This window comes from Pipistrellus hanaki (assembly GCF_964339955.1).
Source record: "Pipistrellus hanaki genome assembly, chromosome: 2".
Lineage (NCBI taxonomy): Eukaryota > Metazoa > Chordata > Mammalia > Chiroptera > Vespertilionidae > Pipistrellus > Pipistrellus hanaki.
In genome coordinates this window covers 7483850-7626703 of record NC_140504.1, presented here as the reverse complement: position 1 = coordinate 7626703, position 142854 = coordinate 7483850, and the positions used below count along the sequence as shown (strand labels likewise).

The following is a 142854-nucleotide window of genomic DNA, read 5'->3' as shown; positions in this document are numbered from 1 at the left end:
CTGGTTCCTCGGGGAGAGCAGTGTCATGGCCCCGGGTCCTTGGCTGACACCGTGACCCAGAACGTCAGGCAGCACTGGTAGCACATGGCGATGATGAGGATGAGGGTGAGGGTGAGGGTGAGGATGAGAATGAGGATGAGGATGAGGATGAGGATGAACTTGGGCCGAGGACGGGGGGGTTGCCTGCATGAGGAACAGATGGAGGGGGCCTCAAGGGACCCCATCCTGGGACAGGGGCCGGTGAGACGCCTGGGGCGGGGGCGCTGAGTTCAGGGCCAGAGGAGGTTCCCAGGACCCTGGCCGTCCCTCAGCTACCAGCCCAGCGCCTGCTGGCTTTCAAAGGAATGCTTCTGATGTTCTCACGACCTGGGCTTTCCCGGTTCCATGAGATTAAGATAGAAAGCTGCGGTTTGCAGGAAGCTGTCCGGTTACAAGACGGACATTCCATCCTGCATTTTGACGGGAGATTCTCAAGTGCCTCCGGGGACTCGATAAACCGCTGCTCTGGGAAATCTCTCCCGGACCTTACCATCACTCCGGGACCCGTGGGGGATGGGTGGTGACGGTGCAGCATGAACGCTGGGCCCACACTTCTGAGGGGCCCAGGCCCAGCCCTCTGCCTCCGGAAACTTCTTGCATCCGAAAACATGCCGTTGCCCAGTGGACACTGGGCTGGGGTCAGGGCTAGAAGTGCCTGATAATCCACAATGTTTTGGTACCTGTAAAACCAGGTGACTCTGATGCCCACGTAATTCCAGCATCTCCGCCACCCGCAGTCAATGGCAGCACCAAACATATGTCTGCAGGGCTTCCCTGGTGCCTCCTACTCTGTGCCAACACATCTTTCTAGAAGTGTGTTCTGCCAATTTATGTGGCTGCCCCCATGAGCAGTGAGTGACACATGTGGAGAGCAGAAAGAGAGAGAAATGGGAGGGGGGGGGGAGAGAAGGTGAGAAGGAGATGACATAGCCACTTTGAGACGCTGAGGGACAGGCAGCATCAGAGGGACCCTGGCTCACTTGTCTCTCCCTCTGAACTACAGCGCATTCTGCTCTTAGCTCGAGCTCCTGGGAATTCAGTCCTGTCCTTGTGGCCCAAGGGTCCCCACCAACATTTGGGGGTGCCCACCTCCAAGGGGCCAAAGACGCTCTGAAGAGCCACCGCACGTGGGCAGCAGCCCCTTGGTCCCTGGGCAAGCCTTCAGCACATGTTACCGTGCTTCAGTATTCGACGTTGGACACCGATTCCCTTCGATTGTGAAATCGCACACCATCCCGCGTCCTCGGCGTTGCTCTGGGCTCAGATGTGACTGCTGGTCTGAAGGTTCGCATGCAGAGCCCGGCCCGCCTTCTCCAGCTCCGACGCTGCTCCGGCGGCTTTGCCAGGAGGATGTTCTCTCTCCCACACGCCCGGTCCGCAAACCCGCGTCAGCCCCGCACGCTGACCGCAGCTGGCCCCGAGCTCACATCACTCTCTCATCCTCCGAGACACTGGTGCAGCAGGTCACACAGCACGGTCGTTTCGCCACTGAGCTCGGGGTCTCCCAGGTTCTGAACTGGGAGTGGCAGATGCCACTCAGTCATTCGTCTCTGATGATACGCACCTTTCCCAGCACATATCCCAGTGATGAGATAACACACACGCACACACACACACTGATGGGGACATGTGATTTATAGCAGGGACATAATTACCCCAAATAAATGCTCTGACAAACAGAACCCAATGCATCAGGGGCAAATAAAGCTCATCTCAGGAATGCAAGGATGAGTCATTATAAAATCTGTGGGTGCAGTTCGCTACATTAAGAGATTAAAGAGAGGGAAATCCCCGGTCATCTCAAAAAATAGCCAATCCCCCCAAAAGCACCTGGTAACATATAATACTTACTGCTGAGTCGGAAGCACACCCAACCAGACCTTCAGGAAGCTCGGAATGGTAGGAAAATTCCTCAACCTCCAACGAGCATCGCACTTAATACATGAGAACGGGGGTCAGCAAACTTCTGCAAAGGGTCAGGCAGCAAATATTTTAAGTTTTTCCGGCCATATGGTCTCTGTCCCAACTACTTAACACTGATGCCACAGTACGAAAGCAGCCGATTAGAAAACATGTAAATGAACAGGCCAGGCTGCCTGCCAATGAAACTTTACTTACAAAGAGAGACCCCTGTGGGCAGGGTTTGGCTCCCAGCCATGGTTTGCTGACAGCTGCATTAGAGCCATTCACATTATAGTCAGAAACAAGAGAAAGATGCCCGATTTTATATTTGAATCCTAGTGCATGTAATAATACAAGAAAATACATGTGAAGTACATATATCCTAATAAAGGCAGAGATAAAAATACAATTATTTGCATAATTACATGACTACTTGTCTAGGAAATCTAAAACAACCAACTGGCAAACCATTCCAAATAAAAGGAGCCAATTTTAGGGTCAACACACAAATATAATAGCATTTATTAAAGCAGCAATATCTTCTATCTATATAAAAGCCTACGCCACCATCACAACCAAACAGACGACCAAACAGGTTGCATGGGGCCGACCAGGCTGGCAGGGGGTTAGTAGGGGACGACCAAACGACTGAGCAGCAGGCTGCGTAGCAGGTCAATGGGGGAAAGACAGTTGGAGACGATAAGGCCGGCAGGCCAGCTAGGGAGGAGGGAGGTGGGGGGGAGGTGCAGGAGGAGCAATGAGGGGTGATCAGGCAGGCAGGCAGGTGAGCAGTTAGGAGCTAGTGGTCCAGGATTGTGAGAGGGATGTCCGACTGAGGATCAGGCCTAAACCAGCTGGACATCCCCCGAGAGGTCCCGGATTGGAGAGGGTGCTTGCTGGGCTGAGGGGACCCTCCCCCCATCCACGAATTTCATGCACCAGGCCTCTAGTATATAATAAAAGCCTAATATGCTAAGTGTCTGGTCAGCCATTCAATCAATCAAAGTGTAATATGCTAATGATATAGCAAGGCCACTCAACCACTTGCTATGCTGTGCACTGACCACCAGGAAGCAGCTAGTCAAATTGGTTGGTTAGCTTGCTGCTGGGGTCTGGCCGATTGGGACTGAAGTGGGCCAGACATGCCCTGGAGCCCTCCTGCGGTCCCTTACCGGCTGACCAACCTCCCCAGCATCCCTCCTCAGCCGATTGTGCACTGATGGGATCCCTGGGCCTGGCCTGCGCCCTCTCACAATCCGGAGCCCTCTGGGGATGTTGGAGAGCCAGTTTTGGCCCAATCCTATGAGCCAGGCCAAGGGACCTCGCTGATGCATGAACTCATGCAAAGTGCCCCATTCATGACAGCAGTAAAACCCAGAAATAAATGAAGTGACTGTGACATAAAACAAAACTACAAAACTTTACCGAAGTTTAAATAAGTCCAGATACAGACCCACCCGGGAGCCAGACTCCAGATCACATGACCTTAGCTTCCCAAGTGTGCCCACGTACTCGGTGCAGTCCTGATAAAACTCCCAGCAGGACTGGCTGCAAACAGTGGGTTCTAAACTGCACATGGAGGAGACAGTGTGCGAGCTTAGTTGAGAAATGCCTGTAAGGGGTTTGCTAACCAATGCACCGCTGCTGAGCAGAAATTGACAGACAGGTGTGCGGGTCAGGACTGGAACAGCAGAGACGGCACCCTGTATTTGAGGGAATTTACGTGAAAAAAGAATACTCTCTTTAATAAATGATGATGTGACAACTGGCTGTGCATTTGAAAAAGAACACATTCCACCCACCACACACAGTGGGGGTGCTCACACTGGCCCTTCCACCTGCGGCAGCTTCTCTCCCAGCCCCGGAGTCAGGCAGGCTGCTCCCCACTCAGACTGAGGACAGAGTCCCCCGCCACGCCTGCTGGGGGAGTTGCAACTGAGCTGTGGAGAATCTGGATAAAGGGCCCTCCACCCCTTTCTGGGTTCTCATGGGCTGGATCTAAACTATCCTCCTGCCCGCCCCCCAGAGCCCATCCTCTGCAGTTTTGGGGACTCCTCTGGAAGAATTTGCATTCCTGGCCAGATACAGAGCCCCAGAGCACAGAGGGCAGGGGTCGTGTGGAGTAGATATCAGATTAAAGGTCTCCTTTTGAATCAGCAGAGGTCCCTGCACTTCGTTCCAAGGAGGGAAACCACCCCCGCTTCATCTGTTTGTGGTTCTGTTAATGCTATCTGAGAGGGCTGAGCCGAGTCCTTGAAACCAGCTCTCCAAACATAAACAAACAGCCTGATTAATGAAACAAAGTATGTACTCTGACATTTTCCCTGGATCTCAGATTCTGAGCCCATCCCCCCCTCTGCACCACCACAACCCCATCCCTACCTCCAGCTTTGTGACTACTGATCAGGTCTCCCTAAGGATGCCCTTTCCCGCTCCTCCTCTGCCCCACCCCTAGGGCCACCTCCAGGTCGACTGGAAGGTGTTTGTGAATGTGGCTGCAACCTAGGGACAGCTGAGCAGCCGGAGCAGTAGGCTCCCCTGGGACCCCCCAACACACACACACACACACACACACACACACACACACACACACACACACACCAGCTCTGCAGGTGTTTGTCCTACCCTCCTTTCCTGTACTCTGCTTCAGACACAGCTGTCCCTACTGTGGAATCTCAGCTTCCAGAAGAATCTGTCTCTCTTCAGACTCCTGGGCTCAGTTTTTCCCGTGACTCTCCCACCCCGAGGTTGGGGTCTGGGTGCTCAGCAAGGGAACTTCTGAGACCCCAGAGCCCATCACGGCTTTCACATGGGGGGGCCTCACAACTCACAGACCACACCTGCCTGGACCCCAGGCCAGATGGCTGCTCCTCTTTGGGGAAACTGGGCCAGACTGGGGAGAAGCAGACCCAGCTACCAGGTCAGGAAAGACACAGACCCAGGTCTGAGTCCCCCAGCTCCCTGGGCCAGTCTGGAGGTTCCTCCTTCTTCCCCAGTCCAGGGCTTGGGAAGGGCTCTTCTGCCCTCTGGTGGCCAAGTGGCTGCAGCTCAAGTCGCTGGAGAACAGGCGTTTCTGCAACACCGTTAACCTTAACCATCAGACTGCGGTGCAGAAGGAGGAAGCTATTTCCAGTTATTTGTATCCAGATTTCTTTTTTTCCCTCTTTTTTCTCTTAATGAAAGGCGCGTGAGACCTCTCCTCTGGTAAGGATCACACTCCAGGGGCCTATTCTGTGGTGCAGAAGGAGGAAGCTATTTCCAGTTATTTGTATCCAGATTTCTTTTTTCCCCTCTTTTTTCTCTTAATGAAAGGCGCGTGAGACCTCTCCTCTGGTAAGGATCACACTCCAGAGGCCTATTCTGTGGTGCAGGAGGAGGAAGCTATTTCCAGTTATTTGTATCAAGATTTCTTTTCTCTCTCTCTCTCTCTCTTTCTTTTTTCCTTAATGAAAGGCGCGTGAGACCTCTCCTCTGGTAAGGACCACACTCCATGGGCCTATTAGCGGAGGCGGAGAGGAGAGAGGAGAAGGGGGTTCCCCCCGGCAGCCCTCCCTGGCGGGACGCACTGGGGGTGGGGGTTCCCTGGCGGCGTGGAGACCCCTGCACCTTTCTCCGCGAGGTGCTCCCAGAAGAAACGGGTGGAAGGGCCGCAGAAGGCTCCTCGCCTCTAGGGGAAGTCACCATGCGGGGCCCGGGGAGTGGAGCAAGGCCGGGCACCTGCCTGCGAGGCCCGAGCGCTGCCCACGCTCCGCCTCCCCGGCCAGCGAGGGCGCCGAGCGGAGGTCGCGATCCCCGCAGCCAGCGCGGCCCCGCCGCCCCGCGCTGTCCCCGATTTCCCGCGCTGACCCCGCTGTCCCCCCCCCGCTCAAGGCCCGGAACTCCGCCGCGGAACCCGGCTGCCCCGCCCGTGGGACCCGGGAGACTTCCGGACTTTCGAGGACGCACCGCGCACGTGCGGGGCGGGGCGGGGCGCGCGGCGTTGCCGTGGTTACGGGCAAGGCGTCCCGCGGGGACTGGCGAGCGGGCGCTTCCTGGGCGGGACTTGGCGGCCGGAAGTGCGTGCCGTCCGAGGCCATGGCGGCGCTGGGCGTCGTCTGCGTGCTGCTCGGGGTAGCGAGCTGCCCGTTCGCCTGGGCCTTGGACGAGAATTTTTGGCTCAACCGGTCGCCGGCCAACCTCCTGTCGGACAGGGCGACCTTCAGACGGTAAACGCGGGGCCGGGCTGTCGGCGTGGCTCCCTGATGGGGGGTGGGGGGTGGGGAGGAGGTGGGTCTGATGGGCTTGCAGGCCCGGGCCGGGGAGGGGACGCGAGCCAGGGCGGCCCGAGGCGGGTGCGGCCCCGGAGACGCCTGGAGGGCAGGCTGCCTGTGGGTCAGCGCGGAGGGCGGGCGGGCGCGGGACCCTGTGAGATGATGCAGGCTTCCCCTCCGAGTTTCCTGGAGCCCCAGAATCGGAGGTTCGGATGGGATGGTTCTTAGAAAGCACAGCTTTGTGTATGTGCACGGGGTCCTCAGTCTCCTTCCAGAAGCCTATGTTCACGCCTTAGGCCTGAAAAATAAGGGTCAACGCAGGTCATCTTCGTACAAAATAGACCTGTGCCGGGTGGGAGGAGCAGAGAGGGCAGATGGGCCACCCCCTGGATTGCGCACAGTCCATCTGGAGTAAGGGGCCATGCGGGGGGGGGAGGGGGGGGAAGGGAGGATGAGGATGAGTACCTGTTGCCATAGATGCCCAGGACCCGGGCCTGGGTCTTTGTAGCAGATGGGGTTGCTTTGGACAGGGCAGCGGTTCTTAACGTGTGTCCAGGAACCCCTGGACACTCCATTTCCGCAGTAATACCAGACTGGTGGTATTTGCCCTTTTCCACTCTCTTCCTCCCACCCAGTTGACCCATGTAAATGTGAATGTGGCTGCAACCTAGGGACAGCTGAGCAGCCGGAGCAGTGGGCTCCCCTGGGAACAAGGTCTGCTCCCCTCTCTGAAGAGAACGCCCCCTCCCCCAACACACACACACACACACACACACACACACGCACACGCACACACCCCAGCTCTGCGGGTGTTTGTCCCTCCTTTCCCGGTTTAGTGTTTTTCCCCGGAGACCACCTGTGATATCACAGCACGTGGAATGCAGCAGCAGAGAGGAGAACCCAGCTCGCACCAGATGGAAACATTCACCAACATTGCCACTCTTCTCACCAGTTATTTTTGTTTTGAAAAATACATACTTTTTATTGAAAAGGGTTACTATGTAATGGGTGTGTTACTTTGAAGTGAACCAACACGTGCTTTTTAACGTTCTTACGGTAACTTTTAATGCAGGAGTTATTTATCCATCCAACCCACGTAAACAACAGCCTTTTGGGGTCCTCGGTAATGAAGAGTGTAAAGTGGGCTGGAGGCTAAAAAGTTTGAAAACCACGGGAGGACTGCTTCTCGGGCTCTGGTCACCGAGGCCGCCATGCTTAGGTGTCAGTTATCGCCAGTTGCTCCTACCTGTGGGCTCTGTACGTCTTCGGTCAGATGGAAACGGGTGGGCAGCTGCCTCCACCTTGAAGACTAGAAGTTACTGAAAGCCCCAGGGTGGATGATCTCCTGTGGACCTCTGGCGCCTCAGGTTTTCTGTCCAGAGACCTCCACCGTGAAGTACCGCTGTCCTGTTTCCTCCCCCCCCCTCCAGGTATCTTCTGTACGACGTCAACCCCCCGGAGGGCTTCAACCTCCGCAGGGATGTCTACATCCGCATGGCCTCCCTCCTGAAGATCCTGATGAAGCATGAGGAGTGGGTGTTGGTGCTGCCCCCTTGGGGTCGCCTCTACCACTGGCAGAGCCCCGACATTCACCAGGTCCGGATTCCCTGGTCCGACTTCTTTGATCTTGACAGTCTGAATAAGAACATCCCGGTCATGGAGTACGAGGACTTCATCGGAGGTGAGGCGGTGGTCCCGGTGTGGACGTCGGGCCTGCTGTTGTACGCGGCCTTGGCTCTGTGGAGGGGCCCTGTGTCCTGCCGTTCCCCACGTACCAGTGACCTTGGTTTTGCCTTAATTTTTCTAGGGAAGTAGATCTGAAGTGTTATGAGCTCTGTCCTCACCTCTGACAGCCTGGGCGTCAGGGAAGTGCAGTTAGAAAGCCGCTGCCACGGAGGCCGGGGCTGTCCTAGCTCCTCGCAGCTCCGGGCGGAAGAGGCCACTTTACCAAAACACCACGTGCGTGTGGCGCTGACCTGGCGCTGTCCGCCGCAGTGCTGGTGAAACTCGGGACCAGGCGTCCTTTATTTAGTCCTGCTTGAAGATTTTCTTAGAGTAAAGGTATTTAGCACTTACTGTTGCTTTGTTTAGAAGACATAAGCCTAACAAATCAGTGATCTGTCTTTTCTGCTTCCCTAGAGAGGCCTGGGGGAGCCAGTCACGTTCTGTCAGCCACTGTACACTGTAGCATGAATGATGAGTCACGGTCTGCAAGCTGCTGATACTTGTAACAGTTACTCTGGGACGCTGCTTGATTTCCTCCTCTGCAGGGATCTGGGCAGCTTAGACTCGGGGCTCACACTGAGGATGATGGCTTGCACATCTTCATTTTTTAAGGTCTATGAACGCTGCAGGCCTGGAACCACACAGTGTCTTCTCAGAAGAGGCAAACTCTGAGACTGTACAAAGCGTTCTTGGAGCTTTCTCTCTCCCCCAGCCCAGGACGGGAGATGTAGCAGGGTGCTTAGTCCGACTTGGCCTCGCCTGGTTCTGAACCGGTGACGGAGCTTCCCGGAGAACCGGCCCGTACCTTCCTGCAGGGTGGGCGTGGGTTTCCTGACAGACGGGCCCGGGGGCGGGTCTGGGCTTCAGCCATTGGCATGGTGTTTAGTGACTGGAATCTGCAGGTGTGTGGGGACAGGAGCCAGGAGCCCTTCCTGCTGCTGTTCAGGCCCCATCCCTGGACCTGGGGCCACCAGGGGGAGGGAAGAGGGATGCCCCAGGCAGGCAGAACGGCTTTGCCTCCACCCTACCCGACAAGCTGACTGCTCAGCTGTCTCCTCCCCCACAGAAGGGGCAGACACGGGGCCATCCCAGGATGGAGTTGTGGGGTGTGCAGCGGAGCACCTGGCCAATACCAGCCTCTCGTATCGCATCAGGCCCCTCACTGTCACCATGCAGATGACAGTGTCCCAGGGAGACACCGTAGACAAGACAACGGGATGTCACTTGCTGTGGCCCTCTTCCTGGCTCATTCATTCCATCTTCGAACAAATCTCTGACCACCACGATGTGGCAGGCACATCCTAGGTGTGGGTGGGGACACAGGCCCCCGCTCCTCTGGAGCTCCTGTGGGGAACGGGGAGCAGAAAATAAAGGATATAATGATGCTGCCTGGACTAGGTGGCTTGGTGGTTGGAACATTATCCTGTGCATCAAAAGGTTGTGGTTTCAATTCCTGGTCCCGGCATATACCTAGGTTGTCCCCATTCGGTGTTTCTCACATTGATTCCCTCCCTACCCCCTCCCTCATTCCCCTCTCCCTCTTTCTAAAATGAATAAAAACATATCCTCAGGTGAGGATCTTTAAGAAAGAATGTAAGTAAGCCATTGAAGCCTGCATTGTTTGAGATGGTGAAGCGTGCAAGGAGAAAAGGAATGCTGGCAGGATCCACAGTGTTGGAGGGGCGGGTGGCCAAGACTCTGAAAGGCGTCTGAGGGATGTAGTTTGAATAGCCTCACGGGGCATGAGCAAGCCCCGGGCGATGGTCCAGATGGGGATGGCTATTCGGAGGCCCCTGGGAGGGAGATGCTGATGACCGGAGGCACAGTGGGGAGGCCAGTCCCCGGGGGAGCCCCGGAGAGGAGGAGGGGCCTGTGACTGGCATGAGGCCAGCCCTTCCTCAGAGGGGAGCGGGGGGGGTGTACGGGGATAAAGAGAAGAGGGTGGAGGCAAGCCCAGGTGTTGTAAGAGGCCAGGGTGACGAGGCCTGGACAGCTCAACCACCCCCAAGCCAACCCACGCACCCCTCCGGGAACTCTGTGCCCCGATGTCACTTGTTTGGCAAAGCCTCACTGAAGCTGCCTTTGGTCCTCGGGAGAAGGGGTCCTGAGGAATAATCCCCTCTGTCAGAGGCAGCCCGCTCCGGACCTCGGGAGGAAGGGGTCCTGAGGGATAATCCTCTGTCAGGCGGCCCGCTTCAGACCACACGACGCGTTTCGGCGGCGGCGATTTACTGTCAGTTCGTGTCTCTTCCAGAGAACGGCGGGCCCTTCATTGAGCAGATCTATGTCCTGCAAGGTTACGCGGAAGGGTGGAAGGAGGGCACCTGGGAGGAGAAGGTGGACGAGCGGCCCTGCCTGGACACGCCGCTGTACTCGCAGGACCAGCACGAGTACTTCAGGTACGAAGGGCGAGCCACACTGCCTGTGGGGCTGAGGTCACCCAGCTTCAGAGCGCACGCGGGCCACGTGGCCACACTCCCCGTGTGCACCAGCCTCCTGGTCCCGTCCACGGGCGCCTCAGGTCACCTGGGTACCAGTGTTGATGGCCTTTGAGCCAGGTCCTGGGAAGGGTCTTGTCACCCCAATCCTAAGGGGCCATCGGAAGACCTCCTGTGGGAGGGCCAGCACCTTAGGGCGCTCGGCCCCCGGGCCATGCCCAGCCTGAGCGACTCGGAAGCCCGGAGAGTGCTGTAGGGACTGGGACCGCAGCGCGGCACCCGGCCCAGGCAGCGTCATTGAGTCCAGAAGTAAACACCTCAGTTCCACCAGGTTCCCTCCTGCGGCCCTGCTCTCCCGGCCTGTGGGCCCCGATTCCCGGAAAGAGCTCCATTCTCACAAGTCAGAGAAGCTGAGGGTTTCTCCAGAATTCTCACTGCATCGCTGCCTCTAACCTGGCCAGTGAGCTCTCACTGCGAGTGCCTGGGTGTACGAGGTCCAGGAGCGGGCGTGCACCCAGATGTACTTACTGCCTGTGGGAAACAGACTGACCGAGGGGTCCTGTGGCTCTTCTTTTCCAGGGGATGGTTTTGGGGTTATGAAGAAACAAGGGGGTTAAAAGTTTCCTGTCTGTCTGTTCAAGGATCGGCTTCTATCATTGCACCTGTGCTTTTGAGAAACACGACAGCACGGTAGGTGCCTGCACCGTCCACTCAGCAAGGGTCAGTGAATGAGGGTGTGTGTGCGCATGTTCACGTGTGAATGTGTGCACATGTGAATGTGAATGTATGTGCATGTGAATGAGCACATGAATGATGCATGTGCATGTGTGTGTGCACTGTCCTGGGGCATCGGAATGCCTTCTGGCTGTGGCCTGTGTGGGGTTGCTGGAAAGTTAGATCTTGCCCCTCCCCCCACACTTGCTCCTCAGCAAGGCAGGACAGCCATGGGATCCAGGAGGAGGCGTGTGTCCCTGAGGGGGAAAGGCCTGGGCAGGGCCCCAGAGCTGGCTTGCGCACCCACACCCTAGGCTCTGCGCGGTGCAGTCTGTCCCCACGGGGCGCTCCTCGGAGCCGCCTCTCTATTGAACCTTGTGGCGGGGTTCCCATGCTGGCCACTCCATTCTTGCATTGTCAGTCACATGGGCTTGGTAACCCGGTGCGTTAGCCAGAACTAATTGCACTCCTAGAACCGCCCGGAAATGAACCCTCAGACCGTGGTGGTGGAGGAGCGCAGTACCTGCCCCCGTGTGCCCCAGTGCCTGTGCCTCCCGGCCCCGGGCCCACTCGGAGGCTGTCCTGGGGAGCACGTGTGGTAAACGTTTTTACAGTTTTTAAAGTTAGGCGTTCCTTCCTGATGTTTAAAACAGGTCCGTGATGTTGGACAGAGCGGAGAACCTCCTTCACAATCACTATGGGGGAAAGGAGTACTGGGACGTGAGTGCTGCCTGCGGGCCTTGCTACCTGTTCCCTTCGTTTTAATTCGTGTCGTTTTTGAACATCTGAGACCGTGTGGCCGGGGTGGGGGTGGGTCCTGGCAGGGGCTGAGCTGGGCACCCGCCTGGGGGCTGATGGGCGGGGCACTCAGCTGTCCTGTCTGCGCCCCCAGACGCGGCGGAGCATGGTGTTTGCCAAGCACCTGCGTGCTGTGGGCGATGATTTCAGAATTAAATACCTCAATTCCAGCAACAAGGCCGACAGGATCCCCGACGAGGAGGACTGGACCAAGATGAAGGTAGTTTCTCTCTCTCTAATGAGAGGAGATGTAAGTCATCTCTTGAGATGCCTGATGGCAAAGCCCTTAATTTACAGCAGGGGGTGACATGATTGTCACCTTCAGTGTCACCCCCTTAGTGCAGTACTCGCTTATTACTGTAATGATTGTGGGTGCTGGTCATCAGGACGCACCTGTGTGCATGCCCTCCCTACACACATGCACGCACGCGCACCCTCAGTCCTGGTGAAAACCTAGGGAAATGGCTGGGACAGTTTCTCTTCGGTGAAGTGGACGGAAATTACTGCAGGTTCCGGCAGCCCAGACCGTCGTCGTTAGAGTGAAATCAGGTCACAGATACGTGAGCAGACAGGAAACGATGACAGTTACGTTCAGTGGTTTCTTTGTGATACGAGAGCCATAAAGGAAAAATCGCGCAATCCGTCCACCCACACAAGCACCACTGACGCTTTTGGTCCAGCGTCGTCCCTTCACACATTTTCTTTACTGGGAGGTTGGGTTTTCCTGCAACTTAATTTTAAGAAATATTATGTTGCGTTTTCACATTGACATAGTTTTTAAGCATTTTCAGTATAATGTAGTTGTTTGACCTTTCCCCATGGTTGTTAAGAGCAAACTATTTCATAGACAGGAACACCGTTTCACCTGCTTATTCTCTTACGGGACATGTGGCTATCTTAGAGTGAAATGGCCTAGTATGTGGGTAGTCTTTACTAGAAAAATACAATGTTAAGTGGAAGGCTTTTATTTTTTTAATTTTTAAAAATGTCATTGATTTTTAGAAAGAGAGGAAGAGAGAAGGATAGAGAAATAAAAACATCCATCTGCTGCCGGCTGCCTCCTGCACACCCCCTACTGGGGATCAAGCCCACAACCAGGGCATGTGCCCTGACGGGGAATCAACCAGTGACCTCTGGGTTCACAGGTCCACACTCAGCTGCTGAGCCACACGAGCAGGGCTCAAGGTTTTTATTTTCCATTAATTGGTATGTTTCATTTACCTTTCTTTTCCTGCGCTGAGATCAGAGGGTTCGGTAATTAGTCACTCCACGGCCTTAGGAGACATCCTGTCCGCCTGAGAGTCCCTCACAGGCACACGGTGCAGGATGCTGGGTGTGGACCGCCGTCCCCTCCGCCTCTCCTGAGTGGCAGCGCCTGGATGCTGGCCCAGCTCCCAGGCCCGCCCCAGCAGTGCCGCCTCTGCAGGTGGAGCTGGGCTCCTCGCTGGGGGGCCCCTACCTCGCCGTGCACCTGAGGAGGAAGGATTTCACCTGGGGCCACCGGGAGGACGTGCCCAGCCTGGAGAGAGCCGTGAGGAAGATACGCAGCCTCATGCGGATCCACGGGCTGGACAGAGTGTTTGTGGCCACAGACGCCGTGCGGACGGGTGGGCAGCCCTGGCTCTGTCGTTCTCTCGCCCCCGTCGTGTCTGGGCAGACCTGCGTGCGTCCTGACCCTGGGCTGTGCTGCTGGGAGGGCGACCTGCGTTGTGTGGTTTTGTCCCCTTCGCCCTCTGCGAGCGCCCGGAGCATTAGCGTGTCCCGGGGTGTGCGTGCAGTCCTGGTGGGCAGGCCCCAGTGGCAGCTCAGATCCCCGCTCAACGGCGGCTCCTTTCATTTGGCAGAATATGAGGAGCTGAAGGAGCTGTTACCCGAGATGGTGAGGTTCGAGCCCACATGGGAGGAGCTGGAGCTCTTCAAAGACGGAGGCGTGGCCATCATCGACCAGTGGATCTGCGCACACGCCAGGTGCGTGAGTCCCAGGTCACAGTCAAAGGAGACAGAGTCTGCGTGCCATGGGCCACTGCCCAGCCCCGCCCCCCGTGAATCCGTTACCTACCGGGCACCCTGGGCTGCTGCAGGCATTGGTCTCCTTCGGGCCCGTGCTGTGCTGTGCGATGGCTCCCCCGCCCTCCCCTCTAGCTGCCGGAGGGTGAGTGTGGCCAGTGAGAGCCCAGCTTCATCCAGACCTGCCTGCCTGCCTGCCTGCCTGCCTGCCAGGAGCAGCCCCGCCTGGGACTGTCCGGTGGGAGGCAGCCCGCGCAGGTGGGTCCTGGGCTCCCTGTGGATGCCTCTAAGGGCTCCGTGCCCGCTGGCACTGGGGGAGGCCAGGAAGCACATTTGGAGTAAAGTAGAAAAGAACAGTGGAGGGGCTTATATCTCTCCTGTGCCAGGATTCTCCCGCTCCTGGGGGGAGGCACGTGTTTGGTTTTGGTGGGTCAGCATGTGCACCTGCCCCTGTGTGTGCCGGGCGCTCCCTCGGTGAGGGCCCTTCTCCTCCGCTGAGCAGGAGCTTGGGGAGCAGGCTCAGCCCCAGGTGGAGATGGAGGGGGGCTGGGTCTGAGAGACAGCCTGCAGCTCGGCCGCCACCCTGGGTTCTGAGTGAGAGCCTAACAGCTCTGTCCCCTCGGCCCCGAGTTCTGTGGAGATTGTAGGTTAGTGCTCCGAGGCCGGCCTCCCTTAGACCCAAACTGGCGGCGTTTGCAGGGCAGAGCTCTTGTGCGACAGTGCCTGGGGGCTGGCGGCTGCAGGCGACGGCTCCCCACCGCCCTGGCTGTGTGATGGCCTCGGGGTCCTGGGGCCTCAGCTGGGCAGGTGACTGGGGGTTGGGCTTGTGACTGGTGAGTTCCGGGCATGACTATAGTGACCCCTGTTCTTCCGTTGCAGGTTCTTCATCGGCACTTCTGTCTCCACGTTCTCGTTTCGGATTCATGAGGAGAGAGAGATCCTGGGGTTGGACCCCAATACTACATACAACCGATTCTGTGGGGACTCGGAGAAATCGTGCGAGCAGCCCACGCACTGGAGGGTCGTGTACTGAGCTGGCACTCGGAGGCCCGTGCCCGGCACCCATTGTACCCGCGGTGGACTCGGGGCGTCCCCTGACGTCACATGTCGCTGTGGCATTGCTCCTGCCCTTGGCTAGACAGACACACGTCATGTCTTGGGGTCTCAGGCCCAGAGGAGGCCACAGGCATGCACAGCCATGGCCACGTGAGGACAGCGGAAGCTGTGCTGCGCCTGAGCTGTCCCGTTCCTGTGTCTCTTCTAGCTTTTGCTGCCCGTGCACAGGCACTGCCACGGCGGCTCCGGCGGTCTTTTCTTCAGGATCTGAAGCCACAGCAGGGCCCGCGGCGTGCTTTCCTCGGCCGCCTGTGGGCAGGCTTCCCCAGGGAGTCGGCAGGCACACAGGCACACAGCTCCCATCTTGGGGGCCGTAGAGCTGGCCGGGCCCCGGGGCTCGGTGTGATTTGAGTCTGTGGGTAATCACTGTTACCCTAAAGCACAGTCTTAGTTCCGCCCTTCGCCCTGAGCGAAACCTCCTGTGCGTTGGAGGGAGGTGGCCGGCTGCCTGCAGAGCGGTGGGAGGGGCTGCGACTGGTCGCTCCTCCCAGTCGGTGCGGGAAGTTGCACCCAGATCTTCAGCAACTTGGCCTGTACACAAACATCTTCACCCCACGCCCAGCTGCTGCCTCTGCATCTGTGGTTGTCACTCAGCACCCTGACCTGAGTGTGGCCGGAGGGGCCGAGCAGGCCAGCTGTCCTCGCCGTCCTCTTCCAGGGGCCCTTTCTGAGGCCTCGGAACTGCTCCCCAGGGAGGTGGGGCTGGGGGGTGCCCCTGGCATGGGGGTCGGCTGTGGACCACTGCCAGGGGGCCCTGTTCCCTCCCTAGCTGGGAACTCTGACTTCAGGGACACCTGGGTGAACGGCTGTGGCAGGAGCGTGGGCACATGGCCCTGCTGCTGAGCCGGCAGCCAGGACACGGGGCCAAGGCCCACGGCCTCCGTTCTCCGTCTCCTTCCCAGGCTTTGGAAGTCTGTGAACACACAGGGCCCCTGGTGTCAGCTGTGCAGGCCGAAGTGATGATATATTTATTCTATTCCATTTGTACACTCGCATGTTAATAAAATCAATGCTTTAGAAAGTGGAATCCTAGAAATGGTGCTTTTTCCACGCAGGAGTATCCTCAGGCTGAGAGCTGTACGAAGCAGTGTGAGCGTGGTGCTTTGTTGTGTGTGTGCAGTCACCGTGCAGCTGCGGCAGGGGTGCGCCAGCAGGACTGGGTGAGCCGTGTGTGGAGGGCGCCTGCCTCCTGCCCATGGTGCCACCTGCTGCCCAGCTCCTGAGAGAAAACGCCACTGTTGGAGCGACAGAACGTCAGCCTCAAGCCTGAGGAGGCAGCCACATTGTCCTGGGTCCACATCCCGGTGGTAAGAGCAGTGAGAAGTCCCACGTCAGAGGGTGGGAGACACTTGGGAAGATGGCGGGAGGGGAGCTCAGGGCCCAGGGCTGAGCCCCCCGAGGACTTGGCACATGGCCTCACTCCATGGCCCAGCACACTGGCCAGTGTGGTTACCCTCCTGGCATCAAACCCCGGGGACCAGCAGGCAGCTTCGCTGGTGTGAGGTGGCACGTCGTGGCCCCGGCCGAGGCCCAGGAGGGGCAGTGGGTGCCGAGGGACTGGGCCATTGGGTCGCCCAGGCACGGCTCCCCCAGGGCAGGGCTGCTGTGGGTGACCTGACCTGTGATGTGGCACTATGGCGGCGTCCTGCCCAGCTCTGACAGCCCAGCGGCCTCCAGGGCCTGTCCCAGCAGGCGCTCTTCCCTGGAGGGCGGAAGGAAGCTGTCCTTTGGTGATAGCGACTGTTCGCTGCAGCCTCCGCCAGGCGGTCTGGCTGTTGGGAAGTGTTTGGAGTGAGGAAGGGGTCCTTGCAGGACAGCCAGACGATGGGCTGTTGGGGGACAAACCTTACCATCTTGACCTTGTGCCAGAGGGACTTCCAAGGACTCCTATACGGGGATCCACAGGGTCATGATGAGCTCTCCCAGGCGGAGACTGCTGGGCCCTGGGCACCAGCCAACCTGCGTGAAGCTTCTGATGGACAGGCATTGGGACATGGGCCCGCCCCGCTCTCTCTCGCCTGGGACACGGCCCGGCCCCGCTCTCTCTCACCTGGGACACGGGTCCGCCCCGCTCTCTCTCGCCTGGGACACGGGTCCGCCCTGCTCTCTCTCGCCTGGGACACGGGCTGGCCCCGCTCTCTCTCTCTCTCTGGGACACGGGCCGGCCCCGCTCTCTCTCGCCTGGGACACGGGTCCGCCCTGCTCTCTCTCGCCTGGGACACGGGCTGGCCCCGCTCTCTCTCTCTCTCTCTCTGGGACACGGGCCGGCCCCGCTCTCTCTCGCCTGGGACACGGGCCCGCCCTGCTCTCTCTCGCCTGGGACACGGGCCCGCCCCGCTCTCTCTCGCCTGGGACACGGGCCGGCCCCGCTCTCTCTCGCCTGGGACATGGGCCCACCCCGCTCTCTGGGACACGGGCCGGCCCCGCTCTCTCTCGCCTGGGACACGGGCCCGCCCTGCTCTCTCTCGCCTGGGACACGGGCCCGCCCCGCTCTCTCTCGCCTGGGACACGGGCCGGCCCCGCTCTCTGGGACACGGGCCGGCCCCGCTCTCTCTCGCCTGGGACACGGGCCGGCCCTGCTCTCTCTCTGGGACACGGGTCTGCCCCGCTCTCTCTGGCCCGGGCCTTGCTGTCACACCAGTGGATTCGCAGAGAGGTGGGTGGGACTCCTGCTGTGACCACAGTGCCCTCTGGGCTCGCTGGGGCTTCAGCCCTGAGTACCGCTGTCATTTCAGAGGGAGGGCTGATTCGGTCTGTGCAGCCCCTCCCAGTGGGTGGCCCTCTGTCAGTGTCAGCCCCTTTCTCTTCCTCCAAACAAGGGAGCCCCCAGGAGCCCCTCTGCCGTGCAGACAGATGGCCTGGGCCTGTCCAGCGGCACTGTCTCCCGGCAGGAAGGTGGGAACCACAGCCAGACCCGGACCCGGCTCTGCAGCCTGAGGGTGACCAGGGCCCCTCTCCAGGAGCGGAGTTTGGGCCACACGTGGAGGCGCACGGGAGAAACCACAGACGGGGCTGAGGAGGGCCCCCCACCGGAAAGGAGGGGCGGAGGTCCCCGGAGAGGGCCGCGCAGCGCCGGCAGCTGGCATCCGGCCTGCGGACTCAGTAACCCGGTTTCCTCGTCCCGGGGGTGCGCGGCCTGCAGTCACAGCGCGCTGCCGGCTCCCGGGCCATCTGTTCCCGCGGCCGCCTCATCGCTCCTTGCGGCCACATTAGCTGGCTAATGGAGGCTGATGCTGCAGGAAATGGCCCGTGGCACATTAAATCTCTCATTTCGATTAAGAGGCCTTTTTAGGACAAACCGGGGCTGCTTCGTGTCCTGCACGGCGGGGCCCAGGCCAGCCAGGTCGCCTTTGTGCCCAGGGGACAAGTACGCGAACACCGCAGTGCCGTCCGCACTGTGCCCTGAGCGGGCAGCGCCCTGACAGCCTCGGCCCTTCGCTGGGAGGAGGCCGTGAGTCCGCACGCGTCCGGCAGGCAGTGGAGCAGGCGTCCCGTCACCTCGCTGAGCCCACTGGTGGCCGGCACAGGCTGGACCAGGGTCCGGGGACTGAGTCCCCACCCCCCACCCCCCAACTGCCCTCCTGGCCCTCAGCTTCAGGACCAACAGACACAGGAGCGAGGCAGTGCCAGCGATGTGACTCGAAGTCAGAGAAGGACCAGGAGACGGTGGTTTGAGGAACGAGTGACGTTTCGCTGCCAGGACGAGAGGGGCGTGGAAGGACATCCCAGTGAGGAGGTGGCCGTCTGGGGGGACGGGCTGTGCCCGGAGAGGAGGGTGGCCCTGGAACGGACGGCCAGGCCGTTGGCCGGCTGTGAGCACGGGGCTGGGCTGGAAAGGCCAGGCGCGGGGGGAGCCGTCCAAGCCAGCCGCCCACACCTGAGGTGCCCCTGAGCAGTCCTGGGGACCCTGGGACGCAGGCTGAGCCCAGAGCGTTAAGGGGAACCCCAGAGACCAGCCATCGCAGACAAGTGTGGGTCACAGAGGCCGCAGGAGCCTGGCACCTCCGATCCCTGCAGGGCAAGCCCTGGCTTTCCTGGGGCAGGAGCAGGAGTCAGCCAGGGCCTGGGCAGGCAGCGGTCAGAGCCGAAGCCCCAAGGCAAGGCGTCCTGGTGGGAGTCGGGGCCCCAGAAGGGATAGGGATGTCAGTTCTGGGGGCCTCGCTCTGGGTGGAAGGGCAAAGGAGAGAAAAAGCCTCCTTCCCAGAGTTTCTGACTGTGAGCCATCCTCCTGGCCCCTGGGAATAAGGGTTTAAAGCCCCCGTGTGTGTGCAGTCACACACACACATACACACACACACACGCACACACGCACACACACACACTGTATTCCCAGTGCCTTGGGCTCTGGCAGATGCACATACAGACCCTCTGGAGGAATGCACACTCCCTGCTCCAAGAATCCCTACCCAGGGAGCCCGAATCCACACCACAGGGTCAGCAGCCATGCCAGGAGGCCCTGTGCACGGCAGAAACATCTCGGGCAGAACCACACTCTGCAGACAATTGGAATAATCCGATCAGAATAGAAAGTAACCTGATTGACATGTTTATAGAAATGAAGGAGGGTATTGAAGTATGACAAAGGACCAAGAAACCATAGAAAATAAAATATAACTTCCAGAAAAAAAAATTTTTTTAAATGATTGACATCAGAAACGCAAGAGTTAAATAGCGGATTCCACAGTTAAAACCCACTGTGAGTGGAATGATAACCGAAAGGAGGTGACCCAGCAAGGAGCCTGGGCACCGGAGAGAAACTGATGGCAGCACGAAGGGATGGAGACAAGAGGATGCACAGGTCTCACCTCCATCGCTCGGATGTTCTAGGAGGGACCAGGGGTGCAGGGCAGGACTGAGGAAGGAGGTGTGAGCTGGGGGGGATTTTCCCGTCATCGATCCTGGTGTTCAGAGGCCCAAGGAAATCACGCAGCTCCAACAACTAGAAATCCAGAGAGTTACCAGTAAACTGCAGGAACATAAAGGCAGAGGAGGCCTTCAAGCCCCTGGGACTTGAGAGCCAGCAATTTCCCGATGTTCCATTGAAGCACAGCCACAGGCCCACAGCTGAAGTCCCACAGCAGCAGGGGTAGACATGGGAGCCATCCATCAAACCTAGAGTCAATGCTGCCAGCCCCGACTTCTGTTACCAGCAAAACTCTCTCTCAAGAATCAGAACCCGGTACACATTTTTCCAGGCAAAAATAAACCTGTAACCAGACCTTACTAAAGACGGGAAATAATCTCAAAGATGTAAGAAGAAAAACAAAGGTGAGGAAACCATAAACACGAGTGAAAATGACAACGACATCAACTTTGTGGGTAGAAATAACCAGCTGGGATCAGCTGTGGGCAGTGGTCCCAGAGGCCAGGACAGGTGTGAGCAGAGATAGGGTCTTAAGGACTACAGAACATTAGAGAGAATCAAGAGATTGGATGACTTCAGACCCTTTAAGGGAAATAGATTCAAGATTTCCAAATGATAACAATAGAATCTAAATCTTGAAAAACCAAGATGGCGGCATAAAGTATACACCTGAATGTGCTGCCTCTCACAGCCACACCAAAACTGACCCTAAAAGACAAAACGTCTATCACCCAGAACCACAGGAAAGCTGGCTGAGTAGAAGTTCTACAACTAGAAGGAAAGAGACAAGAGCATCGAGACCAGGTAGGATATGCACAGGCGCGGAAAAGCAGAAGTACAGAGGCTGGTGACAGGGTGCGCTGTTTTTTTTTTTGGTTTGTTTTGTTTTGTTTTTCAATCTGAAGGGAGACATAGCTCCCAACTGCTCTGAACTCTAGTTTCCAGCAAGACTCTGGGGACCCAGACTCCTATGGGGAGAAGTGGGACTGTCTGCCATCAGGTTGGAAAGTGAGGGTGGCTTTCTTACAGAGGTGCGTGCAAAAATGATTGTTTACTGCGCTGGGGTGTGGGACATGGGAGGTGGAAACGTGGAGATGCAGAGATAACTGACTGGCAGCCATCGCTGTTTGCCATGCCCTCGTGATTCCCTGAGACCCCACCCTGACCAATTTACCAATCCACCCAAACTGTGCGCAGCAGCTTTTGCATATGAATGGCCTGCCCAATAGCAACTTAACATAACAAACTGCAGCTGGGTCAGCTCCAAAACTTCCACACCCCAAGCAAAGAGGAGAAATCTGTAGATCTTGCTGTAGCTCCTGCTGGGTGGCCACAGACAATAGCTGACCTGCACCTCCTTGGAGATCCAGGAGCCAGTATACCTAGTGGACAATGTGAAATGACACCAGATTTCAACTCCTCACATACATAAGTGACACACTCAAGAGGCAGGCTCAGTGAGCACCAAAGCCCTACTGAAGCAAGTCCTGCCCCATAAGGGTGTCTCCAGCACAGCAGTTCTTCCATTATAGACACAGCTGATCCTCATAGTCAATTGGCCTGGAGGTCAATTCCTCCCAGTAATACCAACAGCAATCAAGGCTTAACTACAAGACTGTGCACACAGTCCACAAAGGGGTGCACCAAGAGTGTCCACTTCAGGTAATTAGGGAGGCCGAGCCACTGGGCCCTATAGGTCCCTTACCACACAAAGCCACTCCATCAACACAGGGAAGCAGCCAAAATGTGGAGACAAAGAAACAGGTCACAAATGAAAGAAATGGAGGAAAGCAAACTACTGGATATAGAGTTCAAAACCACAGTTATAAGGTTACTCAAGAGTCTTCTAGAAACCTCTGAAAAATTTAGTGAGACTTTTAAGGATCTTAATGAGAATGCAAAAAAAAAAAAAAAAAAAAAAAAAAAGGAAAAGGACCAGTCAGAAATTAAGCATACACTGTTTGAAATAAAAAATAATGTACAGAACTTCAACAGTAGACCAAAGGACCCCAAGAATCAAACTAAAGATTTGAAATATGAGGAAGCAAAACACACCCAACCAGAAAAGCAAAAAGAAAAAAGCAGCAGCAGAAGTCCTTGCCACGATGTCCCCGTGGCTCTCCCATCTTCCAGGCCCACGAGGACTCACGGGCCCCCCTATGCCGCCTCTCCTCTTCCCCTCCTGCCTCTGGGATCAGGGACCGGTGTGATTCCACAGGGCCCACCTAAGACCCCAGGTCAGGGCAGCCTCCCATTTGAGGTCAGGCGCTTAGTGACCTCATGACTCCTGCTCTGTCCCTTTTGCTGTGTAGGTGACACATTCACCGGCACCTCCCCCTGGGCCACTGATCTCGGCCTGGATGCTGCTGGCCACACCTGGGAACTGAGTTGACGGAGCCCCTGTCAGTCCCAGAGGGACAGAGCTGGCCCATTGCCCAGTCTCAGGTTCTCACCCAGAAGGGAGGTCAAAGGCCTTCGCCTACTGGACAGTGACCAGGTGGGGTTTGGGCCCTAAATACATAGGAAAGCATTTCCAAGCACAGGTCCCTCCTCCTGTCATCAAACGTCACTCTCCTCAGAGGCACTGCTCTCCTGCCTCTCGTCTCCGTCTCCGCTCCGGAGCCCGTGCGTAGGAAGTGGCTCCGACACCTGCCTGCTGGTGACCGTAGCTGGTTTTCTGGTGTCCCTCCCGGCTCCCCGAGGAAGAACTGGTGCTGGACGCACTGGATGCACTGGACTGGGCTCGGGAACCCCATCCTCGCCCCGACGGGGCCCCTGCTCCTGCACACTGGGGCTGCGGGAGTCTGCAAGCCTGGATTCCAGACCTCCGGGTTGTCATGGCGATGAGAACGCATGTAAAGCGCTGCCTGAGGTGCCAGGAGCTTACAAAAGAGCTCAGTAAACGCTAGCACGCGGGTGTTCTTACCACAAATAACAAATCGTCTGAAATCGCGCTTTTAACAAGTCAGCGCCGGTAAAAAGAAAAGTCACGGTAACTAGTGAGCAGGTGAAGTTTGTTCCGCTCAGCGGCACACGGATCGGATTGGCTTCTGTCTTTGATAAGATCTGCAGTTCATTTGCAGGGGGGAGCGTTTACTCTACAAACATCTGGATGGCCTAAGAGTCATAATTCCTTAAAAAAAAATAAAATAAAAAATAAAATAAAATATATATACACACACACACACACACACACACACACACACACACACACACCGTGTTTTCCGGCGTATAAGACGACTTTTGGAAACGAAAAAAAGTCAACCGAAAATCGGGGGCAAAAGACCAAAATTGCACAAAAATTACCTGCAGATCTTGACTGCAAAGTAAGTCTTCTCTTTGAAGTGGGGGGGGTAGTCTTATACAGTGAATATAAGCCTAAACCTGTTTTAACTGTAAAATTAGGGGGTCGCCTTATACGCCGGAAAATACTGTGTGTGTGTGTGTGTGTGTGTGTGTGTGTTTATATATATAGAGAGAGAGAGAGAAAGGGAGAAGGAGAGAGAGATAGAAACATCAATGATAAGAGAGAATCACTGATTGGCAGCCTCCACAAGCCCCCCACTGGGGATCCAGCCCATAACCCGGGCATGTGCCTGGACCGGGAATCGAACTGTGAGCTCCTGGTTCATAGGTCGACGCTCAGTCCTGAGCCACGCCGCTGGGCTGTCCTGATTCTTTTTGGACCCACTTGAACACAACCCCTTGGCACACAGCACTTAGGATGATCACTGTCAGTTTGGCTAACAGGCAGCGAAGGCCATGCCGACGTGGGTGTGGGGACGCAGCAGCGCTGCTGGCGGGGACTCACTCAGGGAAGCATCTTGCTGGGAACGAAGCTGAGGCACGTCCGTGGCAGCGAGATCGCCCGGCAGGGAGGCCTGGCTGCCTGTGTGAGACAGGAGAGGCGTGTGGTGAGTTACGGGAACTCGCCGTTCTTCTCTCACATCGGCAGGTGGGCAGCGAGGAAAATGCAGTAAAATGATGAGGATTCAGACAAGCATTCGGTTTGAGGTAAAGTGGAAAGGGAACACGTCAGGATAGTATGAACCGTCTGTACAACCTGCGTCCGTGTGTGTGTGTGTGTGTGTGTGTGTGTATGTGTGGTGTGTAGGCCAAAACTCAAAGACGGTGCCTTTGGGGAGATGGTGGAAATGAGCTGTTTTTAGCTTGTCTTCAATGTTTCTGGTTCCAAGAAACATAAATAACGCTTTCCCATGGTTCCGTTGTCATTTATGGTGATGCATCCGGGAGAGAATCCCCAGCACAGAGTGGCTGGACCTCCCACAGAACGGAAAGCCTCAGGCAGTCAGAGGCAGGACCCTGACCCAGACCCTGACCCTGACCCCTGGCACCCCTCGGGGTCCTCCCTACACATCTGTGGTCACAGGCTGCCCTCCCCGCCCCGCAGCCCCCAGGACCCCCTCCCGCCCAGCTGCGCAGAGGAGGACGGGAGAAAGGCAAAGAGGAGGAAGGAGGAATGCTGCCACCTGCAGCGTCCCGCAATTAACAGGGTCCCCGGAGAGAAATTACTGGGCTGCTGCCATCCTGTCCGCCCGCCCCATTGCCCCCACCATCAGGACTCGCTGCACCTCCTAAGTCCCTTAAATAACACTCCCTCTCCCCCTCCCCCCCGCCATGACGAATCCACCTCCAGGGCCCTGAGCGCTGCACCGCACGTTCTCAGTTCACATCCCCAAAGCTCCTCGTAGTGCAGTCCCCTCCCCCTTTGTGCTATTGTAAAGCACAGACGTACAGATAGTCACAAACCGATGGGACATGGCTGTAATTTCACTTTAGAGACTGTTATGTCCTTTAAAGAAACTGAGGTAGAAAACAGAGCGTGTGGGTGCAGCTCCCATGCAGTGTGAGCCTCCTGTGCCCGCCCCCCTCCTCCCCCCACCCTCTTCCCTCTTCCCTCCTCCCTCTTCCCTGGAAGGTGTCACAGCACGGCCTGGACCTTCCCAGCGGCCTGGGCCTGCGGCTGGTGGGTCTGGGAACAGGAGCCTCGGAAATGGCTGGCATAGTGTCCTCAGGACAACCATCCCCGCTTGCAGGATGCAGAGGTCTCCTGGCCCAGCAGGAAGTGGGGGGGTGGGAGGGGGAAGGAGAGGAGAGGCAGCGATGGGGCAGGGAAATGGGGCCCCCTGGTGGCAGCAGTGGCACCCACAGGCTGCTCCAGACACGTGACTGGTTTAAGAGCAAATTGCCCGCAGTATTTTGACCTTGGGGGCACAAAGCAATCTGCTGTTCTCACAACACAGGCAGGTCTAGTTGCGGCCAGTGCCTGCAGCAGAGACCCAGCCGCCTCCACGTCTCCCCTGTCTCCCCCCAGCAATGCAGTTTGAAATGCAGCCTCGTTCCTTTCGTGGTCACGGGCCAGGGCACCCGCTTTGTGGCCAGGAATCGGCTTTGTCCGGTGGTGTCTCCAGTTTGCACAGGGCAGGTAATCCCGAAGAGCCTGCCTCCCCTCGCTGCCCCCGGCACAGGTGATGGGAGCCGATAGGTCAGCTCGCCCCAAGGGCAGCTGAGCACAGAGGGAGCGGGAGTGGCAGGCTGGCAGCCTGCTGGGCAGTGCTGATCTCCCATCCACAGCAGGAGAACAGCCCAGGATAAAGCAACGACTGCTCCACAAGGCGCAGCTCTGCCCTCCCCTGTAGCGGCCGGGCGTGTGCCGTCTGGGAGGGAAGCTCTAGCATCCACGAAGGCCCGGCGAGAACGGGCTTCTATGAGAAGTGAGCCGAGTGCCACGGACCCCCACCTCCCGGTCACCGGGTGTCCACCGTAAGCCGATTAGTTCTGGGCAAAAGCAGAAACACAAACACGGTGTGAAGGCCGCCCTTATCTGAGTTTGCTCACAGCCTGTTCTGCTCAGCCGCCCAGATCGTTTGCTGAGAAGAAACAGGTTTGTTCTCCCCAAAATGAGGCCATTGGGGGGGGGGGGGGAGGGGTGGACTCACAGCAGGACGCCCCGCCGACCCTGGACTGGGCAGCCCCGGGAGGGTCCAGGGCCGGGGACATCAGTGGCCTGTGGGTGCCCCAAGGGCCTTCCCGGGGCTGGGACAGGGGTCCGGGGCCATGGGCTCGGTGGAAGGCCACAAGGGGCGTTGGAGTTGGAGTTGGGGTGAGCAAAGGCCCTGGGGCACCAGGGAGGCTCAGTGCTGCGCTGGGAGGGGCTCACAGGGCTGTTTTGGTTTTGCTATTGATCTCTGAAAGGTTTCTGAACCTCTATGGACTCATACACTTTTATAGCTTACGATGCAATCGTTTGATCATAGGTTTTTACAGCGATTGCTGGCCTATTGTGAATATTACAGATTTAAAATAAACCTCTCATTCCTTCTTGGCATGTACGCACTTGTGACTCTGTGGACCTTGCTTGGAATGATGTCAGACCAACCCCTGGGAAGTCTCATAGCTCGGCCTTCCTGATTGTTACACATGTCCATCCCACCAGGGAGCTGGAGGTGGCCACGTTATCACAGGCTGGAGCATCATATAATTGCATTTATATAACGGGATTTTAAACAATGGCTGTATCCAACTACTGCTCCCGAATTCCTGGAACTTCAGCCTTTGTGCCCACACTGGACAGAGCTCCAAGCTGCCAGCTCTGTCGGCTGCTCCCTCTGTCTTTACTAAATAATTTACTGAAAATAACTATTAAATAATCAAAATGTAATGTTTCATTTTTCATATTGAATCTAAAGAATTTAACGATGGATCACACAATTGCTCTTTCAGCCTCGAAATCTTCCCACCCTGCCCAGCCTTTCTCCCCCCGAGCGTCTGCTGGACGTCGGTCTGTCTGGGTGTTTATTTCCGCCCTTCCCCAGGAGAACATGGCTCCCAGGGCAGCGGTCCTTGTCTAGCACCGGGCACTTGCACCCCAGGCATGGAGTCCGATGCCACATGATGCCACGGGAGATGCCCCAGGAACCTGGACTGAACTTGTAAGATGTCACCCCCTCACCCCCGGTCTTTTCTCTGAAGCTTAATTTGACTCTTTTATTAATGCAAATTTTCACTTTAATATTGCTTTTATCGTGTGAAAAGAATAGATTCAAACTTAATGCCATAGAACAAATTATTTGTCTCTATCAGGGCTTTTTATTTGCATGGGGCTTTTAATGTTTCAAAAACGTTTCCTTGTTTCTCATTTAATTATAGACACATTGACAAATAGATGAGAGAAATAAAATAAAAATCACCCTGGATCCCATCGCCCATGCGCCGTGACCGGTCGTGGCTCCTCTCAGGCTCTCCTGCGCTGTGCACCCGCCTGAAGCATCACACGTCTCCACGGCCACAGAACCTACAGGCCCTAGCAGCCAGTTTTCCCCTTGGTTCACTACGTGTGTCTTTCTGGGACACTAGTCCTAAGTAACAGGGTTCTGGCTTGTCACTTGGTAGCTGTGTTGTCCCGCTCGGCCCGAACGTCCCATCTACCTGCCTGGCTCTCACTGGGCCTGAATGTCTTGTCTTTCCCCTTAGTGGGCCTCAGTGCTCCGCCTCTCCCCTCACTGGGCCTGAATGCCCATCTCTCTCCTCATTGGGTCTGAATGCCCCATCTCACCCTTGCTGGGCCTGTATGCCTGGTCTGTGTAGACCAAGCAAGTCAAACTCATGGCCCGTGGGCCACATGCCTCGTTTATCTGGCCATGTGGTAGCGTTTGACAAGCTTGATGTAGTCCATGGCTATTGTTGGTGTCCCAGTCCCTCCTGTGCCCCTCCTCCCCGCCCACATCGCCCTCACAGGTCCTGGCGGTGACTGGGCTCACCACATCACCACCACAGAAGGGGCTGGGCAGGGCAGCTCTAAGCGCCCTTTGTACACCTGACATGTTGGAGCTGCGGGCATGCTCAGGAAGGTAGTGAAAAAGCCAGGAATGGAGGAGGGCAGGGACCCAGCGAGCCTGTCCCCTAATGGGAGGAGCTGGGAGCAGCACAGCTGGCCCCACTAGACCGCAGCCCCAGCTCCGGCCACTTACCCACACCTTCCAGCTGATGCTCAGAGGGCCGGCCAGCCCCTGGCCTGGCAGCGGACCAGGGAGAGAGGGTCAGGCAGGAGAGAGACTCAGCACACTGCGGTAGTGAAACGCTTGGTTTTATTGAGGATGTTGCAAATCCTTTGTCTACGTGACAGCGTCTCATGCTCGGTCCCACGGGTCTCGGTGCGCGAGGAGCGCATGCGGGTGTGACGTGTGGTATATACATCAATATACATATGGGAACACCGAGGGGCGTCTCAGCGGTGGTTTCTTGGCCGAATTACATTCACATAAAGTGTCCAAGTTCAGAAGTCAAGTTCAAAGCACACAGCCTAGTCTGAGAGGGCGAGGGCTTTCGGGCTCACCCCATCAACACTCCAGAGACCATGCTTTCCGCCGTTGGTGGGCACGTCCAAAGGATGCCCTCAGGCCTGGCGCACCATCAGCCACACCGGAGCCCGAACAGGTGTGCCTGGCACCCGGACAGGTATCTTGGGGGCTGGAGGCTCATCCCTTCAAACAGCGTGCAGGGAAGTGCAGCCGCTGAGCCAGGATCAGGTCAGACCCTGTCTCCCACCCCCTCCCATCGTGTGGACACACTGTGTGCTGCGGGCAGGAGGTGGGCACAGGACACGCGGGGGACAAGGACACACAGAACTGGACACACATGATCACGAGTACTCTGCCCTTCCCATGTACACGGCCGGAAACCTTTTGAGAGATTTCATAGGATGTAGAGATGGAAAAGCCAGCTAGTTTTATTTCTCTTGCTGGATCAAACCTGTGGCTGGGGCAGAGCTTACATTTTGGTGTAAATAGTTTGGAAATGGAGGGGCCCGTCTGTGTCGTGTTCTGTGAGGAGGACATGCAGCCTCTGTCCCCTCTCAGGCCCGGGGAAGGACGGAGCCGCTCCCCAGCGGCCACGAGAAGTCACTGAACAGGAAGCGCTTCTTTACAAAGCGACCCTACAGCGTGGAGACCGATGAAGTGGTTCGAATAAACATGGATTCCAGAGAAACCAATCCCTTCCGAGATGCTGGCTGGAGGGGACATTCAAAAATAATTGTTTTGGATGACAGTGCAAATCTCCCAAATAGGAAGAAAGGTTCAATGAAGACCCGGGATCGGAATGGCGGTGCCCCTTGCCTGAGAAGGTGAGGCTGACCCTGAGCAGGTGAGGGGGGCTGAGCCACGTGGCTAGGATGCCGGCCCCTGGCTGCGGCCCAGCCTGGAAGAGCCTGGCTCACGACACAAATGTCCTGCCACCCGAGACGTCCCTTCCACTCCCTTCCCGCCAGCGGCCTGGCCGCCAGGGCCTGGGCTGGGCGGTGACCGGTTCCTGTGGAGCTGACTCAGGTTTAGCTGCCAGAGCAGAAACCCTCCCCACCCCACTGGTCAGAAATCCTCAAAACTTAATGTTTTTCTCAAAAACAAACAAACGAACAAAAAAAAAACAAGTCCCTGGTTGTGTCAATTTTTCTGTGAAGTCTCAAAAGTCCAGACTGAGGACCCTGGATGCCAATCAATGCCCCGAGGAGCCAGCTGGGTGTCTGGAGTGCAGTGAGAGCAGAGGGGACAGTCTAAAGTGCTTTGTCTCCACAGGAGTGACCTGACCCACCCTCCTTCCTGCTCAGGAGAGAGCTTCCGGCCGCCTGTCCTAGGGGTTTCCCTGTCTCAGGAGCAGGGGCTGGGTGGGCCTGCTGCCTTCCTCCCTGGCAGCCACAGGCTAGGCCCGGGTGCTCCAGGCCCAGCCCTGCATCGCAGCCTGCCCTGCTGGTCACACAAGCCCGGCCCAGGATGGTGCCCAGCGCGGGTCCCACGGGGACGGCACACAGTAAGGCCTCCGCTCACCTGGGCGAGAGGAACTCAGCCGACTTCTCTCAGCATCTGACAGAGGGACGGCAGGACACATGGGACGGGACTCGTCTACGGAATGTATTTCCACCGGGCTTTGTCGTCAAAATCCACATCTTTTTTTTAAAAACTAAGTCCATCTCCCTTTCCCCATTAGAAAAAATACCATTTGTAGAGAGAAGCATAAAAACACAGGGCCTCCCCGATGTCTTCCGGGCGTGGGCAAGCCTGCGGGGAGGGCGGCACCACGAGGGCCCTTCCCTGCGATGTGGAAAGTGCCAGCGCATGGGGACCAGGCCTGAGCCCGCCCTCGGGGGGCTGGGGACGAGCAACACCCTCCAGCGGGGGAATGAATGCTGGTGCCTGAACCTGGGAGTCCCGGCATGTGGGCCCCCAGGACGTGATCAGCAGGGCTCCACGCGCTGCACTGTCTGAGCCTGAGGACACGGGACACTGGGTGCACAGCCCGAAGCCACCGGTGTCGGCACTGGGACTTCGCTGTGGGGAGGGGTGTCCCCTCTCTCTCCCCAGGGCACCCATGGACCCCTCCACAACCAAGAGTCAGCCAAGGGCTCGAAGCACTTCCTCCACCCACTCAGCGCTGACCCCGAGTGGAAGCAACAGGCCACTGGTATGGGTCTCTGAGCACAGTTTGGGGGGCAGCTGGCCTCGACCAGCCCTGACCCCCCGGCTCGCCTGCCCTGGGCCGTCCTGTGTGCTGCAGGGTGCTGAGCAGAACCCCTGGGTCCTCACCTGCCAGCAGCACCCTTCCCTGCCGTGACTCCGCCCCGCCCACTGTGCTGCCGCCTTCTTCGGCCTGCGTGCTTTCTTCTCAAATGTGCCTTTGATAAAGCTGGAAGGAATAACTTAAAAAGATGCCTTAAGTGGTATTTTTCAAAATGAGTGTTCGCTCATGGCGTCGGGCTCAGAGGGAGGAGTGGGGTCAGGCTGGTTATTGTGCGGTAGCCCGGATGTGCTCCCACTGGTCCCGAAACGTTCAATACTGCTTCAAAACCCAAACGAATGGCCCATTCACCCCTGACTATATAGAAGCGAACCAAGGGAGGTTTCCTGTGATATGATCCTACGAGGAGCACAGAGGCTTCCGGAGCGGCTGGGCCCCGTCGGGGGTGTGGGGCGTGGACTAGACTTCCCTAGGTTACTACTTCCTACCTCTACTTACTCTTCCTCCATGGAGAATGTTGTGTGTTTTTTTTGCAATTAAAATAATGTGGCATAAGAGTGACCTGGCATAAGTACTTATTTTATATAAATCATGTTCCTAGCTCTGAATAAATTATTTATTCAAGAATTTCACACCAAGTAATTGCTATTTCTAAGCTTAAGGAAGCCCTACTCAGTAGAACTCAATTTCTATCATAAACGGAGATTGAAAGCAGTCACTGGGCCCTGGAGGGGGAGATGGTGCCGCAGAGGTGCCCAGGGCGGCACCGGACCCCGCTTCCCCGCTCCCCGCTGCGTGCCCGTCCCAGTTCGGATGGAGGTTCGGGAAGGCGCCGGACGCCGGGCGCTCCACCCCCGCCGCCGCCGGTCAGGGCGTGAGCGAGAACTGGTCCTGCTCGGTGGGCTTCTCCACCCAGGCCCCCAGCCCCGCCTTGATGAACGCCCGGAACATGCAGGCCTTGGCCGCCTGGTACTCCCTCGCCACCAGCTTGGACTCGTGGTACAGGTTGGGCTTGAGGATCTTGGAGCGCTGCAGGCTGGTGGGAACCTGTGTGAAGACGAGAAGACAAGCACAACCATTTAAACAGAAGCTAAAACGGAAGATGTTCAGACAGTGGTGTGTGGTGCTGTGCTGGCTCCTGGGACAGGGCCACCAGGTGACGGTGCCTCCCACAGGGGGGCCGCTCTCGCGTGGGACAGAGCCAGGGTCCTCCGAGGGTCGTGCTCCCACCCCAAGGAGCAGCCTTGCAAACGGGCGGTGCTCTGCCACCCACAGACAGTGGATCCCAATGCCCATTTCAACACGGTGGCTCTTTAAAACCACAGGGTTGGTCACTGGAACTCTACACTGGCCACTCACAGCTGAGTTCCTGCAATTCGTCTATTCCTCCAAAGCCAGCTTCCTAACGAACTAACACTACAGGCCTGACTCACAAGTCAGTGAAAGCTAGCTAGTGTATAGATTTGCTAAATTGGGGCTTATTTGGGGGAAAGGGTCCCGCTGCTGTTGGTGCAGGGAAAAGGTCTAAAATCCTTCCTGCGGGTCTGACTGCGCCCAGCAGTGCCCGTCCTGTGGGCCCCCAGCTCCTCGTCTGAGGTGACAGGAGGTGCCGGCAGGAGGGCGAAAAGGGGCGCTGCCTCTGAGCGGAGCTGCGTTAGGGTGACGAGCCAGGGCCAGACCTCAGGCTGAACGCCGCCAGAGGGAACAGGCTCGGGAGGGTCGTGTGGACGGGGCGGGGCTGTGACAGGACAAACAAGCGACGGGGAGTGGGGTGGCCGTCGCCGAGGGGCGCCTCAGTACCTTGCCGTGCACACGCATCCAGCGACAGTACAATGCGTGCTTACACAGGCGTGACGCTCGGCCCAGCTCGTCCTTGCCCGTCGTGGAGTTGATGACCTCGATGGCCGAGTCGCCCACCGTCCAGTTGACGCTGAAGTTGGGAGCCTTCCCCGGCTGCCGCGCTTCTGCGTTGCTGATGCCTGGCAGGGAGAGACAGGCAAGGTGACACGGAGCCCCACCCGGCAGGTGAGTGGGACCAGGTGGGCTCACACATGTCCCACTGCCCAGGGATCACTGTCCGCTGGGAGGCAGGCTGGAGGTCCACAGAGCCTGGAACCTCAGCTTCACACCACTTCTGACTCCCCGGGGCACGGAGCCGGGCAGCCGGGCAGCCTGCAGGCGGACGGCAAGTGGCTTTGTAGCTCCAGGTCCCGCCAAGTCATACTGGGTGCTCCTCGGGGGATGACACCGGCCCTGGAGCTCAGGCCCTGAAGCTGGGCCCACCCTGCCTCGCACACCCTACACCCCATGTGAGAACCAACTTCTTTACATGTCTTCCTACCACATCTCATCCATTTCTAGGACCAATGCTTCATTCACTTATTTTCACTCAGGGCCACCATTCTGCACAGTGTCCCTGTGGCTCCACTTGTCACTTCTGAGTGAGTTCTAAGAAACTAGTTTGGTCTAGTTTATCTCTGAGTTACTGATGAGTCCCATTTCCTCGAGGCCAGGCCCTTGGCCTTTCATACTCTCTCTCTGTAGCCAACGTGTAGTTTCAGTGCAGGGCAGTCAAAGTAATTTGATTCAATTACTCAGAGCAGTGACCACGTGATGCACTGCGGAGCTGAGCAGCATGATGGACTGGAGAGAAAACTGTTCATTCGTTATCAAGTCTGTTACCTTTCAAGGAGACCAACTTCAAATGGAGCCTCTGTCCCCACTTCCAGCAATTGCTCTACATCACACCGTGTGAGACAGACAGTAGGGTACGTGGAGAGTTATGACGAGGGCTTGGCTCCCCAGGTTGCGGAGGGTTAGGGTTAGAGAAGTCCCATGAGCTGCCGGCTGTGAGCTGGAGGCCCAGGACAGCTGGCAGTGTAGTTCTGTCTGAGTCCAAAGGCAGAGAACCAGGGGCCGGCGGTGTGAGTCCCGGCCAACTGGAGAAGGTGAGATGAGTCGTCCCAGCTCAGCCAGCCAGGCAGGGAAAAGGGATGAACTCCTTAACACGGGCCTCAGTGGATTCAATGTGGGTGGACCCAAACTGGGGAAGAGTCTGCTTTACTGAATCCACCTATCAAATGCTGACCTCACCTGCAAACACCCCTGACTCCCCCAGAAGGAACAAGTACTCTGGGTGCCTGTGGCCAGCCAGGATGATGCAGAAACTAATCATCACAGACCTCCGTTTACTGCGGTGTACACTGAGCCGCTTCTTTCCCGAACAGCTGTTTGGGTTTCCTGGAGTTCCCGTCGCCTTTGTGTTTTGTTGTTTATGAAAGAGGCATGTCCCTTCACCTTTGAAAGGCCGCTCAGCTTCTCAGTTTATTTGTGAAAATATATTCACTTTCTTCCGAAAAACATCCTTTTCTGAGTTCTGACGTGGTTCTCTGTTCAAAATAGGCTTGCTGCTGAGTTATCCTGTCATCATATTGTTTACTTATAAGATAATTGGATCCAACTATTTTCTTTCTTGGAGGTATGTCTGCTTCATTTTGCTAGAGTATCCTTACATTTTCCTCCAAAAATATACAATGGAGACAGATCTTGTTTATCCTTGAAGATCTAAACATTATCACTTTATCAGAATGCCCTACATCAGAATGCTGCTGCCACTGGCTCAGCATTCGAGAACACTCTGCTGCCGATACCTGAGTGTTGTCTCTGCTCTTCGCAGAACTCTAACACTCGATCATGGAGGCCCCTGGTCTGTCCCTATCAGTAGGCAGAGGGAGAAACTGAGGCACAAACCTGCCAACAGGGTGGAGCTACAGCAGCCAGCCTCGGCTGTGCCTCAGGCTCTGGCTGCCAGCTGCGTGGGCTCAGCATGGCCCTAACCCCATGGCTGGGGCCCCGGCTTTGGGGTTGGAGATGATCCTAGGGACAGGAGAATGAAGAGCGGTTCTTCTATTTTGTCATCTATTTCATATTTTTTCAAACATGTAGAATGCACCGATGGGTTTAAGGCCTCTGTCTTGCAAAGGCTATGCTTCAATATCTTTTTATAGCCATTCATGCACTTCATGTACATCTGATCTGATAAAAATAACCTGACTTTTAAAAATGAGCTCTCATTTCGGTATCTGAGAAGATTCCTTTAGAAAATGATCCTGTCCTCAGAGACTCTGCTATGGACTTGATGTTGCTTAGACTCATCAGGACACTGACGAGCAGCTGCTCTGAGCAGCGCCTATGGGCCACACAGTGTTTTCCGTGTCTCTGAGTCCAGGAGATGAGTGGCAGCCGAAATGAAGCCCTGTTCTCAAACGCAGAACAGGGAGTAAACAGGGAGAACTTATCCTCTGATGCATGAGAGCTGGACGCCAACACAACGACACTTCACAACTTCCAGGAAGCTCCATGGGTGTGGATGCTACCATTTCAACTTCCCCACAATTGTTTTATCAGACTCTACTTTTCCTTAAAAAAGAATGGCTAAGGTTAGGGAGCTGTAACATTTTATCTGAGACAACCTGTGTGCCCCCTCGTGCGTAAGCGCTGTGGTCGGAGGGCCGTGCTTTCGGTCCCACACGGCTTCAGTCTGTTACCGCACACTGCGGCCAGTGAATACACACCAGGAGACTCGGGGAGTTTGGGCTATGCCATAACTACATCTAGTGGGTCTTCAAACTACGGCCCGCGGGCCACATGCGGCCCGCAGAGGAGTCTGATCCAGCCCGCCAGGTTTTTTGGGCAGTGAGCGCAGCCGAGGTGTTACAGTAGGAATTAGTAGTTCATATAGTCCGGCCCTCCAGCTCTCTGAGGGACAGTGATCTGGCCCCCACTTTAAAAAGTTTGAGGACCCCTGGGCTATGGTTTTAGTTCCGAGCTTAAAAGGTAAGTAAAATGATATTTTCAGCAGGATATAAAATACCTGTGTCTTTTAAAATAGGGGTGAACTGAGAAGTTTGGATTGAATTCAAAAGCTCTTGTTCACTCTGCTGATAGCCACTGAAATTCTAAGAGAGAACCAACAAACGAGTAACAGTGAGCGTACAGGACAAGCGCCAGATTCACTGACTCGTGGGCTTGCACTGGTCCATACAATCACATCCCTGACACACCCATGTGTCAAGGGCACATTTCAATGACATGACCAACCTCCTAAGAGCAAGCTGGGAGCGAGGAGAAAGGCCAGGCTGCCACCTGCACGGGGCTGGCTCGGCGGGGGCAGCTCGTCAGCGTGACCACATAGGCTGGTGGCCAGCCCAGCTGGGTCTCAGACAGCCGATGGGTGTAATTTCCACAGCATCTTAGTCTCTCCGTGGAGACAGGGCCTCAATGCATATGCATGAAAGACAGAGGCAGAGGTGCCACATCAGGGCTGTCAATCCTTCACAAATGGTGAGGTTTTCATCGGTAAGAGATAACCTGGCCCCAGGACTCACGAAACAGCCCCCTCCCCCCTTCAGTGGCCAGACTGTCCCCCGAGGAAAAGCTACCCCACAAGCAGCTTCCCTGTGGTGCTTTTATGCACACGGCGTGGCCACTGCACACGCGTTCGTGGGGAAGAGGTGAGGTCACGCTGGGATACTTGCCACTGAGCAGAGGCTTGTTGAGGGTGTAGAGAGGGGGCAGGTCTTCGATGTTGGAGATCCGCTGGTACATGGCTCTGGAGAGGTGGTCCCCGTGGTACAGGCTGCCCAAGATGATGCTCGAGAGGTAAATGGGCTCCACGAAGATGCTGAGTAGGGAGCCCTGGATGCCCACCACGTTCCACCTGCCGGCAGAGGGAGCGGGCCTCAGCGGGGGCAGCGTCTGCGCAGACCTGCCGCCCACCTGCCGGGTGTGCAGAGGTCGTTAATGCTGCACCACGTCGGCCAATTAAAAAGAGAGCAGCTAGAAGTAACCGACTTAGCAGCTTAGAGTGTTAAAGAGAAAAGACTACTTAAAAATCATGTTAGCTGTAAAATGGCCTTTTGCCACAATGACACGCCGACTGAAGGTTAGTTCTAGCAAGGTATCCACAAGACATGTGAGAAAAATCAAAAGGGAGAGTAAGTATTTTATCACTTCTAATAGAAATGATCTCTCTGGAGTCCTTAAAACCACTCAACGGTCATTTCCCTGGTCCTTAGCGACACCTCTGACTCAGGTTCCTTTTCACACTCGGAGGCGAGAACCTCGGGAGGAGGTGTGCACTCTCGCTGCCCACTGGTCACTGAACCTGCCCTGTCAGTCACAGCAGTGGCGACACTGGAACCGCACTGGGGCTGACTGCAGGACCCTCACCGAACCAGTCATTCACATCGCTGACATCCAGGGGTTCGTTTGAGCTCTAACTGAGACACCATCCCTCAAACACGCCGCTGCTCTCTCTCTGAGCCCCAACAGGAGAAATTCCACAGCCCAGGGAGTCCGCACCCTCAGTGCTGGCCTCATCCATGGGACCAACGTCACAGCCCACATGGTCCTGGAGCCCGGGGACAAGCAGTCAAAAGGAAAACACATGAATCAAGAATTAAAAGTTGAGCCGGGACCGGTTTGGCTCAGTGGATAGAGCGTCGGCCTGCGGACTGAAAGGTCCTGGGTTCGATTCTGGGCAAGGGCATGTACCTTGGTTGCGGGCACATCCCCAGTAGGGGGTGTGCAGGAGGCAGCTGGTCGATGATTCTCTCTCATCGATGTTTCTAGCTCTCTATCCCTCTCTCTTCCTCTCTGTGAAAAATCAATAAAATATATTAAACAAAAGTAAAAAAAAAAAAAAAAAAAAAAAAAAAAAGAATTAAAAGTTGAGCTGAAATGCATTTTTGGGAGAGCAGGGTTCCACGAACAGAGCAGAAGAGGGGTGCTGGCTTCACTCAGAGAAGGTGACCCTGAACTCAAGGCTCCAGAGGGGGAGTGAGGCAGAGGGAACGAGCCACCACCCAGACCCAGCGGGGGACAGGCCCAGGCCAGGGTGGAGCCAGGGCAGGGACAGGCCTGAGCAGCCTCAGCTCGCCCTGGCTGTCCTCAGGGCAGGGAGCTCCTGAGGCCTTCCGGGGAGGTTGGGGCCACCCGACTCAATGGAAGTGCTTTCCCGAGAGGGTCCTTTGCGGAGGTGAGCTACCAGACTGTGGGGAAGGTCTGGTGGGATGGCAGCCAGGTGGTGGCCGTAGGACAGCCTCCTCTGCAGCGCAGGTCAGAGGTGAGTGGGGGCAGCAAATGTAGAAACATGAGTGCTCCCCTGTCCTCTTCCACTGTGTCCACTCTCTCCACTGGCCATCAGCTCTGCCGTATCTCCGGCCTTCCAGCATGGTCAGAGCTGGGAACCTCTCCCTAAACCCTGGCCCACCCAGCTCCATGTCCCACACTCAGGCCAAACTCGCTCCTTCGTCCCTGTCACTGAAGAGACCTCCTTTCTCAAGGGTCCAGAAGCTACCTCTGCTGGGGCACAGCCCCGCCTCCACCGATTCATCCTCTCCTACGTCCCCCACGGCCCCACCCTAGCGCCCATCCCCAACAGCAGCTGCCTAACCTGTGAAAATGCAGGTCAGACAAGGTCACTCCTGTGCACAAAACCCGCCAACACTCCCATCTTCTCCGAGAAAAGGCCATCATTCCCGTCCGACCCAGCTCCTCCTCCCTGACCCTCCAGCCTCGGGGCCTCCCACGCTCAGCTCGGGCCACCAGGGTCCTGCTGCCCCCTCCAGAGCCCTTCCTCCGGGTCCTCCATCCAGGAATGGTGCTCCATACTGGAACCACGGCCCCCTTTGATGTCTCTGTGGAAAGTCTCCCTTGGTGCCCTGTACCAGCCCCTCCTGTGTTACTTGCATGTCTATTTTTTGTCTCCCCACCCCTACCAGTATGTAAGCTCCTGGGGGAAGGACTCTGTCCCTGATCTATTCCAGCTTAAACTCTGCACCAGGTACCTGCAGGTCAACAAGCAGGTGCCGAGCAGGCAAATCCTCCAATTCCTACCTCTCCCGCCTTCTGAAACACAATTAAAACACAGGTCTCCTATCTTACAAGGAAAAGCAGGAATGACTGGATGCTTACCGAAACCACAGGCACCTTTCTGTGGAAATTCAGGCCATCCTTAGGCAGAATGCCACCTCCTGGGCCCACTTTAAAACACTGATGCTGCAGAAAGCTCGGTTTGCTATGAGTCGTTAATTCGGGCACATGCTCCACAAGAGTTCCAGAAGCTCCGGATGGGTCTGTGGAGGCCCTGGTGGAAGTGGGGTGCACACTGCCACTCTGCTGACAGGCTCCACCCCTGAGCGTCACAAAGGACAGCCAGGACCGAACTTCACCAGGAGGAAAAATGCCCAGTGATGGCCAAGGGGCCCAGTGATTTTTGCTTTTCCCTGGGGAGGGTGCAGGGTTCATAACAGTTTGCTGGTGACACTGGAAGAACCACCAGGTGCTGAGTGCTCACTCGGCTGCTGTGCTCACTGCCCAGGCCGCATTCTCTCTCACCTTCCTCAAGTCATTTCTCAGAGGACAGGGTTCAGTTCCCACGAGTCCCTGGATCCGTAAAGTGCCTGGCCCAGTCCTGAGAGGCTGAGTGTGCGAGCGGCCCGTGGCCAGGCCAGTTGTCACAGGAGAGCTCTGACCCAGCTACAGCCTCCTCAGCACCTGGCCCAGACAGTCAGGACTTGGTCAGCTGCCCTAACTACTGTCCCTGCTTCCCAACTTCCGGTCCTCAGAGAAAGTCCAGTCTGCGCCCCACCAGAGGCAGCCCCACTTCTGGAGAGTGAGCCCCAACCTCCATGGGACACACCTGAGCCTCCCTGGTCCCATGGAGCTGTCCCACCCGGCCTGCCCACACAGTGAGGGCGCCCTCACCCCCAACCACAGCAGCTCTGACTAACCAAACTGTCTGCCCTCAGGGGTGGTCTCTGCTTCCTCCCACAGCTCTGTGCAGTCCAGAGCACAGAGGCCAGGGTCATCAGACTGGAGACCCTGGCGCCTTCTCACAGCCAGGCTGGCGCAACTCGCCATGAGATGGTTAACCCCACTCTCGTCACTGTGACCCATGCAACCTTGAGGAGAGCCGTAGCTGCCTTCAGCCAAACTGCCCACCAACCCACCAGACAGCGCCTGGTGACCCCAGTGGTAGCTCTGCACCTCCCTCCCCACCGACAGCCCACTGCAGCCTCACTCCTACGCCTGCCCTCTGCCCCTGGCCCAGGTCCTGCCCCGCAGGTTGGGACCTACAGGACACTGCTCTGTCCCCTGTGAGGGACACAGGACACCTCGCCAGCACCTGCCCACTGCCTCCCATCCGTGACGGCCTCTCGGGTGGCCGTTCATTTCATTCCCTCAGGACAGGACAGGAGGACTGTAGCCAGAGGGCAGCGTTCCGGCCGCCACGCTGTTTCTGGACCACGGCTGTTCTTGTTGGAAGCATGGCCATCTGTCTGTGTGACACTGAATGTTAAGCCCTTTTCAACCACTTCCGAGTTTACAAAAATGAGGTGACTCTAGGAGGATGGGGGCCAGCTGCCAGGGGAACTGACTACATAATTAGAGGGGGTGGGAGAGGAACTGGGGGTCAAACAGATCACCAACAATCAATGATGTAATCAATCCTGGCTATGTGACAGAGATCTGCATAAAACCCAACAGGCTGGTGAACCCATCAGGTGGGAAAGGAGGGGGAGGGGGTCACTGTTCACAGGGCACCTTTGTTTCTTCCTTCTCCTCTGCTGGGTTTGTTCTGTTGTTCTCTTTCCAGCCGACCGCTGTGGTACTTTTGACATTTACCTACAATAATTTTCTAGTTCCCATGAGATTTCTCCTGTGAGCCCTGAGGTATAACTGGCATGCGCTGTACGGTACTGTATATGTTGAAGCATATGATTCGGTAAGTAGCACATGTGTTTCTACCCGGAGACCATCACTCCCCGAATCTTGCTCATTCCTTATTCACCTTGTTCCATTCCTTCCTCACTGTCCCTCTTACTCTGATCCCTGTCCTGCTCTTCCCTACGCCACGGGCAATCACTGATCTGCTTCTGTCACTGTAGACCAGTTTGCATGTTCTAGGAATGTACATACTTTTGGGGATCTGGTTTCCTTAACTCTGAATAATTATTTTTAGATTTGCCCAGGCTGCATGTGCATCATTGTTTATTATTATTTGCCTGAGTGGTGCCCCACTGCATGGAGAAGCATCGTTTGGCCACCCCTGTACTACTGCTGCCACTTGCATTGCTCCTAGTTTTTGACATTACAACGAAAGTTGGACACATGTCATTATACATTTGTCCAAATCCACAGAATGTGCACCACCAAGAGTGACCCTAACACAATGTGTCAGTGTAGGTTCATCCATTGTAACCATGTGCCTGGTGGGGGATGGATAATTGGGGGAGGTGGTGCAGGGCAGAGGGGGTAGACGGCATATGTGAATCCCTGTACCTTTGTCTTAATTTTGTTATGAATCTAAAGAAATGTGTAGGATGGTAGTTTTCCATTGTGTGTTTTATCACAATTATAATAGGTCAGTGATGCCACCAATAATTACACAGAATATATAGCAGATAACAAGATAATCATCCCACTAACACAGAAAGTATAAAGTTCTAGGAATCTGTTAAAAACTGCCTGACATTTTTGTGAAAAACTATAAATGCTGTAAAAGAAATATTTTAAATATGGAGAGAGATGTAAAATATTCATGGGTGGACTGATTTAACTTCATATCAATTCCTTTCAACTCAGTCCATAAGTTCAATGCAGTTTCATATGTTATCTCAGCAAAACTTTGGGAGACACTAAACAAGATGACTCTAAAATACGTACAGAAGAACAGAGGATCATAAAAGGCTATCAAAAGTTTGAAAAAAAATGACTAAAGAATGGCAGTTTTATCCCACCAGATCTTTAAACTATTAAAATGTCAGAATAATCTATATATATAAAAGCCTAAGTGACTGTTAGGACTGGTCGACCAAATGACTGGTAGACTGGTCCCTATGATGTGCACTGACCACCAGGAGGCAGACACTCAATGCAGGAGCTGTCCCCTGGTGGTCAGTGCACTCCCACAGCCAACCTCCTGCGGTTCCCTCCATCCTGGCCCGATCGGGACTGGGCAAGATGACCCAAATCAGCCCCATTGTCAGCCGGGCCCAGGAACCCCACCCATGCATGAATTAGGCTGCTGGTAGACTAATAAAGAATCTAGAGTCTAGAAATAGACTCATCCTTGTGGAGCTCAGTATATAACAGGTGCCTTCACAAATCAGGGAGAAAATATAGGTTATTCAATAGAAAACTGACTTTCTGTATTAAAATAAAGCTAAATTACAATACAAAAGTGTTAAAGGCCTAAATGTGAAAGTGAAATGATAAAGGTCTTAGAAAGAAGGACAGCAGAATATGTTTATGCCCTTAATTTGAGGAGGCATTTCTTAAATAAGATCCTAAGAGTACAAATCACAGGGTGACAGATCGATGGATAAGATTACATCAAAATCAGGGGTTTCTATTCCAAAAAGGACGGCACAAAGTTAAGAGGGACTTGGACCTGAGGAGGCACTACATCGTCTCACACTGTTAAGGATCACAAACTACAAAAGGAACTTTTGCGAATCAAGATGAAAAGGGCATGAGGTCCAAGAGACAATGGCCAGGATATACATAGGGAATTCACAGGAGCAAGATGGGGGGTTGAGATGCTCAACACAACTAGTGAGAGGAGAAATGAACAGAAACCCTGAGACAGCATCGGGAGCGAGGGGAGCTAACCTCGGCACACTGGACTGCGTGCAGCTGGAGGGCCGTTAGGTACGCCGATAGTGCTGTGTGAGGAACCTCTGGATACCACGGCCTATACCGAGCTGCTTACGGGGTCTTGAGGCTGCAAGGGGAGCTCGTGGAAATCCACGTGTCCATCACAAGGGGAAGGACATAACGTGGCCACGACTATGATGCAGGGGTCAATGGGCTGGACATAATGGCATCAGGGAGAGTCCCCCAAACACAGGGTGAATGAAAATACGGGGTACAGAACGGGATTTGAAACACAATGCCAAATCTGTACACGAACAACATACACCTATTTTTCAAAGACACGGACACAAACTCACACACAGAAGCAGGATGGACAGCGAATACAAAGGGCATGTAATTAGTAAGCACATCATGTGGGCACCTTGCTGGGTGGGAATGGGCCATGGTGTATGATTCATTTAGCTCCGTGCCCCCTAGGTTCCCTGATGTGACCATTAGAGAACGTCAAGGCCAAGCTTACAAACAACAGACAAAATGTACACACACATGCGCCGGCTCTGACAGCTCTCAGGAGGGCATTTAGGACTCAATGGAGCACTCTGACGGGAGATTTTGTTTTACATGCTTTTCTACCATTGAGCTTTGTGCCCTCTGCCCACGTGATTTTTTCAAATAGACATTTGTTAAAAGATACAGGACTACGAGAAATGAGAGCAGCATTTGAAGAAATGGGTTTTTTAAATCTGCCTGGGATGCAGGTTCTTGAAAGAATAACACTTCTCAGGGGAAGGCAAACTCAGGGTGTTTGCAGCACCCAGCCTCCCCTCCCCATGAGGGGGTGCTCTCGGTGCTCAGAGCACAATGCCTGTGAGAGGTGGGTGTCACATTATTTTTAAAATGTAAATACCAATCACCCCAAATACCAACTGAATAGTAAATATGATCGTTAAAGTGCATCTATGATAAATGAGGAACCTCTTTGCTTTCTCTGGGAGCAAATCGTTTTAAAATAGTAGAACACATCAGTTCACTCCAGAAGCCCACATCTATAATAATAAACCATAATATGCTAATTGGACTGGGCAGCCAAATGTCCTTCCGGATAAAGCTGCTGCGGCTGTGAAGGCTGAGGGCAGGCAGCAGTGGTGGGGTAACAGGGACAGCGCCTTCCCTGATTGCCCAGTCGCCTCCCACAGAGGGGAGCGGGCCTAAGCCATCAGTAGGACATCCCCTGAGGGCTCCCGGACTGTGAGAGGGGGCAGCCGGGCTGAGGGAGCCCCCCTTCCAGGGCATTAATTTTCATGCACCGGGCCTCTAGTATAACAATAATAATTAAGGGTGAGATGGTTGTTTTGATGAGTAGCAACCTGGAGCCTCCTGGGTAAAGGCCCACCTTCACCCCCTCGAAGGGTCCTGGAGCCCCTCCCCCCCTAGAGCTTTTATCCTTCAAAGAATGTTGGGAACATTAAAGTGGGGAGTGGGGCCAAAAACAAACAGTTTTGAAAGTGGGTAACTGGTGTAGGAGGAAGGTCAAGTGCCCACAAGGACACAGTGGGGGATACCCAGGAACCAGCAGGGGTGAGTCTGGCGCAATGGGGAGGGTCAGGTGCCTGCAGGGGCACAGTGGGGGACACCCAGGAACCAGCAGGGGTGAATCAGGTGCAGTGGGGAGGGTCAGGTGCCTGCAGGGGCACAGTGGGGGTACCCAGGAACCAGCAGGGTGAGTCTGGTGCAGTGGGGAGGGTCAGGTGCCTGCAGGGGCAGAGTGGGGGACACCCAGGAACCAGCAGGGGGAGTCTGGCGCAGTGGGCGCTCCATGGCCTTACCGTGCCATCTTGTCGCTGCAGGACATGGTGAGCAGCCTCTCGCCCTGCAGCACCCCGTCCCACGTCTGGATGCTCGCATTCGAGCGCACGGGGATCGTCCCCTCGCCAGATTCTATCTTCGTCCGCAGCTGTCCCCGGGCTTTGCGATTCGGGTGTCTGTCTGCTGGTTCTAAGAGAGAAAGGGGAGAAGGAAGCTACTGGTGGGAAATCATCTGCTTCGCTCACTGAGACGCACAGCTAACTACCCCCCATCCATTTAGCACACGTCCGCCTGTAGGTGCTTATGGTTGTTCTATATTTATAGGACATATGTGCAGTGTAAGTATATAAAACTGGACAGGAAGGATATAATATGAACCAAATTCACAGAAGTGGCCTCCTCAGGGGTTGGGGAAAATGAGGGCTTCCATTTTAACCAAAGTGATTGATTTCTATTGTTAAAAAGGAACTGAAGCAAATAGGACAAAATGCTAACATTTGTTCATTCTAGATGTTGGATATTTGGGTATGTATTTGTTATATTCCCCCCCACATTTAAAAATTTCCTAAGGAAACCCATATGGATGCTAAATAAGCCCGCAGGAAGCACGCACACACAGTGACTACCTCTGGGTCATATGAACACGGGCAATTCGGATTTTCTTTCTTATTTAAAAAATATTTAGTAATTTCCACAATTGATTCTTTTTGCTGTTATAATCAAGAAAAACAATGCAATCAAGTGTTCTATTTGGAACAAACAAGCTTGCGGGGAGAGAGGTGGATACAAATCCATGGAAAACAGAAATGTGTGGAAAACACGTGCAGAGAAGGGCGGGGAAAGGTGATAGGAACAGGGTCTCCTTTTTCACTCGTCTAATCTGCTGTTGGGGTTTCAGCCAAACAATCACACATTGACTAAGTCACGTTCATCAGAAACAGCAAGAGGATGTGCATCTCTGATTTAGGCACAGAAAGGTGTCCCAAAGACTGTGACACCCTGCATAGTATCCACATTTAAGTGCTGACATCCATTTTGACCTGGTGTCCTCATTCTATTCCAATCCCACAGTTTATTAGAGTTAACATTTTCATTCATTAAAATATTCTCATTAATTATCCATGGAGAAGTAAAACCCCCTGCTTTTATTTAGTCCCCAGATCCACGTTCAAGGCTGACACGGAAAGAAGAAGGGTATTGATGTAAGTCTATTATTTTGTCACCACATGGCCACGCATTGAGAAACCGCGGACTGTCCAGACGCCTGGCCATACCTTCCAGGATTGGTTCGTGAGGCGAGAAGATCCTGGCGTCCCCGCAGGGCGAGGTGCTGATGTACAGGTGGAACTGGACGGTGTCCTTCAGCCGAAAGCCGCCCCGCTCGGACTTCTGGAAGATGGACTTCTTCTGATCCTCTTTGCTACTGAAAGGAAGCAAGTTGCAGAGTAAGTGCTCCAGCTGCATGCAGTCCCAACACGGTCTGTCCCAGCGCCCAGAGACTTTAAAGGCCTATGGTTTCAACAGGATAAAGACGAGCTGGGATTGGCACCTTCTTTTCCCGTGTTTATGATCATTCACACGGTTCCTGTCACTCAACAATGGACAGGCCATCGAGATGCAAGCGTTTCCCCTTTCCTTCTCATTTCTGATTCCAAACAGAATGTGCAGAGATGGTTTCACAGAGTGAAGCATTTTGGAGACGTGATGGGCTGGTGTGAGGCACAGGGACTGGGATAAAAACGACCGTGTCTACAGGCAGTGGAATCTACTGATATCAGCCCGCAGGAAACAAAAGCCCAGGGTCTGAGCACAGCCCTGAAATCGGCGATATTATCATGTATGTGTGCATACATGTGTGCTCCGAGGTACATGTGTATATGCATGTGTGCTATAACTTAGCCAACTCCACTTGTAGCTTGAGCATCATGGGAAGATGGGACCCAACCTCACTCTTACTGACAAAGTTACTATTTTGAGAATTTTTGAGTGAAAGTTCTGCAGTGTTTTCTGACGGGGGAAGGGGAGAAGGCAATGCTTTTTAAAACAGCTTCCTTTACTTACTTACTTACTAGACTTACTTTAGGTACAGCTCAAGCTGTGTGTAAAGGAACCTGAGCAAGGACCGCCGAGATATGATCTCTGCGTGGCAGTCATTCAGAGCGAGGCCACGGTCACTCATGTACTCGCCGTTAATACACTTCGTTCCCGTGGAAACGCATATCACCTGGGCATCTTTAACATCGGTGCCTGGAAAACAAGAGAGACCGGTCCTCTAAGTCACAGTCACCTGCCCACCGCGCCCCAGGGCCTGACAAGTGTCCGCAGAGACAGAACCTGGCAGAGACCTCAGGGCGCACTCACGCCCCACGCCTACCCCAGCCAACCGCAGCCTCCAAGAGGGCCAGCTCTGGGACCCCCTGGGAGCCAGCCGCCCTGTCTTCCGTGTGAAGGTTCTGAGCCTGAGGAAGTGACTCCTCGGGAATGGAACAGTCTTTCTTGAACAGTCCCATGGGTACAGGGAGAAAGCACTATGTGAAGGCAGGTAAGTGGTCTGGTTATGAATCTTAAGATTAATATGAAAGCACTAAAGAGCAACGAGGGAGGGACAAGAAGGAAAACAAGGCGTTCACAGTGTGCTGGCCAGGAGTCTCTGTCACCCCCTTGCTGGATGGAAGCCTGCAGCCCCGGGCACCTCCAGAGGAGCGGCCACTCTGCGGTAAATCTGTCACAGATGTGCTGCCAAGGCCTGAGCCACCAGGGACAAACTGCACCACCATCAGCTGCAGACCGTGCCACAGAAGTGTGTTAGTGTTACCGTGGGGGAGAGGAAGCCACACTGGGCTGGGTCCACCAGGGAAGATTTTTTCACCTCATCCCCACATCCTTAAGGTGCATGGCACCACTGCCTCTGTTTTACAGACCAGGAATCTGAGGCACAGAGGGGCTAATAACCTGCCCAAGGTCATCAGCAAGTGCAGGCCATCGGAGGTCAGAGCCAGGTGCCCGCTGGCAGTCCTGCCTGCAGGTGCAAACTGTGGCTTTGAGCGGTGGGATTCACTGCAGGCATCTGCCTCTCCTCAGGCAGTGAGCAGAGCTAGGTGACAACAGGCCACACACCACAGAGCCTGCTCAGGGAGCTGCTGCCTCAGCAGCTGAGACTGCTCCTTTCAGTTCCGTAAATAGTACAAGCACAGAGAGAAGAGGAGAAAACTACAAACATCAGACAAAACCCGAAACCCACGTTAACGTTCAGAGTTCTTCCTCCGCCTCCAGACACATGCTCAGCTGTGCCAAAGCACACACGTGGCGGGAGGAGCTTGTGATTCGAGTCTTCACATTCTCCATGGCGAGCGGGGATCAAGGCTAGGATTATAGAACCGGGTCCTCTCCCCAGTGGGACAGAGAACTGCCTCGGGAGAGACCAGTACAGCCAGCCTCACAGAGAGCTGGGGTTCTCCTGGCTGGTGGAGACAGATGCGCCATCCCCAGCCCTCCTCCCTGGCCTCCAGCAGGGAGGGGTGGGGGAAAGGGAGCCTAACTCCAGCACAGGCCGTGGATGCTGCCAGCAGAGGGCGCTGCACGTCCCGCACTTCCCGCCCGTCCAGGACTGGACTGGGCACTGGCCAGTGTGCTTCCTGCTCCTAGGAGTCACCACAGAGATGCAGCCCGAGGTCCCACTTCCGGTGTGGGGAGAAGACCTGGGGAAGGGTTCCGTCTAGACAAATTTAATAGGGTTCCTCCTGCCTTCCAAACCGTGCTTTTCCCCAGATTTTCAACTCTGCTGGACCTCCTCTCTCCCCCACAAGCCACACGGAAACCTACCTGGCAGCATGCACACTAACGGTAAGTCAGACAGGCCCTACTTTCCCTTGAGCAGGGATTAATGTCTCCTGCAGCTTCCTGAGCGAACCAGACCACTCTCACACGATCATGGGAACCTAACCTTACAGAGGGGCTTCTCCACAGGAGAACAGTTAGGTCGAAGAGATGAACATTTGGGAAAAATATGTAAGTACAGTTCCCACATTTGCAGATGACAGACATTCTGAAGAAGAAGGAAAACACAATTTTCCTGACAGAGGTTTTTATAGTGCAAGATGTTTACCTGTTGTCATGACAATTCCAGCAAGAACCTTCCTGCGTGCGTGGGGGGAGGTGAAGTTTTCCGTCAGATCACCGAACTTATCCAGAACCAGGCGGGCCACGGCGTCGGCTAACACCTGGGGACCAGAGCAGGGGGTTAGGCACCTGCTCCTACCCCCCGAAAGCCAGGGTGATGGCTCAGACGCCTTCTTTTCTGGAGAATCCCACACCAAGTCTGGCAAACAAGTGTGTGCGTGTGCACGTGTGTGTGTGTTTCCTCCAAAACACACATCCGAGGAGCATGTGAGGCCATGGCTGGAATCTTTTGACAGGGCCTAGAGGGCAGGGCAGGGAGTTCGAGCTTGTGCATGTGGGGCATCCCCTGTTGCCTGTCTGGTCCTCATGGCACACCAGCCCCACCCTCTGATGAGGACATCCAGGAGGAAGGGGCCAGAGTGCCTTCCTGGGGTCACCTGCCTCCCCCTCTGCTGCTCTGCTGCCCAGGCTCTTTCAGGAGAAAGAGGCAATTAAAAGTGATCAAATTAAAGAAGTGTGAGCTCTGCACAGCACGCCCTCTCTAAGGCCCCGCCCATCAGGTATGTCTCGGTTATTCCAACACCTATCCCATCTCCTGGCTCAGTCACTCCCTTCGAATCCAGCCCTGAGCACAGCCTGTGGGCAGCTGTCACTGAGCTCAAATGACAGCGGAATGGACTCAGGGAAGGTGTTCAGCAAGGCCTGGAACACCTCACTGCATGTGACCAGACCCGGCAGCACTGTTTTCCAGGGAGTGCTTCTTAGAAGCCAACACATTAGATTTCGGACATGTCTTATGACTCGAGTTATTGTAGATAGAGTGAACCTGGGAAATGGTGCTAACTGTGTGTGTGTGTGTGTGTGTGTGTGTGTGTGTGAAGAGCCACACTTAATCTATATCCCCCTTATCTCACACTGGTCTTGACAATCAAATGGCCAAATCTAATGTCCCCTTAATAAAATAGAAAAGAAAAGTCATTCTTCCTAAATGATGGCTTATTCGGAAAAAGCATAGCTATCAGAAAGCTTTCCTCCCATCATTGCTAGAATCCAGCAAATTCCAGGGAGCCCCCGGGGATATGCTCAAGACCAGCCCCGTGCAGGGTGGGCAGGAGGTCCAGGCGGGGCCCTCGGGCCTTACCTGGCACCTCAGCAGAGGCATCGATGCTACAGATGTGAACACAGGGGAGGGAGCCAGAGCACAGACAGAAACAGATGTGAAATCACACAATGGGAGGGCACCACAGATAAAGGACAACACATAGAAGGAAAACAATGAGAGGTTAACGAGAGCCAGAGGAGAGAGGAGTTTTGTTTCACAGACGGTGAGGCATACCTGCACATTTTCAGAGGCCGGGCACATCTGTGCACACTCCTGTGCGATGCCAGCATTTGCACTAGGGGACGTTCTTCACACCCTTAAAGAGGCCACTGCCTCATTCTTTAGGGGTGATGAAGCATCTCTCCCTCTAAACGAGGGGGTAGGTATAACCACAAACTGACAAGCTCCTCAACGGCAAACCCTCACCACCGCAGGCCCCCGGCACTGCCTCCTGAACGACCCTCAGGGTGGAGAGGCTGGTGGAGAGGCCGGGCCACTTTGGTAAGTCACTGTTGACAGGGTGTTTCGCACTCACCACGTGGTTAATGCCACCTGCTTTTTAAACTCTAGTGCCACTATGAGCACCATGAAGGCAGAGAATCCTAAGACCAGGGATGTCTGACCCAAGTCCAGCATGGGTTACTCTTGGGAGACATAGGCTTTCCACCCACCCCAGAGGCACATTGGAGGGCTTCAGGGGAAAGACAGCGGAGCCCAGAAACAAGGCCTGGGCTGACTGCGAAGCCTCCCCCAGGTCCTGCGGGAAGACATGGCTACCGGGGCTCAGGGGCCTCTGGGAGACACTATGGGGCTGCTGAGAGCAGAGACTGGGAAGCAGATACAGCTGCACACCCCCAGGCCTCCCAGGCTGGAGACCACAGAAACCCGGTACCTGCTGCTCAGCCCAGCAGAACCTGACAGGTGGTACAGGTGGGGCTGGGAGGCCCTCCCACCCACACCCCCATAGGATCCCAGGCACTCTCCCCAGAGAGGCTGCTAGGCCCCACTTTCCCAGGCCAGGGCCTCTGGTCACTGCCCTACTGAGCCTGGCCTAGGGCTCGGGCTGCAAATGCACACACATGCACACACATGTGTGTGCATACACATAGACCTCCTTCTGCCCCCGCTTCAGTTACTTGTCTGCACTGCAAAACCTGGCCTCTTAGGCAACATAAAATAAATTTCCCTCTTTTAATACTGAGGACCGTGGTCATTTCAGAGGATTGAACACAGGCCTCTCTAACTGGTTCAAAGGCAAAAGAGAAGCCGACATTCTCGGATCCAGCTGAGAGAATCCAGGCCAAACTATCTATCAATATTGAGTCCTTCACTTTTTCTGATCAGACCACAATCTATTTTATCTTCAAACTGAACAATACGGTGACAAGAAGGAATAAACAGAGGAAAGGGTCATGTTTTCTCCCTAAAAGACCAATTTTTACAGAAGACCAGAGAGCTTGGGATTTCTAAGAAAAGAGCAATAAATACTCATAGCTGCAGGGTTTGGAGATGACACTAGTGCCATTTCTCCTTCAGTCTTCCTCTTTCACAGACTCTAATCTGAGGCCCAAGCATTTCCTTCTTTTCACTCTGATTTTAGGGGAAGAGGAGCCAGGCAGGAGGGAGCCTGCATAAATACCATATGGGGAATTCCAGATACAGAGAGACCTGGGTGCCTGGGGGCCCTGGAGAATTAGCTTAAGGGCCCCCTACACCCCTATCCCTCTGACACACGGTCCCTGCACGGTAGGCTCATGAATGCACTGCAGGCCAGTCCTGCTGGATCCTTTGGGTTTCAGCAGCTGAATGGCCAGGCTCACTCCTTCTGTGGCCAGAGTCCTAGGGAGACGTAGAAACACCCTGGGCTGGGCAGATTCTGGTGCCTGCCCCCCACCTCATCATCAGAGGCTGCTATGGGACCCCTCACCCCGCAGGGCAGCTACACGGGGAGGGCACTGTGGACTGTCCTTCTGGGTGAGGCTCAGTGTGGAGAGGGCTGATGGCACTGCTCCGGTGTCCCCACCCTGTGCCATGATGGCCTCAGACGGCTCCCCAGGGGCCACCTGGCCATCCCAATCTAGGAAGGCTTCCCGTCAGCCACACTTACTGCCAGCTGCTCGTGGTGAGGGCAGAGTGGCATGAGATGGGGAGTCAGCATGGCAATGAGCCCCAGTGCTGTGTAAAACATGACCGCGCGGACAGACTTTGTCTCACCTGGGGCAGGTGTAGCTGGAGGCCCTCGCTGAGGATGGGCTGGCGAGACGGCGTTTGATCCAAGTGCAAGTTAAAAATGGTGGCCAGGGCAGACTGCGCGGCCCGGGCCTTGGCCAGCTTTTTGTTCCTCCCCGAGCCTTCGAAGAACTGGCCGTCCACCACCACGGACATGACGAAGTTCTTGGCGTGGCTCTCCCCGCTCTCCGACAGGAAGTCGTACTTGAGGCCCGGGCGCAGCTCATTCAGGATCATCACGGGGTTCTTCCCGGCGGGCGGGGGGAACGGGGGCAGGACCGGGAGGGGCGGCTGGACGACGGTGGCCGGCACGGGGGAGGCGGACAAGCTGAGGTCCCCGCTGGAGCTGAAGGAGTCGTCGCCGCCGTTGGAGCCCATGTAGAAGGGCACTTCCGACCTGTCCGGCGTCTCGAAGCCGTTGAAGAGTGCGTCGGGGAAGTCCGCCTGGTCCGACGTGAAGTCCGTGTTGGCGGACAGGCTCCGGCCCATGGCCAGGTGGGCCTCGGAGGCGTTGGGGAACTGGACGAAGGAGCGCAGGGCCTTCTCGGCCGCCTGCAGCTTGGCCTTCTTCTTGGTGGGGCCGGAGCCCTCGAACACCTGCCCGTTCACCTCCACGGAGATGACGAAGAGCGGCGCGTGCACGGGCCCCGTCTGGGACAGCAGCGTGTACTGCAGGCCGGGCTTGATCTCGTTCAGCTGCATCAGCGCGTTCTTGGGCAGCGCGGGCCCCGGCGCCCTCCTCCGCTTCTTCAGGCGGAACTTGGCATGCCCATTGCTGCCCTCGTCCAGGGGCCGCTTCCTGCCGACGCCGCCCCCGCCCCCGTTGGGGAGCAGGTAGCTGTCAGCTGGCCCTGGAGCGCTGTCCCCCGGGGGCCCAGGGTCCACACTGCAGCTGTCCTTAGCCTCTGTGCTGCTCGAACCTGCGGTGCCCAGAAAGAGCAACTTACAACGCCTTCGTTGCAGGATCTTGTAAATGCAAAATTTATAGATTCCTTTATCTCTCTTTGTAACTGGGTAAGTGATGTGTGTGCTACTTTACTGCCTGCTGCACACGGGAGGGCTGCACATTTACCACCGACTCAGGGCCTGACATTTTGCTGAATAATGGCTCCTACCATGTCTATTTAGTGTCCCCGACTGCTTTTACATTAAAAGGTGAATTTTTAAATAGCTTTTCTGGGAATATGCTGAAGCATCAAAATGTGGGGTGATACATGTATCCAGAAGACCCTACATTCCTAAGTCTGAAATCGGCACTGACACGTTATTTATTTTGGCATTTCCCCTACCGACGGCATTTTCTCTCACTGGGCTTTGCACTGCAGCTCTCCCAGAGGAGGTGACATATTTAAAAGCAGCATTTACAGGCTTGTTCGCTCTCGAGCTTCAAAATATTCCATCAATTTGTGCAGCTATTTGATTCGGTTCATGAGTCAATCTTAGGAATCTGCTTATGTAATTACATAGAGCATTCTGCCCATTTAGAAATGATTTTTGAAGGATACAACTTCATTTCCATTATTCATAAAAGTTTTTTCATTACACATGGGGACTGATTTACCTCTGTATTTTTAATACAGTCCACATTAGGGGGGGGCGGGAAATGTATGAGAGGATGTAAAATTGAAGCTGCACCAGGCAGGCTACCACCTCCTCACTAAAGCTGGAAATTACAGACTAACTGGGTCATTCTATCTTCTAAAGGTGTTTATACTTAATAAAGATCAGTTTAGGACTCTGAAGGTTCATGGCAAAAATATGATTTTAATTTCAAAAAGGGGGATAAAAGAGTATTTAGTCTCCCCGTTACTTTTATTGGACGTTTTAAAAAAGAGAACGAAAAATAGATAGTTCCGTTTTCCTGGCACGTTTCCACAGGCCGCTTGTCGCATGGAGCACAGGAGCAGTGACCACAGGGCGTGGGACGTTAATGGCACTGCATGTAAGACCTGCCACTACCTTTCGGAAACCCACAATAAACCTTCTAAGTGACCAAACTATAATATTTTTTACAACGTTCACTGATTTACAGTGCCCAGAGTGGAGGCCTGGGTCTATTTCGACAGCACAGCGTCAACGCAGGCTCTCATCATGCTAAGCTCTACCCACGGGAGGGCCTCACGTGACAGAGGCCTGGGCCCCAGGCCACCAGCATCAGCCGAGATGTGCTTGCACACACCCCGGGGGTAGCCGGCTCTCCTTTGGCGGAGGTGAGAGCCAGGTGCCCTTCCTCTGCAGATAGCTCCTCCCAGGCCCTAACACACACACCACTTCTCCCAGTTGACAAAGCTGTCGGAATAGGCACTAAATTTTCATTTATAACATCCTCCAGCAAAAGCTCGATAGGTTACTCCTTTCGGTGCTCAGAGGGAACACAAGGTGAGAAGGGCAGAGCGAGACAGGTTAGAGGAACAGGCAGCGAGGGCGCCACAGAGGACCGCGGACGGACGTGCTGGTGCTCCTGCTCGAAGAACTAGCAACAGAGACACTCAGAGGGTCATCGGTTATTCTGACATGCATCGAACCAAACAGGACCGCCTCCCACCGCCACGTGCTTTCCTCAAGGAATACAGACAAGCAGTATTGGGTTGACTGTCTCAAGAGCATAGGAAAAATACACTTTCTGTAGCATAGTTCACATAAATTCTAAGTTCTTATTTGCTTCAGAAGCACTAAAATGCTACCCACATTCTGCCTCATTAAAAATGGGGACTGTAGCCGAAACCAGTTTGGCTCAATGGATACAGCATCGGCCTGTGGACTGAAAGGTCCCAGATTCGATTCCGGTCAAGGGCATGTACCTTGGTTGCGGGCACATTTCCAATAGGGGATGTGCAAGAGGCAGCTGATTGATGATTCTCTCTCATCGATGTTTCTAACTCTCTATCCCTCTCTCTTCCTCTCTGTAAAACATCAATAAAATATATATTTTTTAAAAATGGGACTGTAAAGAGAAAATATTAAAATTGGAGAAAGATACATCCTCTGCCACAACTCTCTCTTCACTATCATGCTACTTTGTTTCATAAGTGTGACTGCTTAGCATGATAATATTTTTCATTGCTTATGAAATGATAGGCAATACAGGACTGGCACTGCAAGTTTTAGCTCTTGAACCAGCAGTTTATCTTTCCAGAAAAGTTATCCAGAAGGATTCTTCACGTTACCCAAGGATCAGTTATTTATATACGCTACACTGCATGACATTTCCACCCAAACCAGATGCCCACTGCTGTGGACGACAGCCTGTAGTCCCAACAACACGGAGGCTGGGGACACTCGGATGCACACACTTCACGGGGAACAGTGTGCGGGCAAAACTGCAGATGGCGAGTGGAACAGACCAGTAAAAACATTGGTTTGTTCTAAAGGGACCTTAGGATAGGCTCTGATGGGGAGGCCACCCTGAAGAGAGCTCCGCCAGGCCGCCAGAGGCCACCACAGGTCAGCAGGAGGGAGGGCACAAGGCCACGAGCTTCTCCAACAGCGACTGGGCGGCTGCTCATGCTGTGTCCATCCCACTGAGGCCAACTTCAGCCAGAGAGCGTCCACTGTGTGGTCCATGTAACCAAGACCCAGCCCACCCGCATCATCCCCAACCCAACCCACGAAGCAGCCTGCGAGCGAGGCGGGGCTGTCTGCCGTGGGAACCTCTGGTTTATCTATGTACAAGAGCCAACTCCAAGGCCTCAGCTGGCTGGTTTGGGTGGTGACACAGAGAGGAGGACTGAGCCGTGCCCTGGCCATTGATGACCACTCCTCGTAAAATGTCACCTATCACGCTCTCTATTGGGAGCAACTCAACACAGACAAGTAAGCATGCTCCTGTCTATGTGTGTTAGAAAAGGGGTGTCTTTGTTGAGTGTCCCTACTAAAAGCTCCCAAATGGGGAGGGAGCTCTAAGCCTTATTTAAACGCACTGCTCTCTGGGAGGAATGATAAAGCAGAAGAGAAGAATGTTCACTGAACTTTTCATAGAGGACAACGCTAAGGGGACGCTGGCATAGCTCCGAGCCTCTCCGTCCCTCCGTCCCTCCGCCCCAGAGAGGGCAGGGTGGAAAGGAGAAGGGCCCGGAGTGTCTCAGGCCACACTAGTTCTAAGGCTCATTAAAGTCTAGAAACTTAAGATCAGCAGATTCATGTGAGCCCTTTCCCTCAAAATATAGGAGAACCCAGGGTATTCGGACAGAAAAGGTTATGTGCTACTTCAAATGACCAGGTATTTAAATCCACCTCACAGGTTATCTTAGACGTTCACAGATGGGAATCTGGCCATCGTCATGGTAACCAGGCTGTGCCAACAGGAAGTGTGCAGCTTCGTGAGACATGCACTGGAGCATGCGCTCCTTTGGGCAGCAGCAACACCCCTGCAGCTGTGAGGGAGAGGCCCCAGTAAACAGAGAACGTGGCAAAACTTAAAAACACGCCACTGCTGGTAGCCCCGTACGTTCATTTCCCCCAAATCGGCCTCATGAAAAAACTTCCAGGAACACTAAGACTAACGGGAAACCAGCTACTTGAGACTACGTGGCAGGCCTATGTCTTACTCAGGTTCTCTTCATCTTCTACATCCATGGCAAAATACTTTGGAGGGGTTCTTGACTGGCGGAGGCTGTTTCTGTCTGCAAGACAGCAAGAAAGTCACATTTAGTGAGCCCGTCACGTGAGTCACATGAGGTAGTCTCCTCTGCAGAAATGGCGCCCACAGGATGACAAACTAACGGGAAAGCTTGTGAAACAAGGACAGCTCGATCTGCCGTCAGGATGGAATATTCGAATGCTCCTGCCTCTTCAGCATGGTCAGTGCAGGGCCCCAGGACTCTGCTGCGGGGAGGGAGGCCTGAGGTGGGGAGGGGTCTCCCTCTGAGGAGCTGGCCTTGATTCCAGGCTGGAGGCCATGGCAAGCACCAAACCAGGGAGAAAGGTGATGGCATTTCTGTCTTAGGAAGCTTGCTCCTGCAGGAAGGGCTGAAGACAGATGACCACAGAACCCAAACAGGACTCAACCGGTTTGCCATTTGACCTTTGCTCTGGCGGACTTCCAGTTCAGGTTATAAAGTAAGGCTACAAAGAAAGAAGTGCCTAACAGCATTTCACTTTACCACTTCTTTTTCTTCTTGAGCCGCATCTCGTGTGGATGAATCTAAAAAGCATGTAATTATTAAATCTGATTGAATTTCTTAGCCATGTATAACATTATTTTGTTGGTAGAAGAAACCACAGGAAATCCTTAAATTACTACAATTCTATATAATAAAGAGGTAATATGCAAATTAACCACCACACCCTCACAAGATGGCTGTCTATGACCAGGCTGGCAGTGGGGTTAGTGAGGGATGACCAAACGACTGAACAAGCAGGCTGTGTGGGGCAACCAGGCCAGCAGGGGGTTAGTGAGGGACAACCAAACGACTGACCAGCAGGCTATGTGGGGTGACCAGGCCAGCAGGGGGACCATGAGTGGCTACCAGGCCAGCAAGGGGGACAGTGGGGGCGACCTGGCTGGCAGTGGGGACAGTTACAGGCAACCAGGCAGGCAGGCAGGCAGGTGAGTGATTAAGAGCTAATGGTCCAGGATTGTGAGAGGGATGTCCGACTGCCCGATGTCCCCAGAATCAGACCTAAACTGGCAGTCGTACATCCCCTGAGGGGTCCTGGATAGACGGGGCTGAAGGGACCCCCTCTCCCATGTATGAATTTCATGTAATAGGCCTCTATTCTATATATATAAAAAGCCAGTGACCGGAACCCATAATGACCAGAACAACCAGTTGCTATGATGCCTACTGCGGCCAATAAACCAGCCTGATTGGGGGGTTGGCCTGGCCAGCCAACTTCCTGCAGCCTCTCCCTCCAGCCAGCCCTGCCCCTGATCAGCCTCTCCCACTCCTGCAGCCAACCTCTTGCAGCCCCTCCTCCTGGCCAGCCCACCCCCAATTTGCCAGGCCCTGATTGGCCTCTCCCATCCCGATTGAGGGCGGGATGGCCAGCCACTTTCCCACCATTGTCCTTCCCCCCAGTTGGCTCTGCCCCCAATCAGCCCCACAAACACCAATTGGGGGTGGGGCCTGCCAGCCAATCACCCTCGGCCCCTCCCCCCTGACAACCTGGCCATGATCAGGCCCCAATCGGGGTGGGCCCGCCAGTCAACTTCCCACCATCTACTCCTCCTAACAATTTGCTGATTGGGGCCAGGCTGGCCAGATCCCACCCATGCATGAATTCGTGCACTGGGCCTTTAGTTATCTAATAATTAACAAACTTAAGAGTTTCTCTCTTCCTAAATAGATTGGCTATACTTAGCAAAATTTTACTAACACACCATCTGTACTAAAGAATCCCATCAAATTGTAATTGAGGAAAAAGATTTGCATATGTTGCTTTATATATAAATAAAACTGATATTATAAATCACTAAAAGGCAAATTCATTGCTTATAAGACATTATTAACAAGTGGTTGTCATAAAAACTATATATATTTCAGGTATCTGACATATGAGAAACATTTATATCTTTATTCAAGAGAGTGTTCCAAATAGATTACTTCTAGATTTGTTTTCTGGAATCCTCCTTCTGTGCAAAGCACAGAATGGGGCATGAGGAGAACCTGAAGTGAGTCAGACAGAGATGGAGAAATTAAAATAGAAATACCATCTGGATAGCTAATTATATTTAGAAATTCTTATTAATCATTTTAGGTGTGGAAATGGTACTTATTTTTAGCGATACTAAAGCATGTAGAGACAAAATGGTAATATCTGGAATTTATTATTGTAAAAGAACCCAGTGTGGTGGGGAAAAGCAGATGGTGTATAGTTGAAACTGAGGGGCTGGGGCTGGCTGCCAGGGAGGTGGATTCATGATACAATTCTGTATTTGTATGTGTTTTACAGTTTCTACGACGGAAAGCTTTACTCAGAGTCCTTTCCTCAAGGTCTAGAATGGAAGGTAAGATGTAGCAGGGATACCGGACCACTGCACACCCTCCACAAGGTACGGGTGCTCCGAGGGCTCTGGGCTGTGGGTCAGGTCAGAAGGTGGGCACGTGGAGGTGAAACTGAGCCAGGAGCGGAGGGTGTCAGGCACACCACGAAGACAGGAGACAGGTGGCATGTGAGGAGCACGGAGGTTGTGTGAGAGGCGCAATCACAAGCACATCAAAGAAACCTAAACTATGCTTTCTGGGAACAGCTCACATTGATCCCTGGCTTTGAAACAGGCAGCAGAGACGTGTGCAGTGGCAGGATGGAGACTTCCTTTTCCCTTCCCCCACCCCCCCTCAGTACAACTGAAAACCCTGACAACATATATACAGGCGGAAGGAGGAGGGCAGACCAGCTGGGACCCGAGGGACCACACGACATGGTCCCTGGTCTTTCTGTGTCATTATCCCAGACTCGGGGCTGAAGAAGCCAGCAACTTAGAAACACCAATGGGCACAGACCACAAAAGCCCAACAAATGCTGCTCTCTGACAATGGACCAGGAGTGGTTCTTCCCTGTGGGATTGAAAGTGACAGACAGCACTGCCCCACTCCAGCCAGACCCTTCCACCCAGCAAGGACGAGGGGGGTGGGGCCTTGCCTCCCCTACCCCAGCGGAGGCCTGGTGGGGAACCTGAGGTGATGTCCCCGCCCCTAACAGAGCGGCATGAGTGAAAGTCAGCTGACACAATGGTTTGAGTAAGATTTGGAGTTGAGTCCAAGTTTCAGTAAGAAACAAAACGTCATCCATCAGAACAACAGCCAGGAAGATCTTAAACTAAACGGAAAAAAAAGGCAATCAACAGACGCCAACCTAGAAGCGTCTGCCTGAGGTTGTAAAGCAGCCAGCATAAAGAAGTGGGAGGAAGCAGTCTAACCGATCTCAACACGCACTTGATAGCATTAGTCCGCAAGGCAGCACGTATGGCATTGCCAGGGACCACATGGAACAGACAGAACCAGGCACGTGCCCGGCTGGCAGCTCATGAGGCAGGAAAGCAGTTCAGGAAGGAGGGATCTGGCCACAGACAGCACTGCAGCCACCAGGCACCACGTCTCACACCAACACAAAATGCACTTGAGATGGTCTGGGGCTCAGTGTGAAGCATAAAACCATAAACCTGTAGGAAGATCATAGGAGGAAATCCCAGGGAACTGGGGCTGGGCAGAGCATGCTTAGGCAGACTATACACCAAATGCACAATCTACAAGATAAATTGGATTTTTTTCACAACTTGGACCTAATAAAAATTAAACTTTTTTTTTTCTCTGCTAAAGACCCTGTAGAGAAGATGAAAAGACAAACCACAAACAGGGAGAAAATATTACGAAGACCACACATTGCACAAAGGGTGCATACAAGAAATTCTCAAAACAAACAATCCAACCAGAAAGTGGGCAGAAGACATGAAGAGACCTTTCAGTGAAGAGGATATTCAGACAAACATGAAAAAATGTTCGGTATCATCTGCCCATCAGGGAGATGCCACTTGAATCCAGGTAGGGTGGCCAAAATGAAACCGGGTGCAACCCCAGATGCCGACGAAGTTCACAGCAACTTCCCAAACAGGAAACAACCAGATGCCCCTCCACAGGCAGATGGTTAAACAGACTGTGGGTGTGCCCATGCCAAGAAGTACTATGCAGCAACGAAAAGAACTGATACACGCAGTGACCTGGATACATCTCGAGAATTGGGCTGAGGGGGAAATGCCAATCCCAAAGTTACTCAGTGTGTGGTCCCTTTACATACCATTCTTGAAATGTAGTAATTGTAGAAATGGAGAACAGATTAGTGGCCACCAGGTATTGGGAGGGTGAGGGTTTGGCTACAAAAGCACAGGGAAGGGTCCCAGGGACAATGGAAGGTTCTGGTGCTGACTGTATCCCAGTCAACAAGCATCCTGATTGTGACAATGCACTGAGTAAAGGAAACATGGTTCTCCCTGTGAATCTATATGTGAATCTGCATTATCTCCAAATAAAAAGTTTAATTAGAAGGCCCAATGATCATACCATTCATCAATGATGGTGTGCAGAGCGGGACGGCTTACCTGGAGGCCGGGGGCGAGGGAGAGCACACTGCCGGGAACACTGACAGTGAGTCCGAGCCACGGGAGGACCCGGCCCTAATGGAGCTCACCCGATTTGTAGAGCGCCCTGTTTCCCTGCTCTTACATATGAAAGCTCTTTAAAAGGACAAGGAAATGTCTCACAGTGGAAAATGATCAGGCTGTGGGCAGCGGCGGGAGGGCCACGGTGCAGAGAACGGGAGCCAGAAAGCTCTCGCTGAGCGGGAGCAACACTTTCACATTCTACAAATGCCAACGTTTGTATCAAAGGTTATAAAACAAAGCAAAACAGCAAATGCAAGCACTTTAGAGCATTTCACATAACCATTTTTCTTTCATTCTGAAAGCACCTCTTACGGCCTGAACTATAAACATCTAAGAATTGAAAGCCCATCAAAATCCCACATGGGCCCAGCCAGTGTGCTCAGTGGTTGAGCATTGACCTATGAACCAGGAGGTCATGATTCCATTCCCGGTCATGGCACATGCCTGGGTTGTGGGCTTGATCCCCAGTAGGGGGCATGCAGGAGGCTACTGATCAATGATTCTCTCTTGTCATAATTTATTGTATTTTACAGTAGTTTCATTTCTAAGTAACCATTTAAGTAACAGATGTTTAGTTTGGTTACCCTTAGAGATTTTGTAACATGGAGCAAATATAGCAGACTGTTTTGTGCATAGCAAATAAGGTTCATGCATTACTTTCAGCAAACATGTTTCTTCTAGCGAAATGCAACATAGAATAATTAAAATAAGAAATTATCACAAGATCACAGAATACAAGGTTAATACAAAAAAATTAATTGCCTTCTTAAATATGAACAAGTGGAATTTGAAAGAGAAGCACAATACTGCTTACATTAGCACCCCCAAAATTAAATACTTAGATATAAATCAAACAAAATATAAACACCACCCATATGAGGAAAACTACAAAACACTGATGAAAGAAATCAAAGAAGAACTAAATAAATGTAGAGATAGTCCCTGCTAATGGATAGGAAGGCTCAATATTATCAAGATGTCAGTTCTTTCAACTTGATCTAGAGATTCAAAGCAATCTCAATCAAAATCCCAACTAGTTATTTTGTGGCTATCAACAAAGAGATACTAAAGTATATGTGGAGAGACAAAGACCCAGAATAGCCTACACAATATTGAAGGAGAAGAACAAAGTTACCTCTCAAGTCCTTAAATCAGAAACATCAGTAAATAAAGCAGCTTTACACTGGTTAAAAGTTACCTGCTGAGTACAGTGCATGATTAGGAACTGTCTCCGGCAGCTATGACCAGTCTCCTTTCACACGGGTTAGGAACGCCTTGCTGGAATTCTGCCCGTGCCTGTGGCCCACATGATGGCTGTTGTCAGGGTGGCAGACCGGGGCCTGGGTAACCGTCCTAGGTGAGCCTGTTTCAATATCTAGCTATGTGACCTCAGGCAAGGTTCTCAAGGGCTCTGAGCTGGGCTTTAGTCAGAGGTCAGTGGGTCTGCTGGGCTGTGGGGAGGGGGGCCGTGGGGATGGATTAGCACCTGCACACAGTAAGCACTCTGAGCATCAGCTGTCATCATGGCTGCAGAATGGAGCAGGGCCAACACGGACAGAGCCTCACGCTTCTCAGTGTTCCCGTCACATGTGGCTGTCCTTGATCAATCAAAGCTCCAGGCTCAGCTGACAGGACAAAACACTGATGCTGCTGGAAATGCTAGAGAGTGCGACCCCGGAAACAAATGCAGGCTAATTAATTCTGCCAAACTGTTTGCAGACTAAGTCCCATGGCAGATATTAGAAACCTTGGTATTTGTAATCTCAGGAAAATTAAAGTAATTCTTCAAGAAATACATTTTCAAAGTCATGTTTCAACTTGTTCTCTAGCCATTAACCTTCCACATGGCTGGTGGCTGGTGGGTTCTGTATGTAACAGCACAATGAGCATAAAGAAGATGGGAGATAAATACTCAGAAGGAAGGCCAAACTGAGCACATTCTCTCCAGGCAGAAGGTCCAATGGAAACCAATGATTAGGTGGTGAACAAAATCCCATTGCTTATGAGCAAACCCATAATACTGTGAGTTAGAGTCATATCCAGAAAGATGTTTAATAAATGAGAGTTCCAGACACATAAAATCTAGAATCTTCCACATAGACTTAATTAACTACATTTAGCACTGAGATAACTAAACAGAACTGAGCTACTGGGAGTATTCATAAAGCATGATCGACACATCACACACAGATACACACACACACACACACAGGCAAACACACACACAGGCGCGCGCGCGCGCACACACACACACACACACACACACACACACACGAGAACGTGGCACGGCACGGAGCCAGGGCCTGATAAACTGTAAGTGTGCAGATTTGAATAAAACAGTGAATAGACTGATGCAGCAACAGAAAGAATGAAAACCCGAAAAGCAACTTCTCTGGGTTAAAACAATCAAACAGAACTGAGCTTTGGGTCTGAGCCTCATCCTTTATCCCATGGGGTAAATGGGGATGGTCTCAGAGAGGCAGAGAGCTTCCCTAGTAGACGACAATGTTTCTGGGCAACTTGGACCCCAGTCCACTGGATAAAGGGCCATGTGTCCCTCTGCACATCTCAGTCGCTCGATGTCCCTTGTCGGAAGGCAGCACCTTCCAGATGAGCCTGACCCAGGGCACCCCGTGACCTCTGAGTGCCCAGTCTGTCTGAATAGGAGCCATGTTTCTTTAGTCAACCTTTCAACAGCCTACTCCAGCCCGTAATAGAAAGACAGGACTCGCAGAAACTGGATTGGCTCAGTAGATAGAGCGTCAGCCTGTGGACTGAAAGGTCCCAGGTTCGATTCCAGTCAAGGGCATGTACCTGGGTTGCGGGCACATCCCCAGTAGGAGGTGTGTAAGGGGCAGCTGATCGATGATTCTCTCTCATCGATGTTTCTAATTCTCTATCCCTCTCCTTTCCTCTCTGTAAAAAATCAATAAAATATATATTTAAAAAAAAGAAAAGAAAGACAAGGACTCAGCTTAAATAAGTTGTAGTCAAATATGGACAAAATTCCTTACAAAATGCGAATGGACTTTAATGAGCTTACTCTTTAAAGCTTTGCCTCACTCGCTAGTAAGCAAAGAAAGGTATCAGTTGTCAAACTGACAGAGCAAAGTGATTTCAGTACAGGAAGGGGTTCACTCTTCACGGTGATGAAATCCAGGGGCCTCCCGAGGACTGAGGCCCTGACTCTCACAGCGAGTCCCTTGGCCTCCTGGCCTTCCCCTGGCTACATCCAGAACAGAAAACCACGCCAGGAGTCAGGAGGGGCTGGGCTGGGGAACCAGGGCTGCAAGAGGTGGTGGGGCACCAGGGCTCAGCCACCAGTGACGGGGAGCAGGGAGTCTCGGGGACTTCTCCTATGGCCTCCTCCCTAGGGACCCCACAGGCAGAAGTCAGGCATCCCTGGGTCCTGGCCATAATGTCAAACACAGAATCTGAAACAGTCACTGAATTCTAACCCTAAGTCCAGTTCCAAGGATTGGAGAAAATTACCAAAGCTCTGCTCATATTCAAAGGTTTAGCTACAAGGATCATCACGTCTGCTTGTTCATACGGTTTATTTGCATCTGTATTTCCTAATTCTTACAATAATGAGAAACGTGGCTTTCTGTTCTAAGCCACCCTCCTGTACACAAAGATGCATGCTCTGCAGAGAACTCTGGACTTGGTCTGGGAAGGTGTGGACCTGCGTCTGCACTGACACCTGCCCAGCGGCTGACTCTGCCGTCTGCCGTCACCACTGAGCAGAAGAGGTGCTGGTTCTCCTTGACATCACAGCAAACTCTGGATGCCCTGCAGACGAGATCACGGTGTTAGATCTCACAGTGTCAGTGTAACTGCCGAAATAGAGGCAGAATGAATACCTGCGGTAAAGGACAAATCATGAGGCGGAGACGTGGGGAGGTGAGGCAGCCGGGGCACCTGGAGGTGCAGTGCGGAAAGAACGGGGCCTGGATCTAGTCCTGCCCGTGAAGCTGCTGCCCAGCAACCTTGGGCTGACCCCTCAACCCGCCGTGAACCTCCATAAAGAGGCATTGGTACAAAGGACCAAAGGACTCGCAGTTCCCTGACACAATCCTGCAAATTCGAGGCATTTATTTCATTTGATTATCCCCACTACCCACACTTTAAACACCTATCTTTCACAACTACCAGATACACAGAAGTGAGTCTGGCCTAAGCTGGAGTAATTGGTAAGGCACACCGAATGACTTTCAGATGGTGCCATTCTCTGCTGTGGTCTGCGCCTCACCCACCTCGGGCCGGGCTCTGCAGGATGGGACAAGGGCCCTAGGAGAAGACTCGGGTGGAAACAAGACACAGCCAGCCTGGTGGGCCATCGTCACTGTAGGCCCGACTGCAGGGCACCTCCACCCACCCTGCTGGAGGGCAGTTTATGTGGTTGTCCGTGCCCATGCCCACTGCAGGCTACCATCCCACAACTGCCACCTCCAGACAGTCAGGCCCTGGGTCTGGGCTTTAGGGGCGATGAAGGGAGGTCTGTCTTCCTGGGAGGGCTACGTTCATCTGCTGCAGGTACTGCCTCCAGGCCTGCCCACGCAGCCTCCTGAAAGATTCTCGGCATTTCTCACCTTCCCAGAGCTGGATGGGGATGGGGTGACTGCAAGGTGACTCCAGAACCTTCCGCTCAGAGAGAACCAAGGACCTGGGTCCCTGAGTCACTGCAAGAGCCTGTGTTGGAGCACCGGGCTTGCTTCTTATTCAGTCACTGCCGCTCTGGTCCCATACCCTGCCTCCTTCCCATGTGTGTGTGCACGTGCACAAACCCACACATGGACAAACCCACACAGATGCACATGCTCTCTCTCCTCTGTCAGGCCTGGGCCATCCAGCCTTTAGAACCGGACACAGACTGTTGGAGCCTGGTACCAGAACACCAAGGTAACGTCAGTGGCTCAGAGTTAACCACAGAAGAAAACACTTCCCATTATTTTTATAACCACACTCTGTCCTTCCAAATGAACACACAGTAACAGTGCATCTGATGCACCATCCAACCTTGCTCTCTGTAAAAAGGCCCCATTAAAGTCCCACTCTTTTAAAATTATACTTTATTTTCTGGAGTCCAGAGAGAAATGTGAACTGTATTTTCAAAACAAACACTGATAGGTACTTTAAGAATAGGCACTGTTAAGATTTGATCCAATGTCATAGTATTTCAAGTATAATTCCACACTCTTAATTCTACACCTTGGCTTATAATTTCAGCTGTCAACCTGCCTGCACCTCCCAGGAGCAGGGTCCTCACAAATGCAATGAAATGCACCCCAAACCAGGGCCTTCTATCCATACTCTGTTGTTCAATGGGAGGGGATGGAGAGGGGGTTTCTGCAACTTTCTGGATTTGTACCCTCCCCTGACAGACATGCATCTTCCACTCCCTCCAGAGACTGGGCAAGACCCCTTCCTCCTGATGCACACAGGACGGGAGCAACACATCACACGGTCCACCTGCTTATCACTGAGTGGTCCTCAGGGGGCCCGTTCCACACTAACCTCAAGTCTGGAAGCTGGGCTGTCCTTTTGCCACATCCCTGTCACCTATACTTGTCCTATGTATGCCTCAATCCCTACGGTCAGCACCCAGAAAGCTCTAATGGGTACTTGTTGGATGGATGAATGGGCAGATGCTGGATGGGTGGGTGAATAAATGGGTGGATGGATGGATGGGCAGGTAGATGGACAGAAGGATGGATGGATCCCTGGCTGGGTACCTGGGTGAATGGAGGGATGGGTCATGAATGGATGGGTAGGTGGGCAGATGGGCAGATAGGTGATGGATGATGAGTGGATAGCTGGGTGGAGACATGAATAGCATCCTCTCCAACACCTCCATCATGTAACCATGCTCTGAACCTCACAAATAGGCGTTCTCTCAGCAAGGTGAAACCCGGGCTGGAACCAGGTGAGAAGGCTGACATGACAGCGCCTGCTCCCTCAGATGTGTCAACCACAGCCCGCTGCTCTGTGAAGTGCCCATCCCTTAGCATGCTCAGAGGCGGCACACCTCTGTGGGCCTGGTCTCCATTTCTACAAAAGGTCCCCCATCACGTTCACAGAAATGGGGATCCCAGCCTCAGATGCAGCACAGCTCAGAGTTGTTGCCCCCACGGTGGTGGGCTTCCCATGGTGTGCAGAATGACTGGGCACAGGTAGGGCGCTATCACACTTGGGGCAAAGGACTCAGTGAGAAGGTGAAAATACAGGATCTCATTCACAAAACCTGGTGGAGGAGAGCCTTCACGTTTTACCCCCCCCCCCCCTCCAACGTGCCTTTACTCTGCAACCACGACCTGGGTGGGAAGGTGAGCAGCAACCACCTGGACAGGTTGAGACCAGGGAAGGCGGGTGTGTGGGGCCTAGCTGTCCCTGGCAGTGACCTGGGCTCCAGGCCTGCCTCAGGTCCCGGCTGGCAGGATCTGCCAAGGCAGCACTATCAGCTATGGAGGGCCTGGCCAAGTTGCACATTATTCTCTTTCAACTGTAATTTTTGATGATTCAGCTAATCCATCTGTGTCTCACGCACAGTCAGGAGCCAACTGCCTGCCCGTGGAAGGGAGGACTGTATGGATAACTCAGGGGTGATGAAAATCATTGAAATATATGTCTGCCGAAACCGCCAGCAACCTGCTGCTACGCTGTCCTCAGCAAACAATAAAATTTGAAAAGGTTCACATTATACCAGTCTTAGAAAAGCTCCATACACGTGATTTGGAGCACCTTAAAATTATACAATTAAAATGAGACATTGCACATCCTGTAAACCTTTCCCAAGATTTAGTATAAATAGGGCAGCCAGTTTTAATAAAATTTATAATTTTCAAAGGCATTTTTATTAAGTCCATATTATAAATAAGAACAGGTACCAACATAAAACATTTTACTGTTAATTGAGAGTCACACTGTACTTACATAGAATGTCCAGTGAACTTGACATTTAATACATGGGCTTAATTGTTACATATTACAACACCATCAATTTCTCAAGATATTGTAATAAAAACACATTTGAGAAAGGTTTACCTACTGAAGAATAAGATTCTAGAACAGTGATTTTCAACCTTTTCTATCTCATAGTACACATTTACTACTCAATTCCACAGCACACACACAAAATATATATTTTTGCTGTGACAAAAAAAAAAATTAGGTATAGTTTTGATTCACTCATACCAGACAGCTATTGCTGTGTTGGCTGTTGTCATTTTTTAAATTTGACAATCTAAGGGAAAAGAGATCAGTGCCCCTGACTAAATTGCATGTTTAAAAAATTCTTGCAGAACACCAGTTAAAACTGCTGTTCTAGACTCATGAAGACATTAAAAACAAACAAACTGATTTTAGTGAGAAAGGAATGGGGGAAAGGGAGGAAAGAGAGGGAGGGAGAGAGAGAAAAACACCAATCAGCTGCCTCCTATGAGTGCCCAGACCAGGGATCAAACATGCAACCTTTTGGTATAGGGGTTAATGCTCCAACCAACTGAGCCAGTGGCCAGAGCAAGAAGCCATTTTGAGTCTGTACATAGTGGGGCTGATACAACCCATGTGAATTACAGTAAGTTACAAAGAAGAATAACAGAATTTTTCCTTTACTTCTCAATATTTTCTCCAACATAAATGTTCAGTGATGAGAAGTCAAGTAAAAAATGTTGGCCGTTCTAGCCCAGCCAGGGTTGCTCAGTGGTTAAGCATCCTCCTATGAACCAAGAGATCACAGTTCGATTCCTAGTCAGAGCACATGCTTGGGTTGTGGGTTCAATCCCCAGGAGGAGGCATGCAGGAGGCAAACTGACCAATGATTCTCCCTCACCATTGATGTTTCTCTCCCTCTCCCTTACTCTCTAAAAACAATAAAAATATGTTTTTTTTTAAAATGGTGCATTTCTAAATTTAGGGCATTTGATCAAAACTTCTTGCATTTTTGCTTTGGCCTTGGTCTTACTCTTCTGTTGCTTGACTTAATGACATCTTGCTTTTTAATGCTTAACTGAGGAAACAAAACACACCACTGCTGTAATCTGAGATGAGAGTCTAGAGAGTCCCAGAGACACGTGTGAAAGGCGCCGGAAGACACCAGGCCCCCTCTGGACTGTGCCTTTTGTCCTGGGCACACAGCGGGCACGGCACCCACCAAGGTCTACAGGCCATGGTGCTCCCACCCCCAACCTCCCACCCCCAAACACAGGTCCCACCAGGCACAGTCCTCTTCGTAATATTTAGCAAGATGCTGTTTTCCCAAGATTACTAACTCTGAGACTGACTTCTTGGGAAGCCACACTAACAATTGTGGCTCATTTTATTTCCTGAGGGAGGACTATCTTCTGCCAAGAGAATGCTGCTGGGGCAAAAGACGGTCTAGTCCTATCGGTTGGGGGGTAACAGGGTGACGCACAGGAAAAGAGGCTCACTGGCTGCACACTGCTGCTCCCCTCACTCCGGTATCTCTGCACCTAAGTCATTCTCTATTCCTCAGTGCATTTCAATGAAGACGGCAAACTCTCAACACCTTTTAAAGCAACAACCCACCCTCTCAAAGACAGTCATTTCTAATTTTTATAGACATGGACAACTTCTGAGCCTGGTGTTAAGAAAAAAATATACATTTTTATATCTTAAAACATCAAGTTGTATTAAAGATGGAAAGCACCTGGAATGGTGAATGTAAGGAATTTGCTGTCTAGGTTTTTAAAAGGAAAATATTTTAACAATGCTTGCCACGGTCTTATTTCTTCAGCAGGAAAAGTACTTTAAATGTTAGAAAAGTCATTAAGAAAGGTGACGGCCAAGGGTAAAGCATTATAAAGCAAAGCTACAAACTTCTGTGGTTTCACAAATAGCTAATGATTGCTAAACAAGTGTACAGACATGTTTTTAAATCTACCTTTTTAAGCCAGCCCCTGCCTAAAATTCTACAAAATGCCAACAGGAGGCACTTGAAAAGGAAAAATATAAAGTAACTGGCAGCAACATTAACTCACCAAGCTGCAACCCAGAACACGTTCCTGCATTGCATTGAAAGCCCGGCATTTGACATTTCAGAATGAAAGCGAACGCATCACCTTTCCGCTCCGAGCGTTTCCTGCGCCTCCTCTTGTACCGACGTCCCACGATGCTGAAGAAGGTCCCCATGGTCAAAGTCCCAGCGACGAGCGAGGCCATGGGCAGAGCGGCCGCCAGCCCAGCCGCCAGCCCGGCCTCATTCTGTGCCCTCGCCACTGTGAATCGCTCCAGCGGGGGCGGCTGCGACAATGCCAGCCCCCTGCTGGCACGTGGGGCCGCTCCTCCGCAGCCCAGGCTCATTCATCAACCCAGGAACCAGGGCGAGGGCGCCAACAGCACAGGGACTTCCAGCGCACCACCCAGGGTGGCAGGAGGCTGTTAACCCTTCAGGGCCGTCAAGGACGCAGCACCATGGCAGGGAGGAAAGACGTGCCGGGGACGCTTTCCAGGGGACAGGACTCTCCGAAGTCCCATCTAAGGAAAAAGCCTGTCGTCTTTACAGGAGGCAGGGGGGCTCAAATAATGACGGAGAAGTGTCCCTGAGAGGACAGTCCACAAAACAACCTGCCGCCTTCAAGCCGCCACATACCAGTGCAGAGGCGGCCAGTGTCCAGAGGCGCCCCTGAGGAATCACTCGGACCCGTGCTCACCTGCCCACCATGCCCCTGGGTTGCCTTCTCCCCACTTGGTTCCTAGGTGCTGGTCCACTGTGGGCTCCTTCACTACAGTACAGGCCACAGCCTCCCACCATATGCCAAGCAGTGGGGAGCAGACTCTGACTCCTCTGCCTGGGCTACTGAGCCTGGGGGACGACAGCACAGCTAGTGGGACCAGCACAGTGTCAGGGCCAGCCCGGCAGCAGGCCCACACGCCATGTACACACATGTGCACATGGACATACACACTCACACACGTATGCATGCATACAGGCATGCACACACCCCACAGCACATGGTCCTGTAACGCGGGTTCCAGCCTTAGGCACAGCACAGCCCACAGCCCTCATATCCTCGGGTCCAGACAGACTTGCCTCAGGCTCCAGGCTCTCCCACATCCAGGCTCGAGTCCTTGGAGAAAAGGCAATGGCACCCCAAACGCAGAGGCTGTGGGTTTTTGGGGAGGAGCGGATCTCGGGTAGCATGGGAGTGGAAGGAGCACTGAGGTACTTGTCTCAATTCACAGCAAGTGCATCCTCCATAACGAAGCTCTTCTCCAGCCACACCCAGCATCTGCTCCCCAACTTGCTAGCACAAAGGCACATACAGCAGCTAACTTTCCCACCACACACGGCACCATTTCTCAGCAATTCCTATTACTCTCCAATCTGTGCACATGTGTGTGCAGGCAACCAGATGGGAGCTGGACACCAAAATTCCTACTATAATATCATTTAACTAAACTTTCAAAAAAGACTGAGATCTGCCGAGACCGGTTTGGCTCAATGGATGGAGCTTTGGCTTGGGGATGGAAAGGTCCCGGGTTCGATTCTGGTTAAGGGCATGTACCTTGGTTGCGGGCACATCCCCAGTAGGGGGTGTGCAAGAGGCAGGTGATTGATGACTCTCTCTCATCGATGTTTCTAACTTTCTACCTCTCTCCCTTCCTCTCTGTACAAAATCAATAAAATATATTTAAAAATAAATAAATAAAATAAACTTTCAATGTTAAAATTCAGCTCTCTGAAAATAATTTTGATTTTAACATTTGATACTAGCCATCATTTATATTTTAAAACTTACTCTTAACTTGTAATTTTGAAAAGTATCCTGTAAAAACGTGGAAAAATTAGTATAATGTTTTACTTTGTAATTTACTTAAATTTCACTCACATATTTTACCATTAATCCTTTGGATCAGGAGCCAGATAACAGGTATTTTAGACTTTGTGGCCATATGTCTCTATTGATCACAAATTCAACAAGGCTGGCATGGCCTTGGGGTGCAGAGGGGAGAGAAGCTTCTGGCAAAGGCTGTCCCCCGTCACCCCCCCCCCACCCCCCCGGCTCGGATGGATTTCTCCAAGAGGCGAAAACCACTTTCTTTCTTATAGCATCTAAGCTTGTGACCTGGTCACACTCCTCAGACCTGTGCTGTGAGCCCTGCAGACCACCTTCCGAAACCCCCAGGCAGCCAGCTCTGGTGGGACAGAGCCCTCAGCCCGCTCTCAGGGAGGAAGAAGGCGAGGGACAGAGCAGAGCCCTGAGCCAGGCTCCTAACGCACCGAGAGGGACCTAGGGGCAGGACAAAGAACCGGAGGCCTAAAGGAGTGCCGAGGGGAGCAGGTGTATCCCTGTCCACACCTTGGACTGTTCCCATGTTGACTGTTCCCATGGTGACTGTGGGACTAATGCCACAGGTGGGCAGAGCTCCCTCTGCTCTGTGGCCGTGGGCTGGAGTCCCCACTTCTACTGCTGTTGTGCTTTCACTGTGCCCCCAAAGGTGTGGCCTGAGGCATTCATTTTGGTAGAGGCAGCAGTTGAACAACCTCAAGTAACCTCTTCTCCCTGCAGTCTGACATAGCACCCTTTCCACCTTTGTGCTCAGGTCACCTTGGACACAATCCTTACATATCACTGGGCTGGCAGTCCTGCTGCTGCCCCTTGGATCAAGTTCGGATGCACAGTGCATCCCCAACAGAGGAACCCAAAGGCAACCACGGGAACTAGAATCAAGAAACCACAAAGGAGGCCTGGCCGGTTTGGCTCAGCCAATAGAGCATCAGCAGCAAATGGAAGGGTCCTGGGGTTGATTCCAGTCAAATGCACATACCTTGGTTGCAGGCATGATCCTCAGCCCCAGTTGGGGCATGTGTTGGAGGCAACCAATTGATGTGTCTCTCTCACACTGATGTTTCTTTCTCTATGTTTCTCCCCCTCCCTTCCACTTTCTCTTAAAAAAAAAATTAATGGGAAAATATCCTTGGGTGAGGAATAAGGAAGGAAGGAAGGAAGGAAGGAAGGAAGGAAGGAAGGAAGGAAGGAAAGGAAGGAAAGGAAGGAAGGAAAGGAAAGGAAGGAAGGAAGGAAGGAAGGAAGGAAGGAAGGAAGGAAGGAAGGAAGGAAGGAGGAAAGGAAGAAAGGAAGAAAGAAAGGAAGGATTGGTCAAAAAGGAGGCTCAAAAAAGAAAACATAAACGTTCTTCAATTATTTCAAATAAGAAACAAGAAAACCTATTTTAGAACACAGTCACTTATTGCCTTTAAAAACTGTGTTTAGGGGTTCCCATGGGTTTCTTTATACTTATTCCCGTGTCATGCATCAAAGCAAGTGTGCACTTGACCATGAACGCGGCCACGCACTGTGCCTAACCAGGCTGGAGGCAGAGGCTGAGCCAGCAGCTAATTCCGCAGCGGTAAGCCGGCCTGCTGAGAAGAGCCATGAAGCCAGGTCTCCTGCCTCTGAGGAGACACAGGCTGGAGTGTGCAGCCGCTAAGACTGGCCCCAGGGGTCTCCTAACGGGGACTGAACCACGAAAGAAACAATTTGAGAAATGGAGCCAGAACTTCTAGAGCTCCCTTATCCAGGAGAAAGAGCTTAATACTGTCAGAGTCCTGGGGAGGCCAGAGCAAAACAAACACAGAATTAATAAAATAAAATAAAAAAGTAGATGGTGAAAAGCTGCCTGGACTCGGATTCTTTACGATGGAATTATTCTGGGGAAATATTGCTTAGAGAAGTTAGAGAAAACAAGGACCATCTCCCCAGCTGCTGGAGACACGGTTTAGAAAAAATAAACCTCATGGTCTCTCTGCGTTAGGGTGTCATTTGGGTCTAGTTTCTCCAGGAAGTGGAGCTCAGTCTCTAGTTTACCCCCAAAGGGGAAGGGATGGCAAAGAGGCCGGGCCACCCAGGGGCTACTGCTCTCTCTGCGCCCCTGCTCCGCAGGCACGTGTCTGGGTGAGGCCACCACCGAGTTGCTGTGGTGACTTCCCAGCCTTCCTACCCGCTTTCTTGAAAGAGGAGATTATAATTTATCCATATCCATCATAACCCTGACCTCTGAGGGACAAAACATTTAACATCAAGACGTGTCACAACTTGCTGAAACTGGTTTGGCTCAGTGGATAGAGTGTCGGCCTGCGGACCGAAAGGTCCCAGGTTCAATTCCGGTCAAGGGCATGTACCTTGGTTGCGGGCACATCCCTAGTAGGGGGTGTGCAAGAGGTAGCTTATCAATGATTCTCTCTCATCGATGTTTCTAATTTTCTATCCCTCTCTTTTCCTCTCTGTAAAAAATCAATAAAATATATTTAAAAAAAAGACATGTCACAACTTATAACCAGAATATTCATAAAAAGGAAAATGTGCAAAGGATGCACAAATTGGGTAAGTCGGGGAGCAGTGAAGATGGACCGACTCAAAGGCTCTGGCTGTGCTCTGGGGAGTGAGCCGCCCCAGAGAGAGCACTGCAGGCTCCTGGCTAAACCCACCCAAACGGGATGGACACGGAGCTACCCCAATGAGATCCTGCTCGAAGGGAAACACACTAACCCCACAATCCAAGAGAGATGCTGTCCCTAAAAATTAACTTGGGGGTTAGAGCTAATGCTGTAAAAGACACAGTGGCAAGTCTGATAGGAGGCCCTCTGCTGGGGTCAGCCTGCCATCTGGGGGTCTGTCTAGGGTGGCAGGTGCCACGTTGTCAGTCGGGGCAGCGGTTCCAACTGTGTCTTAGATTCTGCATTTGTCTACTTCACATCCACGCATCACAGGCAGATTAGGTTAACTCTGTTTTCTTTTTCTTAATGCTCTGCCATTTGGGAGCTTTGCTGACCCTGGAGTGATGGCCCTCCCAGGGCTAGCCGGTCTGAGGGACAGCAGAGGGCTCAGCCAGCAGTGCGTGCTTCTCCTTCTCCAACTCACTCAGCCAACGCAATGCTTCCCTGCCCTGAAACAACCTGGCCAGGGCCAGGCAGCCAGAGACCACCTTCATTGCCCACCGCCACCAGGAGTCTTCAGACTGGCCACTCCTAAGCCCTGCCCTGTCTGCCCTGTGGAAGCCCCAGTGAAGTCTCTGGCCCAGGCTCTCCCTCACTGCTATCTGCCTCCTGACCAACCTGGGGCTCCCATGTGGCATGGCATGCCCCAGCCTCCAGGGCACTGTAAGGAGTAAGTCTTAGAGAGATGCAAATCAAAACTACAGTGCGGTACCATCTCACACCTGTCAGAATGGTTATCATCAACAAATCAGCAAATGACAAGCGCTGGCGAGGATGCGGAGAAAAAGGAACCCTTGTGCACTGCTGGTGGGAACGCAGACTGATGCAACCACTGTGGAGAACAGTATGGAGTTTCCTCAAAAAACTGAAAATGGAACTCCCATTTGACCCAGTAATCCCACTCCTAGGAATATATCATATATCCTAAGAAACTAGAAACACCAGTCAAAAAGGATATATGCAACTCTATGTTCATAGCAGCACAATTTACAATAGCTAAGATTTGGAAACAGTCTAGGTGCCCGTCAGCAGATGATTGGATCAAAAAACTATGGTACATCTACACATCTACACTATGCTGCCATAAAAAAGAAGGAATTCTTATCATTTGCAGCGACCTGGATGGAATTGGAGAAAATTATGCTAAGTGAAATAAGCCAGTCAATGAAAAAAAAAAAAAAAACACCATATGATCTCACTCATTTATGGATAATAAGGAACATTATAAACCGATGAACAAAAAGATAGATACAGATACAGTAAAAGAAATAGACTGTCAAGTTACAACGTGGAGGATAGGGAGATATGGGGGAGATAAGAGATCAACCAAAGGGCTTGTATGCATGCATATAAGCATAACCAATGGATGAAAAACTCTGGGGAGGGAGGGCATGTATGGGAATAGGGGTGGGGTGGGGATTGGTAAGGTATGTACACATATAATACCTTAATTTAAAAAATGAGAGAAAAAAAGGAGTAAGTCTTATTCGATGGCACTGGCTCTCCCTGGGGTCACTCAGCACCCCCATAAGAGCTACAGTTCCCAGGGTACTGGGACCGGAGAGCATTTCTAGACTTGCTGGGTCTGACAACGCCAAGCCTGCTCAGGGTCCTGCTACCTGAAAGGGCCTGTGATTAACCAGACACACAGAGATGAGCTGGTTTCCTGACTGTCACACTGTGCCATCCTACGTGGTATTTGCTCTACCTTCAGCTAATGAGTTCATTAACAATGCCAGTTACATCTACTTTGCTTTCATCTCCTTAAATGATCATTTCCTTTTTTCCTCATCAAATGACACAACCCAATGCAGGGGAAATCTTCAAAACATAACAAATGCCATTCGTTTTGCTTTTTCTAAAGATCAGAGAGATTCGGATCCAGCAACAGGAGGCGGCATGCAGCGCCCTGGCTGTGGCGGCCTGTGCGTGGCCTGGAGCAGCCGCGGAGAGGTCAGCTCTGACGCAGGCGCTGACCTCAGCCATTCCACAGAAAGTCACCAGAGTTAGGCGATGCCCTAACTCTGCGCCCATCATTTTCTCCTTCTCATCCTTTCCAAGTCCTGCTTCTGCCTCCAGGACTACTTCAGAGAAACGTGTAAACAGACACCTGCTTTCACGAGAGTCAAGAAACTACAGCCGAACGACAGTGATTTAATGGACCGGGTATGGTATCTGTAACCAGTAAACTGACTGTTTGTAATTGAAAAAAAGTGCTTTAAAGCTCTCCCCCGCTTCCCCCCTTTAAAACACATCAATTTCAGACTTTGGCTGTCATGTCTTTGCAAGTTAATAACTACTGAATTCTAGGAGAATGTCATAAATAGCCACACGCCATTGAGCATCTGACATTCCTGGTATCTAATTAATTTTATTTTTATCTATGTCCTCAGAGGAAAGACTCCAAAATGTAATGTTCCTAGAATATTAATTTAGAATGAGATTCTTAAAAACTATTTTTCTACTCTCACAAGAGGAAAAAAGGGAGTGTATTCCATTAGAATTCTAAACTCTCTAAATGAGTCAGTTATTCATCAATTATTTATATATAATCGACACACAGAAATCTGTAACATTACTTAATTGAATGTTAAAGCACTCCAGAAATAGCTGCTAATGAGACACATAGCCCACAGTCATTCATCCCAGTGCGGTGAGCAAAAGGCAGTCACGCCTGCTTTCAGAAGTTCCCATTCTAACACGAAGGACAATCAACAGTGTGTCTAAGCAACGAAATGGTCTGGGACCTATGTCGGAGGAGATGATGCCACCAGTGAAGAGGAAGGGGGGTGGGGGTGGGGAAGGGAAGCGGGGGTGGGGCAGACGGCGGGGGGGGGGGGGGGCGGAAGGGGTGTTGGGGTGGGGAGGAGTCAAGGGTGGCTTTGAGTTTTGAGGAAAGCCATCATGAAGCCAAGACGAAGGCAGTGAGGGCGAAGAGACACTGGGGAAGAATGTTCTTAGAACATAGAAGGGCAAGGACCTGAGCAGCGCCCAGCAGCCCAGGAACAGCCAGGAGGCCGGAATGGCAAAGGCGAAGGCTGGGAGGTCCTGGAGAGTCAGCTCGTAGGGTCTCCTGGGCCTGGGCCAAGATGTGGTGGCCACTCAGCCCAGGAGTTTTAAGCTGTTTCTGACCTCCGGTCCCTGGGGAAGAGCAGCTGTAGGCAAAGGGCTCACCCAGGGAGACTGGGTAGAAGTCCAGTACAGACAGAGGAGGTAGCTCAGCGTGGAAGGCAGGGGACAAGCAAGAAATAACCAGACTCCAACGACTTCCCCAATGGCTTAGATGTGGGGCAGGAGAGAAAGGATGGCCCTGCTAGGGGCTGAGAGCCTGGAAGGACGGAGCTGCTGAGAAAGAGACTGCCAGTGGGCTGGGCAGTCAGGAGTTGGGTTTGCTGTCTGAGGTTGGAGATGTCTGTGGATTCCCAAGAAAAGATGCTGGGTGGACCCAGATCTGTGTCTGGACAGCACAAGGAGGCTCTGGGCTGAAGAGTCAGGTGTGGGACTCAACCTACACAGATATGAGAGGGGTGAGATTCCTGAGTCATGAGCATAGACAGAGCCGGGAGAGAACAGGACTGAGCTGGTAAGTACACTGGGCAGTGCCTACTGCTGGGAGGATAGGAGAGGGAAGGATGGGCAGGGAGCTTGTGAAGAAGCAGCCACGGGGCATGGCGTGTAGTATGTTTATTAAGTGGCCTGCCAATCACATAATCTGTATTAGCTTACTCAGACTTCACCAAGTCTCAGTACAGAAGACTCTGAGATGACTGACAATGGACAGCCTGGGCACGGCCACCATCTGTCTTACAACAGGCAAGCCCTCATGAGTGGAGGTGTGCAGTATACAACCCCCACGGCTGGACAGTGTGGCCATGAGGATGCACCGAGTAACCAGCATGGACCCCTGAGCAGGGCCTCCTGGTGGGACATCTGCTCTGCCTCCTGCTGGAAGTTCTCATCCTCATGGCTCCTCGGATTCCTCATTTGTACAACATGGTGACAGTCATGGTCCCACCGCAACCCCCTCCCCCCCCCCCCCCCCCCCGTCCTTCCTCCCTCCACTAGGCTTGCTAGGAGAATCCAGCGAGGGCACAGTGGCCCCTGGGCTTTAGCTGCTGTCATATTTTCAGCACCCCCACTTTATGAAGGTGAGCCCCACAGCTGGAAAGGCTAGATGGCTTGTCCAAGCTCAGACGCTGGGGAAGTGGCAGAAAACTGTGGGAATCCAAGACATCCCACACTCTTCCTTCTGCAAGCAGCCCAATTAAAGCAAATTCACAACTACTCGAGTTTACTGTGTTTACTACGTTAAGATTCCTCACAATTTTTAAAGTCAACACATATGCATTTCTTTAACACATTTCTGTTTTCTATATTAAAATGGTTTCAAATAGATTGGGATCAGTCTAGCTTTCAGTCTACTTGCAACATCTCTCCACTCAAGATCATGGATTCAATTAAGCTTCTTTCATTTTCTTTTAAGGTGACTTTACCAAGAAGTTTTGGATTTAAAACATAATCTACATTTCTCAAATTATAGCAGGTGTTAGGTTTAGGGGAAAAAAGGCGGGGGGCGGTGAGGCCCTTGATTTGGAGGCCCTATAATTAGCTCCAATAGCCAAAAGCGACCTAAAGGAAGGAAGCAGTCACAGACTGTGGTGCGCAGATGGCTGAGGTGGCCCATGGGAGGCTCAGGTGGCCCACAGACAGCTGTGTTGGTCACAGATGATTCAGGTGGCCCATGGATGGCTTAAGTGGCCCACAGATAATTATGGTGGCCACCAATGGCTCAGGTGGCCCACGGATGGATGGCTATGGTGGCCAGAGAAGGCTCAGGTCCACAGATAGACGGCTATGGTGGCCCACTGATGGACCATGTGGCCCATGGAAGGCTCAGGGGCCCTGGGACAGCTCAGATGGCATGCAGATGGTTCAGGTGGCATGCAGATGAATGCTTGCAGCAGAGAATAATATAAACCTGTAAGGCCTGGGGCTACACAGAGGGAGCTCTGCTTCCTACTTATAGATTGAGGGAAAGTTTGAAAGAAATTGCTGAAAATTTGAACATAAACTTGAAACTAAGTTAAAATGATGGTCACAGTTTAAATGGGTATTTTTAATGATCAATTTTGAATCATCCTTTAAAAACAATGCTTACTATAACTATTAAAAACAAAATAGAACACAAACCTTTTGAAATATAAAGTAAAACTAGCTGGTCCTTCAAAGAGGGCAAAGCAGTTTTGCTCATTCTAGAGCAAAAAAACTCTGGCTAAGTTAATCTAGTGTAAATAATTCCAGGGATTTTTTAAATGAAAAATGTATAGGTTAAGGAAACAGCATAGCTCTGCCAGTGTGGCTTAGTGGTTGAGCATCAACCCATGACCAGGAGGTCAGGGTTTGCTTCCCGATCAGGGAACGTGCCCGGGGTATGGGCTCGATCCCTAGTGTGGGGTGTGTAGGAGGCAGCCGATCAATGATTCTCATCATTGATGTTTCTATTTCTCTATCCTACTCCCTTCCTCTCTGAAATAAAAATATATTTAAATAATTAAATATAGTGGTTAAAAGCTGGTGAACAAAAAGTTTTCTGAGGGAAACTGGTATCGGGCCTCACAGAGAAAAGGCATAGAAAAGGTACTTAATGGCCTGAAAATGGAGCTTTTTCCTTAGTAGCTGCCTCCTTATCTTAGTATGGTCCTATAGCACCATCTACTGTCTGAAGTTGTCACTCAAGTGAACCAAAGACGGGCCCTGGTTCCCAGCTTGGCTGCCCCTCATCGCGCAGTCTTGGTGTTCTCTCCTGCACACACACACAATGTCACAGGACATCACCGTCAGGCAGGCCACTCTAGACATGGATCAGGACATCTATGTGGGCAAGAGGGCATCTCTAGGATGGAGGCATGGCTGACTGCACACCTCTGTCAGAATATATCAAGTGTACCCTTGAAAAGGGTGAGTTTTTACACCTCAATGAAGCCAGCTTAAAAAACAAAAATCCCAGGGGGGGGGGGAAAACCTGTATAAAAAGTCAGAACCTCTACTTGAAATAAAATAGCCATCACAGAGATTTCAAGGAACATGAGTGAATGTACTCCAAAAAGCAGAATGAAAACACTGGAAGAGACCGGGAGGAAGCAAAGGAAGCATGCGGTTTTTCTCTCAATGAGAAAACAGAGGCTTAGGGCCAATATTTGCAGACACAGGTTACCTTGATTGAGGCTCACTGCACCACGGTAACCCCCGCTGCACACACGAGGAGACTGGGCAACTAGCCCAGGCCACGATGTTTCTGGGGAGGGCCAGGCCTACAGCCATTCTCATCCTCTGCTCTACTACCCAGGCAATGTGAGAATGCAGGCAACAATAAGACCGAACCAAAAGGCACGGCCCAATGACAGAGGAAATCAAATGCGGGCGATTTTGGGCAGTCAAAGGGTGCAAGAGAGGAGTCATGCTAATGCTTCCCTTTGTCCGAGAAAAAGTCCTGGTGAGGGACATGGAGAATAAAATACAACCACATGCATTCCTCTTGGTTTTGTCAACACTTCTGACCATGATAATACAGAATACAAATACCACTTTGGGATCTGAAACTGAGTGAACTGTGGGTACGGAACAATATGAAGTTTCCTACTTCGGTAATGTGAAAGGAAACAGAAAAACAAACCTGACCGCAGCCGAATAGTGGAAAGACTGAGAAGAGGTGACTGGGCATGGCAGAGTAAGTGCTTCCATATGTCCATCACGGTGGGAGCCAGGAGGGGTCTGCAGTCCAGGGAACAAGGATGGGGGAGCACACACAGTCTGAGCTAACCAACAGAGCAACGAGGCTGCCTGTCCCCGCCGGCTGACCCAGCACTCCTCCCCCCAGCCTGTTGCCCCTGTCCCCTTCATCAGAGATGCTATGAGAATTAAATACACATTTTATCCATCTCCTTTGTGGCTATAGCTCTATGCCCAAAACAGTTCTGGCCAACAAGATACAAGTAAAAATATACTGGAGCCGAAACCTGTTTGGCTCAGTGGATAGAGCGTCAGCCTGTGGACTGAAAGGTCCCAAGTTAGATTCCGGTTAAGGGCATGTACTTTGGTTGCGGGCACATCCCCAGTAGGGGGTATGCAAGAGGCAGCTGATCAATGATTCTCTCTCATCAATGTTTCCAACTCTCTATCCCTCGCTCTTCCTCTCTGTAAAAAAATCAATAAAATATACTTAAATATATATATACTGGAGGCTTCTTGAATGCCCCAATGAAAAGGATAAACATGGGCTGTCCTGCCTGTTCCTTCCCAGTTGTTCCTTCCCAGTTGTTCCTGCTTTGAATGTGGATGTGATGACTGGAGCTGTGGCAACAACATTGCAACCATAAGGGAAAGGTAACGGGAACTGCAGAGACACTGGTCCAGATTTCTGACATGGTTGTGCTCTAATTCAACACTAGTAAAAACTGACCTTTATGCTACTCTTAATGAAACAAATGAAGAAATAAGTCCCCTGCTGTTTAAGCCATGGTAGGTCATGTTTTCTGTTACTTTCAGCCGAAAGCACTCCTGACTGACACAGGAAGAGAGGAGAAGGCAGAAGAAGTGTAACTGAGCTAAGTCCTCCTCTATCTGAGCTAAAAGTCATCCGCTGATGTCTAAAACTTATAAATAAAAAAAGAGCGGGTATATATTTTAGATACGGGGCATTCGGCAGGGACTGCCATCTGTGAACCAACATCCTTCCTTCTTTCTCCAGGCAGAGCACCCACATTTCCAGTCACCTTACAGCCAGCCATGTCACATGACTAAAGGTAAGTCCATTGGGATGAAGACAGAAGTGTCACGTGACAGCTCCTGGGGATCTTCTCAAGAACAAGACCACCAAGTTACTGCAGCCGTCTCCTGCCTCACCCTTGCTCCGCAGCCCCTCCTGTCGTGTGCCCACCTCCCCAAGTGACTGCCCGGATAACAGGCTTTTCTTTTAAGACTCAGCTCCAGCTCACCCCATGAAGCTCGCCGCCTCTGCCTCCAGAACAGGCTACCTGTCTCCCCACTGCTGCCACAGCACCAGCAGACACCACAACCCTGAGCCCGCCAGACGCTCATGTTGAGGCCACAGGTGCCTGCCTGGGAAGTGCCAGTGATACAAGTAACCCCGCCTCCCTCCAGTAACTCAGTGCCTTTTCCTTCTAGAATGGTGTCCACAGATCTCTCCTCATCACAATGTGAGGGAATGATGGAGAGGCCACATCGAACGCTCTTGCCCACATCTGAGGTCACCCGTGGCTGTAAAACCAGGCAGGCGTGCTCATGGCCAGTGGTGGTACAGGGCTGCTGGTCTGGGTTGACGGGTGGCATGAACTATCGCACATCAGGAGCATAGGAAGGTCCACGAGAGGGCGCTGTTGTGCTTCCACAAGCGCCTTCTGCGGCGGATGCCTTCAGAGAAACTGAAAAAAAGCAAGGGGGGGAGAATGCCAGACTTTCCTGCACCTACAAACCAACCTCTTTGTTTGTTTGTTTTTTTTTTTTTTTTTTTTTTTTTGCATCAGTCTGAAGGTATCTGCACCCATTATCTTCTGTTTAGTCACGACCAGACACAAAACAGCCAGAAGAACATTACCCACAGACTCCTAAGAACAGCACATGTACCCAACACGGTATAGGCGATTGGGTTTCTATGCTCCATGTGGGTGCTTGTTGACTAGCTCCCCCAGCCCATGGCCACCAGCACGTGGCTGTGGTGGGTGGCAGTGGTGCTCACGGTAGCCATGTGTGGAAGGGCCTGCACACTACAGGGTGGGGTCTCCAGGCACCTTGTGGGCAGAGGGCACTATGTGGGACAAGCTAGATGTCCAGAAGCGAAACACTGCCCCACCATGAAGGACAACGTGTAGGTGAAAGGGGTTCCCCATCCCCATGCCCAGACCCTACTTTTACATACAACCCGATACTTTCCACACACACTCACATTCCAGAGATGTAACCACCGTGAGGAGAAGGGGGCTGCACTGTTTCTTTCGGAGCTAATCCGCGAGCCACCACCAGCTCTGAGGCATGGCTCTGGTTGTCACCCAGCACCTGGCGCCACCTGTCTTCACAGGTGCCCGTCACAGTGGCCTTTCAGAGCAGCGGTGCCTGAGCTTTTACATGGTGACCCAAACATTATTTTAGTATGAATTCTTAATTTCCCTTTTATGACGCTTGGGCAGTATAGCGCTTTTAAAAATTATAGTTATATGTGTATAAAGCAGTATCTTCTACGAATTTCAGAATAAAAGGAGGAGCTAAAGAGTCATTGTTAGAAAAACAATGCTGTGGTGGCAATGAGACGCACGGAGAGGGCTGCGATGGAGTCCAGGCTCCCTTGGGCCCCTCTCCGAATGTGTACAGTTGGGTCAACACCACAGGAATGCCCAAGTCCACCCCAAGGTGCCCCAACCTCGGGGACACCCTCACGTGTGAAGACACAGAAACAACTTCAGTCTTTTCAAGGAATAAGCAAGGCAAGCGCGGCATCTGTGCCCGACGTTGAATAGGAGGCTGCACGCCTTCAGCGCCCCTGACAGACATGCCCGGGGGTCCGGAGAGATGGATGGCACGTGGGGCTATGGAGATGAGGGCTTCAACTAGTAAATATGGTTTTTAGCCAAAAAATTCATGCTTATTTAGTTTATTTTAAGCCACCCTGAAAAGAGAAAAGCATATATATCCGACTATTTGTTGCCAAAATTAGCTCCTTTTGTGGAAAACAAGAAGAAGCACAAGCCTTGTATTGTGCAGTCACGGGTTAGCGCGCAGTCAGGAGACCTGACTCGAATGCTGTGACGTCTTAGCTGCAGCCCTCTCCTTCGCCTTCTCAGCATGTGCTTTGGAGAGCTCCTTTGGCCTGATTATTTTTTTTCTATGGCTTTAAGGACAATTTATTTGTGCAAAAGATTATAAATACTTCGTTTCTCCAATGCCTGTTTACACTAAATAAAAATACTTGCATAAAAATACTTACATAAGCAGCATCATGCATGCCATCGTTCACACCTGCAGCCTGTCACATGTGGGTGGTCACACCTACACTTCACTCTGCAGCGCTAGGCACAGGTCCCCTTCACACCCCGCCAGCCCAGGGATCCTAGCTTTCAGTAAATAAAGCTACAGAGGAGCTGATTTCGTATCACGACCAAATAAAAGAAGATCTATGGCTGAAGATAAACCCCACTCAGGGGCACAAGCCATGGACAAAGTCACCCTGATGCCGCCCTCCCCCCTTCTCCCCTCCACTCTCCCCTCCCCCTCCCCCCAAGCTCTTACTGCATGGGTGCCAAAGAAAGGCGTCAGCTGAGGATCAAGCAGAAACTCTGGTACACGTCTCCCTAGGAACCAGTTACCCTACATTCCTGACCTTTCCTGACTCAGAAATAATCAGCAGGGCCTTTCAAGCCACAAACTCACCCCAGTGGTCAGACACGGGTACATCTTCACTCCCCAAATATGTGTGTGACTTCTTTCAAAAGCATATGGTGAATCTCATAACAGACACCAGAAATAAGAACTAAGGACATTTTATTCTAATCACCTCAAAGAAACTGATTTATGGTAAGAGGCTGAAGACAATACCAACCCTTATACGGTACCCTGAGGCCAGAGACGGCTCCAGGGCCAAAAGTCTCTGAGGGCAGCAGGGCTCCAGCCGGCAGGGGCCGAGGGCACCAGTGGGGATCGCAGAGGGATCCCTGGCAACAACCACCTCTGCTGGGAGTGAGTCAAGAAAGCCCACGTGAGAAGGTGTGATCGCTTCACATCAAACAGAAGTCATTTTTACAAGCGAATGTTGGCAATGTCTGCAGGTCCTGACCTACCTTGGAGTGAGTTCAGTTCCTGTGTCGGCTCTGATCCTGGGGCCGGGCCTCCGTCAGTGCGTGTGGGGCTGAGGTCATCGGAACATGCGCTTGGCCAGGTTTCTTCGGCTGCTTCTCAAGGTCTCCACGCCCACCTGGAGAGACTTCACTCTGTGCAATAAAAAGGTTCAATTGTTTGCGTGAACGTAACTCAATCTTAGATACTCCTTCACCCTTTCAGATGAGAGCTCTGATAATAAACTCTCAATTAAAAATCTCCTTTTTGAATACGAGTGTAAATTATTTTTAATGTGTTCTTATGATTCTTTAAAGCTGATACACAATTATCGATCATGCCTTCACCCTACCTGCCAGGGCAGGCAGATGCACGGGGAACATTCACAATTCATTTCTGCTCCCAACACACTAGAGCCAACAGGCACCAAGCCACAGGCCAAGGAATGCGGCCACAGGCACCGCCCGTGTGAGCTTCCCTCCTGCAAGGTGAGCGTGTGTGAGTGCAGACAGAACCGCTCCCGCCCCCTGCTGCCCAGGCAGAGGAGCCACGGTCTCTCCACGCACAGGCACCACAAGGCTGTGAATGGAGGTCTACATGCCATTCCCTCTCTGGATAAGAATGGTTTCAACCTGCAAGTTACGAAAGAGAACGTTTCCACATGCTAATACACTTCCAAAACCTATATAAGTAAAACTACATTTTCTTTTTTAAAAACAAACTGACATCCAAATGAAGGGAAATCCTAGGGCAGACCTGTGCGCTAACATGGAAGGCAGGAACCAGAGGGTACCTTGGTGGGCCCTGGAGACTGAGGCTGGAGTGCAGATGAGGTGGGTCTGAGTGGGCAGGAGCCCCTACTGTGCGGACAGACCAGCCATCAGGATATCCACCCAGGCCACCGGGGCCCCTGCCACAACTACTGGTCCTCGTGGGTGAGAAATGACTGCTTTCCAAGGCCTTCCCCACCTCCCGGCTGTGACTGCTTGGACTCACCGGCACCGTGGGCAGGACCCCACTAGGACCATCCCAACAGTGATGGGGCCAAGGAGTTGCTATGCAATTAACCACATGAAAACCGACAAGGGCCACCAGCCAACCGTGGTGGACAACAGCTAACACTGCAGGTGCAGAGGGCGGCAAGAGTGTGAGAAAAGTCAGGACAGGGCAGGCTTTGTCTTCTTCGCAAAAGAGAAGGAGAGAGAAGGTGGGGAGGAAGCAGCACGAAGCTGTGGTCTGAGGACAGGAAGCAAGTCAGTAACAAGGCTCAGAGCTAGATCCTGCTCCTTCTCAATGCCTGATCCGCAGGTAAAAAGGGCAGGAAGTGAGGCCACAGGAAAATCTGAAAGGGGGAACCAGAGGTATCAGATGGGACAAACAGAAAGGCCCACCGATGTGCAGTTCTGTGACTCCAGTTCCTGACACACTGGGGCAGGCGACTCAGCCCCACGCCTTTCCGGAGTCTTCTCCTGCTGAGTGCTCCTGAGCTCAGGACAGCCCCCTTGAAAATAGTGTGACCCCCCACTTACCAAGCCGAGGAGTTTCCACAACATCTAACTACTTCCTAACACAGTGATCGGCAAACACAGTGGTCAGTTTGCCGCTCTGTTGACTAATGAGTTTGCAGGCCACTGTCCTAACACTAGGAAATCCAAATGCCACAGCCATGCTGGTAAAATAGGGGCTGTGTAAGATGTAGCACGCCTCGCACTAATAGCAAGCACAGAACTAGCTGTACTAAAATAAACGTGTCACTCAGCGCTGGATGGATTGGCTGTGCTGGTAATAATCACACTGATTAAATGAAGCAATTGTGTTTCCTTCTAAAGTGATATTTATCATTATAATTTAATTAGATTGGAAATTAAGGCTTCACTCTGCCAAAAAAAATAAGTACTCTCATTTTCTACCTTGTAGCTGCATAAATCGATTACATGAGTTAAACAAAGATTTCAAAGGAGCAGATTCTGATGGTTAGAGACACCAATTACTCCAAGATACAGAGGCTTGATATGCTCAAGACAAGTGAACAACAGCAAATAACCAATTGCTTGAAGGATGCTTAGACAAAGAAGCTTTCTCCCCAACTTCTCATAGTGGCTTCCAAGTGCTTAATTAGTCCTAAGGACGGGTACCCACCACCCAAGGAGGGAAGCCAGCAGGTACCAGCGAGCAGATGAGAATGGGCCAGTCATGAGGCTGGGGTACGGAAGGTAGAGAGATGGCCCTGGGCTGAGATGCCTGGTGAGAGGGAGGGTGGAAGGCCTCCTGGGAGAAGGCACCACGGACAAGACAAATGTTGGTAAGAAAGAAAACCCAGCCTGTGTTCAGCAAGGCAGCTCTGAGGGCTCTGTGGGCACTGGCCAGAGGGCTGAGATCAGAGGCTGCGAAGTCCTCTGGGGCCAGGGGGAGGGCAGAGACTGGAAACATCAGGTATCTCGGAGGTGTGGGGGCGGGACTCGGTGACTGACAGTCCAGGTGGAGGAATGAACCAAGCCTGGGCGACTCTGAGGATCCAGGCTTCGTGAAGGGCCAGATAGAATTTGACAACCAACATGATAAAATCAAGAGGGGGAAAAAAATGGTAGAAGAGGGCAGTTTTCAATTGTTCTGACTCCTGTTCCTTCAACTTGGGAGTTGACAAACCTTCCCTGGCAAACTGAAGGAGCAGCTGGGAGAGTCGGCAGGGGGCAGTGAGAGCCCAACCGTGCCCACCAGAAAGCTAGACCCAACAAAAACCTCTTCACGGTGACAGTAAGTAAAGATGTTTTCAAACAAGTCACAGCCGAGAAGCTGCCAGCCGCGACCCTCACTAGGAAAAATCCTGAAAGACACAGGAGAAGTGCGCTATCGTGGAGAGAGAACCGGAACAAAAAGAACAAAGAGAAGAGCAAGTGGCGTGTGGGAACAGAGACCTCCCACTGCTCAGAGAGCAAAGAGAGGGAGCACCCCTGACCCTTGTTAGGAGCCCAGGATCGCCTACCATTCTTGTTTGTACAATTATACTGTTAGTTTTGTTTCATCGTCTCACATTAGTTTCCTATGGATTGTTTGTGTGTACAGTGATGAAAATTTCACCCTCATTTGAACCATGATTTTTTTTAAAAAAAACTAAACTTAACAGCATCATAAATTATCTTCAACCTTACTAGAAACAGATGCACAGATCCCTCCTCCATTTCTGTGAGGTAGGACCTTTCCATTTATTGGCAAAGAGCCTACTCAGAGTATGTGTCATTTAACTAACTTGCAAATATACTATCAAGGTAAGTGTAGCAAAATTACCAGTTCTTTTTAAGTACATGGAATGTTCTGACATAATATAAAATGAAGTCCCATAAAGAATTTTGTATAAGCTGCTGACAAATTTACTGGAGCTGGCTCGTTTAATGTCCCCCAATTGTTTGATAATGTTGAGCGGTTTTTCCACTGGAAATAAAGAACCACATGGTTAGAGATGTTCAAGGTACAGAATGCTGTGGCTAAGAGCGCTCTATAAAGGCTTTAATGGAAAATGGTGATAAAGTATATATCTTCTTTCTTTTCTTCCCAAGAACCCATCAGAGTGGCAGAAAAGGTCATTTTTGGCAGTGAATGAATTATAACAGTGCTGCAAAATTACAAAGGGGGCTGAGCAGCAGACAAAGGTGCTGGCCTGCGTGGCTGAGGCATAAAGCAGATGACATCAGGGTGATCTGAAGAGCAGTGGAAATGGCAGTGATGGATTGGGGGGGTGGGGAGGGACAGGGATTCCCCCAAGAACAGGGGCCATGACAGGACTTCTAGGCTGAAACTTGAGAACAAACTCTCCGAGATGGTCAGAGGTTTTTCCAGGGGGGATCTCAGCATGGTCCTGGGGGCCTGGACGAGAAGCAGGTCAGGCAAAGGGTCATTCCTAATGAAACCATCAGCCACAGGAGGGAGAGGACAAAGCAGAGAGATTTACCTGCAAAAGAACAGGATGGAGCTGGCATCTGACTTCTTGTAGACTCCGGAAAATCACAGAGAATGTTTTCTGAGTTCCCAGGGGAAATTATAGGGTCTAAAATTCTAGACCCAGCCAAATTACCAATTAAGGATGGGGATAAAAGGCCTGCATGCTGACCACTGCGTGAGGAGACCAAGAAGTCTGTGAGCCACACACTCCGTGAAGAAGTGGTTAAGGAGGTGCTTCAACAAAACAAAAACAGAATCCAAGAAACAGACACGGTGGGACAGGAGACGCAGTGGGACATGAGACACGGTGGGATAGGAGACACGGTGGGATATGGTGGGACGTGAGGCGCGGGGGGGACATGAGATACAGTGGGACATAAGGTGAGGTGGGACATGAGACGTGGTGGGACATGATGGGACATGGTGGAACATGAGACAGGGTGGGACAGGAGACACGGTGGGATATGGTGGGACGTGAGGCATGGGGGGGACATGAGACGTGGTGGGACATGGTGGGACATGAGACAGGGTGGGACAGGAGACACCGTGGGACATGAGGCGTGGGGAGGACATTAGACACGGTGGGACATGATGGGACATGGTGGGACATGAGACAGGGTGGGAGCCGGAGCAACTGGAACTGCAGAGCAACCTGAACAGAAGCTGAGAGTTCCAGTCGTTCCAGACACCCTTTTCTCCTGGATGAGGGATCTGTGATACAGAATTACACGTTCTGCCTTCTCCAGGCACACTACTTGGTTCTGCAGTGAAGTATATTTACATTACCATGACACTATAAATATTACGTTGCATGTGTTAACATTTTAAAACTAAACTATAAAAAAAAAAGCACAGAAAGCCTAATGATAGATGGGAAACAGACTACAAATGTTTCCAATCTTGTCAATATAAATCTCAAAATATAACTCACAAAGACCAAGAGGGGAGAGGCAGCATTTCTCAAGTCCCCACACGAACTAACAAACAGAAGTGTGACTTGAAGTTATGGTGACGACAACAAGAAGAATGAAGACGAAGGGGGAGAAGATGTGGACTGGAAACCGTCTGTCTGGGGAGAGGAGAAGGGAGAGGGAGTCTTTACCTCAGCTCACACTCCCTAATGATGCTGTACACCATGTCTGGTATTGCCTCGGCCGCTACTTTAAATAGTGGAATTAAGGGCGCCCTCATCCAATGGGGACTTTTTAGAAACTGAAGGGTATCCACAGGACAGACTAAGGTGCACTCATTATAACTAGTAAGTTATTGGATTACATAAGTCATATATAAATCACAATTTTATTATGTTAATCCTCACCCGGGGATATGTTTGTTTATTTGTTTTTCACGTTGATTTTTAGAGAGAGTGGAATGGAGGAGGAGAGACAGGGAGGGAGAAACATCGATGTGAGAGAGACACATGGATTGGTTGCCTCCTGCATGCACCCTGACTGGGGCTGGGGATCAAGCCTGCTACTGAGGTACGTGCCCTTGGTCAGAACCAAACCTGCGACCCTTCAGTCTGTGGGCCAACACTCTGTCCACTGAGCCACACCAACAGGGCCCCAGAGCTTTAATAGGTGACAAGGGACACCCTGACATCACTCACTCTGTCTCCTGACCACCAACAGATGAGATCATTTAAAAAAAAAAAAAAGTGTTTTTTGCATTTTTGGGATGAAGGAATAGAACTAAGTTCAAAATACTGTTTGGCCCCAGATGATACCTGATAAATGACGTTTCCTTCCCATGATTGTTGTTTTATCTGTGTGTCTGATCTCAGAGGCTGTAAGGGTCGGACCCAAGAAAACCAAGATTCCCAGCACAAGTGCCCGCAGGCCGAGCCCCTGTCTAAAAAAAAACAAAAAAAAAAAACGTAGCTAACAGGTACCCTCTGGCTACTTGGAGCCATGTCTCCAATGCCAATATTCACTGAGAGAGCACTGCATGTCACCACTGTGCTCCATCATGGTTCTCTTCGATTTATAAAAGAATTCTGGTGCTTCAGCGGTGTTTAAAGTGCTTTTAACTACTTAACTAACTATCAATCTTCCTAAATGTGATGTGTGTATATGACTGACTAATCATAACAGTGGATTGCTTACAAAAGTAGAAGCCAACTGTGACTTGCAATTTGAAATCTTTGGAAAATGTATGAAGTGGCTAAGTTGTTTTTTGCACGTGCCAAGGATGGCTAATTGGGCTATAACTGTGTCAATGGCAAGGAGTTCAATTACACAGTGACTGATATTAAAGAACTCAGCTGCTCCTGCAGGCAGAGCCCTCTGAGTCAGCGCGGTCTGAGACAAATCTGTCTTGGGCGCCTCCCTGACAGAACGAGGAGAACAGTCTTAAGAGACCAAGATCTGCAGCCATTTGCCCTTCTCAGCACCCACTACAGGGAGACAAGGCGCCTGGCAGGGCTGAGCTGGTTGGAATGCTGTCCTGTACATTCCCGGTCAGGGCACACACCTAGAATTCAGACCCCAGCTAGGGTCCATACAGGAGATAACTACCGTATTTTTCGGACCATAAGACGCACTTTTTTCCCCCCAGAAGTGGGGGGGGAAAGTCCCTGCGTCTTATGGTCCAAATATAGCCTACACATATACTGTAAAAAAAAAGTTTTTTTACTTGCCCGGCTCTGTGTGGTCTCTGTTTGCTTGCCCGGCTCTAAAATGGTTTTAAATGCTGCTGTTTACTTTACAGGGTTGATTACATGTGTTTATGACTGTGATGTTGGGTTTTAATGCACATAAAATATTTTAGGACACTATTTGTTTCAGAATCTTTTTTTCTTCATTTCTCTTCTCTAAAAACTGGTGCGTCTTATGGTCTGGTGCGTCTTATGGTCCGAAAAATACGGTAATTGCTGTTTCTCTTACATTAATGTTTTTTTTTCTCTCTCTCTCTCCCTTCCTCTCTTTCTCAAATCAATAATCATATCCTCAGGTGAGGATAAAAAAAATAAAAGAGGAGACAAGGGAAGAGCTGAGGGCAAGATGAATAATTAACATTCTATACAATATTTTTAAGTTTTATCATTACAATTTCCTCTCCCAAATAGCCCCAGGGGAGGCATTTAAGCAAGGCCAGTACAAGGTTCCCCTCTTCACAGGTGAATAAACTAAACACAGTCAAAAGGTGAGGTGTGAAATACTTAGACATTCCTCTTCCAAGTCCACTCATCTTCCCACGGCCCAGCGGCCCCCTCTCCACAGTGCCGCAGGAGACACACACATACCCCCTTAAGCCCCCTCTGGATTGTGGCTCAGTGGACACCCTCGGCCCCTTACAACTCATAGTTCATCCTTCACTCCCCGGGGACGCTCTCAGACTGGGATCGTAACACTGGGGTCATGACCCGTTCCGGCCAGGACAGCCAGTTCATTACTAATCACAGGCCCTTTCACTCTAAAAAAATGTCCCCGTTCAAGCAGTAAATTGCATGTCATCTACTTTAACAGCCTGTGTCCCTGACCTGGAGGGGAGAGAGGGGCTGGGGCTCATCCTTCCACCTCACACCAGCCGGACCCACAGGAGGACCCGCCTCCGTATTTCCGCCCGGCTGCATTAGAACAGAATCTCTCATCTTAGGAGCAGCTCTTCACTGGGACAAACGGGGAGAGTAGAGCTGGATTCCCAGCACAAGGCCCAGCCCTCGCCCAGATGCCGGGAGCTGGAGGACAGGAGCCTGTGGAAGTCCCCAGGGACGGAGCAGGCAGAGGCTGCCAAAAGCCTCCACGTGTCTCCAGGGAACTTGCCACACGTGGGGAACTTGCCATAACTAAGGCTATAAGATCTTTACGCCTTCTTAAAAACAAAATAAACCAGGTAACTCCAGAAAAGACACCGGAGGTAGAATTCAGAGATGAGCCAATTTCTTTAACTTATTGGGGGGAGGGGGGGGTTTAAAAAACAAAAAAAGATGTAGGCATGGCACAAGCTGTGGTGGAGAGCATTGTCCCCACACCCATTTCCTTCCCTGGTGACCGAGATTTTAGCTGGGCTCTTTAAGAAGCGCTTCCAAAGAGGCAGTGCTCAACCGTTAGCAGTTGGGGGAAATAGAAATTGGAACTGCAGGGAAACACCATGAGCACCCACAGAATGGCAAGGGGTAAGAAGACAATCGGTGCCCGTGTTGAGGGTGCCCGGAGCATCTGCCCACCGTGGCCTAGCACTGTCCGCCGGCATGGAGATACACGCTTCTGTGGCCACCCTGCAAAGGCCTGCACTTTCTTATACAAAAATGTGTATCTGAATGGTCATGGCAGTTTTACTCATAATTACCCCAAATACCTAAATATCCATCAGTAGATTGAATACATATATGATGTGGTCAAACAGTGGAATATTACAGAGCAGTAACATAAAGTCCAACCCCACAGGGAGCCTCACAGATATAATGTTGAACAAAAGAAAACAAATACAAAAACGCATTATTAGAATGCATTTATACACTAAGTGATCAGATCATTATGATCTCTGAACGTATAATAATCTGGCCACTCAGTATATATCCTATATAATAAATGGCAAATATACAAATTGTCCCCTCGACCAGGAGTTCGACCAGCAGGCAGGCCAGCCAACCCTCCCTCTAGCCAGGCTGGTTGGACCCCACCCATGCACAAATTCATGCACCCGGGCCTCTAATATACATATATCATATATCATATATATATATATGTGTGTGTGTGTGTGTGTGTGTATACATATGTGTATGTGTGTATATGTATATATGTATACGTGTGTGTGTGTGTGTGTGTGTGTGTGTGTGTGTATATATATATATATATATATATATATATATATTCACTGAGTTCAAACACTGAGTTCAAACAACAGAGCGGGAAGGCAGACCCACCCCAGCCGCACCACAGGCAGATACTGAGCTCGAAGAGGAACGAGTAAGAGCAGGAGGGACCTGAGGAGGCATGAGCATCGTCACCTCCAGGGGACGCCGTGTCTCAAGACGCTCATTGGGGACAGAGTTCTCAGCACAGGCGTTTCCGGAAGAACAAAACCTGGGGGGGAGGAAGGGGGGCTGGCTTGCCATTGTGAATAGGCAGGATAGGAAACTGCTGTCATATCACTGCCCATGGGATTTGGTTTAATATGCGTATTTATTGCCTTTTAAAATAATGGCAAAAATGGCCGAAACCGGTTTGGCTCAATGGATAGAGCATCGGCTTGGGGACTGAAAGGTCCCGGGTTCAATTCCGGTCAAGGGCATATACCTTGGTTGTGGGCATATCCCCAGTAGGGGGTGTGCAAGAGGCAGCTGATCGATGACTCTCTCTCATCGATGTTTCTAACTCTCTATCTCTCTCCCTTCCTCTCTGTACAAAATCAATAAAAAATATATTTAAAAAAAAAAAATAAATAATAATGGCAAAAATGAATGACCTATTCAGAGTAAATTAATCCAGATAGCAACTGCAACTAGAAACGTTACAGGTGCAATAAATGCTAGCACCTCCTGACTGTTACACTCTCCAAAGGGACAACTGGGGCTCACATATACCCCAATTATTCCTCCTCACACAGCCATGGGTGAGCAGTTTAATCTCCTAGAAATGAAATTAGATTCCTATCAGTGACAAGTATTTAGTCCAGTTACTGAAGAAAAAACACCCAAATAGTAAACCATCCCTCCCCACTCTTGCGTCATCTGGCTCTCCAACGAAACGCTCCGCACACGCGCCCTGCCCCACGTCCCTCTGCTTTGGAAACGGGCCGAGCTGTCTGGGAAACACACCATTACTTGGGGAAGATATGTACCGTTTCCCAAAACTGCTGAAAAAGGAATTAATAGTTACTTCATAGAATAAACAGATGGACGTTTTAAAGTTTGTTGCATGAATGGAAAATGCCAGCCACGCACCCTGAGGTTAGTCCCACCTCTTCCAGAGCCTGTTACTGAAAGTGGCTGCTTGTCAGGGAGGAAAATTATGCAGAGAAAAGAATCTCACATTTTCTTCTCAAAATTTGGATGAGAAAAGGTCAAGTAAAAATAAATACAAAGCAAACTGACTAATTTGAGCTTCTCCCGGCACTAGCTAATAGAGCAGGAAGTTAAAAATAAGAGCGGCCTGAACTTTTCAGAAAAAGGGTGCTGAGTAGAAATACATGCTCGCATTTGGCTTCCAAGAGACCAGCTATAACTGCACAGCTGCCCTCAGCTTTCCACTAAATATCTATAAAGACAGGAAAATAGAGAAAGTGCTCACAGCACATCTGGAAATTACATAGCGACAGACTACTTCATACATGGCACGGCCTACTGTGGAATTCCAAAGAAAACGTCAGGAGCAAACAAACTATTTTTGCTTAAGCTAGTTTGAGTTGGCTTTTCTGTCACTTATCCCAAAAACATATTAAAAGTTATCCCGAAACACTGGTCTTCACAGCAAACCTGGAAACAACCAAAAGGTTGTTTCGGGTTAAAAATACCGTGTTCACCCACCAACTCTTCACCAGTGTGTACACGCCAGGAGGGAGCCCTGTCCAGTAGGGAGCAGGAGTGCGATCTTTACATGTGGGCACACATGCCCATACCCACACCTGCATGCATACACATGTGCACAGTAGGAGCTGCGCAGTCCATGACTCACATGTGAACTCACATGTGACTGGCCAGTTCCAGCAAGATCTGTGCCAGCTCAGGCAGCTGCCCAGTCTTCCTGCTATAAGCCAGAGCAGGAGACCAGCAATGCCCAGTCCCTGTGGCTGAAGAGTGACTGGGATCGCAGGTAAAAAGTGCACCGTGAACCCTCGAATGCCAGCCTGTGTGCCCAGCTGCGTGTGTGCATGTGTGAGGTTACCACCCCAAGATGGCTACAGAGGTTATCTGACTGCCGAGACAACTCCTGTTTTCCTTTCCTTGTGTCTATGGTCTGAATTTTCTACACTGACACACAGTTTTATAACAGAGAGAGGTGTGAGAAACGATGCCACATGCAGGGAAGGTAGGAGCTGCGCACCACCCTGCCCAGGACCTGAGCTCCCACCTCCATCAGTGTACCAGCAACCTGTGAGTGGCCCTGTGCTGTCCCTCCCACAGCCACCACCGCGGCCATGCAGGTGGCCAGGCCTCAAGGCTCAAGATGCTACGCCCTGTCCACGATTAAATGGCGTAAGAGTCACAGTGGAGGCAGGAGAAAGGTGGGTGCTTGCCAGTCAGGCCCCTAACACTTCTCAATGACCGGCTTTCTCTTACACAGAAATACTCCTGATGGGCCTGGTCAGCAGAGGAGAGGCTGGGGGCAGTCAGGAAAGGGGTCTGAGTGCATGGAGCTCAATGGGGAGGAGGGGATCTGGTAGTCAAAGTGAGCAAACCTTAAGCACTGCAGTATCAGGCCCCACCGGGGGCCGGGCACTGACCACACCTGGTGTCGTCTCCTCGGGCAGGACTGCTGTGACCCACCTGAGGCCAAGCTGCCTCCTCCCCGCCTAAATGAGAACCGAGGCCTCGGGAGCCCACTGGCACCAGCAGGACCGACACGGGGCCTCCTGCCCAGCCATCATCCAGTGAGAGAGCAGTTCCCAGCCAGGAAGGGACTGGCCCCCGTGCTGCCCTGGGCCCAGGACACCTGGCAGCAGCACCAACACTCATTCTGTTTCATCGTCCCCTGTGCCATTGTCATCTCTGTGCAGAAGCCATCCAAGCGGAGGATGGCTTAAGTCCACATTGAAAGCCATAAAATTCGTTTTTAAATCAAATAAACAAGTCAGCCTTTAATAGAACCCAGGAGCAGAGAACACAGTGTACTGTCCGCAGAGGGTGTCTGCTGTGAGGTGGAGGCTGGGGGCCAGGCCTGTGGCTCGGAACGGAAGGTTCTGGCACAGTCCTGAGCATGAAGTTGGCCCTGCGGGCCGCTCTGCTGTCTCCATCTCCTCGTCTGTGTGTTTCCTCATCCCCGTCTGACTTCTTCGGTTCAAATTCCAGAGACAGACTCAAGCGAGGAGGCCAACGCTCTCCAGGCTGTGCGCATGGCTCAACTTCTGTTGAGGGCAGGCTGGCCGCTGACCCAGCCCATGGAGGGCCTGGTGACCGTGACCCCAAGGCCAGCGCCAACAGAGCACTGGCCTTCCCCTGATCCTCCTCCTCTCTGACACCAAGTGTGAGATCCATAATCACCACCTAGCCACCCTAAGGGAACAAGCAGTAGATGAGAAACCCCTCAGCCCAGCTGTGGGTGAGGCGTGTGTGTGGAGGGAACAGAAGCGGCCTGGAGCCCTGGAATCAGAGGATCTGCTCTGTGCACACAGGTTTCCAAGTGCCACTGACTCTACGGGGTGAGCACCCAGGACCTAGGAAATGGGGCGGGGGGGGGGGGGGGGGCGGGGGGGGCAGAGGTGTCATTGCAGCCAATTTCAAGGCACACTGTGAGTGAGCTCAGAAATGAGCAAGCATAGGCTTCGTGCTCTGGGGAGCTGGAAAGGCCCACCAGCTGCATTTAACTCATCCTTTCCAACTCAGCGCGAGGGAACAGTTACAGCCCTCAAAAGAGTTCTGGAGTTTCTGCCAATCTGACGTGAGAAATGGTGTCTCAGGGAAAGGCTGTGTGGGTATGTGTGCACATGTGTGTCTGTTTGTCCATGTCCTTTGCCTATTTTCCTACAGGATCTTGGGGGGTAACCACTGACCCCCACAAAATATTTAACTGTTTCTAACACTTGGCTAGATCCATCTTTTACATCTGGCTCTCTGACCCCCCTGAAGCACGATTGTACAAGGTGGAAGGCAGAAATCTAACGTCTGTTACAGATTGGGTGCTGCTGTCCCAAATCCTGATTAAAAAGCTGATCTTAACCCAGCAATGTGAGGTGGCATCTGAATCAGGTACTGGAATTCCACCTGATTTGGGCCCATTCTGAACTCCCATGGGGCTCTGGGTCACGTGGCTGTAGAGACTTTATTTACCACACGTGTCACTGTCTGCAGGCTGTCTCCGCTTCTCAGCCCTTCCTCTGCGGAGTTTTCTAGGGATTCACCCATGTTTGTTCTCACTGCATCAATTTTATAATCAACATGTCCAGTCCAAAAGAGGAAAAACAAACAAACAAACAAACAAATAAAAAAAAACTCTTGTGTTTGTATTTTTATTGATTTCAGAGGGAAGGGAGAGGGAGAGATAAATAGAAATATCAATGATGAGAGAGAATCATTGAACAGCTGCCTCCTGCATGTGCCACACTGGGGATCAAGCCCGAAACCTGGGCATGTGCTCTGACCAGGAATCACCGTGACCTCCTGGTTCAGAGGCTGACACTCAACCACTGAGCCACACCAGCCGGGCTTGTTGTTAGTATTTGTAAGTAACTTAGAGAAAACTGACATCTTAATGATGCTACCACATCTTAGCCAAGAATAAAGATACCCTTCCTTCTGCTCAAGGCTACCCTGGTGTCTTTCTCGAACATTTTTAAAAATGTTATTTGCTTAAGTTTTGAACACTTATTACAATTATCCCTAACTACTTCATCTTCATTGTTGCTATTGTAAATGGAGCTGTCTCCTCCATAATATCTCTGATTATCTGTTGTGTATATGAAAGTTATGAATGATGTTTAATATACATTTTTTGTTGCTATCAAGATCTGAGTTGTTTTTATCACTGACTCCCTGGGGCTGTGGTCTCCCACAGGGTGGCCCCCTGCCCGGGCAGCCCCCCCTGCAGACAGAGCTGTTTTGTGCAACTTCTGCTCCCTGCTCTTCCTTGAGGTCCACAAAGGCAGCACCTGCTCCTGCTGTGGGAGTCCAGGTGGTGGGCAGGAGGACAAAAAAACACCCAGAAATTTATTCTGCCATAAACATTTTCTTTTCTTAAAATATGTTTTTAATGGTTTTAGAGAAGAAGGAAAAGATAGAAACATCAATGATGAGAGAGAATCATTGATCCACTGCCTCCTGCACACACCACACTGGGGATCAAGCCTGAAATCTGGGCATGTGTCCTGACAGGGAATAGAACCATGACCTCCTAGTTCATAGGTCGAGCTCAACCATTGAGCCACACTGGCCGGGCTGCCCCATTCATTTTCCATATAGAAAGGAATTAATACTGCTGTGGAAAAGGAAAAAACAAACAAACAAACAAACAAAAAAACACAAAAAGCTTTGAAAGCTCAAAATCTTATTGATAATGCTTCAGATTCAACGAACATCTTCATCAACAAGTTGAGAAGCAAAGACTCCTAAAACGTGAAATGACATCGAGGCAGTGCTTTCTCACAAAGGAATTTCTACACCAGGTTTTTTATATCCTCCACAGTTATTTCACAAACCAGAGACAACAGTATCACTAGCAAAGCAGACCAAGAAAGCAAAGGAGTGACTTTTGCCCCCATCCCTACCCAGGGGCGTACGAGGAAAGAGCTCAGCCAACAGGTTCAGAAGACCTGGACAGTGCGAGCTGCTTGGCACCTCTGAGGACAGGTGATCCCATTTTCAGTCCCGTGTCTCCCCACAAGTCCCTATCTCCTCTAATAATAAAAGCATAATATGCTAATTAGACCAAACATCCTTCCGGGTGACCTTCCGGACGAAGCTAGAGCTTCGAGGGAAGCCCGGGTCCCAGGTGCCAGAGAAAAGCCAGTGCCTGCAGCAGCAGAAAGGAAGGCCCACTCTCGCATGTATTTTATGCATTGGGCCCCTATGTTTTCATAAAGAAGGCTGGCTCTTGAAACTACCCCCTTAGGCATATGGGGATGAAAGAAGTTTGATAGAGAGCATAGAAACAACACAATGTTTTTATTTGCACAATGTCCAAAAAATTTTTCAGTATTTCCTTAGGGCTAACTCTTATGGGTTGTCTCCTTTAAAATATTTCAATTGATTGTGATCTGAGAACCGCCAAGGCTGCGAGACAGCAGATAGGCCATCAATCAGGTGCAGGTGATGATAATGGAGGAAGCAGGCCGTCCATCTTTTATACTTAAAAAGCCAACATGAAACCGAACCCTCCTCTAAAGAAATCACAAATGACACAAATATTAGAAATGCAAAGGGTCACTGATAACAGAAAAGTCCTGAGGAAGTCAATCCAACCTCACCTACCGCACTCATCTTCACACTAACCCTGTTAGATAAGTCTCTTCAGTTCAACCCTGTTATCTGACTGCATACTTAGAACGTGTGCACTTCATTCGGGAGTATTTCCCTTGAGGGAAAAATGCCAACTGTATATTCATATCATAAAAACCAAAACTCCTTGTGGCCAGCAGTCACCCCCAAAAGACCCACAGGAGTGTGTGTGAAGCAACACTTTCAGCCAGGCCTCCCTCGCCAGGACAGCAGGGGGCATCTCTAAGCCTGCCCCTCCTCCACAGGCAGTCCCTGCTCCCCAAACACCCACTTACCACTCTGACACTTCTGCTGGGAGCCCTTTGCAGTCTCCCCTGAAACACTGTCTGTCTGATTTGGCCCAAACGGACCACCTCAATTTCGTTAGAGTTAACTGTAGGCAAGGGTGGCAGGAGTTTTGTCTCAAAGCTCTTGGAGAAGCTATTCCTTGGAAGCACCTCCATTCCTGGTCCGTTCTGCATATTCCCTCGTGTCCCCAAGTGGCAGTCAGACCGGTTCCGGCCCTGTCCGGAGGTGCTCTCACTGCCCCATCTTGCCTCCCCTTCCTGGAGTCTGCCTCTGCTCAGGGGTCCAAGGTAAGTGGGGGCAGTGGCCACGGCTGCTCTGTGCCCCAGGCTGCACAGGATGACTCCAGAGTCCAAGCTTACACCACCCGGATGACAGCCGACTCTTCACACTGTATCCCACTGAACCCAAACTGAATGCATCCCCAGCACATCTTCCTCTCAGCTGATGGATCGCTAAGGTGCCCAAGGCCATCTTCTAAGGAGGAGGGTCCTAGGCATACCGATGCAGGGGACGGGGAGGTGTGGGGCATGGAAGGCGACGTGGAAGCCCTGGCTAGAATTAAAAGGCCTCCCTTTGAAAAATGTATAAACATGTATGACCGAGTGAAGACGCTGCCCAGGAGGGACCCTTGCCAAGTGAGGTCCCTGGAGATCCAGAGTCACTAAGACCCTGGCCTCGCCCAGAAGGGCCTGCCAGCCATGTGACCCTTTCTTGCTGAGTAAGACCAGAGGATGCATACTCTTTAGGGCAATAAAAACGGTGACGAATCCACAAAGAAAACCACGGGACCAGGTAGCACAGAAACCAGGATGGTATTTAGGGCAGAGGAGGTAGACACAAAAGGAACTTGTAAGGAGTTATTACCTTTTAAAAAGCACTACTGTTTAAAACAGACTTTAGTTTTGAGAACACTTTTAGATTTAGAAAAAACAAAAACAAAAACAAAAAAAACTGGAATGACAATATAGAGATTTCCTATATATCCACACTTGGTTTGCCCAGTTATTAACATCTTACGTTGACATGGCACATTTGTTACAATCAATGAGCACACTATTGTTAACTGATTACACTATGGCTAATGAGCCGTAGTGTAATCAGATTTCCTCAGATTTTGCTTAATGTCCTGTTTCTGTCCAGGAACCCATCCAAGACACCACATGACATGTGATCGTCATGTTCCCGTACATGGGCTGCGATAGTTTCTCAGACTTTCCCTGATGACCTTGATGACTTTGGCAGTTTTGGAAGGGCTGGCCGGTAGGATGCCCCTCAATTGGGATTAGCACAATGATTTCTCATGACAGATTGGGGACATGGGTGCGGGAGGGGGACCACAGAGGTAAAGTGCCATTCTTATTACATATGAAGAGTACATATTATCAACATGAGCTGTCACCATTGGCACTGACTGTAGTCTCCTGGAGGAGGTGTGTCTGTCAGGCTTCTCCCGTCATTTCTCTTGCCCCCACACTGTCCTCTGTGTGGTCACCATGCACAGCCCATCCCTAAGGAGTGTGGTGAGCTCCCCCTCCCTGGGGACGCAGGGGCTCAGAAACCATCTGGAACTGTCTGCATGGGAGATCTATGCTTCTCCCCACTTACTTAATCATTTATTCATGTTAGTGTGGACTCGCGGATATTTATTTTAGACTTGCGGCTGTAATCCATCGTGACTGTATTCTGTGGCTAAAACTGCATCTCTGGCCATGGGGAGCTTTCACTGGCTTCACTTCACAACACTTCACACTCTCAGTCCTTGTGGTGATCAGGTAGGTTTTATATCCCCAGTCTGCAAATGGGGAGACTAGGGCCCAGGTTAAATCACACATCTGGTAAGAGGCAAACCCAGCAATCTGGTTCCAGAGACCAGACAAATAACTACGTCCCTCGGGTGCCTCTCCACTGAAAACTAGAGGACACCTCCACAGGCAGTGGGTCAGGACCATCTCAGACAGTGGCAGTCATCTGATGACAGAGGAGCAGCACACGGAAAGCATGAGATGGGAACAAGTGGGGCCATGAGCTGTAGCCAAGCACACAGAGCGGTCAGAGGGAGGAGGCTGTGGCCTGGAACACACAAAGGGAGAGGGTCAGAGGGAGGAGGCTGTGGCCTGGAGCACACAGGGGAGAATGGTCAAAGGGAGTTTGGAGATAGGTGACAGCCAGATCAAGCAGGGTGCTTGTGGCTTAGGAGTAAGTAAGTTTTATGGCAGACACAGGTGAGCAAGCATAGGGATAAGATAATGACCTCTGGTGCTATATGGAGAGCGCTGAAAGCATGAAGATTCAGCACCCACTGTGAGGTTCCTGTGGAGGCCAACAGGAAGATGGTGTGAGCTGTGGGCCACTGGACAGCAGAGGAGACATGGAGAAGCAGACGCCCTAGGTGGAGGGTTAATGCGGGATGCAGGCACAACCTGTGCTGGGGACTGGGTGTGATAGCGACAAGTCCAGGATGACTGCCAGGTTTCTAGCAAATGGGGTGTTGGTGACATGTACTACCAGGAGAAAGGGTGTGAAATTTAGTAAAATAAAGTGGTTGGTTCCAGATATTCCATTTGGAGTGCAAGGGAAACATCAGCCCAAGAGGGAGGTGCAACGTGCTACCTGGTAGAGCTGGGCCCAGACTGCCATGGACCTGAGAAATGGAAAAGTAAGCAAGTGACCCCATCCAAATGCCTGCATTGTCACAGTCTACAAGTCCAAATCAGACCTCAGCTTGTCCCTCCTGCCACCATGTTGGTTCCCTGCACAGCACCATCTTCCATCCTGCTGCTCAGGCCACAGACCAGACTGACTGCACAGCCCCAGCATCCAAAGTCTCCCCCTGCCCTCACCTTTCACCTCCTGAGCCTCCCCCTGCCCTCACCCTTCACCTCCTGAGCCTCCCCCTTTACCTCCTTAAACCCCCCACTCCCCCTGCCCTCATCATTCACCTCCTGGAGTCTTGCTCCTCTGTGCCCTATGGAGGATCCAGCTCAGTCCCATTTCCCTGCAGAGGAAGCACAGGCCACTGCTGGAGGGAGAGCAGGACCTGCTCAGCCAGCCTCCTGCTCTCCTCATCCTTGTCTGATCCACACACAGTGACCGTGCACTCAGGTGTCTGTGCAGAGGGGCTTGTCCTGCTGAGGGCACCTGCACTTGTCCCCAGCTGTGTTCACCACCATGTGGATAAGTCTGTCTTGTTTGGGATAAAAGACTAGCAGGCCCAGAAGGCCACAGACAGCCCCGTTCTCTATTCTTACGTAAAACAGGGCCTGCACCTGCTCTCCCCGCGCCTCCCTGTGAGACGTGGGACCTCAGATGGTAAGAAATGCTGCTAAATAAAGATCCCAACACTGATAAAACCTCCAGCAGTGCCGTACAGAACTGCTGCTGATGTGGCCTTGGGGGAGCCGACTCGGCCAGGCCACCACCGCTTCGCCCTCCTCACACAGCCTGATGCTGTGGAGCACAGACTCTGCCTGGATGCCTGGTGACAGAGGTGGCCGTGCTGTGCTCATCCAGCCAGTGAGATAGAAGCTTTCCCAGCAGAGACCCCGCCCCTTCCTACTTCCCTCCTTTCTCTGCAGCATCAGGCTGGGGTCAGAGTAGCTGCCACCAGACCCCAGGGGCTAAGCACAGGGATGAACAGCAGAGTGGAGACGGAAGAGTCCAGAAACCACTGTTCTAGTCCCATGCTGCCTGCTTCATGGTACAAGGAACCTAGGAGTTGAACAGCAGACACACCAGTCAGGTTTTCTGCTACAAATCAACCCGACTCAAGCACAGACAAAGAGAATGCCTGGGCAGGTCCCGTAGACAGGCCTCCTGCAGATCTGGAGCCGCCACCGTGCCCAGGACTGCCCCTGGCTTCCGAGAGCTCAGGTCCCAGGGAAGAGGGATGGCAACATGGGGCCATCCAAGTGCCATTAACCAGGGGCATGGACGAGAATAACACAGGGAGAATAACACAGGGAGGCAGGGAGAGAGGGCCTCTCCCCAGAGGTGGCATCTGAACTCACCACTGAATAATGAACACCTGGGGTGACTGTCCCCCAGCGAGGACTGCAGACACCGGGCCCTGGGGTTGGGGCGGGTTCCAACAGACAGCAAACAGGGACAATGGAGGGGACAGGCCGGGGAGGAGCTGTGAACTTTCTCCCTGAGGAAACTCATTTCCTGCCCTGTGCTGGGAAGTCACTGAAGGGGTCAAGCAGGGTTACCTGAGCCTATGTGCTCTAGAAGGATGACTCAGTGACCACATGATGGCAGGACTGCCCGGGAGCAAGTCTGGACCCAGGAAAGCCAAAACGGAGCCCTATGGCTTACAGGGGGCTCTGGAAAGAAAAGCCGGGAGCGACGGGGGAGCAGAAGCTGGCAAGTCTCACCAGGCACTGGCGTGCGGATGAGACAGCGTGAGAACGGCTGCGGGGCCAGAGTGACGGGACTGGGGTCATGAATGCGGCTCTGAGCTGGCACACACTGTCCTCTGTCCGGAGCCGGGGCTGGAGGACAAGCCTGTGAGAAAGGCCAGGGCATCCGGAGCAGGACTGGAGTGTGGCCTTTGAGCTGAGAACAGGTGGGGCGGGAGGAGGAGGAAAAGCAGGCTGGCTCAGGCAGTTCTGTTAGACCTGCCGAGGGCCCAAGAGACAGGGACAGGACAGTGGCCACTGCTGTTGGCAAAGACAGGCCACTAGTGAGTCGAAGAGCCATCTCGGAGAAACAGTAAGGCCAAACCTGACCAGAAAAGATGAGGAGGTGGAGCCAGGGAGGACGGGCATGCAAGCTGGGAGAGCCCAGCATGAATGCTGACCGCCTTCTTGCAGGCTGTCCCCAGCCCCCAAGGGGAGGCCTGGGCTTGGTCTGGGTTCTCGTTTTACACTGTGTGGGTGCCTACCTGATACTTACATGTCTGCACCACCAGACGCTTCCACAAGAGCAAGGCCCTGTCTCCTGCTCATCCACCCTCTCCCCACCCTGTCACAGAGCCTCACATGCCAGGAGCCCTTGGGTGCTGCGTTTCCCTGCAGAGGGTGCGACCCACAGGGAACCAACCAGTACTCGAGCAGCAGTGAGTGGTGGTGCCAGAATATCAGAAACATTTTCCCACCAAATCCTACATTCCAAAGCATCCTAGAGGTTCACCAAAAATTTCCCAAAGTGGTAAAGAGTTCTGAGTATAAAGGCAACTTCAGATGACAAACTAGCTCCCAGCACTCACTCGCCAGGCTCTGCCCTCAGTCAAGGCAGGACGCGCAGCCTGACAGGAGCTGTGCACAGGGCCTGCAGACCCACGCTGAGGGGCCCGTGAGCATGCTCCGGAGGGCTTCTGCACAAATAATCTCACACATTTTATTTCTCAAAAGAGCCTCACTTCTTAAACATAAAATCTCCAGAAACCCATCGTCTGAGAGAGATCATTAAACATTACATCAAAATCTAGAACCAGCTCCTGAAATTCAGTGAATGAGAAGGTTACAACCATGTAGAGCCAAAGAAACAAGAGTCACAAGTTGAGAAGGCGACTAGCAAGTCACCAGTGAAAATGAGGTCCATGTTATCAAACGTTTCCTGAGCAGCCACTGTACTGTGGCTGTGCGGGGACACGAAACCCAACCCAAAGGTGCTTAACCGGGCAGATTAAGTGTTTGCCCGGAACTAGAGCCAGGAGGGCAGACTCATGAAGTCTGGACAGTCGTGTAAAAATCAGGAGGCCTTGCCAGCAGCCTCCTCACCAGAGCTCCCCTGCCAGGGCCTCGTCACCCTGCCCAGAGTCCTGGGGCCAAAGCAGGGCTGTCCATACCTTACAGACATGGCTGCCTGGCCTCTCCCAGGTGCAGGACGCTGAGGCCAAGCCAAGAGATGGACACAGCAGTGTGCCTGCAAGACAGACTTCAGCCTCAGGTTGTGAACTCCCAGAACCATCACACAGGGCACAGGCGCTCTCTCCCAAACCGCAGAAGAGTGCAAGAAGTGGCAGGAAATGCCTCTCAATCAGAGAACCACAGCACATGGCTCCGAGGGCTCAGCACCAGGATGCCCGCTTCTCTCTTCCCATCACCAGGGATGTCAGTGTCAACAGGAGTGCTAAGCCGACCTGGAACAGCCACCGCTGGTGCCTGGGCCTAGAGGGGGGAGGGACAGCTGCCTGGAACATGCCAGAGAGCCAGGGAAGCACAGCCTCCAGGTGGCACTTCAGCCCCCGAATCTCGTGAAGGCGAGGGTGGCCCTGCAGCCGGGCAGTGCTGTGCTGCTTCCTTCCTCCCGAGATGTGCTTATCGCAAAGCCTTGATTTCCTGGTTTTCACTGTGTTTATTGTGTAAATAGTGTGTGTGTGTGTAGAGATCCGAGACAATTCAAAAGGGTTTCAACAGCCTAGTAATCGCCCTGTTGGCCCCTGAGAAAAGGACAAAGATTTCCTTGGCTTTTGAAAACTAGTGGTACTAGTTTTGACGTGGCTTTGACATCCCTAGGACCTAGGACCTATCTTCAAGAAAAGGAAGTAAAATATACACACGTGTGATGATGAATTATGCCTTTTTATAGGATTGGGAGGCTCTACTTATTAAAACAATTTTTAAATAATGATTCAGAAAAAGGGTTAGATTTACGCTATTACGACCGTCACTGGCTTCCTCCACCTCATCCGCTCTATGTTTTGGTAACAATCCCTAAATCCAGGTCGGCTCATTACCTTCATATTCACTGAAAGATGCTTTGCCTTTTCCTCTTCTGTGATACTATTAGCATCAGTCTGACTTACATATTTAAGTGAATATATTGTAAATAAGATGGATCTGTCTTCTAAAAGCCAACAGCAGCACAACAATGGAAAATGACTCTGATGAGGGCTCCTGAATTCTGATTCCAAGATGTAAAGGTAATTTATAAGAATTCAACCCTCAGATTAATACTCGATCCCCATAATTACTACTTTCAAAGGTTACGTTTTTTTAAAAAGAAAATGTTTATTGCCATTAACATTCCCCCCTCTATCAGCCAGTTGCACTGTGGTGAGAGAGCAAGGATGACCAGCTCAGGCATTCACCCAGGAGAGGAAAGATGTCATCTGATAAACAAGATGACTTAGAAGAAGCATGTCAAACTCCCAGCCCGCAGGCCGCAAGTCTGACATGCTTGCCTTAGAAGGTTCCCTTCTGAACAGACCCAGCTGGTAAAAAGGAGCCATGAGGATCAGGGGGAGGAAAGGGAGTCTGGACCTCGGCTAGGGGCCAGGGCACACCTTCTGGACCGACAGCCCGGCAGCAGAGTGACCCATCCTTCCCCAGAAGGCTCTTCTCGGCAAATGGTTTGTTCGGGGGCCAGGAGCCAAGGCCCACCCAGACTGCCTTTCACGCTCTATTCTTCCAGATCCTCCTCAAGGAATGAGGAAAGTTGACCTCTATGGACTTTTAAATTACTTGAATAAATTAGGACTATTTTCTCTTATTAAAATGAAATACTGACTTGTAAATTAAAGACACTGATTTTGCAAAGGATTTAAAAAGCAGAAACCAAATCCATCAGGCAGAAAGACGAGCAGATGGAATTCTGAGGCCCATTGGCCTGCATCCACATTCCCCAGCCTCCCCATCATGACACCAAACTCGGTGGAGTCCTTTAGCTCTTTCTCCTCCAAGGAGACCCGTCATGCCCCCTGGACTGGGGCCCGCAGGAGAATGGGGACCTGAGTCCCGATGTCCTCCACCTGCTTCCAAAGCACAGAGCAAACATGTAACTATACTGTTCAGGGCTGGGGACCAGGGCACCATCCCTAGGAGCCACCAAGCTGCCAGAAGGCACAGCCCCAAGGACCCTCATGCCCTCCAGAGCCAGAGACCACGCTGAGGGGAAGAAACTGCCGACATCCGGAGCTGCCACGGAAGACCATAGGCTCACCACAGCCCCTCCTTAGGCGACAGTCCACACGTCAGAAAGAGTGTCACTTCGGTACACGTTTCCAATTGCTTCACTTTGAAAACATTAACCTTTCCTAAGGTAAAAATCACCAGATTCAATTCCTTTGCCATTTCATTGTGAAAATTTAGTCAAAGCAGAAATCCTATATACTACTATTTAAAAGCTAATATGCTAATTGGACTGAATAGCAGAACGACCGGCTGAACGACCTCTCAGATAAAGCCAGGGCTGTGAGGGGCAAGGCAGCCAGGGCTGTGAGGGCTGAAACAGCTGGGGCTTTAAGGGCTGAGCCCCTTGCATGAATTTCATGCATTGTGCCTCTAGTCTATATATATAAAAGCCTAAGCCGACCAGTCGACTATTCAACCAGTAGCTATGACACCACCAGGGAGGAGATGATCAATGCACAGGCATGGAAACCTGGAACAGACTGATGAATCTCAGAGGGAAGAGGGGAGGAAGAAGGGCAGGAAGAGATTGAGCAAAGATCTTATATGCATACTAGAGGCCTGGTGCACAGATTCATGCACTGGTGGAGTCCCTCAACCTGACCTGTGGGGATCGGGATTAAACCGGCTCTCTAACATCCCCCAAGAAGTCCCGGATTGCGAGAGGGCACAGGCCAGGCCGAGGAATCCATTTGTGCACTGGGCCTCTAGTAATTATATAATTATTTAAGCTAAAGATTAGTTAGTATGGAAGCAGGAAATTTCAAAATGAAGCAGTGGGATAAACTGGATTAATTTCAACTTGATTTAAGAGAATCCCAGGGGCAAAGACAAGTGGATGTCTGAGGAGAAAATTGGCAAGGACAGTCAAACTGGGAAAGCACACAGCTAAAAGATATACCAGAACCTGCCCAGCTAGCATGGCTCAGTGATTGAATGTAGACCTATGAACTAGGAGGTCTGAGTTTGATTCACAGTCAGGGCACATGCCCAGGTTGTGGGCTCGATCCCCAGTGGGGGGCATGCAGAAGGCAGCCGATCAATGAGTGTCTCTCATCATTGATATTTCTATCTCCTTCTCCCTCTTCTTTCCTCTCTAAAATCAATGATATATATATATACATATTTTTTTAAAATAATAATAATAAAGATATACCAGAACTGGTGCTCCATGATGAAAGGACTATTTTATCCACTGCTCTACCCAGGGCTACAAAGTGCCAGACATACAGTAGGTGCTCAAAAATATTTGTCAAATGACTGCAAAAGGATGAATGAGAAATGGTTTAATTTTCATTATGGAAGACAAAATCTTCATGAATATAAGATGCTAGCAACCCCTCAGATTTAAAGATATACCATCACAGAACCTGCCTCATTTTTCTGTACTTACTGTGGGTCATGCACCCATGGGTTAGATGCCCAATTGGTCACTAAAAATCACTCTGAGCCGTATATTGACTATCCATAAGTGAAGCAGCCAAGGTAGTTCTTAGGGGAAAATGAACAGCTGTCACTGCACTGAGTAGAAAACAAGAATGAGTTGAAAATAAATAAACTAGCTGTTAGAGCCAGAAGCTGGTGGTAACCCTTGGGCGACTGAAAAGCAGCAGTAAACTCTACCAAATGGTTAGAAGACAAGTGGAAATCACTTCTCAAAATGGGGCTGAGCTGGGACGGCACGATGAAGCCTCCGGGTGAACATGGGAGATGGTGACACGTGTGCACCAACATGGAAGTCACCAGACTGCACACCAGGATCCCATGGCAGCTGGTACCAGCTCAGGAGCAAGGATGGCTACACTTTGGGGAGTTTTGTGAAGTAGCTGTCATGTCGGCTCATTGGCAGCTGAAAATAGCCAAGGGTGAGAATATTTTTGCCATGAAAATTGACAAATGCTGCAAATCAGGGCTTTTACACGTCCACCCCCGAAAAAGCCAGTGTTACTCATGCACCAGACATATTGCGGACACCTCGCAGTATGCAAACTACATCTCAGGAAAGAAAAGGGTGGGACTGAAGGGGAAGAGGAGGGACTCATTTTTCAAAAGAAGGTATTAAAATAAATAACACATTTAATATTCAGTGTGTTAAAAGTATAGCAAACTTTTTTTCTGAGAATGAAAAAACGTTTACCATCAGGAAATCCAATGAAATGTACTATATTAACAGATTGCGGGCGGAGGACGAGGGGGAGGGGGAGGAGACACAAGAGCATCTCTACAGATTGCATGTAGAAAAAGCAACAGTAAAATTCGACTGCTATACATAACAAAGTTTATTTTAAAATTCTCAGCAAACTGGGGAGGTAAGTTGCTTAACTAGACAAAGGATGTGTATAATCAACTATGGTAACCATCACACTGGGTGAGGAAACTTTAGAAGCATTTGTGTTAAAGTTAGAACAAGAGAAACACTGCTCATCACGGCTACTGTTTAAACACCGCATTTAGCCAGGGTATCAGAAGCTCTAGAGTCAGAGGGAAAGCATAAGGATTAGAAAGGAAGAGGCATTGTTTGCACAATTTGATCTTCTCCCTGAAAACATGAGACAGCTGACATATAAAGTCAACAGCTTTCCCACAGAGCAATGATAAGCAATTAGAATGTAAATGAAGAAAGAATTTAGGGTATGATGAAAGTGGCATGTCTGACCACTAGGCAATGGATAGCCAATGGAAAAAATATATGATCCTGACCTCAAGCTGTATGAAGACAGATTTCACATAGACCTAAAGGTGGAAAACAGAATATGAAACTGCTGGAAGAAATTAAAGAATGACCCTTGAGGTAGGGAAATGTTCTTAGAAGGTATACAAACACAAAGTCGTGAAGAAAAAGACCAATTAGTTTGAATATATAAAAATTAAAAATTTCTCTTTGAAAAAAAAAAATAACATTAAAAGACCAAGGACAACCTAGGACACCCCCAGCAACCAAGCCAGAGGCCCCCACTCTGGAGCTTCTTGCTCACTGTGCCCCTCCGCAGGAGAACCAGGCATTCTTGGCCCCGGGGAAGAAGGCGCCCCTCCCCACACAGCTGCTGGTGGGAAGCACTCTCCCAGAGGCTCCACACTGGGGCTCCAGGTAGCCAGGATGTCCAGCACGAACACAGGGAAGGATTCTCCCTGAGGACCACTGGGAATCCTCCCTCAGCCTGAAGAGGAGACCGAGGCCATGGCCCCGTCCTGGCCAGGTTCCACAGGTACTACGCCATACTGTGTATGCTTTGCTTTATAAACATTTTGTTTTTAAAAGTTAGACTAATAAAAAGTGGAACAGCCGAAACCGGTTTGTCTCAGTGGATAGAGCTTCGGCCTGCGGACTGAAAAGTCGCAGGTTCGTTTCCGGTCAAGGGCATGTACCTTGGTTGCAGGCACATCCGGGGGGGGGGGGGGGGGGGGTGGTGTGCAAGAGGCAGCTGATCAATGATTCTCTCTCATCGATGTTTCTAACTCTCTATCCCTCTCTCTTCCTCTCTGTGAAAAATCAATAAAAAAAATAAAAATAAATTAAAAATATATATATATATATATGGAACATAGAACTGAGTTTCCATTGCCCTTCACCAAGCTTCTACTAGTGCCCACATCTCTCAGAATCACTGAGCGGTTCCCAAAATTAGAAAAGGAGCCCCTGGTACAACAGTGTCAGCTCAAGTGCAGACCACAGTTGAATGTGCTGGTTGCCCTGGAATGTCCCTTGTGCCATCCATAGTGTTGCTCTGTCCCTCGTGTTCCGGGATCCCACCCAGAATGCACGTTGCATTTCAAGGCCTATGTCCTTAGGTTCCTCCTCCATTGCTGCCAGTCTGGGTGCTTGTAGAGTACTGGCCAGATGTTTCTCAGGACGTCCTCTCCTAGAGTCTGGCAGCTTTTCCCTGAGACGACACGGTGGTAGTGAATCTATGACAAGAACACCAGGAAGAGGACATGCTATATGCTAGCAGGGAGCCTAGGACCTGTCTTATCACAGGTGTTGTTAACCTGAGCCACCTGGGGGAGGTAGTGTCTGCTGGCTTTATCCACTCTACAGTTACTATTTTTCCTCTTTTAATAAATAAATAACTTGGGAGGAGATACTTCAAGACTAGGCAAATATCCTGTTTCTCCTCAAACTTGCACCCGGTATCTTAGCATTGGTCCTTGGGTCTCGCCTGAAGTGACTTGACTGTGGTGTCAGCTGATGTTGATTTTCTATTTCCTCAATTCTTCTACCGATTAACTGATTTATCCAATTATTTACTTACTAGAAGCCCGGTACACTAATTCATGCATGGATGGGGTCCAGCGAACCCCGATTGGCCCTGTTTGGGCTGGGCCAGCCAGGAAGTTGGTTGGCTGGCCCTGCCCCCGATTGTGAGTGGGGGGTGGGGAGAGGAGGGGCAGCTGGGGGAAGGGGCCATCCACGGTTGGCCTGCTCGCCCCACTCCCTGGTCAAACTCCCAGTCAAACTCCTGGTCGAGGGGACAATTTGCATATTAGGCTTTTATCATATAGGCTACCAGGACTGACCCATGTTACAACAAGGACATGCCCAAAACACACGAAGTCAAAGGAGCCTGGCACAAAAGATTGCACACGGCCTAATTCCACTTATATGAAATGCCTAGACAAGGCAAACAGGGTGGACAGAGCAGGCTGGTGGTTGCCTGTGGCTGCAGTGGGAATGGGCACTAAGCACAAACAAGCACATGAACATTTTGGGGTGATGGGAAGGTTTCAAGGCTAGACTGTGGTAATGGTTACACAACTTAGAAATTCATGAAAATGTCTGAATCATCCACTTACGGGGGGGACGGGGGTGTCCCATGATAGCAGTTTAAACCCAAACAAGAAACAAAACCTGCCCAAACCGGTTTGGCTCAGTGGATAGAGAGCCAGCCTGTGGACTGGAAGGTCCCAGGTTCGATTCCGGTCAAGGGCATATACATTGGTTGCAGGCACATCCTCGGTAGGAGGCATGCAGGAGGCAGCTGGTCGATCTTTCTCTCTCATCAATGTTTCCAGCTCTCTATCCCTCTCCCTTCCTCTCTGTAAAAAATCAATAAAATATATTTTTAAAAATAAGAAAGAAAAGAAACAAAACCTCCTTACAGTACCATTCCCACCTTGTTTCTGCCTGTATCTTCCCAAACACTCAGAAGATGGACACCCAGACCATAACTGATCACACGCACAATCTGTAGTGTTTCTTTCAACACTCAGTAAGACTTGGAAATCATGCAGAAGGGTTCTTCTATGTGACTGCACACAGGGCAGTGTGGTGTGTCACCCAGCACTGCCCTTTCCTGGTGCTACCCACAGCGTCGCTCTGTCCCAGGAACCCTGTGCACCTTTCCCAGGTTACACCATGGCTCCAAGTCTTGGTGAACTTAGAGGAAAGCCTCCCTTTCCTACAGCAAGGGCTAGCAATGAGAACACTTCCATTCATCCTGCAGCCCCTCCCTGCCTGTGCCCCGCCTGCCCAGAAAAAGTGAGAATTTAAGGGTAGCTGGGCGGGACGAGGTACAAGAGACATGATGCTTTGTGCTCTGAAACACAAACCTATCCTGTAGGTTTACACAGTACCTGCATCTTCTACGGAAATACTATCAATACCCTCATAGCTTCATCAGAGGCATAAAACTGTAGATTAGAAAGCTCCGTCGTGAAATCATCAAATATGCCACTCACTCTTGTGCACGTGGGCGGAAGCCACCTACTCGTGACACCAAAATGTTTGAAGACAGAAAACCCCAGAGCAGGAGTCGGAGGCGCAGGCCTAACCCAGCTCCACGTCTGGCTCTCACAGCGAAGAGGACACGGCTCACAAGTCCTCACACGGAGGTTCTCATCGCACCAGCGGAGACTTGAGGGGTGTGACTCTGTCCCTAGTGACGACCTGGGCTATCGCAGCTCTGAAGTCCTCAGAGTCCATCCTACAAATTCCACTTCCTCCTGGATTAAGATTTTCAGACTCAACCCCCAAACCCGCTTCTACCTCCAGCAAATAATTCATTGTTTACTGCACATGCCACTACTTTCCGGGAATGTTAATTATTACATGAGACTTTTTAAACATTTAGATAGCTTTTTTTTAAAAACAAAAACAAAAACAAAAAAAAACTCCAGGAACCTTTTATTAACAAACTCTAGCAGGTTTAACTTTGAGACCAACTAACAGCAATACAGCATCTCTAACAGGACCTTGGATACAGACCTAATAAACATGGTCTCTTAAACAAAAGATTAATAAAATATAAAACATCCATTTATGAAGTTTTTTTAAAAGAGTGAAATTCTCCAGTGTTGCAGAAAAAAGTATCCCAAAGTGATTTCAGTCAAGAAAAAACAGCATTTGACACTGAGCTGCCTTAAAAATCCAGTTCAGGACACACCTGAGCAAATAGCATTTCCTCTGCTAAAAAAAAAAAAAGTTAATTCCCCTTTCCCCTCCTTTCTGTTCAACTTCCACCGCTTATTGCTAGAAACACCCAGAGGATAGTATAACAAGTCCCAGCCCGGCTCTCTTGGCATCTGCCAGTCTGAAGAGTCACAACAGGATTGTTCCTTAGGAATTTTCACCTCTGCTACTCTCAGGGAATTGAACCTTAATTTCTGGGAAATGGAAAAAAAAGAAAAGAAAAAAGTCCTATTTCCTTCAAGGAAGGGCTTGAGAGCTCTGTAAAAGGTCAAAGGGCAGTGTACCTGGCCAGACTGGAACACCAGGATGTGCAAAGGAGGCCTTTCTATATAAAAACACCTAACACCTTAGAACCTAACGTTTAACCTACAGGTAAACACAAGTAGAGTAGCTGCTGACTCATACACCAAAAAGGTGCTTATCTCCCATCTTTAACCATAAAGGAAACAGAGGGGAGGAGAGTCTAGAGAATTTGACCTCCTTTTCCTTCCGAAAACTTTGACGCATATTCTAGGCCAGAGCCAAGTGGCAAAGACAGACATGCGGTCACAGGGTACAGTCTCTGCTGGACAAAGCTGCCACTCCTGGGCAGCCTGGCTCATGGCCACTTCACCAAGACTTCCTCCCTGGCATGCATAGCGCTTCAGAATCACTAGGGAAATTCTATTTTCAATTCAACTTCGTCACTGACAAATACTTCAATAGCAGCCGCTAGTAACCGCCGCCTGGAGGACCTCCACTCTCACCCCAGTTCAAGGTCACAGATCCTTCTAGTTGATGGGCTCCTTGCCAGACTTTTTCATAAGCTCGTTGGTTTTAGAGAAATGCATGCATCCAAAGAACCATCTGTACACTGACAATGGGGAGGGGTGGGTAGTCTGCAGCAAATGACCACCAGGCACTTCCTATCAATGGCACTGCCCTTATTCTGAGCATAAGAGCACCAGAGCAAAAAGACAAGGTCACTTGAGTTCTGATTTATCCAGGATGCAGTAGTATCAATAAATTGCTCCCAACCCTTCTCCTTTGAGAATTGGCTTGATGTGCAGGGACAGTGAGGAAAATGAGTAGAACACCTTGCTTGGCCTACTCAGATACACCTCCCTGACCAGGATGAACAAAACCATCAATGTCTGTAGACAGCTCTTTAAAAATGCTTCCCAAACTGGGCGGATGTGGAGCTGGTCTTTGAACACTAAAGCAGAGCCCGTGAGCTTGATTTGGTCCATGATATGGATCCTGTCCCAGAATGACACCTTCTCTTGTGTTGCATATTTGGATCCATGTGGAGGCTTGGTGTAGGGGTGAATAAACAGTGTCATGCCTTCTCTCTTATGCAACAACTCCCATTAGCTTTATAAAATACTGTTTTCTGAATTCTCACCAAGGTGCTTCTTCCAACTCTCACCGAAACTCACTGGCGGGTTGCGAGCCCTGAGTCTACGTAGGGCCGCGGTCTTGTTCTTCTGGACATGGACCAACTGCTCAGGGCTCAGTGGCGATGAGGGTCGTGTACCTGGCTCTCCTGCTCCACCCAGGCCTTCCTGGCAGGGCTGACCTGCAAGTGGTCCCCGCAGAGACCTGTCAAGAGCCACGGCTGACCTCTCCCAGGTGCCCGCAGGTTCTACCCACAACCCAAGGGCCCATTGCAGAGAGGATGCCATTCGTGGGTTTCAGCCCCACCTGGAAGGTTGGTGCAAATCCAGACTCCAGAAACCCAGACCTCAGCTCAGACCCGCACTAGCAGGCCGATGCCCCACATTTCACGTTTGGTACTAATATGGGCAGAGAGAAGTGGCTGGCTGGAAGGGAAACCCTGTCGCCAGGTGCCCTGCCCCACCAGGCCTACCTTAGGTAACTTTTTAATTAAATAAAGTGTTAATATAGTAAGAAAGGAAAGCTAATCCTCTAAAGTAGCCCGCAAAGAACACTGTATTATAATAGGCATGCTGTGAAATCTAATACCAATGACTGACTCAAGAATAATAAGTCTGACTGTTACGTGGGGTAGATTTCTATTCTAAAAAGGAATCAAATTCAAGTGGTCAAGACAAATAAATATGCATTTGGTGTGATTAATTTCATTCCTATCTAGCTAGAGTGGATATAAACAGTCACTTCATTGCAATTTAAGCTGTGGCCCGAGCAGGTCTCTCAAAACTACTTCCAGTATTAAATTTAACGTCGGTTTTTTGTGCTCAGGCCTGAACCAGGTGAAGCATCTGAATGAAGTCTGTTTTCCATCATCTTCCCATTGGCAGCCCCTGACTCCCCTCCTCTACTTGGAGACATCCCCTTGGCTGGGTTCCCCTTTCTAAGGCAGAGGCCAGACATGGAATCCCTGTCCGCTCTCAGCCAGGACTCACGTAAGGCACACACGAGACCTCATCTCTAAAGAGAAACCTGTGAAAGCAGGTGCCTGGCAGAACCCATTCCTGAAAAGGGAGGAAACGGAGATGACGGAGGCCTGGGTGCCGCGAGATGACAGTAGGCAGGGGACTCACGTGCAGCACCAGCTCCGAGCAGGTGATTCACAGGAAAAGGGCTATTGTGACTGGCTCTCGGCCTCACAGACGTGATGAGACACTTCCTGACATCCTTGGTAAGTTCCTGTCCTTACAGAAATCAACTCACCCTGAGCGTGCTGACACTGGGAGAGGGAGAGAACTTGTGTGCACAGTGACTAACCAAGAAAGCCCAGAAGGAATCGGATGTGCGTGCACTGCCCGGAAGTGAAGGCACAGAATACAATGCAACTTTCAAACTTATTCTCCAACCACCTGTTTCTAACTCTACAACGTTGGAAGAGGGGCTAATTCAATGTCACCTACCACTGAATTATCGTTAGTTATGACATGCTCTAGATTTGCAAACTGAACACAATCCTTGCTTCTTTTAATTCACGACAACTAGCAGTCCAGTTCCTGAGCCTGAGGAACACACAGAAGGATCGCTTGGACTCTGGAGTCTCGTCACTTCTCATAGAGTCAGACCCATCACTCCACCCCCCACCCAGATCCTGCCCGCTGGCCCACCTTCCTCGGGCCTGCACCTCACCTCTTCCAACAGAGTGACCGGGTCCACAGGGAAGGGGCGGGATGGTTGGTGCCAGTTGCTGGCCTCTTGTAGGTCTTAAGCAGCCATGAAGTGACGGGGCATCACTGTATTTAGTGCAGGACTGCACACAGGTGCTATTTCTTGTACAACCCACTGCATGGCCCTTAAAACACGTAGCATGTACCGTACTATTTTGCTCCTACAAACAGCAGTCTTGTAGAAATGGAAGGAAGCTTGGAAACCATCAAGTTAACACTCAGGAGACCTGCGGCAGAGCCGGGAAATGAGGTGCTGGTGAGGTCAGGGCAGGGCTGGGATTAAATCCCCGGATTCCCAAACCCAGGGAAATTCTTCTGATTGCTCCTCTACCACACAGCTTATAAAGCCGCATTCTCTCCGATGTTTAAATCCTTTAAGCCTCCGCAGTTGAATCCCATATTTTTCATTTAATTTGGTTGCTTTTCTGAAACTTCCCAGATTTAAAGCATTCTCATTTTTATCAAGATGTAGCTATAATTGTTACTTCTGACTATTATAAATGCTGTTACTACTTAAAAGAATATGTCTCAATTACCCATCAAGTGAAAGGGGTTAAAATAATGGTGGTGGGACAGAGCCACTTTTTCAGGTTAATTTACTGTTTTTCGAAAGATTCATTTAATCTATTGCACTAATGTCTAGTTTTAGAACAATTCTGGGTGTTTAGTGAATGTTTCTATTCTACCAAGGAAAGCATGGAACTTTGGAGATAACAGACATATGGACATAAATGTATGCCTGATGCACCAGCACAATGGGAGGCAGAAAAGCACAAGTTTTCAGAGGCCAAGAGCCCCAATTTGGATTCCACCACTTACTACCAACATAAAAAGTAAGAAATAGGCATTCATTTATTCAGCAAACATTGTCAAGTGTCTGCTATCTGCCAGGCATTGTTCTGTTCCCTAAGGACAGAGACAGAGCAAGACCCATCTTCCTGGCAGGCTGATGGGAGGGTATGAGGGAGATAGTAGGGACAGCAGGGCACACAGTGGATGAAGAGCTGAGGGCACATAGGCATGCAGCCCAGGAGACAGCTGAAGGGATGGCAGGAGGGGAGGCCCCTGGAAGGACTATGATATGGGGGCGGGTACAAGCTTCTGAGCAAAAAGGATGACTGATGTGTCCTCCATTTAAGCTTCTGTTTTGGCTGCTGGTCAAGAATAGACGGGAGGAGAGGATACCTGTGAAGAGGCAACTCAGGTGAGCCCAGCAAGACTCCTGATCAGTAAGAACAGATGATGGCGATTCCACGTAAAGTGACCATCGAAGGTTAGCAGGAGGAGCGAACTGGAATACACTGGTCCCACCATGCCTGACACAGAGTAAGAGCATAATACATGTAGCTATTGTCTAGCCCTCCCAGGAAGATGCTGATCTGAAACCTCCATGTAAGATTTGTGAGGACTCCCAGTTAGTGCCTCTATTGTACCAACTAGAGGTTTAAACGTTTACACCCGTCAGTGTGTTTACAAATATGTTATGTATCCTATAGGCCACATATCGGTGTAGATAAATATTCTGCACATCACACACTGGAAAGAATTGATTTGCAGATCCAAACAGAACCCAGTATAGGATGATAACGTCCATAACTGAAGCATCACCCTCAGACACGCTGGTCCTCAGCATCAGCACCGCTCGGAGTCCTCAGGGCAGCCCCTCTCACACTCTCCAGTCCTCTCCTCTCCAGACCCGACCCATCACCAGCCCTGCTGACTCGACCACAAGAAACTGCACTTGGCTCTCTGGTCTCCAGCTTCTCCACCTGCTACCTTTACCCTCCTCATCCTTTGCTTCAAACTTCCTGTGGTGCATGACAGCCTGCACAGCCGGCCACACGTGTCTCTCAAAGTCACCTTCCTCTGCACTCCCCATTAATGACAACTGGACAAAGGCTACTGGCCCCACCTCAGCTATTCCAACCAGCAGGGGTCCTGCAAGTGTTCCTTCTGCCCGAAATGTTCTTGTCTCCTCTCCTGACATGAGAGCTCCTTCTGTCCCTCAAAGAGCTCCTTCCGGCCTCAGCACAGCACCCTCTCCAGGAGGCCTTCCCGGAATGCCAGGCCTGCAGTCGGGCAGCCCTCTGACGCCATCCACCTCAGCCCCGTTTCTTCACTCATCCCAAGGACATAAATTCTGAGGTTATATTATCTGCCTTTGTCCTTGCTTAGTCTCCCCCACTGGAATGTTGGCTCAACAAAGCAGGGAGCTCCTCCTTCCCTGCGTCTCTCCACAGTGACACAGAGAGAAGGCATTTGCGAAACCTGTCCACTCGGGGCAGAGGGAAGAGAAAGTGTGCCCAGAGCGATACAAACCCACTCTCCCACCCCCCTCCCCCACCCACAGCGGACTGAAGGCAAGGTCAAGGAAGGGCTTCCACATTTCATCACGTCTGTGGAACCACAGAGAAACTGTAGTATTTCCAAACTCCTGACCTAAAAAATCAGATGAGCACAAACAATGCAAACCGACATGCAAGGAAGGTATTCATAATTTCAACAGACAGCTTGAAGTGAATGCTGCTGCCCCCTAGATGCTCACTCATTCCTGGCCCAAAGCATTGTCCTGTCCCCACCCTCCCCCTCCCCAGGGTGTAACATGGGCACTTCCTGCCAGATCCTTAGGACAAATGAAGCACAAGTCTTGCTAGTCCTCTAAGCAGTACCAAATTTGGTGAGTAAAGGTGACAAAGTATAATTAAGTTAATATTGTTAGGGACACTTAAATTTTTTTAATTAAAAAAAATGCCATTTTTACATGTATCTTTCTGTAAGAGTGCCCAAGGCATGTTGAACACCATAAACTAGATCCCAAATCCTAGAGCACAATGCCCAGCTTCCTGACTGAGCACAAGTTATTTTCATTTTAGATCCTAAGTAAATCAGGCTGCCCAGGTGTTAGCAAAGTCCTGCCTGGCTCCTGGGGCTGAGTGTCCCTGCTCCTCTAGCCATGCCCTCTCACTTTCTCAAGGACTTTGCTCTGCAATTACCCTCTTTCCCAGCATCCTATATGATAAAAGGCTAATATGCAAGTCAACCAAATCACAGAATGATTGGTCGCTACGATGCGCACTGACCACCAGGGGGCAGATTCTCAACACTGGGCCTGTAGTCTTATACACTGAGTGGCCAGGTTATTATGATCTCTGAACGCATAATAATCTGGCCACTCAGTGTGTATTCCTATATAATAAAAGGCTAATATGCAAATTGTCCTCTCAACCAGGAGTTTGACCAGCAGGCAGGCCAGCCAACCACCCATGTCCCCTCCCCCTGGCCAGGCTGGCCAGACCCCACCCATGCACAAATTCATGCACCAGGCCTCTAATGTATGTGTATATACATTATATATATATATACACATACATATATATATATATATATGTGTGTGTGTGTGTGTGTGTGTATACACACACATACATGTACATACTGAGTGGCCAGATTATTATGCATTCAGAGATCATAATAATCTGGCCACTCAGTGTATATTTGTCCTTCACTATGGGAGTGTTCCTACTAGCCCATAAACATGCTATAAACACTGTTATTTAAAAAATAAAAAAACTCCCGAGTCCCCCCGCCCACCTCCCCAGCTACTGTCCCTTCTCAACCAAACTTGTAGAGTCTTCTCTACTGGATGTTCTTGCTTCCTCACTCCCATCCCCTCTCCCCACCACAAGGCCATCTGCCTCTCATCAAACCCAAGCAATCCTTCACTGAGAGGGGCTGAACTACTCAGCCCTCCGCCCAGGTTCCAGGCCACTAAACGCTCCAGGTTTCCTCTTCTTCTACAGACCCCTTTCAGTGGGTATCGCTAGATCCTTGTCTTATGGACTCCTGGCCAAAGCCCCTAGGCTCAGTCCTCGTCCAGCTCTCCAGTCTCCACACCCACAGCCCAGTCTGTGGTTTCAAATACCTGAGATAAGCAAATCACGGCCACATTTACATATTCTTGAATTATCTAAACACCTGCCCTTGGGTGACTAGTCATAGAAGTAAAAAGCAAAACCCTCTTTAGTCCTATTTGAGGAACGTTTTGGGCACTTTACAGAGCTCAGTTTATCCACCCAGCAACCATAGGATACAAGCCGCTCGTCTTCCTCCTAAATCACAGGCAAGAAAACCAAAGCCCAGGAAGATGACATAGCCTGCTCAAAACCACACATCTGGCTGGGGTGGGCTGAGCAGCCGCCTGCACGCCCCAGCTCTAGTCGGGGACAGCTGAGGAGCTGCCTCCTGCGCTCCTGCCACAGAGACTTCCCCACCTCACCGCTGGCCAGCCAGCTGTGCGAAAACAACCCTGGGGTCCTTCTGGAATGCTCCTTCTCAGAGTCTATTGGCCATCCTGATGGGCCTGCCTGCTAACAGGCCACATTCCTCAGTGCTGAGGGCGTGCCCCACATCCTAGCTACTGGGGAAACGGAGTGCCTGCAATTGGAGGCGTGTCACAGGCTTCCAGCCGCCAGTCAGTGCAGCGCTCTGCACCGGCACACTCAACTGGGCTGCTGCTCTTGGAGGTATGACAGAACAGTGTAACTGTCAGCCAGTCCGTCAGCAAGTCCCTTCAGGACCGGAAACCTTTCCTTAACACCTGCCAGTGAGTCCAAGGAAGCATGCAGACCTGCTGACGGGGCCTGGCAGCTGGGACAACAGACACCCCATGGACAGCAGTGCCACCATCTCGGAAATGCTCAGTGACAGCACAGTGGACAGCACCGCAGGCAGCGGGGCACCACAGCAAAGGCTGACTTGGAAGAACTGGATTCTAAACATTTAGAATTACTTTATTTCATTTCACAAGACCTGTCTGACTTGAAAAGTCTGTACTTGCAGTGAGTAGAAGGAAAAGCGCAGCGATAAGAAAGAGCGTGTCAGTCTAATTGGCAACACTTTCCTGCTAATAGCACCAACAGTAACACTGCAACTTACCGATGGTGGCACTGGGTCTGGCCCCCTCTGCCCTGGCCTGAGCCTGCCTGGTCGGGGTCACGGATACCCCGTTGTTCCTCTCCTGCCTGTGGCCCGCAGGTGGGAAGGGCCCCAGGGACAGGTGCTCAGGCGGGTCCTGCCTTTGCCACTTATCGGTGGCCTCTCTCTGCCTAGTTTTACCCACGGAAGACAAACAATAATGCCTACTTTTTGGACTTTATGAGAAGTACATTAATTAGTATATGCAAAGTGCTTAAGCTCCTCACAAATGTTAGCTACATAACAGCCAGAGCGATTTTTAAAAAAGTATATTTTATTGATTTTTTTACAAAGAGGAAGGGAGAGGGACAGAGAGCTAGAAACATCGACGAGGGAGAAACATCGACCAGCTGCCTCCTGCACACCCCCGATGGGGGATGTGCCCGCAACCAATGTACATGCCCTTGACCGAACCCTCAGTCCACAGAATGACGCTCTGTCCACTGAGCCAAATCGGTCTCAGCCAGAGCGATTCTTTATAAAGATAAATCAGATCATGTCACTCCCTCATTCAAAGCTCTCTAAACCAACTAGAAAGGAGGGGAGGGAAGGAAGGAGGAAGAGAAGCAGGGAGGAAGGCAGCCCTCCCAGGGCTTCCCATCTCACTGAGGAAGGTGAACATCCAATTCCTCGCCTCAGCCCTCCGTGCCCTTCCTGCCAGCGACCTCCCTGCTATCGCCAGCGCACAGAGCTTTGACCCCAGAGTTCCTGCTGCCCGAAGGAGGCTGCCAGGGCAGCACCCAGCTCCCTCCATCCTTTGGGCTCCCTCTGAGATCCCACACACACTGCCTAGCCTGGCACTTAGGATTCATGTGGGGTTTAATGTTCCTTCCTTATCATGTGAACCCCATGAGGGCAGGAACTATTCTTGCTGTGCAGCTCCCACGCCTCCCCTCCCGTGTCCAGAACAATAACCTTGTAAATACCTGTGGGGTGACCCTGAAGGTGAGACAAAACCAGCCTCGAGGCAAGCAGATGTGGCCAATAAAAATACCAGGCACCTCTGAGCTCCTTCCACCCCTCTGCTTATCTTCATCTCCATTCCATCGCAAGGATGGGAAACCTAAAACCAAAGTGCCTTGTCTTTGTACATTCCTAGAACACCTTCACAGGTACAGGGGGAGAAGGTCAGCCTGCACACTCACCGGGTCACACCGAGAGGTGATGATACTCCTGGTCTGGGCCCAGGGGTGAGCTCTGCAGCAAGGCCACGCGAAGACCTGCTGGTCACGGCATGCCCCCTCTCCACAGTCCACGTGAAAGGAACATGGCTGAGAGAAGTCACTCAAGGAACAAGGAAGTCATGATGACTCCAAGGCACAATTTGTAAATGAAATTCTCACTACTGGCCTTTCCTACCTTCCTCACATATTATTGTATGAACATATTTTTTAAAAGGAGTTGTTGTTTTTAATCACCATTTCTATCACAAATTATAGATTTGGAAATTTGCATTTTGGAACGCTAACACCAAAAAAAAAAAAAAAAAAAAAAATCAGGTTTTCCAATAAAATTGGACCTCGCTAAGCGCTTTTCAGTTTCATGCTAAGACTGATAAATTTTCTTCAAGTTTTTAATAAGTTGGTAAGTTCACCGATTAAACTGCAAAGTGTAAGTTCTAGCGATCGTCTACCTATTTAAATAATATGCTTTGGTGCTAAGTGCTGACAAGGCTTGTCACAACATTCAAGGGAATATAAGCCGGCTCTTATAGCTAAGGAATTTTGATGATTAATAAAAAAGTGATTAGCAGGTTTTGCTTGCAGCTATGCATAAAATGTTCACTGCAGCACTGTCTGTTCCAGCAAACACTAAAAACGATATTAGAACGTATATACGACTGTGTATACGCTATTTTGACTATTGCGGGAAGAATACATCATCATAGCAGGTGGAGGAAACTGAGCTACTGGGTATGGGGTGGAAGGAGGTTTCCGTGTCTTTTTGTACCTTTAGAATGTACTGTGTGCATGCTTATATTTTTAAATCTGCAAAAAAAAAAATTAATGCTAGACATTTAAAAATGTATAACTAAAATTATACATTTTATTTTTAAACTGTAGTGCTACCAAAGAGATTAATAAAACAAACTGCCAGCTTTTGAACTTTTTAAAATCTCTGCCTAGCTTTTCCTTTATTGTGTCCCCTGCTGAAAACAGGGAGGACCTAGCACACAGCACAGTATGTGGTAAATATTATGGATAAGTATTTATCAAATGAGTTACGTTTGTTTTACTCACAAGTGTAAGCCTAAAGAATTTTCTTATTCCAAAAATCAAAAAGCAGTTGAACTGCTCTTGCAACATGTAAATTCACAAAGGAACGAATCAGCCTGTGCGTCCAGAAGTTTCTGCCGATGATGTCATCAGCTAATTCTCTCTTCATTCCCAGTACCGACTTCTGGGCACATGGCACCTCGGGACAGGCGTCATGCCTTTCTCAGAGCTGGACCAGTTTTCCTTTCCCCACTCTTCCCTTTCAACTATGTCTGCAAATTTGTTGAGGATGTCGCTGAAGGCATTGTCTCTGGAACCCCCCAGTAGCTAACAGGCACTCCTCAAAGACAAGGGCTTCCTGACCAAGCTGAGTCCTTGGACTCCACCTCGGGCAGAATGGGGCACCCAGCTCAGAGCTCTCATCACCTATTATCATGCCACTCACCATTGATGGTGCCCGTGAGAGAGGAAATGCAGCTCTGGGTGGCATCTTTCAAAGGCATAACACGCAAGGGTACATGTAAGAGGGAACGAAAATCTTTAAATATTTCTATTCCCAAACCTTAATGATCGGTTGATCACCTTAATGAGAGCACTACGAGTCAAGAAGCAAGTTTGACATGAAGCCACTTTTCGTTACAGGTTACTTTGAGAATGGAACGCTAACCGTCAATGGCTTGGGTAAGGAGGTGATAAAATGCCTTTATCATACGTAACACCAACGCGGGTTGGCGGCTAAAACATCTGACCTGCGAACCAAACAAAGTGGTGCGGGAGACGTCTCCCTCGGCTAACCCGGGGCTGGAATACATTTCAGGTTCACCAACGTGTACATCGGGACTCCACTCGGCCCCCTTCCCCGGTCCCCCTCCACAGCCCGGTAATTTTCCTACCGCAGAGGTGCCCGCGTCAGAAGTCACCTCGGGGGCCCCCAGGCGCCCCAGATTGCTCCGGAGCGAGCGCTCCGGGCGCCCGGCGCCGGCGGGAACTTCCCCACCCGGGCGCCGCGGCGCAGGGCATCCCGCGGACACGGTGCCCTCTGAGCGCGCAGCCTCTCCCGGGACTCGGCGGCCCCTCTCCGGAGGGGGGCCCCCTCTGCTCCCCGCGAAGCACAGCATCCCGCGGGGACACGGCGGGGAACGCGGGCCAACCTTTGCGCAGCCTCGTCCTGGGGGCGCAGCTCGTCTCGGGGCGCATCCCCATCCCGGGGCGCAGCCTCATCCCGGGGCGCATCCTCATCCCGGGGACGCAACCGCATCCCCGGGCGCGGGCTTCCTCCTCGGGACGGAGGATCGGCGCAGACGCGGCGCTCCCAGGGTGGGGACCCGCTTCCCCGCCGCAGGCTCCCCTCCCCGGGAGCAGCCTCACCCACCCGGGGCGCAGCCTCATCCAGGGATGTAGGCCCCCACCCCCCGGGCACCGCCGCATCCCAGGGCGCGCAGCCTCCCCTTCATTCCGGGGGCGCACCCTCGTCCCGAGGCGCAGTGTCCCCGCCACCTCGGGCGGGCGCAGCCTCCTCTCGGGCGGCGCAGAGCATCCGCGCGGACCGGCGCCCCGGGAGGCGATCGGGCCGTCCGGGCGCAGCCTCTCTCCCTCCCTCCCCCGGGCAGCCCGGCCCGCAGCCCCTCTCCGACACCCCGCCGGTGGCACACACACGGGGTGTCTCGCCAGAGCCCCCCACCACACCCGGCCCGGCCTCCCCACCTGCCCGGCGGCGGCGCTTACAGAAACGCGGCTCCCGTGGCCGGTGTCCGCCGCTGCCGGTGTCAGACCCTCGCCGCCCCCGCCTCACCTCAGCCGCCCGCCGCCGCCGCTCCGATCGGCGCGCCTCGTCCGGGCTCGCACCGCTCGGCCGCCCCGGGCTGCGGCGCGCGGGCCGTGGCCTGGCGCGGCCCCGAGCGCGCCCCCGTGCGGGCCTGACAGGGCCGCCGCCGCAGCCTCCGCCCCCGCCCCCGCCCTCTGCACCGGCCCCGCCCCCTGGCCGCGGCCGCGCGCACGCCGGGGGCGACGGCGTGACGTAGGACGTGCGCGGGCGCGGGCGCCGAGCCGAACTCTGCGCTGGGTCCCAGGGCGACGCCGAGCACTAGGCGAGGCTGGGGCGGGGAGCGGGGTGACCCACCGGGGAGTTGGGGGGTGGCCTGGGCGGGGCAGGGGGCTCGGGACGGCCCGCTGAGATCTGATGTCCTAACGCATTCCGCCGGTCCACCTCCCCGAGAGCCCTGGGTGCGCATTAGGAAACCGGGGTCCCCGAATTACACGGGGGCTCCCCTGTTTCAGGGAAGTACTTTCAGTGACAGCAGAGGCGAGTCCAGAGTACCAGCGTTAAGGTGGTTATTGGATTGGTTGGTTTTGACAGTAAAGGCGTTTGAAAGTCTTTTTACAGTGCATGCAATGGACTGACTCCTGTATCTGTGGTGTATGGTTAGATCTATCGATAGAAATGTGCACATGCGACAAGCATATGTGGAGACGCGTTTCTGAAGACCAGGATAACTCAAGACGGCGATTCTATTCAGACGGAAAATGAAGGTTTATAAGGAAAAACTATAGTTCTTGAACACCGGTCCTGAGAGCGGAGGAGTGGGTAATAAGGCGGGAGCAGTTTGTTTTTGGGTGATATACTAGGAGAACTCAAGGATGTCAACCTCAAAAATAAAATTGCCACTTATCTTACCAGGGGAAATGAGTTTATTCAGGAATACCGGACGTGTTGCAGTTTGAGACTGCAAATTATCGGGAACAATAGGCAAGTCCAGAGAACAAAGGAGGAGAGTGTTACTTTATGGAGAAAAAGGAGGAAGTTGGGAGGAGCAGTTATGAGCCAAAGTCCATTCAAGGAGAGCCAGAGGTCATGGTGGTGATTGGCTGAGTGTGTCAACTTTCATTGGTTGGGCTGTTGTTGAGCCAGGAGAAAACCTTCCTCCTGCCTCTGTGATAAAGTGTGCTTTTTTTTTTATTTTAAATTTTTAAATTATATTTTTAAAATATATTTTTATTCATTTCAGGGAAAGAGGGAAAAACATCAGTGATGAAAGAGCATCATTGATAATTGATCGGCTGCCTCCTCCATGCCCCACACTAGGGATCAAGCCCGTAACCCAGGAATGTGCCCTGACTGGGAATCGAACCATGACCTCCTGGTTCATAGGTCAACACTAAACCACTGAGATATGTGGCGGGAAAGTACAAAGTAGCTTCTTCCTGCTGGAGTCTGCAGGTGTCAGTGAGTATGGTACATGAGAGCTTCCCCTTCAGAGCTTCCCCCACCCTGATTTTAATGGGGTTCCCTTAATTCGTTTTCTCAAGGGATGGAGAGAGTGGGTAGGGCCTGACTAGCCTGGTGCCGGGTGGGGGCTGTGGGGGCACAGGCTAGGCCCCAAAGTCAAGTCCAGCTGCAGCCAATTCTCAACTGAGGGGGTTTGGGCATCTCTCAGGAACCCTGCCTGTTTCCTGGTGTGTGAGATGGAGAAGAGGAGACGCTGACACAGGTATGGAGCCCAGGGTAGAGCCGGGGATATGGTCAGCATGCCATCAGTGTTGGTTCTCTTATTCAGGAGTCGTGTGACATTTGAACATGACAGAGAAGCTCAGTGATCCGGGGCATAAATTAACCACAGGGGAAAGTGTTGCCACAGGCCAGTCACCTGCTTCAGGTTGCTCTCTGAGGGAAAGGAAAAACCTGTCTTTGCAGTCAGCCAGTGAACAAGCAAGCCCTTGACCCTGCCTGAGGGCCAACGGCCAGCCACAGTATCCAAGGGCCACTAGTTGACAAATAAGTAGAAATGAAGACTCTTGGGACATCCTCTGATGGGCCATGTGTCACCCCCCATCAGCAGGCTGGCCTGGTTTTTCTCATGGTGGCAAAGCTCTGTGCACAGGGCTTTTCCAGCCTCTGCACCATGTTTACTAAGGTCTCATTGGCCCAAAGCAAGTGGCAAAGGGACATGTGACTCACAGGAGACCGTCCCTGAGGTCATCTTTGACTGGCCTCATGGAGTGGTATTTAACCCGGGGACTGCCCTTCAGTCGGAGCTGCAGGTGTGACTCTCACCTTCTCCCCAGCAGCAGTGGCACAGGTGGGATGTGACCAGGCCCTTCATGCTGGCCGCTTGTTACACCTCACCAGTGTCTGCTCTGAAGCCAATGCACCTACTGAGGTGAGAGGCTGATAGCTTAGATCAGGTGGTAACACAGAAGTGGAAAGAGTTGGGGTGCTTTTGGAGACAGACTGAATAAGACTTAGTGATAGACTGGGTGAAGGGGTATAGAGAGGGAAGGATCAAGACTCGCCCAGTGCTGAAACCGGTTTGGCTCAATGGATAGAACATCAGCCTGGGGACTGAAAGGTCCCAGGTTCGATTCCAGTCAAGGGCATGTACTTTGGTTGCGGGCACATCCCCAGTGGGGGGTGTGCAGGAGACAGCTGATCCATATTTCTCTCTCATCAATGTTTCTAGCTCTCTGTCCCTTGCTCCTCTTCTCTGTAAAATTCAGTAAAATATATTAAAAAAAAAAAAAAAAAAAAGACTTGCCTAGTATTCTGGCTGCGTGTGTTGGAAGTGACACAATGAGGATGAGGTGGGGGGAGAGGGAGAGAGGACGGGGGAGAAGCCAGGAGACCCTTCTGGCTGTGCTGAGCTTGTGATGCCCATCAGTACCCACTGGCTGTGATAGGAAGAGAGCGGGATGAGAAGGACTGGTGTCCGGGGAAGAGAAAGATGCTGGTCCCAGACTCCCTTCTGTCCAGGGTCCGGGTCCTCAGGGAAACGCAGGCGCACATTCCAGAAAGATGAGAGCATCGTAGTCTATGTGGGTTTGTCTGAATGGCAGACATGCATAAGCCCAGCTAGTCTTGCTTTCTAGAATTCCACTTCTATTTTTGGTGGAATATAAAAGCTTTGACTATTTCCCAAAATGGAAGAACGTCTGTTTTTCCCTTGACTGCCTTATCATATCTTGGTGGCCCCTTAAATAAGCCCATTCAGTCTGTGGGTGTGAGGTGAGGCCCGTCCCGGTTCCCTGAGCAGGAGCTGGCTGAGTGCACCACGACGGCATTCCCGAGCCCACCGTGCATTTTATTTCGGTGTTTCATGCTCGGTGTTTAATCCATATTCCACAGGCGGCTTTGGAGGAGGGCAGCAGGCGTGCCCACCATCCTGTGACAGGGTGCTGGGGTGCTGGGGGAGCTTTTCAGGGAGGATTCCAGGCCTCGGGTCACAGGCCTGTCTCCCAGGAGGAAGGGAGAAGAGAAGGGGGGATTGGGACAGTACACCCTCTCAATGCACTGCCCTAAGCACGTGGGTGACGGGCACTGGGCACTCTTTTTTTTTAAATTTCTTTATTGATTAAGATATCCCATATTTGTCCTCAACCCCCCAATCCAATCCCCCACCCCTACCCCACTCATGCTCCCACCCCGCTATTGGCCTTGAACACTGGTTAGGCTCATATGTGTGCACATAAGTCCTTTGGTTGATCTCTCCCTTTTATCCCCACCCTCCCTTTGAGGTCCAACAATCTGACCCCTGGCTCCTTGTCTCTGGGTCTGTTCTTGTTCATCAGTCTATGTTGTTCACCATTTCCCCTAGATGAGTGAGATCATGTCCTACTGGAAATACACTTATAAGAATCAAAATGAGACAAGCAATAATCATTATGCTGTAAAGCATATGAATTAGTCTGTAGTGAGCTTCTTTCTGGGCCACCAGTTCTTTTGAGACCCAGTTTCAATGTCAAACAGTTCCTTATGTGTACATGTCAGCAATGATATTTCAGTTCTGGATGGTGGGCAAATGGTGGTGATGCAGGTCCAACCCTCTCTGGTTTGGTCTGGGGCAACCTGCAGTGATACACAGCTGCTGACTGCTATTATGGTAAGGTGTCATCAGCGACTTCCATCTCTGGACTGCTTCTCTTCTGTCTTCATGATTGGAGTAATCTGTCAATTCCTCTCTGTTGCCAGAATACACATGGTCTCGGAGTTGTTTTCTGAAAATATACAAACATATTCTCAACCAAAAGTTAATAAAGGAATATTTTCTATAAATTTGACTTGGGATCCTTTTTCATTTTTTGCCCAAATGATTTTCCTCTGGCTTGTTTTGACACCATATGTGTTTTTCATGGGTGTCTTGCTGATAGCATTACAATTAATTTTCTAAAGTACAAATTTTCTAGATGTAATTTACTTTCAGGCTATTTTTCTTTACATAATATTCTTCTTGTGAGTGGAGACGGGGAGTTTAACTGGCTGTTTAAAGAAACTCTCAGCCCCCATCAGGCTAAGTGTAAGTGAAGGTGCCCAGCTTGGCTCACTCCCATTAGCATGTCAGCCTCTGTCACAACTGGTTGATTGACAGAAGGATCTGAGCTTAATTATTTAAAAAAAAAAATCTTTCTAGAAAGCAATAGAAACTTGCTACCATGTTAAAATAACAGTCCATGTTTCACCCAAAAAAGAGCCTTCAGCCAGTTTACCAGAGAAGCTGCCCCCACTTCTGTTTCTCAGCAATGTCTGGTGGGCATTCTAACCCAGCCCATCAGACCCTCTCATGCTAATTATTAACCTACTAGAGGCCTGGTGCACGAAACTTGTGCACTGGGGAGGGACAGGGGGTTCCTCTTGCAGTCCGGCAGTCGAACATCCTTAGCCCTGCTGTGGAGGCGGGAGAGGCTCCTGCCATTGCCGTTGTGTTTGCCAGCCTTGAGCCGGGTTTCTGGCCTCTCCAGAGGCGCTTCCCCTGTGGGAGCGCACTGACCACCATGGGGCAACTCCTGTGTTAAGCTTCTGCCCCTCCTGGTGGTCAGTGTGCGTCATAGCGACTGGTTGTTCTGCCATTCAGTCGATTTGCATATTAGCCTTTTATTCTGTAGGACTAGGGGCCCAGTGCACGAATTTGTGCACCTTGAAAGGAACTATGGGCCTCGAGGCTGCGGTGGGCACAGGGGCAGGTCTCAGCCCATCCTCCGCACCCCTACCCAGCCCTTCCTGCCACATACCCCTAGTCCCCTGTCTGCTGGCAGCCCCGCTCCCACTGCCACCACTCCCATGCTCTGATGGCATCAGTCCCACTTGCACCTGCTGGCAGTGTGGAGCGATTGGGGCCAGGGCCATCAGCCAGTGTGAGTGGCAGTTGCTGCCCCGATTGCCCCTCAGGAGCAGGGGGAAGTGGAGAAGCCCTGAGGGACGATTGGGGCCAGCAGCCACTGCTCACACCCACTGACAGTGCTGAGCGATCAGGGCCAGCACTGGGAGCCAGCAGTGGGTACAAGTAGGGCCAGTGCTGGCAGCAGGTACAAATGCCTGGTAGGACCGCAGTGCACAGGAGCAAAGAATTTCAGTAACCACCAGAGGCTCACCCCGATAACAGCGACTGGCACCCCACCTTGGTCTGGTGCCCCTGCTCACCTCCACCATCCCACCATAGCCAACACCCACCGTGTTCTCTGTGGGACCCCTTTTGGTCAGCACACTTCATAGCGACTGGTTGCTCAGTTGTTCCACCATTCGGCCTATTTGCATATTAGGGTTTATATATATATATATATATATATATATATATATATATATATATATATAGAGAGAGAGAGAGAGAGAGAGAGAGAGAGAGAGAGAGAGGGAGAGAGAGAGATTGCATTGGCAGACAGTTTACCTACGGTAAAAAGCAAGTGCCTCAGTGGCCTAGCTGGATAGCTTGTGACAGATATATACACTGTTTGACCAGAATCCCAATCACATTACAGCAGCTACCCTCAGTCCCAGAAAATCCTTTTTAAGTCAAGCCAAGAAGAGGCCATTCTTGACATCTCCGACCTGTGGTGTGTGAGTCTATTTCTGGACTTCAATCTGTCCCATTCACCTGTTGTCTTTGTGGCTGCCTTGATTCCTGTAGCTTCACAGCCAGAGCTGCTGTCAGTCCCAGAGGCTCTTTGTCAGTACTGTTGGAGCTCCTCGGAGGCCTTTGTGACTCCATCACACTTTTAGAATCAGCTCCTCAATTTCTACAAAAAAGAGCCTGCTGGGGTTTTGATGAAGGAGGCATTGATCAGTAGGTTATTTGGGGGAGAAAGATGCTAAAAGGTCTCCCCCTCCTTTCCCTTCTCCCCCCCACCCCACCGTTGTGTCATATATCTCTCTGTTCATTTACTGCTTTCATTTCTCTTGGCAGCATTCTTTGGCGTTTTCAGAATAGAGGTCTTGCATATCTTGTTGTTAAACTCATTCCCACATATCTTATGTTTTTTTTGCTGCTCCTGTAAACGGTGTTTTTAAATTTAACTTTCCTCTTGTGTCTTGCTAGCATATAGAAGTGTGGTTGGTTTTGTATGTTGGTGTATCTTTGCCTTCTCTGTGTTCAGTTACTAATTCCATTGCTTTTTGTGGGTTTGTGGGGATTTTCTATATCGATGTCTACAACCATGTTGTTTATGAACAGACATCGATTTACCTCCTCTGTATGCTCCCTTTCCTTTTTCTTGCCTCATCGCATTGGCCAGGACTGTGACATAGGGTTGCAGATGGCACTCTCGCTGTGCCCACATGGCTGAGCTAATGGGGCGGTGGAACAGATGGCGCAGGGACCCCAGGAAACCACAGGAGGAAGGTAATACAGGACTTTTTTTGGGGGGTTTGGCTGACTTCTCAATGTTCATTAAAGAGCAAACCCTAGATATCCGTATACAATATGTATAATTCGTGAGATGCAGGCCCAGCGAAAAATGAAAATGTTGGCACCTTGTTCAAAACGCAGGGCAAAAGCCCTTTCCTCTCTTTTGGACTCTCTCTCTCTCTCTCTCTCTCTCTCTCTCTCTCTCTCTCTCTCTCTTTCTCTCTCTCTCTCTTCCTCTCCCCCCCCACCCACCCACCCTCCCTTCTTCCTTTCTTTCCTTCCTCTCATCTACTCTTTCTCTCTGTGTTCAGGTTGAGGTGTTTTTTATTTGCTATTTAATGTCATGATCCCTGGGGCATGGTAATACCTACAAGGCAAATGCAAACCCTCAGAGGCACCAAGGATCCCACTCTACCACTTAGTATTCCGGTCCATGTGCCCATCTCCACCCCTTCCCACCCTGTGCCCAGGCCTCCGATAGAGCACAGGTGGCAGGGTCCCTGAGTGGGGGTGGGCAGGTGGTGAGAGATGTGGCCACTTTCGAGCCCAGGCTCCAAGCCCAGAACATGCTCCTTTTTTCAAAACACAAATTCAGCAATAAAATAACTAACATTTTGCCAAAACTGGTTTGGCTCAGTGGTAGAGCGTCGGTCTGCGGACTGAAAGGTCCCGGGTTCGATTCTGGTCAAGGGCATGTATGTTGGTTGCGGGGACATCCCCAGTGGGGGGTGTGCAGGAGGCAACTGATCGATGTTTCTCTCTCATCGACGTTTCTGGCTTTCTATCTCTCTCCCTTCCTCTCTGTAAAAAATCATTAGAATATATATATATATATATTTTTAAATGACTAACATTTCAAGACAGTCACCACAGAAGATTAAAATTGTAAGCAGTGTCCTCCTGGCGGGGCCCTCCTGAGCAGTGACCCCTGAGTATGGGGCCTCCTGGGTGTGGACCTCCCTGAACACCAACCCCGGAAATGCCACCCTCATCAAACACGAACTTCCCAGTACACCTGGGCCAGTTCCCGGCTTGCTCTTCTCTCCCAGGTCTGTCTGTTCGTGCACCTGACCGGGCATGTTGTGCCGAAGGAAGGGCTGGTCCCAACCCAGAGCCTTCTTTTTTTTCAGTGTCTGTTGACTATCTTTGAGGGATCATTCACAAGTTATTTCTTGTGACACAGATTTATTTATGTAACAGTTAGCAGTCCTCAAATTCACTCCATGCCTTTTTCTCCTGCTACAGTCAAAGAAAACCCTCCCTTCCTCTCCCTCTGCCTTCCACCTACTTCATGAGCCGGTCCTTCTTCCTCCAGCAGTGGGTGTGGGCCTGCCCCCGCAGACAGACACAGGAGTTTCTCTGGCCGTGCCATTGGCAGTGAACTCTCTGGTTCCTTATTGCTTTCTCTCTGATAACTTTTGGAATCGGGGGACTCTACATGTGCACGCGCCCCTCCTATAGAGAACAACCAAGTCATCATTCTAAAAGAGGATTTAAAAGGGAGGAGCCACCCACCCAGAGGGGGAGAAGGAGGGGGAAAGCAAGTGGCAACCTACAAAGTGGGGCTTCGCGCATTAACAGTGCCTGGAAATATCTCCACTTTGTATCTCCGACAAGCAGAGGCTTGGTGGGAAAACCACTTTTGTGTCAGGATCTGCCGGCACCGCCCGTTGGCCCTGCGTTTCCTCTCATTCTGCTGCGGCTCCATTCTGTCCTTCCACGAATAGAAGAAACCAGAAGGTGCAGGAAGAGAGATAAACGCCGACAGACGGAGCAGCCTCTGCCCCGCGTGTCAGCTTTTGGGTTTTGTCTTCCTTTTTTTTTTTTTTTTACCGAGAGGTGCCTTTTTTTGTTTGTTTGTTTGGTTGGTTTGCTTCTCATGACTGATTTGAGATCCTGGTTCTTGAAGAGATGGGAGTGGGTGACTCCAATCCGGACTGGAGAGGGGTTTCCTTCCCAGCCTCTGGGCGCATGGGAGCTGGTCCTGCCTGGCGTGGCTGCGTGCCGTGTGGGCTCTGCTAATCCTGCCCCAGCCACCCGGCAGAAAGTAGTCTAAAAATACCCTTCCCATCGCGGTGGCTCTGCTTCAATAAGACCAGCAGGGCCTGACGTGGACGGCATCTGGTGAAGGAAGGGCGGACACCGACACCACTGTGGTGTGGTGGCTGCTGGGCCCGCAGCCCAGGATGCCAGTCACCCCATGCGGCGTGGCCGCCACTTCTCCTGCCTCTGCAACCTGCACCTGAAGTCAGGGTTCCCCCGCACCGCCCTCTGCTCCGGAATTGCCCCGCACTCTCAGTTCTGCAGCAGCATCCTTTTCCAGAGGCCTGGGTGCTGCCACACTGGCCAGGTTCTAGGCGGTGCCTCCCCCACACCTCCCAGGGGCTGGGGACCCCCATATTGTTCAGCAGGACTCCCTGGGGCCGGTGCGCTTTCCCGCTGACCTGAGGGTCCATGTAGGCTCAGGGCACTTCCCGAGCACTGTGCCCTCACCAGGAGCCACTGGCAAGGTGTGAATGGAAAAGGGACAAGCATGGCTTTTCTTCCTGAGCTGCCTTCCTGTCAGCCTCCCTGACAGAGACCCCTGTGGCACCCCCCTTCCTCCCCACCCCCACGCTCACCCATTCCTGTCCTGGATCCCTAGGCCGCCGAGCCCGATGGAAGGCTCTGCTCACCTGCAGCCCCTGGTTTCACTGCTTTCATGAGGGTAGGGTGCTGCATAGTGGATAGGCAGCAGGCGCATGACTTAAGAGAGTGGCTTCCAGCTGAAACCGGTTTGGCTCAGTGAATAGAGCATCGGTCTGCGGACTAAAAGGTCCCAGGTTCAATTCCAGTCAAGGGCATGTACCTTGGTTGCGGGCACATCCCCAGTAGGGGATGTGCAGGAGGCAGCTGGTCGATGTTTCTCTCTTATCGACGTTTCTAACTCTCTATCCCTCCTCCTTCCTCTCTGTGGAAAATCAATAAAATATATTAGAGAGAGAGAGAGAGAGAGAGAGAGAGAGAGAGAGAGAGAGAGAGAGAGAGGCTTCCAGCCACTACCTGTGGTAGGGACCCTCCCTGAGGGCCACCCTGAGCTCTGAAGATTCAGAGGCCAGCTTCTGGGTTAGCTGGCTTCTCACAGCTTCTGTCCAGACTGGGGAGTACCCCGCTGCCCTCTACACTCCCAAACGGGCAGGTGATGATGCTAACCGTCCCGCTCAGGAGCTGTGATGGTTCATTTCACCCGTGAATGTGACTGGGACCAGGGGGCTCTGCTATTTGGTTCACCACCACTCTGCATCTGTGTACGACGGTGTTTCTGGACGAGATGAACGTTTACATAGGTAGACTGAGGAAGCAGATTGCCCTCCCCATTGGGTGGGCCTCAAACAATCAGGTGAAGGTGGCAAAAAGACTGACCTCCCCCAAGTGAGGAAGGATTCTCCTGCCTGGTGGACTTTGAATGGAGTCTCTGGCCTTTTCCTGCCTTCACCTGGAACGAAACCTGCAGCTCTCTTGAGTCTCCAGCCTGCTGACTCAGCCTGCAGGTCCTGACGTGTGTCAGCTTCTGTCATCGTGTGAGCTAATGCCCGGTGATAAATCTCTTCCTACATACACATCTTGAGTTCTGTTTCTCTGGAGAGCCCTGGGAATACAAGTGTGCCAGCCTGGAGCTCCATGGAGAGGTGTCGGCAGCAAACCTGAGTTACCACAGCGGCATGAAGAGATCCCATGGCAGTGGCTGTAGGAGAAGCAAAGGGGATGCACGGATGAGGTGAGGGCAGAGAGAGGGGGCAGCCAGCAGGGGAGCCGCGCTGGGAGCTGCGTCCTCTCCCAGTTTGCCACGCAGGGACGCTTTCCTGTCCTGTAAGGGCTTGTTCACAGTTTCCAGCTCTTTCCTCTACAAACAGCACAACCTGGGGACCTGACGCCACTTCCTCTGTACTTGCCAGCAGTGGCTGGCAGGAGGGCAGGGCGTGCTCACTCGGAATCCGACAGTGTGGGAACTCCTGCCAGCTCCGTGTGAGTTGAGCTCATCGCTCTAAGATGACAAATTGAGCAAAATTCTACAACCTAAGAACTCCTAGAGTGGCCTGTGTCCACCTCGGTCGATGAGCTGTGGCTGCATTAAGGCTCCTGGACACCCGCCTGTTTGGTTATGCTCAAGGCTCTGCTCTATTCCCATCCAGGCTGGGGAGCCAAGTTGGCGCCCAGAGCATGTTTCTTTGTGTAATGGACAGTCTCTGGAGGGCTCCAATTCTCTTCTAGATTTCCCCCTCCTCGGGGCACCGTCTTTGCCAGCCATTTCCCTACCACGAGGCAGCTAGTCCCCAGGGACTCACCCACCTGCAGCTCAGAGTGACCCCTCTTCGACCCACAATCCAGGTCCAGGGTCGCTATGGGTAGAACGGTTATCAAAATGTAAACTTCAGCCGAAACCGGTTTGGCTCAGTGGATAGAGTGTCGGCCTGCGGACTGAAAGGTCCCAGGTTTGATTCCGATCAAGGGCATGTACATTGGTTGCGGGCACATCCCCAGCAGAGAGTGTGCAAGAGGCAGCTGATTGATGATTCTCTCTTGTCGATCTTTCTAATTCTATCCCTCTCTCTTCCTCACTGTAAAAAATCAATAATATATATATATATATATATATATATATATATATATATATATATATATTTTTTTTTTTTTTTAATGTAAACTCCAATCAACCGAAGGACTTGTATACATGCATATAAGTACAACCAATGGACATAAAACTCTGGGGAGGGAGGGTATGTATGGGAGGGAGGGGGGCAAAAAAAAATCAATAAAATATATTTTTTTTAAATGTAAACTCCAGTTGTACCAAGTAGGTTCCAGTTGTGTCGAGTGTAGCCTTATTTGGAACTGATGACTTGGAGAATTTTAAGAGGAGATCATAGAATATGAATTTGTGATTGTATAGAGTGAAACAACCATAACCCTTAATTAAATTAAGACCAGACTCTACAATAATAATGTTTCTATAGTGCTTATTACGTGCCAGATACTAATAGAAGTACAGACTTTACATGTATTTGCATATTTGATCCTCAACAAAACCCACGAGGTTGCCAGGATGACGGTTCCCACGCGTGGATAAGTAGATTTAGGTACAGAGACGCCATGTAGCCCTCTACTCTGGCACAAACAGCAAGTGGTCAATTACCATGAAAACCAGCCAGCTTAGCTATAAAATGGTAAAATTGAAGGAGGAACTAGGCACCAGCTTTAGTCACCAGATTAACAAATACTAAAAAGAATGTCGTCAGGGGGAAAGAGGTGTGGGGAGTATTAGAAAAGACTGGATTAAAATTGTACACCCATGGATGAGGACAATGCGGTGGGAGGGGGGAGGTAAGGGCAGAGGGTGGGGTGGGAACCGGGTGGAAGGGAGCTATGGGGGGGAAAGGAGAAACAATTGTAATAATCTGAGCAATAAAGATTTATTAAATTAAAAAAAAAAAGAATGTCATTGGGGGAGGAAACTTCGGGGACATTGGAGTTTTTGTCGCTTGTCTGTGTGGGATACTTTGATGTCACCTTCCAGAAACCTTAAAAATGAGTCCAACTTCTTAGAATTGGTCCTCAGAATGTGAGATATGCCCCAAAATATAAGCACGCCCGTATTTTCACAGCTTTCTTAAGAAGCTAAAATCTGAACAATTTAAATGGTCAACAACAAAGAATTAGTCAGTGAATTGTATTTATTCAAGTAACGTCAGTCTACTCAACTCTCCATTTCCTGACCTTGAAAACTGCTAGTGATGTCATTGTTAAATGAAAATTCCATACGACAGATTGTATATTCCACGCTCACATAGGACAACGTGCATAGTCATCTGTGCTCAGAGAGAGACAGGCATATGAGGCATTTTTCTGTGGGCTGGCGTTATGCGTGTCTTTTTCTCCTTTTTGTTTATTCATTATTATACTTTTTGCCGTGAAGATGTGTAGCTCATGCAGCCAGCGTGGAAAAGGTGCTTCCCGTGGTGTGAGCAGACTCCGTGTTCCACGTCCTAGGTCTCGGGTCTCTGGAACAGCTGACCCTCCGCGTCCTGCTCCTGCCCTGGCTCCTGCTCAGAGCCCTGCCAGCGTGCGGAGCCTTCTGGAAGGAGAGGCCCGGCCAGCTCCCTTTGCTGGAAGAGCCTGCAGTTAATTAAAGGCTCTCCCCTGAGCACACCTGTCTGGAGTCTGGTTGCTCGGCATCCTGGGGATGGAATGGGCTGGACGTGCAGTGGAAGGTCACGGCGGGAGCTCTAGGCCCGGATGGAGAGAAAACAGCGAGGGAGAGCTGAGCCTCAGCGATGGCTGCTGGGACCGCAATGATAACAACTCGGTGCTGGGAACACACGCCCAGTGTCTGAGGACGAAGCTTCTGGAGAGTTCCAGTCACCAAACAGAAGCTGGTACCATGAGTTGAACAGGAAATCCAGAAATGCTCAGCAAGATCTCAGGACAAAGGGTAAAGGAACTCTTACACTTGGCTGGGCGTGTGGGGGTGGGCTGACTGCTCTAACCAATAGTCACAATAGTGCTTCCCTCGCTCAAACACATGACTAGTGTGGTCATTGAAAGGGGTTCATCCGATGGGCAGAAGGGTGAGGCACAGAGGCTCCCTTCCTCACTCAGCCATTCGGGGACCAAGCTGCCATCTTCCAAAGGACTTTCCAGGTCCCGGGGTTGCCCTCTTCCCACCTGCTGCGAGGAAGAGAGCCGGAGGCGGGGTCTCTGGAAACAGCCTTCTCTCCCCAGTTTGTTGGCTGGAACTTAGTCCCGGCCCACTGGCCACCCGGAGCCCGGAAGGTGTCCCCAGAGCGTGGCCCGGGAAGGGTGACAGGGTCTGTGAAGCAGCGGCTGGCATCTGGGTACATTCATAGTTTATCGTGGAATAGGTTGACACTTGGGAAGTTGCAATGTTTTCTAGAATAAAAAATGGTTAAGAAAAGTTTGTGTGTGGCAATGACAGGTGCAGATTCATGAGAGGCCCTCTCATTAGACGGAGTGGGTCACTTCAGCTCTGCCCCAGGAAGCAAGAAGCAAGGGCATTTCTAGACCCATAAACCTGCCATTTATCAACGTCTTTGCTCCTTTAAAAAAGAGCAGGTGTAAGTAGTATAATTATTTCATGAGCATACAGAGAAACAATGATTTTTAGATTCACAATTACTAAAAGTATTTAATTATGTGGCTCTTTACCAAAATTATTGCAAATATTATAAATAAGTTAACTTGATGCTCGGGCCAGTGCTGCTAGGTGGTTAGAGCATCAGCCTGCACACCCTAGGGTTGCGGGTTTGATTCCCATTCGAGGACATGTACCTGGGTTGTGGGTTCCCTCCCCACCCCCAGTCAATGTGTCTCTCTCACATCTATGTTTCTCTCTCTCTCCCTTCCATTCTCTCTGAAAAAAGGTTTGGAAAAAATATCCTCAGGTTGACTTGAAGATTTTGTTTCTAAAAAGGGCTTTTTGTGGCAAACATTGCATATCTTTGAATGGCTTTTAATTTTTAAAACACATTTTCCTGTTTTTCTTCCAATGTGGTTTTTTTTTTTTTTTTTTTTTTTTTTTTGATCCCCGTACAATTTTGCTCTGACCACACTTATTTTTCCAAATTCTTTTGTAATTGAATCCTGTATTTTCAGTTTGTACCAAAACTATGTGAAAGCTACCTCGACCAAGAAGTCCCTGGGCTAATGTTCACCAGATGGGCTGACGCGTGGCCTTGTCTGCAGGACGCATCAGACTCCTGCCCAGATGGGCAGGGCGCTTCCCAAAAACGGACAGGGCGGGGGCAAGGCCGGGTGTTATTGCCCTTAGAGCCGCCGACGTCTAGAAATGAAGAGAAGAAACCGTTCCTCTATCTAAACTAGGGGTGTCGAACTCAATCAGAGAAGGGGCCAAAATCTAAAATCCAGCCTAAATCGTGGGCCGAATGGTTTACTGAACAGTCATAAACTGACAATGTCATAAACTGACAGCGGAGTGCAGTGATGACAGCGCGGTGCGGGCCACATTGCAAGGCCTGGCGGGCTGGATTTGGCCCGCGGGCCTTGTGTTTGACACATGTGAAACTGTTTTCAGGTTGAAGGACCCTGGATGGGAAATCCTGGTCAGAAGAAAAAGGTACATGTAGCATAATAATTGATTACAATTTCCACTCAACATACTTTTAATATGGGCAAACCCCCAAACATAAAATGTTAAAGTGCTGCTATTGAATATGGAAGTTTCCTTGCAAATTATTCCTTACCAAAGGGACATGTCAATCTAGTGATGGGAGTCTATTTCAGGGGCTTCCTTTCTCTCCCCAGCGGAATGCGGGGAGTCCGAGAGCAGATGGAGAAAGCCAGGCCCTGGTTTTACTGCATCAGGCGGCCAACTCCTCAGTCTGAGGAGGCTTAAATGTTGAAATGTATTCTGCAGAAAAACCCTAGGCGTTAACTCTCCAGCCCCGTGCTGGCCTATGAAACTTAATCTTCAGCAAAGAAATAAAAGCGACTCTAGACTTCTGTGTTACTGAGCTCCTCTGAGAGTGAAATTATGCAATCACATAATGGAAGTGGCTCTCTTTTTCGTTGCTGCTTCTGGTTACCAGTTTTCACCACCACCGCTTTGGACGCAAAATCAAAAAGACCAGCTGGAATGGAATGATATGCATACCAGCAATATTTCTTACTCTCATCACATTTTGTGTAAAATAAACACCTAATAGTTTAAAACAACTTTGGGTATATTTTGCTTACTTTTAATATGTGCGTGACTGATTTTTACCCTTTATAAGAGTCCATTCTCCCATCTTAAGCTCCACATGCTGAGCGCACCCACGAGCGGTGCCCAGAGGATTGTGGGATCCAAGCCTCCCTCTCTTCCTCACCCCCTCCCCTGCCTTTCTTTAGGCTTACACGTCACTTTAAATATCTTTGCATCTCCATCATCTGCTTTGTTAACCTCACATAATGAATGCCTTTGAGCCGCTGGCCGCACAGATGTGGGCACCAGCACACTTTGTCTCCTGTTTGCCCACCTGTTTGCCCCTCTGTACTCCAAACCCTTGCGAGTGTTAGTCAGGGTTTCTCTGCGGTCAGAAATTTATGACCTAACATTCTTCCACATTTAGTCACTTTGTTCTGGCCGGTCGTCCTGTCATTAAACAGATTCACAGCTCACTGCTAGTTATTTTGATAACATTTTAAAATTCATTTTCAGATGGCTGAAATATAGAGTTCGTAAGAATCCTATCTCCTGAGTGTTGCATGTTGAAAAATGTTTACAGTTGCCTATCATTTAGGACACATATATGAACTATGTCTGCACTTATTTCGTTCTTTGTTTTTTTGTGTGTGTTTTTTTCATCAAAGCTTTGTGGTTTTCCTCATACACTAGTAGATCTTGTACATATTTTGTTAGATATATACCTGAATGTTTCACTTTTGTGGTGCTAATGTAAATGGTATTGTGTTTCTAATTTCAAATCCCATCTGTTCATTGCTGGTATATAGGAAAACAATTGACATTTTTATCTTAACTTTATATCCTGCAACCTTCCTATAATTAATTATTACCTCCAATGGGGTGTTGTTGTTTTTTAATCATTTGGATTTCCTGCATAGACATTCATGTCATCCACAAACAGATAGTTTTATTTCTTCTTTCCCAATCTCTCTACATTTTATTTC

At 51.3% G+C, this 142854-nt stretch overlaps 2 protein-coding genes and 1 pseudogene across 9 annotated transcripts; 1 reads left to right on the top strand and 2 right to left on the bottom strand.

The window, feature by feature from the left end:
* The first annotated feature begins 5973 nt into the window (after window positions 1-5973).
* On the top strand, window positions 5974-16010 carry POFUT2 (protein O-fucosyltransferase 2). The gene is made up of 9 exons (XM_084876108.1): window positions 5974-6146; window positions 7622-7872; window positions 10171-10315; window positions 10934-11044; window positions 11722-11788; window positions 11961-12086; window positions 13293-13473; window positions 13711-13834; window positions 14753-16010. The coding sequence occupies exons 1-9, from the start codon at window positions 6016-6018 to the stop codon at window positions 14904-14906; spliced, it is 1290 nt and encodes a 429-aa protein (XP_084732234.1). The 5' UTR covers window positions 5974-6015; the 3' UTR covers window positions 14907-16010.
* Window positions 16011-27944: 11934 nt separating this feature from the next.
* Window positions 27945-126502, bottom strand: ADARB1 (adenosine deaminase RNA specific B1). 7 transcript variants are annotated; one of them, XM_084873742.1, is made up of 12 exons: window positions 126354-126496; window positions 125007-125051; window positions 84710-84859; window positions 55851-55925; window positions 51289-52223; window positions 47959-48073; window positions 45932-46100; window positions 45128-45276; window positions 43874-44042; window positions 35921-36102; window positions 32228-32362; window positions 27945-31430 (listed from the first exon to the last, which is right to left on the bottom strand). In XM_084873742.1, exons 4-12 carry the CDS (start codon window positions 55876-55878, stop codon window positions 31099-31101), a joined length of 2214 nt encoding a protein of 737 aa, XP_084729868.1. In that variant the 5' UTR covers window positions 55879-55925; window positions 84710-84859; window positions 125007-125051; window positions 126354-126496; the 3' UTR covers window positions 27945-31098. The 7 variants fall into 7 exon arrangements, with proteins under 7 accessions (XP_084729868.1, XP_084729871.1, XP_084729866.1 ...); XM_084873745.1 differs by lacking the exon at window positions 125007-125051 and having other exon boundaries at window positions 32184-32362; window positions 126354-126502; XM_084873740.1 differs by lacking the exon at window positions 125007-125051 and having other exon boundaries at window positions 126354-126502.
* On the bottom strand, window positions 115050-126754 carry LOC311617498 (uracil-DNA glycosylase-like; annotated as a pseudogene). The gene is made up of 4 exons: window positions 126751-126754; window positions 126527-126644; window positions 126266-126444; window positions 115050-115837 (listed from the first exon to the last, which is right to left on the bottom strand). The product of its transcript is annotated as a uracil-DNA glycosylase-like (transcript).
* Window positions 126755-142854: the final 16100 nt, after the last annotated feature.

What these genes read in the sequence shown, in the direction of transcription:
- ADARB1 (XM_084873740.1), bottom strand. Translation starts at nt 55,878, where the DNA reads ATGGATGTAGAAGATGAAGAGAACCTGA. An exon ending in TGGAATTGTCATGACAACAG is followed by an intron (nt 46,101 to 47,958) that starts GTAAACATCTTG and finishes CTTGTTTTCCAG; the next exon opens with GCACCGATGTTAAAGATGCC. An exon ending in TGCAGCGACAAGATGGCACG is followed by an intron (nt 36,103 to 43,873) that starts GTAAGGCCATGG and finishes CTCTGCCGGCAG; the next exon opens with GTGGAACGTGGTGGGCATCC.
- POFUT2 (XM_084876108.1), top strand. Translation starts at nt 6,016, where the DNA reads ATGGCGGCGCTGGGCGTCGTCTGCGTGCTGCTCGGGGTAGCGAGCTGC. An exon ending in TTGAGAAACACGACAGCACG is followed by an intron (nt 11,045 to 11,721) that starts GTAGGTGCCTGC and finishes TGTTTAAAACAG; the next exon opens with GTCCGTGATGTTGGACAGAG. An exon ending in TGGATCTGCGCACACGCCAG is followed by an intron (nt 13,835 to 14,752) that starts GTGCGTGAGTCC and finishes CTTCCGTTGCAG; the next exon opens with GTTCTTCATCGGCACTTCTG.